The sequence below is a fragment of the Ochotona curzoniae genome, unplaced genomic scaffold (assembly GCF_017591425.1).
Source record: "Ochotona curzoniae isolate NIBS_2020 unplaced genomic scaffold, NIBS_Ocur_1.0 contig_4612, whole genome shotgun sequence".
NCBI lineage: Eukaryota > Metazoa > Chordata > Mammalia > Lagomorpha > Ochotonidae > Ochotona > Ochotona curzoniae.
Genome location: NW_024466343.1, coordinates 7,403,539 through 7,540,207, shown reverse-complemented (window position 1 = coordinate 7,540,207; position 136,669 = coordinate 7,403,539). Strand labels below are relative to the sequence as shown.

At 38.4% G+C, this 136,669-nt stretch overlaps 1 protein-coding gene across 3 annotated transcripts; it reads left to right on the top strand.

The window, feature by feature from the left end:
• The first annotated feature begins 33,603 nt into the window (after positions 1–33,603).
• PIGK (phosphatidylinositol glycan anchor biosynthesis class K) lies at positions 33,604–136,371 on the top strand. Of its 3 annotated transcripts, none has more exons than XM_040987294.1 (11): positions 33,604–33,720; positions 38,261–38,314; positions 42,642–42,733; positions 69,773–69,908; positions 72,756–72,867; positions 75,135–75,231; positions 77,572–77,689; positions 77,931–78,041; positions 82,171–82,343; positions 113,399–113,483; positions 136,111–136,371. In XM_040987294.1, exons 1-11 carry the CDS (start codon positions 33,628–33,630, stop codon positions 136,225–136,227), a joined length of 1,188 nt encoding a protein of 395 aa, XP_040843228.1. In that variant the 5' UTR covers positions 33,604–33,627; the 3' UTR covers positions 136,228–136,371. The 3 variants fall into 3 exon arrangements, with proteins under 3 accessions (XP_040843228.1, XP_040843229.1, XP_040843231.1); XM_040987295.1 differs by lacking the exon at positions 136,111–136,371 and adding an exon at positions 124,394–124,630 and having other exon boundaries at positions 33,605–33,720; XM_040987297.1 differs by lacking the exon at positions 113,399–113,483 and having other exon boundaries at positions 33,605–33,720; positions 136,111–136,236.
• The last annotated feature ends 298 nt before the right edge of the window (positions 136,372–136,669 follow it).

Genomic DNA, 136,669 nt, shown 5'->3' with positions numbered 1-136,669 from the left:
ACAAAAAAGTACAAAACATAGAAGATGCACTCTCTACGATTCCACTTCCATGAAGTATCAAAACAGGCATAACTAACATGCTGTAATAAATGAGCCCATGTTTACTGCCAGGAGAGTAAAAGGATAGAAGCTCAGGGAGGGTGTGGAGACAGTCTTCCATATGTTTGTTGATTTGGGTGCTGGTTACATGGGGATGCAAATTTTGTGAGACCTTTCTGCTGTCAAATAGAACATGCATTTTTCTGTATGTGTACTGTATTTCAACAAAGAGTTATACATCAAACATAAAGGGTAGTAAAGTGTGAGATTCACACCCAAGACATCTCGCTCTGTAATTTCATAGTGTTTTGTTTTGTTTTGTGCATATTTGTAGGTTCGTAAGCAGAACTCAGTAGGAATGTGGAATCTATGACCCTTCGATTGTGCACGTGTTGTTCCTCCTAGAGTCAAAGTGTGGCTGTAAGCTTCATATTTTGCGTATTAACTTAAAGATGACTTTATCCCTTTTTCTTGCTTGTGAGCTGCTCATAAGCAGCACCACTCCTAGAAATCTTTATATTCCTAGTGTGTTGGACAATGTCTGGCTTAAAATAGTTCCATAGGAATACAGAAACGAGTATCTATATCTGTATCTATAAAATGCCAAGGACTCTGCCAAAGAAATGGAGAAAGGTACTCTAGCAGGAAAAAGAAAGCTTTCCAGTATTTTTTTGGATAGTCATTTTAAAACCTTTTAAAATTACATCATGATGACTTGAGTATATTCTACTTATAGACATTTCTGATTTACCATCTAGAATTATCTTTAGGTACTGAGAAAGCATAGCTGAAGCAATTATTTATGACATATATAAAGATGATGGTGTATAAATACAAAACGAAACTACAAGATGACAATCAAATAATGTTTTGTGATAATTCATTCAGTCCGTAAATACTTCCAGAGCCTCTATGCCAGGCGTTGGTGCACTGTTGTACTGCCAGCCCTGAGGATAGAACACATGCAGGCCTGTACATGTTGAAGCAGGAAATAATAAACAGTGGATATTATAAAAGAGCGTATTTAATAATTGCTACAAGACGATAAGTGCCAAGGAAAAAGGAAAAATAGACCCCAATAACGAGGAGCAAAAGTGGTTTAATTTCAGGTTAGGGATGTTAGTGAAGGGCCTTGCTGAGATGCTAGTAATTCTGCCGGGATTTGAGGAGGTATGTGAGCAGCCAGTTCAAATGTCCTGGGAAGGGGTGAACTCCAGGCACGTTGTGGCTATCTCAAGGACCCAATTTGGCAACAGTAGGATGGGTTAGTAGAAAAGTAGAGAGCGTGGGGCCTTATGAACTATCATAAACTCATGGCTTTTACTCTGAACTAAATGGAAATTTGTGAAGGGGTTTTGAGCCAGACCTGATGTAACTGACTTAAACTTAAAAAAAAAATCAGCTGAATTTTTAACAGGTAATCGAGAAAAGAACGCAGGGAGAACAGTTGGAGGCTATCGTTTCTCAGGTCAGAGAAGATGAGAGCATAAGCAGCGATGTGGCAATAGAGGCAAGGAGGGCTGGGTAGAGTCTAGATACAGTTACAGAATAAACAGACTTTCTTAACAGTTTTGGCGTGGTGTATAAGAGAGAATGAGAGAGCAGAGGGAGAGAGGGAGAGACTGTGAATATGAAGGGTGACTTCCTGGCTTGGATAGTATGGAGATGATAAATGAGTCTCTGTAGTTTACTGATTTACAGAAGTAGATGCACAGCCAGGAACCCTAAGGAAGCCTCAGGAGTGACAGGAGTTACTTGCTCAGAAAAAGGCCTGACATATTGCAGGTCTGCATTTCTACTTTTTCATCCACAGCCCTTGTCTTATGTAGATATTTGAGCCCTAAAGTTAACCTACATTGGGTTCACCCTCGTGTTATCCAAACTCTTGTGCAAGTGAAAAAAGTTCCAAAGTTTGTGCTGTGCCACAGTAAGTTAGACTGCTGATTGCTAGTAGTCCAAAGGGGAGGGTCAGTTCCAGTCCCAACTGCTGTGCTGATCCGGCTTCCTGAGACTGTCCCTGGGATGGGTTCTCATACATGGGAGATTCAGCACGGACTGTGTCAGGCTGTTGCAGCCACTTAAGGAGTGGAGTGGTGAAAGGAAGGTGTTTCTGTCTTTTCTACTCTCCATGTTGTTCAGAATTTTTGAAAAAGGAAGAGAAATTTCCAGTTGCTTCAGGGTATTCTTGAAATTTCGCATCTTAAAATTTCAGTATCAACTCTTTTACATAAATATTTTACCTACCTGTGGGAAAATCTCTAATTGCATCTAAACTAGTCTTCAGCAACCAACTAGTCAGACTGCCTTGGCCAAGATCAGTGTAAATAAGGGAACAACGTGAGTTTCATGGAACCTCAAGAATTGTAGCTAAAATGTAGACTAAAAAGCATTTTCATCTTGTATTAAATAAATGTTCTGACATACACTTGGAAGTAAAATTTATTTTTTAATTTACTAACCTAATATAACTTTTATTGTACTAGTCACCCATACTCCATGATTCCTGCACTTTGTTACCAAGATCTATGTAAGCCTCAAAGAAAAAGAGATTAATTTATCTTTTAAAATGTATTCTTGTGACAAGTAACACATATGAGTGTGGTACTTTTTATTGTTATTGATGAATAGAAATTTTGTGAGCCTGGAGGCCTAAAATTTCCAAGTCATTCATACGTGTCAGAAACAGCATGCCCTTTGGAATGTGAAATTACTTATTTTTGTGTCCTTACTATATGACTTATGAAGAATGTTAGTTGTTCTAATTAGCCTTGAATGAGTAAGATATAATCCTTCCATCCAAGGGATAAAATAAGCTGTTTCTCAACAGTTACGAGTCATTTATTTGGTGTGCTAGAAATTTTTGAAACTTACCAGAATTTGCCATCTGCTCCTGTTTTTATCTACTCCATTTCACCATGTTTCTTCTATTAATTGTTCTTCTGAAATATAATTAATTAACACTCACACTGTTTTTCTAGCTAGATGAAATCATTAAACTAAAGATGGAGTGGAGAAAAAGGAGCAGTGACTAGCTTAAGGAAAGATTTTCCTATGTGGATCAGTGTTTTAGACTGTGCAGAGAGAAACACTGCTAAAGCACCTCTGCCAAAGTCCCTCTCTCGGGTGAAAATCTGAGGGCCTACATTGAAATATTCAGTGTTGTACCCGCTAGCTAGTGGACTATTTTTATTGAAATATGCTACATTTAAGTAAAATTTAAGCTGTAGCTTTTTTGGACTAGAAACATTGCAACTGCTTTATAGTCACGTGTTTCTAGTGGCTACTGTATTTGATAGTGGGAATATAGAGCATTTCTGTCACCACAGAGTTCTACTGGAACTGGCAGAGAAAACAACAAATTTCTTAGCATGGAGCTCTACCTGCTCCATAATCTCATTATGTTTTGTCTTATTAACACAATATAGAGTTTACTATGCTTCTCACCCTTAATCTATGCTTTCTGCACTTACAAAGTCCATATTGATTCCTTCATTTTTAAATTTGATTCATTTCCCACTCAATAAATGTTTGTATACCCATAAGAGTATACTTACATTCTTCCCAATTAAGCTGTTTCTCTTTTTTTGCTCTCTAGAATGCTACTCTATCCTCTGTTTCTATCATATGCCCAAGCCCCCAAATATATCTTGATAGCTGAGGCTTACCACAGTGTTGTATGCTGGAATGCTTGGATTACCTTCACTACTGTCTTTGATGCCTTAATGAGCATGCAGGATGCCAATGAGAAGAGTCAAGCACATGTGGTATCCACCAGTTTCTGATCACTGGTGCTGGGTTTCCTTCCCATCTAGCTCTCCCTGGTAACTGCTTCTGCAGAACCACAGTAATCAAATCAGTAAATGTGTTGTTAAGACTCAATTTATGCCTTTTTAAAAATCTGTTGCCTGGGTCTGTGTTGTGCTGCAGTGGGCTAAACAGTGGCCTACAGTGCCAGCATCTCATATAGATGATAATTTGCATCCTGGATGCTCCACTTCTAATTCTAATTTCCTGCTAATGTACCTTAGAAAGCAGTGGAAGATGACTAAAGTCATTGGGCCCCTAAATTCACATAGGACAACAAACTGAGGCTCCTAGTTCCTGGCTTCAGCCTTACCCAGGACCAATCATTGTGGCCATTGGTGGCCATTTGGGGAGTGAATCAGTGGGTGGAAGATTGATCTATCTCTTTCTCTTCTCTCTGTAACTCTGCCTTTCAAAACAAAAAACCTGCAAAAATTTGCCCCATGCTACACTTTTATTATTTAGATTAAAACAAAATCTTTCCTTAACTAATGCATCTTTGAATTGTAAGCTCCAGATGGATTTCTAGAGGTCATTAATCCCCTTATCTCTAGAAAATACAACATAAATTTTTGCTTTTGGTGACTTTTTAAAGAAGTCTTTACCAATGCCTCTGCCTCATAGAGAGCTTCCTACTTTTTCCTCTAGCAATTCAATGGTTTCTAGATACAAATTCAGGTCTTTGATACATTAGAGCTGATTGTTATGTAAGGTGACAGGTGGGGGTCTTGTTTCTTACATCTGTAGGCTGCAGTCCAATTGTCCCAAGAGCATTGGTTGAAAAGACCAGGCATTTTCCCTGGATTATTTTCAGCTCACTTATCAAAAATCAGTTGGCTATAGATGTGTGAGTTCACTTTTGGGATTCCTATTCTCTTCCATTGATCTTTTTCTCTGTTTATGTAGCTGTACTAGGCTTTTTTGATGACTTCACTGTAGTATATCTTGAGGAGAGTAATTGTGATTTCTGAAGCTTGATTTTTTATTCTTTAGGATACCTTTAGCCAATCATGGTCTTTTGTGTTTCCAGGTGAATTTTCGTATGGTCTTTTCTGTGTCTGAGAAGAATGTTGTTGGGATTTTGATTGGGATCACTCTGACTTCTTTGAAAAACTGGGCTTCTTGTTGTCTAAACATGTTTAATCATGAACTTATACTGTTTTCTTTAGCAGTAATCAGTAACCAATAACCAAGTGGAGATTAGAAGATGCTGTAATCAGACTAGTGAACTGCTCTGTGTAATGTTATATTCCTGTTGGTACTATTAATTGTACTTTCTTTTGCCCAAGTAGTCATCAACTCCAAGTTCCTAATCAAATGGACTTGTGTGGACTATAATGCATAAGAAAAATATGTACAATGGTTCTGGTGAACTCTATGAACAATCTTCGTTACGAATCCCAATTTATAAATAAATTTGTTTTCTTTTTAAAAATATCATAATCTTGTTTAAATCAGGTACCTCTTTCTATATGTACAGGAAATTCTCCTTCCCCCACTTTTCCTCAGCCCACTGTTCTCCCTCATATTATTATAGTAGTATAGTCCTCAGAAATAGCGACAAATCCATCATTCTGCTATTTAAGTGTATCATGACATTGTAGGTATTGCCAAGAGGTATTTATCAGTTTCATTTGTAATTTCATGCTCCACACAATGAAGCAAATGAAATCAGTTGCTTTCTTATGTTGTTTCTGCATTGGTCATTACTAGTAGTTTTAAAGTACTGTTTATTTAACACCTCTATACATTTGATTTCAAAATCTTTCTCATTTTATCCATCCCTACTAGCCAAAACAGACTATATATACTCCCTCTTTTTTTAACCTTTGTTGAGACTGCTTCAGATTTTATATTTTAGTTTTTCAAGTTCTTCAGAAATTTTGAATTTCTGCTAAGATCAAGAGATTGCTGTAGTTAGCATCTTTGCTACCTATTTTTTCACATTTTATAAGATTTTTCCACAGCATTTTCCCTTATCTATCACATCTTTTCACTGAACCAGCATTTTGAAATATTTTGTTATATATAGATGGCAGAGGCCATCCAATTAGCTCATGGATAACAGTCTACTGTTGACCATTGCTCACTGCTAAATTTATCTGGAAGGAATTGCATATTGCAATACTTCATCCATGATACCATGAAAGAACTGGGATATAGTTGGCTAAATTTGATTTCTAGCCCAATGATTCAGCAGTTACGTCTCCATCCTGATCACATGGTGGAGTTCTCAGCCTAGGCATCTTCCTGAAAGAAAGAAGATGGGGCACATGGACGATGCAATTTATGTTCCTAGGGAAAATATTTACTCTTTTTCCTTACCAGCACGTATTGCCTTCTCATTAGTAGCTAGAACAGTTTCTTTTTTTTTTTTTCTGGTTTGGAGAATTTCCATTTTTAATTTTTAAAATTGGCGATATTCATTTTTTTTATTACATTGCACTATGTGACACAGTATTTTAGGCACTGGGATTCCCCTTCCCCTTCCCCCAACCCTCCCCCCATGGTGGATTCCTCCACCTTGCTGCATTGCTACAGTTCAAGTAGAACAGTTTCTAATAATAATTTGTAACATGGGTAATAAGAGATAAATACTTCCTTCTTTGTGGTCTCTGATTCCCCATAACTGGAGGTTTGAGGACAGGAATTATATCTCCTCTGGTGTCTTCATCAATGGAAAAAAAATAATTATACTTGACTGTTACACAACCTGTTACTATTACAGCATCCTAAGGAGTATTACATCCCATTATAGTGTCCTAAGGAGACTAAGAAATCAATACTGTGCATGATTATGGACCACATATGGCAAAGATACTATTAGTGTCTTCATTGAACCAGTCATGCTAGTGCCTTAAATGATTGTGGAACCAATAAGTTCAAAGCTGACTTATAATCATTTCACTTCATGTAATTTAAACTGTGAGTCATCTGCTCCATTGAATTTGTGGACACATCAGTGTATTTTTAACTTACTATCAGCCATTGTTTTAGGATAAAACAGAACAGAAATTAAACAGAGTTGTCAAGGGGAAACGGTGTGTAAGGTCTTGACTGGGGTTTCATGAGCTGGATCTTGCAGGAGGTGATAAAGAGCTCCATGGCTCAAGGTTCAGAGACTTCGAAACCTAGAATCAACTTTCCATTCCAGAAGCAGAAGAAACACAATTTCCCAGAGTGAAGCATTTCTCCTGTTGGTTTGATTTTCTGTGTTTGCCTCTTCTGAAAGACAGAGAGAGAAAGAGAGAGAGAGAGAGAGAGAGATTTCCCACCCTCTGGAAATGTGTCTCCTACTTGGTTGGCAAGAGTCCAACTACTTGAGCTGTTACTGCTGTCTCTCAGGGTCTGCATAGTGCCTATTTTTAAAAGAAACTTATTTATTGTTTACTTGAAAGTCAGAATTACAGAAAGAGTGGGAAAGAAACATGTAGAGAGAGACCTTCTATCAGAGTTCATTCCCCAAATGGCCACTATGGCCAGAGCTGGACCAGTTTGAGGCAGAGAGTCGGAAGATTCTTCTAGGTCTCACATGTGGGTACAGAGTTCCAAGACTTGAGCCATCCTCTGCCACTTTCAGAGGCCATTGGCAGAGAGCTGGATTAGAACTGGAGCAGCTAGACACAAAAATCTCCTGTATGAGAAGCTGGTCTCTCAAGAGGAGAATTAGCGTGCTTCACCAGCACACTGTCCCTTTATAGTGAACTGTAAAATAGCCTTTAATTGATAAGATATTTCTGGTTTGTCCTCAATTGAAGGAAATCAAAGTGAACGGATCCACTGACCAGCGAAAAAGGTAAGAATGAATGAGAGATGGGGACATGAATGCTGTGGGGATTATTTCCTTTCTTCCCACTGAGGAAGGCAAGAACACATTCAGATTCTTTTGTGGAGCGACTGGTAGAAGAGAAGACTGACACCTCACATCTTGGTTTTTTCCAAGTCTGAATTTCTGATTCCGTAGATAATACTAAGGATTTAAATAATTGAGTCAAATAAATCTTTAAGAAGTAATGTGTTACAGAAACTTTGTGATGCACAAAATCATCTAGGAATAGAATTATTTTAGAATTTAAATTTATTTTCATTTTTGTTGAGAGACAGAGATCTTCCTTCTACTGGCTCACTTTCCAAATGTCCACAACAGCCAGAACTGGGCCAGGTCAAAGCCAAGAGCCAGGACCCAAGTACCTGAGCCATTTTTTGCTGTTTCCCAGGTTGTGAGTGAACAGGATTTTGGAATTAGATGTGGAGGCAGGACTTGAACCCAGGCACATTGATATGGAATGTGGGTATCCTGAGTGGCATCTTAACCTCTACAGTGAACATCCACCTTAATGGAACTTAGTTTGACATGAAATAAGCTAGTTGTATTTCCCAGCTCTGCTCTTATTAAATGTGTGTCCTTGAACATGTTGCTTAATCTCTCCTCCTCATTTTCTTAATCTTTAACAAAGATAAAATAATAGGCCCACAAGCACATGCCTGGGCAGGCTGGGGGCCTCCAGCTAGTACCTGTTACCCTGTAAGTCCCATGTTGATCAGAGAGCAGACCAAGTTAAGGCCCAATGAGGGCTTTAGATGATGGCAGAGCTGGTGCCATAAACCTCTCCAGATCAGGTTGCTGCATTCACTGGCATGCATGAGAACTGGGATCAGGGGTGGGTTGAGTGGGGAGTGAGACTAAAACACCTGTGCACCTGGGTTTCCTGAGCCCAGCTAACAGCACCTGATATAAATAAAATATATTATAATAAAATATAATCTTCCTTTCTTTTTTTTTAAAGATTTATTTTTATTTATTTATTGGAAAGTCAGATATCAGAGAAGAGGAGAGACAGAGAGGAAGATCTTCCGTCTGATGATTCACTCCCCAAGTGAGTGCAACGGTCGATGCTGTGCCGATCCAAAGCCAGGATCCAGGAACTTCTTCCGGGTGCAGGGTCCCAAAGCTTTGGGCCGTCCTTGACTGCTTTCCCAGGCCACAAGCAGGGAGCTGGATGGGAAGCAGGGCTGCCGGGATTAGAACCGGCACCCATATGGAATCCCAGCGTGTTCAAGGTGAGGACTTTAGCCACTGGGCCACGCCGCCGGGCCCAATCTTCCTTTCTTAAAAAGCAATTCAGGTACAATGTTCTTCTTTCTAGTTTTGCTCAAGTTGATTATCAAACTTGTTTGTTTCAGAAGCCAATAACTCAGAGTATTGATGACAATGTGGGAGACACAGGCATTGTCACTGATTGGAAATTCTCTGGCTTGTGAGATGAATTCATTGAATAAGAGAAATTTCTGAACCCAGGACAGGGAAGCTCTAAAACTTTAATCAGCAGAAAATAAATAGAGAAAACGTGGTGAAACTACCCTTCAGCAATCCTTGGGATTAAGTTTACCAAGTCTCTAAGGCAGGGGAGGGGGAGGAAAACAAATAGGACAAACAAGTAGCTAGCTTAGTGTGACAAGTTGAAAGCCACACTTTCCAGCATTATGTTAATTCCATTCACCTATATATCAGTCAAGTAGCCCCTCTCCCAAGGAGAACTTCTCCTCACTGGGATCCTGGGGGTGATATATAACCTTTTCCCTTCCCAAGTACACATGAAGTCTGACAATGTGAGGGGGCACTTTCTCTCGTCCCATGGACACAGGATGGAAGGCAGAAGCATTCCTCTCTCCCATCTTTCCCCTTCTGTCCCACGCCATCCCAGAACATGGCCCATGTGACTATGCTCTCCGCACACTTTAAATGCATTTTACTTGGAAAAAAGCAAAAATAATAGCCACTGTATTGGATAATTATAAAGCTTAGAAATAATGCAAGGTGTTTGGCATTCAAATAATGTTAACAAGTGATAATTATCATTAGTGTGGTTACTATATGTTATAGTCTTCTTATTTTTCCTATAAGAAGAAAATCAGGGGCCCGGCGCGGTGGCGCAAGTGGTTAAAGGTCCTCACCTTGCACGCCCAGGATCCCATATGGGCGCCGGTTCTAATCCCAGCAGCCCCGCTTCCCTTCCAGCTCCCTGCCTGTGGCCCGGGAAAGCAGTTGAGGACGGCCCAAGGCTTTGGGAACCTGCACCCGCGTGGGAGACCCAGAAGAGGCTCCTGGCTTCGGATCGGCATAGCATCGGCCCGTTGCACTCACTTGGGGAGTGAATCATCGGATGGAAGATCTTCCTCTCTGTCTCTCCTCTCTGTATATCCGCCTTTCCAATGAAAAATAATAAAAATAAATAAAAAAAAAAGAAGAAAATCAGAATCCTTAGCCCTCACTTACTGTTTGTTTTGTGTGGCTAACACACAATAAACTTCTCAGCAACCGCCAATTTTCCTACCATACGCTGTAGACAAACTGTATTTACCAAAAATGACACTGGGGCTTAAATTCAATTTGTTGTTGGTATTACTTTGCTGTCTTTTAAGCTAAAGTATACTTCTTCAGTAAATCACAGGAAGTAATACACAGAAAATATGAAAAATAACTTTGCTATCTTAAGCTAAAATGCACTCCTTCAATTACTCGTGGAAAATAATAAATACTAAATGTGAAAATTAGAAATACATGAAATTCTTGAGGCTAATGTTTCAGACAATTAAAAACAGAGAGTGCAACATTTTAAATTATTAATGGTAGTCAATTAGGGCATTTTTTACTCCAAATTCTTTTTTCAAACCAGTAGAATGTTTTGTACTAAAACACCAGAAATTACTTTAATTCTCCTTGAAGAGCTAAGTAAGTATCTCTCTAGGTGGAAAAGGCATAGAGAGAATGTGAACTATTCAGCAAAATAGCCATAGATAACAAAAACTATTTTTTTTAAAGATTTATTTTTATTATTTTTTTATTGGAAAAGCGGATATACAGAGAGGAGAGACAAAGAGGAAGATCTTCCATCCGATGATTCACTCCCCAAGTGAGCGCAACGGGCCGATGCTATGCCAGTCCGAAGCCAGGAGCCTCTTCCAGGTCTCCCACGCGGGTGCAGGTTCCCAAAGCTTGGGCCGTCCTCAACTGCTTTCCCGGGCCACAGGCAGGGAGCTGGAAGGGAAGCGGGGCTGCTGGGATTAGAACCGGCGCCCATATGGGATCCTGGGCGTGCAAGGCGAGGACCTTTAACCACTTGCGCCACCGCGCCGGGCCCAACAAAAACTATTTTTAGAATAGCATAATTTACCAGTTGTATAGATCCAGAAGCAGCAAAAAGTACAGAGATTTTCTTCAATTTTTTTTTTATCTATAGCATTTTTCTATGCAAAAAAAAAAAAAAATGTTTATTTGGGCCAGCACAATAGCTTAATTGGCTAATCCTCTGCCTTGCAAGGCTGATATTCCTTCTTGGCACTGGTTTGTGTCTGGCTGCTGCACTTCCCATCTCTCTCCCTGCCTGTGGCCTGGGAAAGCTGCAGAGGATAACCCAAAGCCTTGGGACCCTGCACCTGCATGAGAGACCTGGAGAGGGCTCCTGGTTCCTGGTTTTGGAACAGCTCAACTCCAGCCGTTGCAGCCATTTGGGGAGTGCACCAGTGGATGGAAGATCTTTCTCTATATGTTTCTCCTTTTCTCTGTAAATCTCTTTCCAAGAAAAATAAAAATAACAAAAGTTTGTTATTGTTATATAATAACAAAAGTCTCTTGATATTTCAAGAGACTTCCTCTTCAGAGAGGAAGATCTTCCATCCTGTAAATGCAAAAAAAATTAAAAATAAATAAAATTTTATTTTATTTTTTTGAGTTGTTTTATTTTCTTTGTGTATGAATCTTTTTTAAAAAATTTATTCATTTATCTAAGGTAAAGGGAATATTGAGGGAGAAGCCCCACCCAGTCTCCCACCAATCCCAGGTCCCCGATGTGGGGCATGCTCTGAGATCCTTGCTCAAGTGGCCTTGATAGTTCTCCAGTTACAAATCGCTGCTATTCTCGCCACTCCAGGCATGATGAGGCTGCCGAAGAATCCACTGATTGACATAGTCCATCATAGTCTCCACCTGTCCAGCATATCACTGCCAACATATAGCTGAGGTGATGGCTGACCTGTTCTGTCCAGCTGGTGATTGCAATTGCTGGGCTGGTTTTGTTTTCAGCCCCAACTTCCGCTGGAACCAATGGGTGTTGCAGTCCAGCCCAGTTTCACCCAGCACGCACTCTGTCCTTACACAAACCAGTGGGAGCTGCAACCCCGTCAGAGCGACCCACAATAATCCCCACCAGGCCCGCCCCCTACCCTGGTTTGCCAGTAAGTGTAGCAGACTAGTCCAGTCTACCCCATATCCCATTTGGCTCTCGTACATGTCAAAGGGTATTGAAGCTTAGTTCCATCTAATCAACTCAGTTATCCAGCCCTCACGGATGCTGCTGAGTGCCTCTCTGTCCAGCCACCCCAGCCCCCATCCTAGTTTTTTCATTCCCATGGGAGTGGTATCCCAGAGGGAGGAGCCCACTATTTCCCTCCCAGGTCTCTCTCACCCCCAGACTGTGCACTCTCCATGTGGTTCTGTGGTTAGACTTGACAGTGTAGCCCCCAGTGCCAGCTTCTGTTGTGGCTAAAGCATTCTGTACCAATAGTTTCTCTTCCCCATTTGCCTAAGAGCAATAAATATCTTCTACTTACATTTCATACTTGGAATGGAATTTATGAATAGTCAAGGCATGTGGAAAATAATCAGATGGAGCCCAGAATCAATTGTTGATTCACATGTTGATTCACATATTGATCAGATGGAAGTCTGTTTAAAATTAGCAATGAACGCAGAGGAAGCAGGATAATAGATTTCAGTTTTTCTCCTACCTTATTGACCTCCCTTCTCTTTTGGCTACTTCTATCTGTGTTTCTTCATCTGCCTGATTCTAAAATGTGGAGAGTATCAGGACTCACTGCTTAAATCTCCTTTTTCATTCTGTGAACCCACTCTCTTTGTGTCTTCACTCTATCTCATGGCTTTATATGCCAGTTTTGAACCCTTAGTCTTTTCAAATTAATATTAAGCATTTAGATCTTTAGTCAAACTATAGAAGCGCTTGTGTTTACTACTCTTATGGTTAATTAACAGTGCCTAGTTAATAATTCCAGTCTAATGGGAATGCCAATCTTAATATTTCCAAACTTGCTAATTAGTCTGCCAGCTGCATCCCTGTGCAGTTTTCTCCACCTTACTTAAAGACTACACAATTCTTTCAGTTACTCAGACTAGAAGCTTTGGCTCACCCTGGCCTTTTTTTTTTTTAATTTTCTTTCTCTCATTCCATACACTGTTGGCGATAACTTTAAAACATGTTCAAAATCTAATCACTTCTCTCCTTCATCACCACCATCGCAATCCAAGTACTATGATTCTCACCCATGGTATTGTAACAGCTATCCAATAGGTCTCTCCATTCTCTGCCACCCTTTTTTTCTGATTAGATTTTTTAAAATATTTGTTTTGCTTGAAAGTTAGAATTATCAAGACAGGGAGAGAGACATAGAGAAATCCTCTGTTCTCTGGTTCACTCCCCCAATGACTGCCATAGCAGGTTGAAGTCAGGAGCTAGGAACTTCTTTGGGATCTCCAATCGGGTGCAGGGTCCTAAGGATGTGAGCCATCCAATGCTGCTTTCCCATGCCACTAGCAGGGGCCTGGATTGGCAGTGTAGCAGTTAGAACACAAATTGTTACCCACATGGGATGCTGGAGGACTAGCCTGCTGCTGCACGACCATGTGAATCCTACACTTCCCTCTCTTCCCCGTTGCATCCTGGCCATCCTTTCTTTTCCAATACAGTAACTAGAATGATACCGTTAGGCAATAACACCAACAAATCAAGAAACAAAACAGAAGACCAACACCAAAACTAAGTCCCATCATGGCAATCAAATGCCTCCAATAGCTTCCAATCACATTCAGACAAACAGTTAAGATTATTTTAATCACCAAAAATTCCCTTAGGAATTTTCCTTGCTGTGCACATGTGTGCTCTTGCTTACACATATGTGCATACACTCCCCTCTGTTCCCACACTGCCTTCCTTCTTACCTCATCATGTTTCCTCCTACTAGCCTCACCCTCTTCTGCCCAATGCATTCTGCCAGCTGTGATTCCTTGGACTTGCCAAGCATATTATCTTCTGAGGGCCTTTGGCTTACTGTTTCTTCTGTTTGGGCGGTTCTTTCCTCAAACACCCTAATGACTTTTTCCCTCTTTTCTTCGTGGATTTATTCAAACACTTGCTTCTCAGGGACACAAATCTTGCACAGCCATTCCCACCTCCCTTTTCCTGTCACTCTTCTCCCCAGAGTTTCTTACTCTCGCTTTCCACTTTCATTTTTCAGTGTACTATTTACCACTACTTAGGAAATTAAACTACTTGCCATTTATTGTTTTTGTTCTCTATGTAATGGTTTTATCTTAATCAGAAAGTAAGCTTCACAGCACAATGTCCCATTTTCCTTTATTTCAAGTGCACTGCACTTAGGAAAAACTTAGCAACTATTTCTGACATGAATAATAACGCAAACACACTGAAGTTTACATGTAAATATTGATTAAAATCTCACAATACCCCTATGAGACAGGCTTTAACTTTCTCATTTAGAGAACTGAGTAACTACCTGGCCCAAGGTCGTATTGTCACTTTGAACGCAGTGTCATGGAGAAGGGTTTCTAGTATAGGCCTTGTAGCTTCAGAATCTGAGGTTTTAGTTACCTTTCTATGTTGCTAGTTTGCTTCAAAGTTGAATAACTTTAAATACACAACTTTTATGGATTTTATTTTGTTCTTTTCCTTTTGGCCATATTAAATTGAATCTTTTTAAATTTATTGTGTTTTTATTTTAAAGGCAGAATTACAGAAGAAGGGGAGATAGCTAATAGGGTCCTGGGCTCTCTACTATTGTCCATACCTACAATATCAGAACACGTTTGAATAGCAAATTGATGACTTATGACTGTGAAGGAATATACACTTGAAATGATATGGGGGAAATTAGTGGAGGGGTGGGGATTTAGGGGAAGGAAAATCCTAGAGCCTACAGGACTGTATCATGGAATAATAAAATAAATAAATACATTTAATTTTTTTTAAAAGGGCCCAGCGCGATAGCGTAGTGGTTGAAGTCCTCGCCTTGAACGTGCTGGGATCCCATATGGGCGCCAGTTCTAATCCCAGCAGCTCCACTTCCCATCTAGCTCCCTGCTTGTGGCCTGGGAAAGCAGGTGAGGACGGCCCAAAGCCTTGGGACCCTGCACCCATGTGGCAGACCAGGAACAGTTCCTGACTCCTGGCTTCGGATTCACAATGGGGCAGTCAATTGGGGAGTGAACCATCAGATGGAAGATCTTCCTCTCTGACTCTCCTCCTGTGTGTATCCGCCTTTCCAATAAAAGTCAATCTTTAAAAATAATAGAGGCGAGACTAATTTGGATTGATACTGGCACCCTTGTAGTAGTACTATTGAGCCGATCGTAGGAGAACCAACACTTTCTGACTCTCTCAGCAAGTCCTCTGTTTGGTAAAGCAATGTGTGCTGCTGCAGAATAGAGATTGAGGTTTCTGGAAATCATTGCAGCAACAATGATTTCCAGCATTCTGCTGGGTTAAAGTTCAGGGCCAAATACATTTATGCAGTTTTTATTGTCTGAATCTTGTTGAAACTTTATTGTCTGATTAGCTGCGGTGCCTGAGAAAGCTGGGATTGCATGAATCTTAAATTGACTAAACCTTGTGATGGTTGACCCTCAAATAATATGATCCTCCTTTTTTCCTTAATAAGTATTCAGTGACATTAACTCAAAGCAATAAATGGAGTTGGATTTTCTTAGACTATATAATCACCACACTTCACTCACATCTTTTGATTAGAATAATGCAATGGATTTCCGAAAGCACTTTTCCCCCCTGAAATGATATGTGGCAGTAAAACCTGATCTTATGTTCAAGTGATTTCAAAAGAATGATGTGTCTGGAAGATGTCATTTCCACATTTCTTAGAATAGAAGCTGAATGATCTTTTATGCACATAAGCTGCACAAATTATATATTTTATGTACTTTACTGCCATTTGTAGAAGATAAGTAAAGAAAACCAAGTGGTTGTGTCAATTATATATAATTAGATAAGAAACGTATTTTTCTCTGACATCTGTAACTTTAGGCATGATACTGATATCATGATATCATACATATGCTGCTATTACTTATTGCTTAGGTACAATTTTCTACATGTTTCAAGTATTTTTGTGCATTACTTTTCCTCTGTCAAAACTTGAATATTGTGATTATTCAATGGGCAAAATAGTTTATCATGCTTGTTTGTATAGCAAGTCTAAGTTTTACAGATACAAACTCACATGTACAAAAATGGTAACTCGTTATTTTCCCACTGCTGAATTTAATTTCTACCTCTAATTCCCATTTCTGCCCGATGGTGGAAAGCTTTACCCTGTTAGCTAAAGTAAACTCAGTAAGAACAGTGATTTCTTAGTCCTCTAGGTTGATGTGGGGTTCAGGTCAGAGTATTCTTCCTCCCTCCTCTCTCTAACATGGCTGATCCTTTCAGAATGGCACAGGAATCAAGAGTACTTGACTTCCAAGGGCATTGCCATAGTCCCTAGAATTTCACTGGTACAGGTACTTCTCATAGTTTTTCCACAACGTACTTACTCTACATTCTATTTCCTGTTTGCAATTCACAACTGGGTCTCGATGCCAGTCTTCTTGAAGAACAGTCAGCATTTTAGACCTATGACAGTTTCCTTGGTAAAAATCATCCTCTAAAGCAGGTGAGATGCTTGGTCATTGTCCTTCACTTCTCTGGGCTTTGGGTAGCCTGGAGCTGATCCTGAGATTCTGTCCCACTTTCTTCATCTCACTGGGGTCCAAGGCACTTTGTTAAGCTCATTTGCACTTAATTTTCAAAACTCTATGTCTCAAGCTGACTTCAAGTTCAGTCTGTAGAATCCCTCAAAGTTTGTTTGGTGGGACACTTATTCTCCACTGAAAGACTTTTGTTGGGACCAAATGAAGTTTTCATAATAAGCTTCCAGGACTAAGCTTTCTTCTTTTCCCTCTTTTCCTTTTTAATTAACTAATTAATTTGAAAGGCGGAGTAACAGAGACAAAGAGAATGGGAGAGAAACACAGAAATGTCTTCCAGTGGTTGGTGCAGTGGTGCAGCAGACTAATCCTATGTCTGTTAGTGCCAGCATCTCGTATGGGTGCTAGTTTGTGTTCTGGCTGCTCTGCTTCCAATTTAGCTCTTTGTTTATTGTCTAGGAAAGCAGTGGAGGATGGCTCAAGTTCTTGGGCCCTTGTGCCCATGTGGGAGGCCCGAGGAAGCTCTTTGCTCCTCACTTGGAATCAGCTCAGCTCTGGCTGTTCTGGCATCTGAGGAGTGAACCAGGGGATGGAAGACTTCTCTGTCTCTGTCTCTCCTCTCTCTGTAAAATCTACCTTTAAAAATAAAATATTTAAAAGAGAGAAAGGTCTTCCATCTGTTTATTCCATCTTAAAATGATTTCAATGTTGAGGCTGTGCCAGTCCTAAGCCAGGCACCTAGAACTCCAAATGGGTCATCTTCCTTAAGGGTGCAGGAACCCCAGGAACATTAACAGGGTACTAAACCTGAAACAGGGTCCAGGATTCAAGGTGGCACGCCTGTGGATGCCAATGTCACAGGAAGCAGCTTAACTCTCTATACCATAATGGGTTTCACCTTCATACTGCTATTTCGGAGGGTGGCAAGTGGGTATTATTCTGGCTTTTTTGAAAAAAAAAAAAGAAACAACTTTTAGATTTCAATTCTTCTATGGTTCATCCTGTAGAAATTCAAAATCCACTAGCTTCAAGAACCTACTTTGGACTTTTTAATGTGAGTGTTGATCCCTTGACCGGGTAGAGGGAGCTGAGGAAGCATGAGGATGCCCTGGACAATGACTGTATTGCTGAGTACTGAAGCTGTTGACCATGGACTCCACTGAGCTGACGAGCACTACCATTGTGTATTCCTCTTTGGGTCCTGAGACATTAGTGTATTATAATTTTCTTCTTACCTCTTCCATTGGTTTATTTGTGACTTTCTCCCTTCTGCTGGAATCCTTTCATGCTCCATTCTTACTTTTTGTTTTTTCTTTCCCCAGAGAGGTTTTGGACTTTTTGGCTTTTTAGGCCCTACATGTTTAAATTTTCTTTCTTATATAATAAACTTTTATTTTTATGGCATTTGTACAGTTAAGAAGGATATATGTCCATGTGGTCCACTAATTAGGGCGGGAAGGATTGAGGAATGGGGGAAATTGGATGGGACAACTGCTCCTGATTTTCTGTATCTGGGGGAAGGAGAGAGATGCAGCTCTCTGCATCAGTACTTGGACACACGGGATGGCCATTTGATGTCATCCTAAGATGTGAAGCATTTCCAAGTGTGCTCAATAGTTCTGTTGATTTCCTTGCTCCAAGATTGAGGAAATCCTTGCAAGGTCTCTTGCAGGCTGCTTAGTGTCATGTCCTAAGCTTAACATAACCCATCCCCTGTTCCGACACCCACAGGCAGGTATGGTGGTCTATCCCTGTCAGGTAGGTCCCCAGCCTTATCTTTCATGTGTGCTGGTAGGCTGCTTAGGTCTTCCACATGGGTTGATGCATTTTTTTCTGACCTGGAAGGCATCTCAGTTTTCCCTACTTCAAACTGCACAATTTCAGCTCCCTTGCTTACCTACAAGTACAGTGTCCTGGTTGGTGCAAATTTCCCAGAAGTTATTCCTCACCTGTAACATCCTCCCTCAGTGGTCCCCTCTCCCACACATTCCCATACCTCCCTTCCTGCACAATTCATAGCCCCTGTGCCTATGAGTGCAAAGATTCTTGAGAGCAGTCTTCTGGAAAGCTGGTTTGCTGACCTGGAGCTCTGCCCACTTGCCTGGGACCCATGCTCATACACAGATCCCAGATTGGGTCCACCAATACTCCCTGTCTGTATGCTGGCCTGGAGCCCTATTTGCTCACCTGCCAGACTCAAGTGTATGCATGGATCCTCAGGCTGGCTCCAGCAGCCCCAATAGATGCTCCTGCCTCTTTGAAATTTCATGCATTTCTGTGCCTTCACTTTGGTGCCTCTATCCAAATATTGGCTACTTTTAATATTGATCTCTAATTTCATATTTCAATCAACTTGAAGATATTTTAATTGGATGTACTAAAATCCCCAAATAATATATCCTAATTTTTCTTTTTCTTTCAAAATCATCCTCTCTTTCCTTTCCATTAAGGCATGGCTGTTCTTTTCAGTCATGAAGTTCAAAATTCTTCCCTCTTTTAGGTTCTGATAAATCACCAAACTCATATTCTATAATTTTGGAATATTTGAATATTTGTAATCCCTTTACCATTTTGATTCTCATGATAAGATTGTGACAGCCTCTTATCTCAGAACTTGCCGTTTGGTTCAGGAATTTCATTAGCATCACTTGTCCTACCATGTTCACCCTACTTGAATCTCTCTTTCACTATTACTGCATGTTGAGTCTGTACTTGCATTTTCATATTCATCCTGGCTTTCTAAGTGAATGAACAGATTTTGGATCCTCTTGTCTGGTCCTGATTCTGAATGTTCTCCACCTGTCAACCCTGATGCTAACTGGATGGGTGGAGATTCCACTGGATGCTGCCTTGTCCTCATCTGACCCCTGCCAACAGGAAGAGTATTGCAGTCTGACTCATTTTGCTCCCTGAGGTGTACTGTACTTAAGGAGAATTTTGTCCTGTCTCTCTTTCTGTTCCTCAGGGATTCCTTATTACCTGTAGGAGGAGATTCAAACATGTTGAATTTGCTATTAAGGTCCACATCTTCCATCACCAGTGGGCTTTCTATCTTTATTGTTAAAGACAATCTTACTACTACTCTTAGAAAAGCTTTCAGTCAGCTCATTAAATTTAATTACCATCTCTGTAGCAGTTATGTTTTTCAAAGTCAGTCTTTTCAGGAATCTGAAAGACACCCTCTTCTCCTCACTGCATGTAACATTTTGGAAAACATACTCTTGTTCAAAATTATGACCTTTATTATTTCCAGAAACTATCCCATCAGTTTATTCAATCTCATCCACTGAAAGCACAATATACGAATAAGAAGTGAAAAAATGAATTATTTTATATGAAAGAAACATGAGACATACTATATATTAGTTCCATGCAAGTAATTTTGTTGGTTGTTACAGCAATTGGATGGCTAGATTCTGATGGATTTTTATGGAAAGTGAGCAAGGAATTTCAATGGTCAATTGATGGTCTGAATTCCCTGGTCCACCTCTTTTCCCCAGGGCTCTCCTTCCTTGATTATGTTGCTGTGTCCTCATTTGCACCTTTCCCTGTCTTACAATTATTTTCTTACATTGGTCCATCAATGTCACCTCCTTTGGATCTGTTTTGAAATGTCCTCTTCAGACTGACTTCTATCTTTTTCCTGCCTAAACCCTAACTGGAGGTGCTGCCTGCCTGGCATCACCTTTGACTCTTACTACTTGAGAGCTTATGAAGGACAAGGTTTATATGGGTATCATATAGGTGTATTCAAGAGTAAGAATGCTTGGATATGAATTGTAATAGCAATAAAACACAGAAACCTAACCTCACTGTGTACTTCGTGTTGCCATCTGAAAAATGCAGATAATGATAGAATCAGACTTACAGTGCTGTGTATGAATTAATGTAATAAATATTTTGGAAATAGCTAGCACAGGCATGTAGCCTTACATGTAAGTTATTGCTACTTATGTGAGCTTTTTCCTAGCATGCTAAGCAACTGCTAGCCTTCTAAATTTGATCATGTTCCTTTGTTGCTGGAGAGTTCTGATGAGGGTATGCCGTCCACAGGATGAAGTTCAACACCCCTGCACAGAGGATAAGGATCTTTTATGGCCTTGTTCCCCTTTCCACTCCTCAGCCCAGTGTCACCCCCGCTTCCAGTGACTTGGATTATTCATCTTTTATCAAGCATTCCCAGAATAACTGTCCTTGGCTGAGTGCTATTGCTTGGACTGCCTCTTGTCTTTTTCATATTTGCAAATTCTTTTCCTCCTTGTTGCTGAAGACACAGTTCTAATATTACCTGTTCAGTAAAGCTTTCTCTGACTCTCGCTAACAATAATTACAGCAATACTTAAAATAAAGACAACCGCTGTACCTCCAGAGCACTTAACCACATGCCAGACACTGTACAAAACACCTCATATTTATTATTTCTTTCATCTTTTTAACAGCCCTATGAGTTGGGTGAATGTTAGTCTTCATTTTGCAAGTGGGTAACCTGGGGCTAAATTTTTATCTAGAATGAACAAATTGTCTGTACTCCAGGAGTGTTTTAGGGATCTCTCTGTTATAGCTCTATAGCACTACAATTAGGTCTTCGTGTGCTTGCTCTCTGCCTCCCCTCCTGCACAGCGAGCCCCTGTAGCTAGGAACTGTGCTATCAGCGTTTCAGGCCAAGCAGTTTCCTGTGACCCACAAACTCCTGTTTAGGAGGTGCTTTCTCCCCCTTGGCTTGTATCTTCACTCATGCAGTCAAAATCATGATTTATTTATGTATTTCTTTAACATATAAAGTAAAATCAATTTTACATAATCTTTCTAAATCCTCTTTTAAAAAGGAATGAAGAGGAAAAAAAAGAACCTAATGAGGATATTAAAAGTTTACATCTAAAAAATCAAAATTGAGTTTCACATAGTAAAAAAGCTCCAGTTGTAAGAAGAAATAAAATATTAACAAAGCATTCATTTCATTTTGTGTTAGTGACATACAAAAAACAGGAGTAAAAATGTATTTTATTTTGGTTAAATATGCTCTGAGACCTTTTCTTACCTACTGAGACTGTTAAAAACTGAGGAAAATTTTGTATGCTTTTAAAACAATAAGGATGCTACTTTAGACATTTACCACATAATAGCTCTTGATATCTTTCACTAATGAGTACTTTTCTATTCAAAAGAATCCATTTTTTATTGCCAAAGAAACTTTGAAATAACACATGAAAAGACCAGCTTCTCTCATCAGAAGTGACAGATAACATTAGAAATTCTATGAAAGGTGTAGTTCTTGTGAAACATTAGTTTTATCTCTTGTAAAATTATGCCACTATAGAGAGAGATGTCTGGAAATGTAAATTGGAGTTTACTTCTATTTATTTTATTATGTCAATGGAAGTAAAGATACTTGCATTTTGAAAAGATTTCCCTGAAATTGTGGCAAAAAAGAACATTGAAAATAAAATATTTTATTAATTAAGTGAAATTAGGAATAGTGGTTGTAAGCTTTCTTGTGCAGTTACAAGTCACATGACCAGAATAACTTACTCTGTCATTAGTGGGTAATATGGTATTCTGGTAGGGAGACAGTGATTGGGCTAGTGATAGGGCAGGAAATTGACACTTAGGGAGTGGAACAAAGGAAATGCTGATAACTGTCATTAATTGAATGTTTGTTATGCATTGGGCCTTGAGCTCAAGGCTTTAACATACACGTATGCCATCCTATACAGGAAGCACTGCTATTACCTTCATTTTGTAAGAAAGAGAATCAAAGTTTAGGATTATCTCATTCGCCTAATAAGACACAGCTAGCAACGTCCAACCGGGACAAATACCCAAACAACCAAAAGGCTATGCTTTTTAAAAACAGAAGCAATTTATTTATTTTTATTTGAAAGGCATGTTTTACAGAGAAGGAGAGACAAAGGTCTTCCATCCACTGGTTCACTCCCCAGATAGTGCTATGGCCAAAGCTGAGCCAGTCCAAAGCAAGGAGTCAGGAGCTGTTTCCAAGTCTTCCATGTGCATTCAGGAAGCTAACACTTAGATCATCTTGCATTGCCTTGCCACACACAATAGCAGGGGGCTGGATCAGAACGGGAGCTACAGAGACTGAACTGCCCATTTGTGATGCCACTGCCCCAGGTGGTGGAAGCGTCAGCTGTTCTCACAAATAGTTACACGCAGAGATTACATGTAAGGTTATTGGTTTCTACGGAAGAAAATCAAGAAACAGGAAGCTGAGAAAAAGCACTGCCAGTCAAAGATGTTCTTGGGATTCACGAAAAAAGGCTCTGCATTTTAGTTACCTCCTTAGTAAGAAAACGGATTGCACAAATAGATACATACATAGAATCACATCTTTATAGATGATCACTGAGGAGGCTGGAGTGACAAAAAGCATTACAAAGACACAATTTTTACACTGGCTTCAAAAATGCCCAGAAAGGGTAGTTCACAGCCTCCTGTAAAAAACACTGCAGTCGTGAATTTCTTTCTGATGTCTGACCTATTAATGTTAGATTCATGTTAGACCTTTATGTTAAATTAATGTTAGACCTTTTCTTCCTAAGCACAAATGCTTATCCTTATACATTCAAGGAAAAAAAAAATCAAAATCCTGGATAGAAGCCTTCCAAGAAATGGTGAACTTAGACAAACTTACAGTTATTACTAGATGAAGTTTTTTTCTCAAAGAATTCCTCTGGAGTTAAGTATTTAATCATTGTTTTAAATGGTTGAGTAGTATCCCACATAGTAGATATACCATGCTTCTTTATCCATTCCTCTTTTGACGGGCAACTGAGTTGTTTTCATGTCTTTGTTATTGTGGATTGTGCTACTACAAGTATAGGATTGCAAGTCACTTTCTCATAGGCATATTTCCTCTCCGTTGGATATATTCCCACAAGTAGGATTAGCTAGGTCATATGGTAGATCAATTTTCAGTTTTCTGAATCACTTTCTACACTGATTTCCATTGAGGTTGCAATAGCCTACATTCCTACTAACGGTAAAGTAGGGCACCTTTAACCCCACATCCTCACCAGCAGGTTTTGTTAGTAGATTTCTGAATGCAGGTAGATATCATTGGATTTAAGTGGAACCCCAATGTGATTTTTATTTGCATTTCCCTAATAGCTCGAGAGCTTGATTTTTGCATATATCTGTTAACTATTTGAATTTGTTCTTCTGAAAAATTCTTGCTAATTTTCTCCTCCATTTCTTCACAGGGTTGCTTATTTTGCTGTTGATGAGTTTCTGAAGTTTTTTGTAAGCCCTTGATATTGGATTGGTTGTATAGTTGCAAAGATTTTTTTCCCATTCTCTTTGTTGCTTCTTTACTTTGTTGACCATTTCCTGTGTTGTACAGGAGCTTCTTAGTTCTATAAAACAATCAAAACAATATGCCAAAACCCCGTACCAGCTTCATACTGAATGGAGAAAGCTTTTCCACTTAGATCCAGCACTACACAATGATGTCCAGTTTCATCACTATGTTAAGTCCTCACTAGATCTATTAGACAAGAGAAAGCAAAGGAATTCAAATTCAAAACAAGGAATTAAAGCTATCCCTGGTCACAGATGGCATGATTCTATAAATAGGAGACCCAAAGACTCAATCACGAGCTATTGGATCTCATAAGCCAGTGTGGCAGGGTAGCAGGGTATAAAATCAATAAACGTAAATTGATGGCCCTAGTTTACACAAATAACTCCATGGCTGAGAAAGAACTTGTAGGTGCAGTCTACTTTAAACTCGCAGGCAAGAATCTAAAATACCTTGAAATAAACCTATCATGAATTCAATGCACTTTGGCAAATGTACATATGAATATATATCCAATGTAGTGTCATACAGAATAATTTCATTGCTGTAAAAATACACTATGTTCTGCCTATTCACCTATTTTTATCCCCAATCCTCCATGATTGTTGTCTTTTCTTCCCTGGAATCCATATAGTTGGAATTATATAGTGTATTCTTTCCAGAGTCCTTCCTTTCAGTTATATACATTTAATGTTTGTCCATGTCTTTGCATGGCTTGAATGCTTATTTCTCCTCATTATTAAATTGCATTCTGTTATCTAAATGCAATCTAGTTTATTTATCCATTCTATGAAAATAGCTGCTACAGGCACTCATGCTCAGATTCTACATGGATATAAATATTTATTCTACATGGGTAGTCCTAAGGAGCCTGATTACTAGTGCATGTGGTAAGAATGACTTGTAAGCAGTCACTGTTGCAAAGTGGCTGTGCCAGTTTGTGCCTCCACCAGCAGCAAATGAATGTTTCTGATGCTCATTACAATACCCTCAACTCAAGATCCTTAATTTAACCATATTTGTAAAGTTCTTTTTCAAATGTAAGTTAATTTACTTACTGGTTATAGGGATTAGGACACTATTCTGCTTACCATGACATCCTTCCAGTAATTTCCATTTTTTTTAAAAGATTCATTTATTTTTATTGGAAAGGCAGATTTTATAGAAAGATGGTGAGTCAATGAGAAAGATCTTCCATCTGTTGGTTCAAAATGGCTGCAACAGCAGGAAACTAGCTGATCTAAAGCCAGAAGCAGGAGCTTCTTCCAGGTCTCAATACTGTTCTAGGTCCCAGTGCTTTGGACCATCTTCCATTGCTTTCTGAGACCATAAAGAGGGAGTAGATGGGAAGTGGGGAACAGCCAGGACATGGACCAGTGCCCATATGGGATGCTGTCTCTTGCAGGTAAAGCATCAGCCAATTGAGTCATCATACCAGACCCATACAGTAATTTTCTCCAACACTCTAGTATCAGCTTAACAGATGACTTAAATATGTCCTACTCTTTACAATATCTAGTGTAATTAAGATGTCTATTAAATATCCTTTTGATTTGAGATCTCATGTGATGCTTAATGAACAAATGTACAAGTGCATAAAAATGAACTGAATGATATCAATTGTACTAGTGAGAAATTCTCAGCTCCTGGAGAACTGTCAATCAGTTTTGTACAAGTAGATAAAGTTGGTTTCTTGATTGGGAAGAGAGGACTACACTACTAATAAGATAGCAGTTTTACATTACTAAAGCCCTTAAAGCACTGAACATGACTTCATGGCCAGGTCATCATGGCATTTTAATGAGAGCAAATTTTCAAAAGTGAGACTCTAAGGCATTTGCTCTACTCTTGCATTGAAGCAGTGTTATTATGTGTGAGTCTGAAGGTAATGAGTAGGTCAGGAGATGGAAGTGGATTACAGCAAATGACTATTATTAAATGATTCTCTGAAGGAGAGGGGAAAGTAGTTCAGCTAACTGAAATGGAACTGAAGACAGAGCAATATCGAAATATCAAGTAGGAAATGACACACACATATAAGAATGAAAGCTTTTAATGCTAGGGAGTCGGAGTATTTTTTCATGTCTGTTAGTCATTTGAGTTAGTTCCTTTGAAAACTGTCTTCTCATTTCCTTCACCCATTTCTTACTTGGTTTGGTTGTTCTGTTGTTACATTTATGGAGTTCTCTGAACATCCTAGATATTAGTCCCCTATCTATTGTGAAGTGTGCAAAGATTTTCTGCCATTCTGTTGGTTGCCTCTTTGCTTTGTTGACTATTTCCCTTGCTGTACATAAGCTTCTTAATTTAATGTAGTCCCATTTGTTTATTTTGGCCTTGACGTGCTGTGATTTTGGTGTTTTTTTTTTTTCTAGGAAGCCTTTGCCTATGCCTATATCTTGTAGAATGCTTCCTATGTTTCTTCTAATAGTTTTAAGTCCCACTTAATTTCAGTGAGAGTTACCTACATACAGAAATCTACTAAGAATATCTGCTGATGAGGATGCGGGGAAAACGTTACCCTACTCCACTTCTTGTGGGATTCTAGACTTATACAGCTCATCAAATTCATCCTGTTCACTCGTTTTCTTCTGTGACAGTGTTTATTTAGCAGGCATAAAAGTATTTATAATAGGTTTGTATAAGCTGGTTTCCAAATTTCTCTGAGTAAATATTTTAAAAAGACTTTCCTTGTATATAAAACCTAAATTTGATCAACTTCCTGTGGTCCCAATGTTTCAAAGGTACTACCAGGAATTCAGTTGTACAAACCAGATATTCAAAAGTCACTCTGGAAATCACCCTCTCTAACTTTGCAAATATAGTACATCACCATTTTTTTTTCATTGTAATTTTGAAATCCTTAATGGTTTTCTACACTTTAAAAAATTATCTTCCCTCTTGTCTCAGTTACAAATGCTTTTCCTAACTCACCCCAGTGAGGCCAGCATGATCGTACCCACTCTGAGACTTTCCATGGCTCCTATGATTCATGCCAATGTGCTCAATCTGATCCACAATGCTCTGACAGGAAGTAGTGCTCGTTTAGGAAGTCAGCCTCTAGTAAACAAAGTTCTTCTCTGCCATAAGATCTTTACAGAGGCTATTTACTCTATTCTTCATTTTAGTCTTTTCTTCATTAACTAATGATTTCAAGTCAGCCCATTTACTCAAGAAATTCATTTTATGTTTTCTTCCGTGGCTGAATTGCCCAGTAAGAACACTCCTGGTAGGCTTTCACATTTGGTTAAAGTCTCCTATTGTTACTGTCTGACTCCTCTATACTATGACTTCCAGAGGCCTGACATTTGTTATTTTTGCTTTTTCCTGAATTTCCTGATCCTAGCATAACACACAGTACACTGTTGGTGCTTAATAAACATCCGCTGAGTGAATGAATAAAATGGTTGTGATCCTGGTATAGAAAAGAGAGAGAGAGAAAGGAAAAAGAAGGTACGGAAAAGATAGAGGCCTAAGGAGAAGACAAGAATAAAGTGATCCAATGATGATCCTAAAGTCAATATGGTCAATCTTAGTATCCAGCTGAAAACAGTGAAAACAGGAATAATAAGCACTGCTAATATGTCAACTCTAAAAACTTTTACTTTTAAAATCTCATTTATTTTTATTTGCAGATGCACAGAGATAATGTGCATTAGTTGTGTTTATTTGTTCAATTTTTATTATTTTTATCTTTGTCATTTATTTGTGTTGTGAGTTTTATAATTTCTTTCCTTCTAATTTTGGCTTTGGTTTGTTATTGTTTTTCTAGTTCCTTGTGGTAAAGCAGAAAATTGTTTATTTGAGATCTTCCTGCCCCCCTGCCCCGCCTTTTTTGAAGCAGGCAGTGAGTACCATAAACTTCCTTCTTACTACTACTTTTGCTGTATCCAATAGTTTTTTGTGTTACATTTAAAGCCTTAAGAAAGTTTTTTTTTAATTTAATTATTGTTTTTTCTTTAATCCACTGGTTGTTCTAGAGAAAATTGATTAACATCTATTTATTTATGTGGTTTCAAAAGTTTTTCATATTAGTGAAATCATTTTATTGCATTGTGGTCAGAAAAGATACTTGGTAATATTTTTATTCTTTTAAATTTGTTGAGACTGGTTTTTGCTACCTACCATGTATAATCCACCCCATAGGATGTTTTACGTGCAGTTGAGAAGAACATGTATTCTGGAGCAATTGGACGGAATGTCCTATAGATATTAGGTCTAACCGATCTAGAATGTAATTTAATTCTATTGCTTTTTCACTGGTTTTCTTTCTAAAAGATCTGTCTGTTTCTGAAGATGGACTGCTGAAGTTCCCTACTGTTATTGTACTGGATTCCATTTCTACATTTAAATCTTCCGTTATTTGTTTTGTATATTTGGGTACATGTATACTCATAATCGTTATTTCCTCTTGCTGGATTGAACACTTTACTTATTATATATAATTCTAACTCTGATTTTTTAAAAACCTGCTTAGTTTTAACCCTGTTTTATCTAACGGAAGTATGGCTACTTCTGATTTTTTTGGATTCCGTTTACAAAGAATATCTTGTCTGTCCTTTCATTTTTAGTCTATTTGTGTCCTGAGAGTGTCAAGTGACTTTTTAAAGATTTATTTTATTTAAAAGGCATCATTACAGAGGGAGGGAGAGATACAGAACTCCCATTGACTGATTTACTCCCTAAACAGGTGCAATGGTTGAAACTAGGCCTTTCTGAAGTCAGGTGTCAGAAACTTCTTCCAAGTCACCCCTTGGCTGCAAAGACCCAAGCACTTGGGCCATCTTCTGCTGCTTTCCCAAGTGCATGAGCAGGTTGCTGAACTGGAAGCACAGCAGCTGGGAAATGAATTAGCCCTCTTTTATAAGATGCTGGTGTCAGAGGTGTTGGCTTAAATCTCTGCACCATGAAACTGGTCTTTGGTCATTTTTTTTTTCTGTTTGTATACTTCATGTTTTTTGCTTGAGGATTTTAACTCATTGATATTCAAGGTATTTATTGATAAGTAAGTGCCTCCTACTGTGATTTTTGACACTTGTTTTGTGTTTTTAAGTAGTTCCTTCATTTCTTCCTTCATTTCTCACAATATTCATTTGTCATTCAATGTTCTCTAATGTTTAATGATGATTACTTCCTTTTTATTTATTTATTTATTTTGATAAGTCTATTATAGAGTTTTGCTTTGCGGCTATCAAGAGGCTTCCAACATTTTCACTTGTTTATAACAAACGATTTTGGAGCTATGACAGCTTAACATTGATTATAAGGTCAGGAAAAATGAGAAACAAGAAACATAAGAAATACAAATGAAGAAGTCCATATTTGTGCTCCAGTCCTGTCCATGTACTGAAATTTTTAGTTACACTTTACCTCTTTCTATGTCAACTGTCTTTTCACATTTTAATGTAATTATAACTTCTTGTTAGTTTTCACAGTATCATTGATCTAAGCTATAAGTGTCTTTTACACTATCTTTGCAGTATTAGAACATTCTGCATTTGTCCATACAGTTACTCCCACTAGAGAGAGTTTATTTTTGTTGTTGTTTTTGTTTTAATCTTCTGATACTTTCTTCTTATTGGTTACTGTCTCTTTCAGCTTGCCAAATGAGTTGGTATTTCACATAAGACAGGTTTGGTGGTGATAAATCTTCTCAGCGTTTGTTCATCTGGGAACATCTTTACCTTTTCCTCATATCCACGGGGTAGCTGTGCTGTGTACACTATTCTTGATCAGCAAATTTTCCCTTCAGTACTGTAAGTCTCCATCTACTCCCTCTTACATTCAGGGTTTCTGTTAGAAGTCTACAGTCAGGTGAATTGGCACTTCTCTATGTGTTACTTGCTCTTTTTTCTCATATATTTTGAAAGGCTCAACAACTTTGATGTTGAGATCACAACTATAATATGACACAGGGTAGACTTGCAACTAGTGAGCATTATGCTCAGTGAAACAAACCAATGAAATATATCATATGCTCTTTCTGATGTAAGAGATATGAGATCATGTTAAATATAAGATCAATAGGTAAGTATATAAATCTAGAGGTACTGTAAAATGGAGACTAGTATATCAGGAAGTAAAGATACATTGCAGCATGCATCTCTACTCCAGAATCAAAGATGGACTCCCAATGAAACTGTTAAATATATCGTGACAATAGGATGCTGTTTATTTTTTTTTTTGTTTTACCAGTGTCTATAACTACAATGCCATAATGCACTTAAATAATAGAATGATGGACTTGTGACAGTTGCTGCAGGCCTATACTACTGTATTAATATAGGGGGAAAGTGTGTGGGGAAGGAAATGGGGAAGGTGGAAGGGGAAATCCTGAGCTCTTTAATTATATCATGAAAATCAAAAATCAAAACAATATATAATAAATATAAATAAATATGATAGATATATATACTTAATCTGTGCCCAGACACAGCTTTCATGTAGTTCAGCAGGAGTCAGGACTTAATCTGGCCGGTTCTACACCTAACTTGGCTCTCACGAATACCAGTGGGAGCTGGAGTCAAGCCCAATCTGTCCCTTCACCGTCCCAGTGCATACCCGCGCTGGTTCTGTCTGTAGCCATATACAGCCACACCTGCTGCCCTCAATCCTACTCTCATTCTCATTAGTGGGAACCCCAACCCAGCTGGGCGCCCCTTTAGTTTTCCAGTAAGGCCTGACCCCATCCATAGTTCTGGGGTGAGCCAGCAGAGAATGCAGCTCCACAGGGATGAGCCCACATTGCCCCCCCCCCACCAGATTCTGCTATCAGACCCACATCTCTCACTCTTATTTTCCCCTCCAAACCAATTTGGTGTCAGTCCCCTACTTACAAACCAGAATCCAAGTATCACTGGGCTGCAACACCCAACAACAAGAACCAGAATGGGTGTGTCTGCTTGAGCAAGGCCACTATTCTTGCCAGAACAGGAGGTGGACAAAGTCAGCCTGGGCCAACAACCCACTGGTATGTGCTAGAACTGCCACTATGAAGAGTCTCGATGGAGGAGCTTGGGTAATTCCTTCATTGGGACGCAGTTCCCGTAGGTGAGGACAAGAAGCAAGGCAAGGAGCAGCCCAGACCATGCCAGGTTACAGTACCCACCATCATACATGTGGGTCAGTTCTGGGGAGGGACCAGTCTGGGTCAGCATATAACACCCACTGGCAGACCTGAGAACCAGGGCGGGGGCAGGACGAGTCAGATTGGGCCACAATACCAGCCAGTTCACAGTAGGAGCAGGACAGCAATCAGGCAGGGCTGGGATAGACTGCACTACCCACCAGTAGGAGCTGGAATAGAGGGCAGACTAGACTAGGTCAGGCTGTGCAATAAGATTGCAGACACTGAGGTGAGGTGAGTCATGCCAGCCTGGGCTCAGTGGGGGCCAAGTATGTGAGACCCAGGGGTGGAGTATCTGAGCGGACTTGGGTAGGTTGGCTCAGGTGCTGGGGCCCATCTGTGTGGTGGGGACCAGGTTCCTGAGCCCTGGGAATGGGGGAACTGGTGCAATAGCACAAAATATGGCAAGGATTAAGGTCACTTCTTCATAAAGATATCACTGACATTGTTAGTAAGACCATACAAACAGAAAATTTATATCTCAGGACATATGAATACACTTAAAACTTATTTATCTGGGAACTGGCATTGTGGCTCACACTCTCTGCAAATTTACCTTTCAAATAAATACATAAATATTTAGAATATTTATTTGTGAGGGAGGGTGGGGTATGGGGAGAGAGAGATAGAGAGAATCCTTTGCAAATGTCCCCAGTGGCCAGTGGCCAGTGGCTATGGCTGGGCCCTGGCTTGTGCCAGAATCCTGGAATGCAGTACATAGGCTGTTTAGAAAAACAAGAGAAATATATCTGATCCTGCTAACAATAAACTGTTTGGAAATATAACAGCCTTGAGGAAGACTCCATACCAAGGAATTTAAAGCGAAAAAATGGCCTAGTTCGTGTTAAGTGTATTCTAACACTTTACATCCATACACTTGGGGAAGCAACATCAGCAGTAGGTATTTACATAGAGTTTTCTAATCAAAGAATTCTATGCTAGGAAAAACATCTCAAGAAAAGAATTTATCAAATGTAACAAGCCAAATGTGCACTTTACAATACTATTTGTATAGTAAAACTTAGAAGTGAGTTTGGCTTGGCCTCAATAATAGATGGAATTACATGTTACCATAAATGGGAAAATGATGAGGGCTATGAAGCACCGTGGAAAGATTCATGTCACGGAAGATTAAAAGCAGAATTTACACGTACATAGCTGAACCTTGGAGTTGTGACTGTTGTTGAGGGACTAAACTGTCGGTACACTGTAGGGGAAACCAGAGGAGGGCAAGGGAAGGGGAAAATTTCTGAGCCTAAGGACCTGTATCATGAAAAATATAGAACTTATTATTATTTTTTAAAGCAGAACTTAAGACTAAGTACCTAGAATAAAGGGAGTGATTTATGTGTGTTTTTTTTTTTTTTGAGAAGTTTTAGGTCCAAAATTACAGAAGAGATTTAAAAGAAACAAAAGTACACTAAGTTCCTCACGTGCATCCTTTCAATAATAGATAACAGCAGCCGCATTTTCCTTTTGAAGGTTATTCATTAATAGTGTGTGTGTATATATATGTGCCAAATTCTGGTCTTCTCTCACCATATCTCACTTCATATATTCAAAATCGGAAACATGATGAAGAATGAACTTTTAACAAAGACCTTTGTTTTTAACAAAGACACTTTAGTTTTCTTTTCTTTCTTTCTTTTTTTTTTTTTTAAGATTTATTTATTTATTGGAAAGTCAGATATACAGAGAGGAGGGGAGACAGAGAGGAAGATCTTCGGCTGATGCTATGCTGATCCGAAGCCAGGATGCAAGACTTCTTCTAGGTCTCCCACGCGGGTGCAGGGTCCCAAGGCATTGGGTCATCCTCACCTGCTTTCCCAGGCCACAAGCAGGGAACTGGATGGGAAGTAGAGCTGCTGGGATTAGAACTGGCGCCCATATGGGATCCTGGCGCATTCAAGGCGAGGACTTTAGCTGCTAGGCCACGCCGCCAGGCCGACACTTTAGTTTTCAAAGACAATGGGAGGAAGAGGCAGAGGAGAGAGAGACAGGAGGTAGGGGAGGGAGAGAGACAGACTATCTGCTAGTTCACTTCCCAAATGACCATAACCTAGGTGGAAGCCAGGAGCCAGGAATTCCATCACTACTCCCTGCCACCCCTCAATCCCGCCGGTGGCACTTGGGCCACCTGCTGCTCCTCTCCCAGTTGCGGTAACCAGGAGTTGGATTAGAACTGGAGCAGCCAAATGGTTCTCACAAGGGATTCTAGGAGGTTGCAGCTGTTGTGTCACACCGTTGGTTCCACGAATTAGTTAAGATTATGGAATTACAAGCTTTTGCTTCTCATATCTCGGGTTTCTTTCTTAAGTTATTACACGAAACAAAAACTGAAAAGCCAGCTAAAGCTAAAAGTCAATACGCTCCATTCCTGTGCTCCCAGAAACGTTAAAACTTGGTGGAGAAGGGTGAGACACGAGGAGGTGTGGCTGGCGGCGTCGCAAAAAAAAAAAAAAAAATCTTCACCGAACTCACTGAGAACTCCGCCGCGCTGCTTTACGGCACTCGCTCCGCCCCCGCAGGTGCGGGAATCCGGAGCCGGCCGTCATGGCCGCCGCCTACTGTGTCCGCCAAGCTGCGACCGTCTTGGCCGCGTTGTGGCTCTTGTGTTTCGGCAGTCTGGCGGCTAGTCAGATCGAGGTAGGAGTGAGAAGACAGAGCCTGGGAGGACGGCTGCGCCGTGGGCTGTGCGCTCCCCGGAGCTGCCCCGACAGCCGCCCGGGGAAGCCCTTGGCTCCCGCTGGGCTGCACTTGGGGTGTCTCTGGCCGTGGGCTCGAGCAGCGTCTAGACACGAAGCAGTAAAAGGACCAGAACTTCGGAGAAAGAGGACTGATGCTTTGCTCTGACGTTTGTGTCACTCGCAGGGATGAGGCGCAGCTGCTTTCTTAGGGTTGGAGGTGACGCTGTCATTCGATAGCAGTCAGATAGCTGTAGGATTCTGTCCCCAGGACACCTCCTCCTCCCTCTGCCACTTTTGAAAATGTGACTGCCCGCACTTCTGGTTTTCTTTTAAACCGTGCACTCCTGTATTCTGTTGGCTCCTTAGTTCTGTGTGCAGGTCGGCATTTCCAGCTTGCAAAGGGACCCAGGAGATTAGGTATTGGAAATCAGTGTTTTAAGTTTCAGCTTAGGCTTGTGCCACTTACTTTCAAAAAGACACTGAAAAACGAAGCTCCTTTTCTCTTGCATTTCCAGCCCAGAAATGTTGCCCCTAGAGCAGCATCTGGGAGTTTTAATGAACTCGTCGTCTCTCCTGCATTCTTTCAGTAAATTGGGTGTTCTCAAGCCTTAAGCTTGCACTGGCACAATTTAGGCCCTGGTCCTTTTAAACTTAGGTGACTGCAGTTACTTTTCTGTGTTTCCTCTAGTTTTCTGTACTTCCTAACATTGATGCTAGTTTTCATGAAATGTTTGCCCAATCAGGTTTTTCTAATTGAATCTTTCATTCGTCTTTCTTTGCTACATGCAGAATAAAGTAAACATTTTTATGTAGTTCCTGTATCTTTTAATAGTTGTATTCCCATTTCCTCAACCCCCTGAGCTTATACTAGGGGATCCAACATTTTTAATAAATGCTCCATCAGTTAGATCCTGAGCAGACACTTTGTATATATTCATGAATTACTTGCTTATTTAGGTAGTTAATGCATATGTGGCATAATTTTAGGCAACTATAAATATGAATATAAGTTATATTATTTTTCACCATGGATTATCTTGTATACTTTGTTTTGGGAAACATTGTCTTTTTGGTAGTTAGAGAATTTACTGTGTTTTTTCACCTTAGTATATTTTATACCTTCTGTTTCTCCTGTCAGTTTATTAAAATGCAGTGAGAGGTGATCTCTAGACCCATTCCTATCAATGATTTTGTTGTAATTTGTAGTTTAGCTACATTTGTCTATTATAACCATTTATGCTTTGTAGTATTTTATCCAACACCTAGTGGAAGGGTTGGTTGACTGATCTGCCTCAGTCGTTCATTCTTCCTTCCTTCCTATCTGTTCTGCAGGTGCAGTGCAAATCTGATTCTGTTACCTTTTAGTTTCTGAAAACTATTATGGCTCCTTTTCCCTCTTTCTGAGGTTTTCTCCCTTCCTATCTTCATCTTTCGGGTCTTAACCAGCTTTTCACTTTGGAGAAGCCTTCCCTGATCAATCCAGGTCCCCCGTAAAGTAAGGTTTTTGTTATGCCTCTCTTTGATAGGATTAGTAGTTTTCCCTTATCTGCTCAATGTGTGTGTGTTGAGTTGGATAGTAACTTTTTGAAGGCAAGGTCTGAGAGTGTATTGACTCAACATTATATTTTGAATACTCAGGGCAACAACAACCGAAGCATGTTTAATCAGTGTGATGAGTTAGTCATGTTACATTGTAGTGAAATACATTTTCAGGCATGACATAATGAGAGAAAGCAACACAATCAATAGTGATTTTTTTTTTTTGTCTCTGTACATCAGGTGGTTCCTGGCTCATGCTGGGCGCTCCATTAACTGTACATGCAATGAATAATAGTGACTTTATTGCCTAAATGCTTTCCATTTCAAATTTACACTAAAGTCTTAATGAAGTAAGAATTTTGGAGCTGGAAGGTACGTTAGAGGTCAGTTGTTATCTAAAGCCCATAAATTGTTTATCCCAATCTCACTGGAGGATAGGATCTGGTATTTAGGTTGGATATTCAAAGTCTAAAACCAGCACTTTGTCAACTGTTGTACATTGCTTTCTTCAACGTCTAGCCAACTGTTGAGAAAACTGTGCTGTGTGAAAAAATTATGTATATATGCTATACACATTTTAATGGAATTTTAAATTTCATACTTTCTGAAATTTTGTTGTTAGCCAAAAATCAAAAGTACTAACATTTGCTAGGCAATTATGTGTTCTTGTTACTATTATGACATTCTGTGAGTCAGACAATATTTACCATTTTATAGGTTGACAAATGAAAGGACAGAGAAGTTAAGCAACTGTTCTGGGTTTATATACCTGGTAAGCGAAAATTTGAATCCAACCACTCAGATGATTTAGTGATTTTGCTTCTTAAGTGAAGATCTGAGTGATTTATATCCAATTTTAACACATAATTGAAATCATGTTCCTTAGGTGTCAGCATGGTATCAGATGTTGAAGGTTTTATAGTCTCATTATGGCAAATGTAATTCCTGTTTTAACAGATTAGTGAAAGTGTATATGGCAAAACACTGGAGTATAAATCAAATATCTAGATGAGTTCAAATAAATTACCAAGCACATGAGAATGGATGGTGAGTAAGAGTAGACGAGTTCATCACAAAGTAAAAACAAATGTTGAATGAAATTTTAACAGGAAGAGTAGTAATTAGAACATAAACATGACATAAATTATTCACAATTTCAGGACTGCATGGAAAATTAGAAGCTAGTGAGGAAGACCTGCTGTGTTTGAGTTAAATGTTTTTAAAAAGAAACATCTTGGGTCCAAGTAATGTGACTGGAAAAGACATTAGAGGGTGGCCCAGGAAGCTGGACTCCCGCACCAGTGTGGGAGACCCAGAAGAAATTCTGGACTTCAGTCTAGCATAGCCTTTGCTGTTGTGGTCATTTGAGGACTAAACCAGAGGAGAAAGATTCTCTCTATGCTTTTCAAATAAGTGAAAAATAAATCTTTAAAACTAACAGCTTTGACTAACATTACCCTGCATCAACAACAATGCACACACATGCACAGAAACAAAAAACAAAACCTTAGCAAATATGTGGATGCTTCTTTGCATTTGTCTGAACTTAATGGCTGCTAAAGAGTGAGTCATGACAATTTTAGGGGATCATCATAAGTATTATTAAATGACTCTAGCCTTTAAGGGGTGATTGTTTTAGTTGAGGGTTAAAAGGGATTGTATTATGTTTCACAACTCAAGAGGTAAAAGCTACTTTTATGTTACCAGAAAAAAAAAAATCACGTTGAAGAAGTTCCTGGCAAAAATATTTTAGTTCTTCTGAGTGTTTATGACAGGGAATGGTCACTCTAACAGTGTATAGCGTAAAAGGAGTCTTTGAAATTTGTAGTTGCGGGGTGCAGCCTTGCTGTATTAGCTCCTTGTGCGGAGCTCTTCATGTATGTGGTTTCAGTATTTTAGGAGAGACTCTTCACTTCCAGTCAAGGTGTTTGGGCCACATGTACATTAATTAAAAAATAATGTATTAAAATCCATTAATAAAACAACTGACCAGAGTTTTCATGCTGTTGGGAAAAGGCAGGCAATCATACTCATGAGAAGTTCATGATATATGTTGAAAGAAGGTAATGAACACAATGGAGAAAATAGATTATGGTAGGCAAACGGTGAAGTTAGATTGCAGTCTTGCATAATGTCTTAGATATATCTGTTGAACCAGAAAGTCCTGGGTTTTCTGTTGGACATGCTTTTTGTTTTCTAAAATTTTTTCAGGGTATGAGATAGAGGGATATGTGAACTATGTAAAATGCTTTCATATCTATAATGCTTAGTAATTTTCTTTTTACAGATTTATTTGAAAGGTGAAATTACAGAGAAGGAGACATGAAAGAGAGATCCTCCATCTGTTGGTTCATTCCCCAAATGGCTGCAATAGTCTGTGCTGTGTCAAGCCAAATTTAGCAGCCAGGAGCTTCTGCCAAATCTCCCATATGAGTACAGGTGCCAAATACATGGACCATCCTCCACTGTTTTTCCAGGCAATTGCAAGGAACTGGCTTAGAAGTGGAATAACCAGAACTTGAGACAGTACTGTAGGTATGGCCTAACCCAATGTGCCATAGCACCAATCCTTTGAATTTGAAAGCAGAAGCTCTTATTATAGCCGGGTGTACAGTTCTATAAAATAGCTGTGTGTAGGGCTGGAAACTTTCATTTTACACATTAGGAAACTGAGTCTTAGGAAAAATTAAGTCCACTGATTAAGGCTACTCTGTTTCATCAGTATCTAAAGTACAGTTGAATCCCAGATTTCCAGTTCAGGACATGTTTCCTTTTATTAATTTATAAATTTTTATTATTATGTCCATAAAGCCACATATTAGACTATTCAAGTATTCATAGTCATAATTATGATCCGTAAAGTTAAGATCATTGTTGTAATGAAATCTATGCTTCATTGCTTGTTTTTTTGGAAATTGTGGCTTTTTCATCTAAATCATTTTCTTTTCTATGCCTGATAGGATCAAGCAGAGCAATTCTTCCGAAGTGGCCATACCAACAACTGGGCTGTTTTAGTAAGTATATTCTCCAAGTGGATACTTTGATGCTTGTGTTAAATATGTGTCTGAGAAATATTGTAGAATCAAATTTTTGATAAAATTTATTTTTTTTGTATCTTGCAACAGTTGTTTAAAGTTTTGAGCTTACTGTATTGTAATAATGCTATGATAACATCTATTACTATCTAATGATATCAGTTACTAATGCTCTGTTAATATCCTTTTCCATCAGTATGTTAAGTGGGTGACCTGTAAATAAATGTAAGAATAGATTGGCTAGGTGAGTGGGCTTGTGGCACTGTACATCATGCTGCTACTCGGAACTCCTGCAGCCTACTAATGAGTGCGGAGTGCGGTTCAAGTCCTGGTGTTTCTATTTCTAATCTGCCTCCTTGCTAATGCACATGGAAAGGCAACAGATAACAGCCCAGGTCGTTGGGGCCTCTGCTCCATGTGGGAAACCTGGATGGAATTTCCTTACTCTACGTGTTGCAGGCATTGGAGGAGTGAGTCTATAGATGGAAGATCAGTCTTTTTCTCTGTCACTTTTACATTTCAGTTAAGCAAGTCTATTTTTAAAGAGAGAAAATTAAAGAGTGCTATTTTAAAGGTAGCATATCATTACTATTTTCTTATGGACAGACAATAAGTGTGTATTTATGGATAGCATGTTTTAACATATAATAGTACTCTAAAAAATTTATGCAAAACTGAAACTAGCAGATGATTTGTTTTGATGCAAAAATATTTGAAATCTTTGCACATTTATTCTTTTTAAATTAATTAGTTAGTTAACAAAAGAAAAAGATCTTCCATCTGTTGGTCCACTCTGCAGATGGCCACAACAGCCAGGGATGGGCCACTGAGTTCAGAAGCCAGGGGCTCCATCCGGGTCTCCCAGTGGTTAGCAAGGGCTCATGCATTTGGACGATATTCTGCTACTTTTCTAGATCAGTGAGCAGGTAGCCTGTACAAGACCTGTGGAGCTGAGCCACTGAGGCATGTTGGGCTAGTCTTTGATGCAGACTGGTCTGATGTTACCTGGATCTATAGCAGAACTGGTTTGAACTTCCTTTTATGCCAAGACGTTCTGGTTTGATTCCAAATTCCAAAAATGGTAGAAACCTTCCATTCTGTGCCCATATGAAGAGAGAGAGAGCGCTACTCCCTATTACCAGGCTTACTGTGAAGCTGAAATGGGAATAGGTACCTGATACCAGCCCCAATCCCAAGTGAGGGGGAGTACATCCTGGAGACGGGATCATTTAATTGACAGGTAGGCAGCTAGGATTACATAGGGGGTGGGGATGGTGTGGCTTTCAACTCATGACCTTAAGCCAGCTACCTACCTATCCCATCTCATTCCCCCCTCAAAGATTTCCAACCCTTTTATCTTAGGGTTACGGAAGGATGCATATTTTTACATCTTCTGTACCTACTTCCTAGTGATTATGGATATAGGCCTTGCCTGTCCTAAGTTTGGAAATCTCTCCTTATTTCTTCTAATGGATGCATCTCACGAGCTGGAGAATTTCCAGTCAGTACTAATGGCTGTCTCCTGCATGCTGCTCATTACTCTGAGAAGTTGTTGAAATTCTTTTGTCTTTTGGAAGAAAATGTTTGAAGTCTTTGCTTGACTAATTGGAATACCAGGGTTATCTTTTGTGTACACTTGGGTATGTTCCTCTCCTTTGTGCAAGAATCTGAGAAGAGGGTGACCCACATGGCAGTGGTGTGCACTGTTTCTGGGGTCTTTTGTCCAGAAGGCCCTGAGACCACTGAGGGGTGAGGCGACAGTGTTCTTCTTCAGCAGGAATGCTGGAGACAAAGTGATGGTGAAGAATGTTGTTTATTTGATAGAAGTCACAAGCTTATATAGGAGAAGGGGGCAGGTAGAAGGGCAGTCCCAACAGTACTTTCACTCAACAACAACAGTGTGACTGGCTAACAGATATGTCTGTCTCTGTTGACACTCCAGTGAAGTTAAATTGAGGAAATACAGGAAGCACAGGAAATTATATCTCAGGGCAGGCTCCTTACCTGCTGAAAAGCAGGATGAATGTAACATTTGACTCCTAGAGTTGTTTACCAAGGAAGTCTTAGCAGAGTAGGGAAGTGAGACTGGGGTATAGCCCATTGCTCTTGTTGCCTGCCCAGTGAATAGGCCATGTTGGGGCCTGTTAGCCGAGGGCACAGGCCTCCCACATGGGCTGGGCAGGCAGAGATCCAGGGGAGATCTCCCACATGTTGAGTTCTTAGTACACATACACTGTTTTGGTCTCTGTGACCAGAGATCCATCTGAAACGAACCAGACATGAAAGCATGCTTGTCTACTGATCCCAGAGGCACAGACTTAGTCTCATAAAGGCTGGGGTACTTGGGAGGCTCAGGGGACTGGGCTCTGGGACCTGGAAGGAAATATGGCAGCAGCACCCTAGTTGACAACTGCCTAGGTCACTCAGGCTGTCAGGTTTCAGATGGGCTGCCTGCTGCAGCAGGGTCATGGTGAACTCTGCCTCCAGGCCAGACAGTCTCACACCCTCTCCCAGGGAAAAGGAAGAAAGGAAGGAAGGAGCAAAGGAACAAAGGAAATCATAGATTTTTGGTAATAGGAATTTGCACATACCTTATGAAGATCCCTCATATGCATGAGTTTTACCAAAATGATTTTACTTGAGCTCAAAAAAGTCATTTTATATTTAAGAATTTTTAATGCCTATGAAATATTTGTACATTTTTATGGGTTACAGCTTAACTTTTTAATACAATGTAAACTTGTTAACTAGGTAATTCGTTTTTGCTTTGGAGACCACCAGCTCCTTTCTTCCAGCTCTTTATGAAGGACCCAACACATTACTGTCACATTTCCATTAGAAAGCTGTGAATACTTATTGCTGTATAATTTTCCCAATACAGTCAATTGTCAGATTAAAAAAAATTATTAGTTACACTTTTGAAGTATGACAAATACAGTGAGCATCTTTGTTTTGTTGTGCATTTTAAATATATTTGTTTTGATATCCTTGCCATTTACCCATTTTAAAATAGATTGCTATTTTTTTCCTTATTGAGTTATAAGAGATTAGTTTTTTTCTCTTTTTCTTTAGATTGGTAAGGCATAATGCCTTCCAATGAATTGATTGCCTCATTAAAGTAAGTTGTTACTATCTGGGAGGTATCCCAATGGTAATTTCTTTTCTTTTTTGGTGTGTATTTTATTTTACTATCCTGTCCCATGATGCAGTTTTATAGGTGTAAGGATTCCCCCTTCATCATCTCTTTCTCCTTCCCTCTTTTCCCCTGTTGCCATATTCCTCAATATTATACTCCTTTAGAAACAAAGTCCAACATTCTACTATTTAAATGTCTCATGGCATTGTACATGTTGGCAATGGTAGAAAAGCTAATATCATGTTGTTGAGGTTTACTTAGCAGTTTCATTGGAAGTCTTCTACTTTTTCAGAAGTGGAGAAGCATAAATGTAATTTTTATAAAACCATTTATAGTTTTTCATTTAAGTTTAGATTTTATGCTGTTTTTGACAAATAGAGTTCTATATTTTTATGTAGTTGAGATTTTAGTCTGGTTTTAATTGTATTTCAGGTTGAAATTTTACTTTAATTAGAACAAATTGTATAGTTCCTCCTGTTTGATGGGAGGAACGGTACTTGGTAGCTATCATACCAACTGAAGCCAATCTTTTTATCTCCCTTCAAATAAGCTCCTAAGAATACTGACTTTTAAATATGAAAATAGATTTTCCTACTTGATATGTTTTTTAAAATCTATCGTTTTTTTTTCTTTCAAGCAAAAATCTTAGTTGAATTATTTCTAACTTTTTATCTGGTAACTTCTTTTTAATACTTCCTTGATGTGGATAAACCCTTATTTGTATGCTAAATTTTTAGTCTGTGGTCTATGTTTCTCACAATTAAAGCAACAAACCAGAGTGAGATGAGCATGCTTTGACTCGAAATAACTATTTTCTTTGGTGTTCTGTGAAGAGATTGTTGGTATTGTCTTTATTTGTATAGAATTTAATCTTAGAAATAGACATGTCAAAGAATCACAGAAATTGAGACTGAGTTGATTCAATATTTAAATTTCCTGAGGTGTATTTTCTGTAAAGCTCAGAGGTCTTTTTTGTGTAATGCAAGTTGTGAAGGTTTACTCTCCAGGAAGATTGGTTTTATTGGCAGTTCATTATGCACATTCCTGTCTATAAGCCTGACGCTCTGTTGTTTTTTCCTTAGTCATCCGTATGTCCTATTGAAGAGTAATTCTATAACTTCAAGGTTTATTTTGACTCATAAGAGTTGTATTTTTGTTTTAATACCTCAGGTGTGTACATCTCGATTCTGGTTTAATTATCGTCATGTTGCAAATACTCTTTCTGTTTATAGAAGTGTCAAGAGACTAGGTATTCCTGACAGGTAAGAAACATTAATAAAACTTGACTTTGAATCTCAATGGAGACTACACTGAAATGATTGCTATCATATTGTATTTTCATGTTGTTTTTTGAAAAGAGAAGGAAACTTGATGTGAAAAAATTTTTAATATTGTAATTAGACCAAGACACTCTATAAAATAGATGTATCTTACTACCATGGCCAAATTAAAAAAAAAATCAGATACTAAGGTAAAGAGATTTCATGAAAATATGATTACTTACTATTATTTGTTTATTAAGTACCTAGGAGTTTTGCTTTATTTTAAATGTATTTATTTGGTCATTGGGTCACGCCTCAAATGACTGCATGAGTCAGGTCAGAGTCAGTCTGGACCCAGAAAGTCGGAGCTCCTTACAGGTCTCCCATATGAGTGACGGGAACTCAGACTTGAATCATCATCTGCTATTTCCTAACACCTGGGAAGTTGGATTGGAAGCTGAGCAGCTGGGAATTGAACTGGTGCTTGAATATGGATCCCAAGCAGTGGTTAAACCTTTGTCCTACAGCACCTGTCCCTACCTTAGGATTTTAAATTGCAAGTTTCTGGCTGATTCAAGCAGAGAAGGGATTTGTTGAAATTTTATTGGTTAATTCACTAAATTTCTTTAAGGCTATAGCTCAGCTAGTCAAGAATGAGAATAGTGTGCATTCTGCACTGTGATTCAGCATGTCAAGTTCAAGTCCTGACAGTTTTACATCCAGTTCAGCTTCCTACTTATGCACCTGAAAAAGCACTGGTGCATTGCCTGAGTACTTGGGCTTTTGTACTCATGGGAGGTTCAGAATACAAATAAATAAGTAAATCTTTAATTAAAATGTTTTACCAAAATTAAAGAGAAGGAACAAGGAAGACTAAATAGAAGAAAAGACAGCTAAAAATCCTAAGTTGAATCCAGTGACAGTAATGAAGATTGCTAAAGGTTAGACTCAACCATTGCATTGGTACTGTTGCCTTTAGAAAATTAATGTTGCTGCTTTCTCCTGCTGCCAGAATCCAGCCTTGGCTGTCCCAGCTTCTTACTGTCTCTCTTATAGAGTGTAGACTAAACATCATGTCTATGCTACAGGGTTGCTGAAAGAGCAATGTATGGCAGTGATAGTTTTGTTATGGGAAAGTTGTTTCTGCTTTCTTTTTTTTTTTTTTAACAGCAGAATTGATGTTTCTTTTTTTATTGTCATAATTATTTTCCATGATATAGGGACTGTCCTCTTCATGTCCCCTCCTTTTCTCCCCATTCTCATCCCCCAAATATTTTCTCCAATATTATTACAATAATAGAGTCCTTTAGCAACAGTCACAAATCCAACATTCTTCTATTTAAGCGTTATCATGGCATTGTAAGTATTGGCAGTTGTGAAAATTAAGCATCATATTGTCAGTTTCATTGGGAGATTTGGAGTTCTCCATTTTTTTCAGGAGTAGAGATTTATACTGCAATGTATCTTTACTTCCTGGTATACTGGTCTCCATTATATAGTACCTCTAAATAGATGTGTGTGTGTGTGTGTGTGTGTGTGTGTGTGTGTGTGTGTGTGTGTGTGTGTGTGTATTTACCTATATATTTGTTTTGTGTTTTGCATCAATGTTTGCCTGTATATTTATTGTTTTGTGTTTTGCATGAATGTTGTTTTGTATTAATGTGAGAGAACATATGACATTTGTCCTTTTGGAATTGGTTTATGTCATCAAGCATAATGGTCTTTAGCTAGGACCATTTTGTTGCAAATAGTAGAATTCCATTCTTCATTGCTCTTTCAACAGGCATCTCAGTTATTGTGGATTGTGTTGCTATAAATATAGGGTTTAAGGTTGGTTTCTCATATGCAGATTTCATTTCTTTGGATATGTTCTTAGGAGTGGTACAGCTGGGTCATAAAGTACATCAATTTTCAGCTTTCTGAGTACTCTCCAAACTGGATTCCATAATGGCTGTGATAGCCTACATTCTTACCAACACTGGATTCCGCTTGTCTACCAGTTCCCTTAATTGTCACCAGCAGGTGTTAGTAGTAGAGTTCTGCTTGCTGGACAGTCTCACTGGAATGAAGTGGAACCTCAATGTGGTTTTTATTTGCATTTCTGTAATAGATAGAGAGCTTGGACATCTTTTCAAATGTCTGTTAGCCATTTGAGTTTTCTGTTTTGGAAAATGCCTGTTAGTTTCCTTCCCCCATTTCTTCACAGGGTTGTTTCTTTTTTTGTTGTTGTTGTTGAGTCTCTGAAGCTCTTGTAAACCCTGGATATTAGTCCCCTATTTGTTGAGTAGTGTTCAAAGATTTTCTCTATTTCTGTTGGTTTCTGTTGTTGCTTCTTCACTTTATTGATCATATTGTTTTATGCACAGAAACGTCTTAGTTTGATATAGACCCCTTGGCTTTTATTTTGGTACTGACTGCTTGTGTTCTGGTGAGTTTTCTAAGATTTTTTTTTTTTTTTTTTTTTTTTTTACCAATTCCTATGTCTTGTAGAGTTTTTCCTATATTTTCCTCTAAGAGTTTGATGGTTTCTGGGTGCAGATATAGGTTCTTGATTCATATAGAGCTAGTTTTATCTGTTAATGCACTCTCTATGTGGCTGCGATGGCAGCAGCTGAGCCGATCCAAAGCCAGGAGCCCAGAGCTACTTTTGCATCTCCCACATAGGTACAGGCTCCCAAGGCTTTATGATATCCTTACTGCTTTCCCAGGCCACAACTAGGGAGCTGGATGGGAAGCAGGGTCGTTGGGATTAGAACCAGTTCCCATATGGGATCCTGGAGCATGGAAAGGGAGAACTTTAGCCACTAGGCTACTGCACTGGGTCCTGAGGTGAGTTCTTTTTGAAATGTTTGGTAGAAGGCAGCACGGAAGCCATCTGGTCTGGGACTTTTCTTTTTTGGGAAGGATTTAAATACTGATTAAAGCTCCATTATGTTACAGGTTTATTTAGATTTTAATTACCCATTGATTCAGCTTTGGCAAATTGTATGTGTCCAGAAATCTATCATTTCTTCTAGATTTTTTGATTTGTTGGTGTGTAGTTGCTTCTAATAGTTGCTAATCTATGTATGTTCAAGTTAGCTGTTATTACATTTCCTTTTTTTCTCTCTGATTCTATGGATTCCTATCTTCTCCCTGGTAATTTATTCACTTATTTATTTATTTATTTATGATTAGTTGTGTTAGTAAGGAATCTATTTTGTTGATTTTCTCAAAAAAAAAAAAAACCACCAGCTTTCTGATTTATTGATCTTATGTATTGTTCTTTTGGTCTTTATTTGGTTTATATATTCCTTTATTTTGATTCTTCTTTTGCTGCTGTTCTGGCTCCTCCATATGTCTGGTTAGCCTGTTTGCTTGATGCCTTATGAATTTATTGACATAGGCACTAACTGCAGTGAACTTTCCTATAGCACTGAGTGGATAGTGTCCCACGAGTTGATATGTTGTGCTGAGGCCCTCATTCATTTCAAGCAATTTTTAAATTTTCTTTCTGATTTCCTCTCTAACCCATTCTTCATGTAGCTGCATGTTGTTCAGTTTCCAAGAATGTGCATATCTACTCTGGTGTTTTGACTTATTGGTCTCCATCTCAAGTTTTATTTCATGATGGTCTGATAAAATGCATGGTATGATTTGAGTCTTTTGAAATTTGATGATATTTATTTTGCGACCTATAATGTTTTGAATCCCGGAGAAGGTTTTATATACTGATGAAAATGAAGTATATTATGTGTTTGTAGGATGAAAGGTCCTATAGACATTAATTCCATTTCCATTACTTCCATCAAATACATTTGTTCCATTTTCTGTGTAAGCTTTTTTGTTTTGTTGCTGAATTTGTGTGTTGTCACTCTGTCTGGTGAAGTTAATAGGGTATTAAATTACCCACTGTTATTGTACTGGGGTCTATTTCTGCTTTTAAATCCAGTAGTATTAGTTTCATGTAGCTTGGTGCTCTGGCATTTGCTGCGTATACATTTATTATTATAATTTCCTTTCGTTGAATGGATCCCTCACTCATTAAGTAGCGTCCATGATGAATTTGTGTGCTGCACGATTTCTTATTTTGTGGACATCAGTTCACCTATAAGTCTGTACCTCTGGACCCGGCACAATAGCCTAGTGGCTAAAGTCCTTGCCTTGCACATGCCAGGATCCCATATGGGCATGCGGTCATGTCCTGGCAGCCCTGCTTCCCATGCAGATCCCTGCCTGTGTCCTGGGAAAGCAGTTGAAGACAGCCCAAGGTCTTGGGACCCTGTACCTGTGTGGAAAATCTGGAAGAACTTGCTGGCTTTGGATCTAATCAGCTGGTGTTGCCACTTGGGGAGTAAACCAGCAGATGAAGATCTTTGTATTTCCTTCTGTCCGTATATCTGCTTTTCCAATTAAACATGGAAAAATAAATATCTGTACTTCCACACCTCTCAGAACAGGTACAACAAAAATTTGGGTGAATTCAGCTCTTTAGATTTGATTGTATCAACTACTGTGAGGTAATGGGAAAGTTATCTTTGTAGTCAGGGTTAAGTTTGAAATGTGAATGTAGTAGAAATTTTGGTTAAGGATTCTTCCATCCTATGCTGTTTCCTCAGCTATTCCATGGTGATAGTGGTATATTCTTTTCAAGTTTAAAGCACTTGCAGTCCTGCAGGAGCAGGAAGGAAGCAATGAATCACTCAGGAAGCAGCTGCATTTTCTTCTGTGTAAATAGACCACTCTAACCTAAGAGACTGATAAAATGGTAATGTAATTTCTGTAATTCATCTGGAAATCAAGACAATTAGACTGTTACTGTTTTTAAATTACATTAAATCAGAGAAGAAGGTTAATTTGTTCTATTAGGTATATAAATGTAATTCTTGTCATTTGTCTGTTGATTTTCTTCAAATTGGTCTATGTGTTTAGACTTGGTTTTGAACTGCTGTTGTTTCTGGCCCTACTTCTCAAGGGAATCAGTATACACTTTTGGGTAGTAGTTTTTATGTCAGTAACTGAATCTTTATAGTGTTTTTAATTTTTTTGAGAAATAACTGTTAGGATACATTGAAATGGTTTAAATGTTATTTGAAGGGACTTTTTAGTTTGTTTTCTAGGTTTTTTTTTTTTAATTTGGTTCTAGGTTTCTGAAGATTGTTCTGTAAATGCTTATCTTTGTTTTCAGTGATTACTTGCCTGTGTTTAATTTTATGAATTTTGTTGTGAGGGTAAATTTTAAGGATTTAGACAGTTGATGGTTTAAACCATTTAAAATTGATTTGCCAGAGAGACAGAGACAAGGAGAGAAAGTGAGAGAGAGACTGAAAGAGAGTGGACTAACGGACAGGGTTCTCATCTTCTGGTTTAGTTTCCAATGCCTCCCATGTCCAGCGCTGTTGGGCCAGACTGATGTGGGGAGCTAGAAAATCAATCCAGGTCTGCTGTGTGGCTGACATTCATCCCCTTGGGCTGACATTCATCCCCTTGAGCCATAACCTGCTCCTTCGCAGGCAACTGAAATCAGAGTGAAGCTGAACCTTGAACCTGGGCCTCCAGTATAGACTGCATATGTCCCAGCTAGCATCTTAATTCCGGGCTGAGCACTTGTCCCACACCGTTTATTGTTTAACAGATACACTTCAGCAGAGATTTTGGGGCAGACATGGTGTGTACCAGGGTAATCCTCTGCCTGAAAGCACTGGCCTTTGATCTGGGCACTGATTTGTGTGTTGCCTGCTCCAGCTCCACCTCCAATCTAGTTTCCTGTTTATGACTTGTGAAAGTGGTGAAGGGTGGCCCAAGTCCAAATATATAAATATACACATCTCATGAGTCGCCTGGGACCACGTGGGCGACCTGGAGGAGGCTCCTGGCTCTTGGCTTTGCATCAGCTCAGCTCTTGTTGTTGTAGCTATTTGGGGAGTGAACTAGTGAATGGAAGGTTTCCTTTCTCTCTGTGTGTGTCTTTTTGTCTCTTCTCTCTCTGAATTTCCCCTTTCAAATTAAAATAAATAACCTTTAAAAAGAAAGAGAAGAATGTATTGCCTTTAGTCTGTTATGATACATGTTTTTGCTGGTGACTTGTATCGTTTTACCTCCACCAGCAATTGATTGTAAAAGTATAATTGTAGAAGCCTTTAGTTAGAAAGTAGCAAATTATTTTGAAATGTTTGAAAACTTAAGTCAGTAAGTAGTTTTTTATTTCAAAATATGAATCTTACTTATATTTATACATTAAGAACCATTGTCATTAACTTCTGTTACAATCCTTGAAATGTTCTTTAAGTGAAATTATTATCCATATATTTAATAAAAATTATGAATAATGTTTTGTTTTGCTTTGTTTTGATAATGTTTTGATTTGGGGCTTTAAAAAAAACATAATTTTGTCTTTGTCTTAAAATTGAATATATTTGCATTGAGCTTTCCTGTGTGCTTTAATAACAGCTCATGTATAAATCATTTACTAAAATCCATTAAATAGATGAGTATCTTTTGTTTTGAAAATTCTTGTCAATTATGCTGCTTTTATTTGAAATACCACATTAGTTTTAACCATAATCTCATTTTTGTCTGTTCTTCCAGCCATGCTGAACTATTCCCTTGGTCTGAAATGCCTATCTACTTTTCTAAGTGCTCTGCTACCTAAGCCTGACTTTGATTCTGATTCACTCGTGGCACAGAATAGAAATACATATTTTTCAGTTCCACATGTAGATTTGTAAGACTCTGATTCATAAAATCTGAAATGAGGCTAAAATAAAGCTCTATGTATATATACATACATATATGGTTTCTATGTACAGTGCAACCAAATTTGGGAAGCGCAGTTTTTGATTTTCATTATGATCTGGCAGTTTCCCTTTATTCAGTACATTTGTTAAGTTTTAGAGAGGCATTTTCTGATTACTTGATTTGTTTTTATTGGGTCTTATGTATGCATTTGTTTAAACCTGTTTTTGCTGTTTGTAGTGTGCCCCTTCAGGGGGACAAGGATTGTTTTATTTCACCTTGTACTTTCATCTACCTGGCACCCTAATAGGAGCTCAGCAGGTGTGGGAGTAATACGTGATTTAGAAATATTTTGTCAGCTGTGCAAAGCAAACACAAACTTGACTGTGAAAGTAGAAATACTTATATCCCCTAAATTGTGTTAGTATGGTTTTTGGAAGGTGTTAATTAATATGAAAGATAATTTAATAAATATAGTGCTAAAATTTTATATTATTTCAAAATATTGGGATGTTGATTCTGGGGCAGATTGAAAAGATACATTCAAGTTTATAACTAACCTCTTTGTAGGAGAGGTATCTTTTAAATTGTGCTTATACTTTCTCTGTAACCATGCTCAGTGCTTGGAGATTTTGTTTTCTTGTGCCCGGTTTAGCATCCTGAAATGTTTCACTACTTTTAGGCAATTTTTTGCCCTAAGTAATTGGGCTGCATCCCTGTTTGGCTCCTTACAGCATTCGTAATATGATTAAAATGAGGAAGAGAAAAGACGTTTAGCAGACGTTACGTTCTCAAGTCAGTATGGGGAACAAAAACCATAATTTTTCCAAAGTTTTTTTTTATAATGCTTATGAATTACAGTATGATCCCATCTTTGATCAGGTCTGATAAGTCAGTTTTTCCTCTAGTGCTAGCATAGATGACTGTTTTCTTTATTTGAGTACTGGATGAACTGCTTTCTCACAATTAGGAGTCACATTATGTGGGAATTGCATCTCCTTCACACTGATACTGTGCTGCTCACGCCGAGAGGCACAGGCAGTGGAGGCTGACTGCAGAAATAAAGCATGGCTCCTATCTCAATTTGCTCTGGGAATAAAAGCATTCCTTAGTATGTTATGTATGTGTGATCTGTCTTGTTTTTGGTAGCGTGCATGAAATTCAATTTTTAAAATTCAGAGTTGTTTGTTTTTCTTAAAATGTAATTTAGCTTTTCTATAAGTTGTGTGGAAGTTAGTTTATTATGCACTGATCTTTATGAGGGACTTCCCATTTCTATCATAAAATGCAATAGTTTTTTTTTTCTGAAAAAGTCTACCTAATATTATTTTTAAGTATTATTTAAAAATTTTTAAATTTAAAAATTATTTTCCATGATACGTTTTTGTAGCTATAGGGATTGCCCCACTCCTTCCTCCCTTCCCATTTCCTTCAATATTACAGTAATATAGCCCTTTAGTACCATGTTCTAGTTTAACATTCTGCTATTTAAGTGTATCATGACATTGTATGCATAAGCAGTGGTAGAAAATCTAGTGTCAAATGTAAAGGTGTGTTTAACAGTTTCATTGGGAGTGCTGGTGTAGAAATTCTGGAGTAGAAATGCATACTGCAGTGTATTTTTCCTTCTTGGTGTGATCGTCTCCTTTATGTAGTTCATCTATGAGAATGCATGTGTATACTTGTTTCCCTAGTATCTATGTGTTTTGTATTTTGTGGGAATGTTGCCTTCGACAGAATATATTATTGTATTTGTTCTTTAGGGACTGGCTTATGTCACTGAGCATAATGTTTTCCAGTTGGCATTATTGCAAATAATAGAATCTCATTCTTTTAATGATTGGGTAGTATTCCATGGAGTAGATATAGTTTTTTTATCCATTCCTTTTTTATCCAGACAGGCATCTGGGCTGTTTGCCTGTCTTCATTATTGTAGATTGTACTGCTGTGAACATAGGGATTCAGATTGCTTTCTCATATGCAGGTTTCATTTCCTTTGGATACATTCCCGGAGTGGGATAGCTGGGTCTTAGGGCAGATCAATTTAGTTTTCTGAGCACTCGACATACTGAATTCCATAGAGGCTGTACTAGCCTATGTGCCCACCAGCAGTGGAGTAGGCTCCCTTTTGTCCTACATTATCATCACCAGGTGTTATTAGATTTCTGTCTGCAGGATGATCACACTGGAGTTGGGTGGACTTGTGTGGTTTTTACTTGCATTTCCCTAATGGCTAAGGAGTTTGAGCATTTTTTCATATATTTTAGGCATTTGATTTTGTTCCTTTGTACCTAATGCTATTTTTTTCCATGCTTAATATTTCAATTATGTAAGAATCATGTTCCTAATTTAAATGTTTACTCATCATCTCTTATTCAAGATTTTTAGGTGTGAAGAGTAAATTTCTAATCCTTATCATAGTGCTCAAGGATTTTTGGAATCTGGTTCCGCATCTACTATTCTAATCATTTCATTTGAAACTTTCTGTGCTCCAGCTTGTTCCTTCTTGTTTCTGTGTTGGCCCTTGACAGTTTAATTTATTCCTTTACTTCAGGTTCTTTCCTGCAATTTTATGATATCCAAATCTAATTCATGTGTTCTCTAAAGCTTTCCTGTTCCTTCTCATAAAAATATTTTTGTTGTTGTTTGTTTTGGAATTTGCTTGTGTTGATCTAGTTTGTTCAAGGTTGAATGTGAAATTTTGTGTTTCTGATGATGAATTCTTTGGTATATTGTGCATTAAGGGAATGAATTGTATCCCAACGATGGTAGTTAAGTGATATCTTACTGATCAGAACGGAAAAGGAAACATTTACAAACACTGTTTATTTGTATCTCCTTTTCTTCTTCTTTTTTGTACTTCAGCAGAGGTGTGCTAGTTGTTTTGATCAGCTATTGCTTAACTGCTATTTTATGGATCCATGGGTGAGATTATACCATTTTTACACTTCACACTGATTTCTATCAGTAGAAAGGTATAAGATTTTGCTGAAGGTAAAGTCTACTTTAACCTTCTTTATTCCCCATCTTTCTACCTTTAAAGGCACCTAAAGATATTTGTATATGTATTTCCCTTTTTCATCCCTTCTACTTTTTAGCTTCAACTTCAGGAAATACATTTTAAAATTAGAGTAGTATAAATTGGGAAGTCATGTGAATTCTAATATTATATTAAATTGGAAAAGAAGAATGTTAATTGTCCATTACTATTGTTTAAAAATTCATTTTGATAATATCACTTGCCTCTTGCTTTTTATACTGGTATGGAGTGGGCCTAATCCACAAGAGTGCATTATCCAAGAGGGTTCATTAATGAGCTGTGTCAGCATTAATGATATGAAAAATATTAGAGTTCTTTGAAGACACTTGTGGCTTTGTGTTTACTATGGGTAGCCAAAATGTACTGTTGGCTCTGGCCTTCTTTCCATTCTCTCCAACACATGACTTTGTCTACCATAATTCATAGAATATGTTAAGGATTTTATACTGCATTTTTCCACTTCTTTCTTGAAGCCTTTATGAAAGACTGTTCTTTTTCATTTTGTGTATTTGAAGTGGTTCCTCACAGTGGACGAAAGACTTGCTTATAGTGTACTAAATAAAAATAGAAGCAGAATTTGAATTCTGGTCTTCGACTTTATGGCCAGAGCCTTTCTATTGTATTACATGTATTTGCTTCCTAATAGGTTATAACATTTACTCTTACATATATTTAGAATTAGAGAATGTATTTTTCAAAGATTTATTTATTTAAATACAGACTGAAAGAGAGAAAGAGAGACAGAGAGAGAGAGAGAGAACCTCTTCAACCTGCTGGTTCATTCCCCAGTTTCCTGCAATAGCCAGGACCTGTGTGAGACCAAAGCCAGGATCCTGAAACCACCTGTTTTCCCATCTGGGTGGCAGGAATTTAAGTACTTGGGCCATCTTCTATTGCTTTCCCAGGTGCACTAGCAGGGATCTGGATTGGGAACAGAGCAGCTGGGACTAGAATTGGCACTTTGGTAATGGGATACTAGTTTTGCAAGTGGTGACTTAACTTGCTGCCCCTCAATTGTGGCCCCTTTTATTCTTAAAATCTATAGAGATTGATGCAGGTCTGAGCACTTGTAATTTACTTGCCTTATTGCGGTCTAAGATGTCTAACAGAAAATATAGTGATTGAAAGATAGTGAAAACAAATATATGAATACCTCTCTTTTTCCCATTTTTTTTTGTTTTTTCCATGGTTTTTCCTTTTTTTGTACTTCTGTACCTCAGTCAGCTTTGTAGCTGTTTATTCTCTGCTTCTGATCTCTTTTTTTGCTTTGAGCCGTCCTACACACAGCTGTTAGAATTAGCTTTCTCAGACAGCACTTCCATCTTTTCACTCCCACAATCAAACACCGGCAGTGACTCTCCCTTGCCTTTCTAACAATTCCAAAAATTTCAGGCAGCCTTCAGGCTATGACTAGTGTTGTGTTAATGCCTTCCTATGTTGATTTGTTGGGACATCTACTGTGTAAGTTACTCTTGTTTACATTTTGAGTGCTTATCCTACCTAAAACACCTAGGATGTCCTATGTTTGGTCTGCCCCCTCCCCTCCCCTCCCCTCCCCTCCCCTTCCATCTCCTCCTCTCTCCTCCCCTCTCCCTCCCTTCTCCCTCCCTTCTCCCTCCCTTCTCCCTCCCTTCTCCCTCCCCTCCCCTCTCCCTCCTTTCTTTTCTTCCCTTCCCATGTATTTGGAAAGGAGAATGATAGAGAATGACTGCAATGGCCAAGAAAGTAGAAGACAGGAGTCTGGCACTCCAGTTGAGGCTCAGCTGTTTACCCGGGTGTGTTTCAGGCAGCTGAAGCTGAAACAGAGTCCCTGGGACTTGAGCTGCTGCTCTGATACATGTATAAATCATATAATATGTATACATGTGTATGTTGCAGGCGACTCCTTAACTGTATGCACCACAATGCTGGGCACTGTATTCTCTTTTCTATGCATAGTTCTCCCCTATCTTGTTTATTTTGTAGATTTTTTACAGGTTGATGACCGTTACAGTTTGTTAAATTAAAAAATAGTATATGTACAGGTTTAACATGTAATTCTATTACTATTCTTATTTTAATATATTTATGACCATATATTATATAATCTTGCTTCTATGTAAAAATTATTCATTTTCAAGTCATAGAGACAGACAGACGTTAAAGACGGAGAAGGCATAGAGCTCCTGCTGGCTGCTTCACCCCCAAGTGCCAGCAAATGCTGAGAGTGGACTAGGTTCAAGCCGGGGCCTGGGAGCACCCGTATTACGTGGTGTGAACCCAGTCACTGTAGCCGTTATGTGCTATCTCCTAGGCTGTTCTTCAGTGGGAAGCTGGAATGGAGCCAGGACTTGAATCCAGGCACTTTGAAAGAATGTGCGTGTCTCAAGCAGTGTCTTAGCTGCTGTGCAAAATGTCAAATCCTTCCTCATTCTTTATCTTTATTTTTTAATACAGTGACTATTATTGTAAAATTGTGTTTGGAAAATAATGTACAGCATATTTCTCCAGTTATTGTCATAATAATCTTTAAAAGATTTGTTTATTTGCAAGGCAGAGTGACAGAGTGAGAGAGATTTTCCAACTATTGTATTATTCCCAGAATCACCAAAGCCACAAAGGGTGGAACTCCATCTCGGTCTTCTGTGTGAATGGCAGGGTCCCAAGTACTTGGACATGACCTACCACTTTATCAAGTGTGTTATCAGGGGGCTGGATTGCAAAGTGTATCGAAGTGTATCAGTATTCTGATAGGGAATGCTGACAGAATGTTCAAGTGCTAACTTGATATGCTGGGCCATGACTCTTGCCCCTGTCATGATAATTTGTTTCATGCCTTTCAATATGCTTTCTTTTGTCTCCTGTCATTTCTCAATGGTTTTTCTTTTGTACATTTTAAACATATAAATAATATGATTACTCAAGTATTCTGAACAGTCTCTCAGTTTAACTCTCCTGTTGACAACTGATCTGACATGCCATATGATGATGTTGCTGGTGGAGAAATGTATAATATCTTTTAAAAATTATTTGTTTATTTTATTGGGAAGTTGGATATACAGAGAGTTGGAGAGACAGAAAAGAATAACTTGCGTCTGTTGATTCACTCCTCAAGTGGCCACACTGGCTGGAGCTGCACTGATCTGAAGCCAGGAGGACAGGGCCTCGTCCAGGTCTCCCATGTGGGTGCAGGGTCCCAAGGTTTTGGGCCATCCTTTACTGCTTTTGTATGCCACAAGGAGGGAGCTGGGTGGGAAGCTGTGCCACCGGGATTAGAACTGGCACCAATATGGGATCCTGGTGCATGCAAGGGGAGTTCTTTAGCCATTAGGATACCATGCTAGGCCCAGAAATGTATAATCCCTTAAATAAGGAAACATTTAGAATAGTAAGGAAGCTGGCATATGCATTAAGGAGCAGTCATTTTGGACAATACTTTCTGGCTCTGACATTTAGGACCTTTTTGCAAAACTAAGAAGGGCCTGAAGGTTTTTTTTTAGGGGTGGGCAGGGAAGATTCCTTTCTGATTTATAAATGGATGTGAACTTCCTAAGATATTGAAGCAAAGAGTACTTTCTTTTTTTTTTTTTTTTTTTTTTTTAAAGATTTATTTTTATTATTTTTTATTGGAAAGGCGGATATACAGAGAGGAGATACAGAGAGGAAGATCTTCCGTCCGATGATTCACTCCCCAAGTGAGCCGCAACGGGCCGATACTATGCCGATCCGAAGCCAGGAGCCTCTTCCGGGTCTCCCACGTGGGTGCAGGGTCCCAAAGCCTTGGGCCGTCCTCAACTGCTTTCCCGGGCCACAGGCAGGGAGCTGGAAGGGAAGCGGGGCTGCCGGGATTAGAACCGGCGCCCATATGGGATCCCGGGCGTGCAAGGCGAGGACTTAACCATTTGCGCCACCGCGCCGGGCCAGCAAAGAGTACTTTCAATTCCACTTGTGTTCCTTGTTGTTGCTTACCTCATATCTGCTAACCTGTTTTCCTTGGATTTGCAATTTTGAATTTTCTTGGCTATTTTTAAGTCTTCTACATTAGCGTTAGAATTAGCTTATGAAGTTTTTTGTTTTTTTTTAATACTGGTTGGGATTTTGATTTATATTGTAATTTATAGATTTTGATATTACATGATGAAATTCATGAGTAATGTCTCTTTAATTTTGTTAACATCCAGTTTTATAATTTTAATATTTTTCAGTAATCAACTTTGTTAGAATTTTTTGGTTGACTTATTTTTTTTTATTGTAGTTGGCATGCTTTTTTTTAAAAAGATTTATTTATTTATTATTACAAAGTCAGATATACAGAGAGGAGGAGAGACAGAGGAAGATCTTCCGTCCAATGATTCACTCCCCAAGTGAGCGCAACGGCCGATGCTATGCCGATCTGAAGCCGGGAACCAGGAACTTCTTCCAGGTCTCCCATGGGGTGCAGGGTCCCAAGGCTTTGGGCTGTCCTCGACTGCTTTCCCAGGTCACAAGCATGGAGCTGGATGGGAAGTAGAGTTGCTGGGACTAGAACCATCGCCCATATGGGATCCTGGCGCATTCAAGGCGAGGACTTTAGCTGCTAGGCCATGCCGCCCTGCCCGCTTTTCTTTTCTTTTTTTTTTTTTTAAGATATATTTATTTTTATTGGAAAGGCAGATTTACAGAGAGAAGGAGAGACAGAAAGATCTTCTATCTGCTGGTTCACTCCAAAGTTGACACAGTGGCTTGGGCTGAGCTAACCCGGACTCAGGAGCTTGGACTTTCTTCCTGGTCTACCACAGGAGGGGAGGGTCCCAAGGCTGTGGGCTTTCCTCTGCTGTTTTCCCAGGCCACCAGCAGGAAGCTAGATGGGAAGTGGAGCAGCCAGAACATGAATTGGTGCTCATATGGGATCCTGGCACATACAAGGCAAGGATTTAACCAAAGGGTCTTCACCTTGAGACCACATGGCATCATACTAAAACTATATTTTCTAATTTCTGTTGCTGTGCATGCTTTTGTTATTTTTGTATTTTGCTCAGCACTTACTGAGCTCTTAATTCTAAAGAACTTGGCTACAAATCCTTTTTTCATAGCTGTACAATCTAAAAAGCAGTATGTTGCCTTTCAGTCTGTTTTATATTTATCTTTTATTTTTATACTTGAAAATATTTGAAGAAAATTCTCTTTAAAAATCTCAAAATTAATGCTCCAGAAAAATCATTTATACATGAGAAAAATGTCTTCCTGAGAAAAGTGACATCTAAAGACTAGAATTTGGGTATGATTATATTCTACTACTACTGTGCAATTCATCTGTGTAAGTAATATAAAAAGCAAAAGGATAAGTGAAAGCCTAGAATTTAAAATTAAGGTAAATTTTGATATACCTTAAGACATTAATGTCCATGTGATAGCTTAATATATTTGATTTATTGTTAAAAGCAGTAATAACTACTAAAATTATAATCGTTTATCTTTAGAGTTTTCTTCTGTAATTGGCTATACATTTATTTCTTTTTGAGAATAATTTAGAAAATTATTTTTATTTTTTAAAGATTTATTTGTTTTGGGCCAGCATGATTGCTCCACTGGTTATTCCTCTACCTCCAAGTACTGGCATCCCGAAGTCACTGCATCGTGTCCTGGCTGCTCTGCTTCCCATCCAGCTTTCTGCTTATGGTGTGGGAAAGCAATGGGAGAATGGCGCAAAGCCTTGGGATCCTGTACCAGAGTGGGGATCTGAAAAACGGCCTTACTCCTGGCTTTGAATTGGCTTGGCTTCGGCTATTGCACGCATTTGAGGAGTGAACCTGTGGATGGAAGATCTTTCTCTGTCTCTCTTCTGTGTAAATCTGCCTTTCCCTAGTTTCTCACTGTGGGAAAAGAGGAGTTCAAAGGATTCAGAGGAATCCAGAATGGTCAACAGGGGGAGGACTTCAAAACTCTATCACACATACAGAAAGTTTGTGGGAAGATGAAATTGGTGTAAAAATGCTTAATTTCACTTATGGTTTTTGTGTAGTAGGTGTTTTCCATAAACATTTTGAAGATTCTTTGTTAGGCAGTTCTTTTACAAAAAAGAACTGAGCTTCTTACTTACATATTTTACTTATTGCATCATTAAGCCTTCAATAAGTTTGAAAAGAGTCTAAGAAAGTCCCTTTAGTTTTTGATATTGGACAAATTATTTAGTCTCTCTAGGTCGTAGTTTCCTTATCTGTAAGATGCAGAAGCAATATGTAAACTGGATGAATATTGCTGGTTGAATGACCCAATGGTAATCCCCAGATTCTTTTTTCTCTTGCTTTATGATATAACTTCAAAAATTGTCTTTTTATATTTTCGTGTTATTTTGAATAAATTGATATAACATTAACTGACTTTGGCATTCATTTAACACTAGACTGAAAGTTTTATTATTTCTGCATGAGTCTTAATTATCATTAGAAAAGTAACAGAAAAATAGTTTTGCAAGTTGAGCCACTTTCACTGATGAGTTGCTTATGTGCAGACTAGACAGAAATAGTAAGTCTATTGGTAGGAAAAGGAGAAAAAAACAGATGTTTTCAGAATAACTGAGTCACATTACTGGCAAAATACTGGAGACCATGATGTTGCACACATTGCTGTGTTGCTATATCTGGAACTACTTCAGAGTTTTAATCTATGTAGGGCCTCATTCTTGAATTTCATTAAAATTGTGTGATATTCTTATACTCACCCTTATTACTTGAACTAGCTGTAGAGGTTCCTTGTAGCCAAAATTTCCTAACTAGCATAAATATTGAGGTCTACCAATTGATTAATAAGACTCTTGCTTCTGCATAAGAATCTGATTTTTGTTCACTTTTTACTTTGGAATATGGTAAAGGAAGGTGGATGATGTTGTTAATGATAAAATTTGATTACTTTAACTGGGCTGTGATAGATAAATAATAAATATTATGACAAATAAGCTACAAATACCTGTCTTTGCAATGATTCTTGTGATTGGGCTTGTTCATTTTAGATTCCCGAGTCTATGGGGTTGCTGCATAAAATACCAACTCTTAATGGAGCATGAATTTTCTGGGCTGAAGTGAATATTTTGCCCACCTGATATGAGTCTTACTCTCTCATACTTGAGTTGTTACCTGAAAGAACAGCATGCTAAGAATACATGTGCAGGCATACATACACAGCACACACCCCCACGTATGCCACATTGTCAGCAACAAACTTGGGATTGAAAGAGTCATGCGTAGTTATGCATGTTGTGAACTTCTGCTATTCAGAATATATCTGCTAGCTTGTGTAGTTGCCATTAAATTGGGAATATAAGGAATAGAAAATAGTAGGGGAGTAAAACATGGAAACTCCACCCCCCAATGAAACTTGAGTGCTCATGTGATGTCAGTGGAAGTGACTTCAGAAAAAGTCATACTCCGCTTACTATTTCACCACAAAAAGTGTTGAAAATAGTATTTCAAAGTGTTCTGAGTTCTTTTAATGGAGAATTAATGAAACAATGTTCTTTGTGTCATGAATGGACCTTTTCAAAGGTAGTGAAAGTGTAAGTGAAATTGATACTTGTGAATATGATTTAATTTCTTTGGAGAAATGATATTTCAAAGAATCTTATACTAAGTGTCCAATAATTTGCCTGAGCATGAGTGGGAGGCTATTCCACTTGGTAAAAGGTACCTTGATATTGAATTCTTAACCTCCCCATTTATTTAGATTGTGTCCCTAAGGCTTCAAAAGATGTTGCTTTAGCCAGTAAAGCCATATCAATCAGAATCGGATTCACCTGTATTTCTGTTTTCCTCAGCCAAAGTGGACTTCATTAAAAATGGAGTATAGGCCAGTCAGATAAGACTTTCTTAAGGAGCATGCTCTGCAAGTGTATTTTAGAGTTTTTTTTTAATAAGGCAAATGAAAACCAATGTAATTTTTTCAGTGTTGTAGAATTTTTCCTATATTTTATGCTTAATTAAGTTTAAAATAGACATTCGAATGTTTTTATAAGGATTGCTATTTTTAGTAGATTGTGCTTAAGAACTTAGGTTAGATATTGCTTTAAATTTTTGTAACATTTCAGTATGTTTTAAAATTTATTTTTATTTCAAAGTCAATAATTAGAGAGAGAGAGGGAGAGAGAGAAGGAGACACACAAACAGAGGTCTTCCATTTTCTAGTTAATTTCCCAAATGACCTCAACAGCTGGAGCTGAGCAGATCTGAAGCCAGGAGCCCATCTCTGGGTCTCCTACATGGGTTCAGGAGCCCATTGTCTTGGGCCATCTTTCCCTTCTTTCCCACATTATAAAGCAGGGAGCTGGATCAGACAGGACTTGAACTGGTGTCCATGTGGAATGCTGGTACTGGAGGAGGAGGATTAGCCTGTTACGCCAATCTGCCTGCCCCAGAATGTATATATTTTTAAAATGTGTCTAGCTCTTGCAGAGGCCTTTGTGGGTAGGTGAACACTAGGAAATTATTTCTCCCACAAAACTACAAGTGCATGTTGTTTGGCGGTATCAATACATGGCCAAGCTAACATCAATATACTACATCTTCATGTTTAATTCCAACTTCTAGTAAGGTTAGAGCAATACACAAAGGAGTTGTCCAAGGTCTGCAACACCATGGACATAAACACAACAAGTGGGTCCTTTGTGAGTCTTAATTTTTACAAGGCTTATGTTGTAGCTGAGGATTCCATAATGGGCACCGGGTTAAGTATTGGTTGCTCCACTTCTGATCCAGCTCTGTGCTAATGTGCCTGGGAAAGCAATGGGGGATGGCTCAAGTCCTTGGGCTCCTGCACCACATTGTAAACCCAGAGGAGGCTCCTGGCTCTTGGGTTTGGATTGGCTCTGTTCTAGATGTTGTGGCCATTTGGGAAGTGAGTCAGTGTATGGAAGGTTTTTATTGTCTGTCTTGCCTTCTTTCTATAAATCTGCCCTTCAAATAAAAATGAATCTTAAAAAAAAAGGCTTAACAAGTTAATAATCTGGACATTTGGACAGTTTTATCAAATACCAATTGAAAATATGAGGACCTTGTCATACATTGCCTCATTGTATTTTAGTGACATTAGTATTGGCTTGACTCTGTACTTTCTAAGTTTTGTAATAAATTTGTTTGAGATTGTATTGGTTGGCCTGTATGTAAGCGGAATAGCATGTTCTTGTATTTGAATCCCGTATGAGCTTTGTGGTTTATGCATGCCAGGTCAACTTAGTGTACCACCCCCCAACAAAAAAAAAGCAGTTATGGAAACATTTTAGAAATTGTATATAGCAATCATGTAAAGGAAGTAAAAATTTTTTTAGTATACTTCTAAAATTCTGTATGCTTTATGTATAAAGTTGATAGTAGTGGGAAATGGAATGAACTTCTTCTGATGAAGCAGCAGTTTTTTAATCTAGTAATACTGAGACCACATGCAGAAGTACATTAACGTTTGTCTGCGTTAGAGCCCTAAAGTACTCTGCTAGTTATAATTCAGCAGTTTTGTTTTTCCAGATTAAATGCTTTTATAAGGAGTGATGCTATATTTCTACAGATGACTTGCCATCATGATGTTAGAGCCTAACAGTTATCTCTGCTGCCCTTCAGTGACTCTGAAATGTGTAATTGCAGATAGGAGTGTCTACCCATTGAATATTGAGGTCTAGTCATATCTGGTACCATGATGACAACAGCACAGGTGGATGTGGGTGGTTTGGCAGTGAGTGTCAGGGACATAGGTCTGTGATGTCCAGCAGGACTGTAGGAGGTTTGAAAGACACACACACACACACACACACACACACGCACGCGCGCGCAGAAAGGAAGAGGGAGATGATGAGGGAAAGGGAAAAGAATGGAGGAAGAAGTGAGGGAAGGAGAGAGTGACAGCCAGAGTGAGAGAGTGAGAATGAGAGAGATGAGAGAGAAGGGGACCTCTTACGTACTAGTTTATTTTCAAAATGCTTTCAACAGCTGGGGCAGGACCAGGCTAAAGTCAGTGGCTGGGAACTAAATGCAAGTCTCTTACATTTGTGGTAGGAATCTGCCCAACCGTTTCAGTCATCCTCAGCTGCCTCCCAGGATATGCATTAGCAGGAAGTTGTCATTTGCAGCAGGTTGGGGACATAGACCTAGGCAACATGTGAACCATATTTATTTCCATCATCCTGCTCTCCACCCCTTTACCCTCTAGTAAATGTGGCTAAATTTTAATCACTGTTTCTTTGTTGCAGCAGGAAGAAAAACTTTCAAAGTTCATTTTCCAGAATTCTACCTTCACTGTTATTTTTAATTTGAAAATTTTGTATTCAGAGGCCTTTTTAGAAGTTGTACTATATTAGTTGACATGCCTTTTCTCTATTTAAAAGTTTTCTTTTACTCCCTGAACCCTGAAAAAGGAATAGAGTTGTTAATAAGTTCTGTAATCTTGTTTCCACCTCATGACTTTTAATCTCATTATGTATAATCTTACTGAACTATTCAATCTAAAATTTATAATTTGCAATAAGTTTGATGTGTCTGGACACTTTAATACAGAGTGGTTAAATCAAATCCACGTGAATGGGTTTGTGTGTGCGTGTGTTTATGTGCTTTTGTGTGTCTCTTAAAATAGCTTAATTATTAAGTGACATTTGTCAATATCTTTGTTATTTTTTTCTTTGATTTGATTGGACACAGTCCCTATTCTATATTGTTCCCTTTTGACTTTTTTTCTTGTTGAAAAAAAAGGAAGGATCCAAGAATTACATTTGGATCTCCTATTTGGGTCATCCTCTATTGTTTTGAAGTGGAGCAGCCCAGACTTGAACTAGCACCCATATGGGATGCTGGCATTGGTGAGGCTGGCCATGTTGGTTATTTTTCTTAGCAGATTGAAGGGCAAAGCACTGACAAAGTATTCTTCACAACCAGTGTTGTATTCTCTCTCTGTTTTATCTTTTGCCAAGTAGATTATTAAAAATGAAAGGAATGTTACCTCAGCACAAGCATAGCCATCTAAATTCTATTAATGCACAGAATATGTAAGCTGTTGGCTTAATGCCTGAAGAAAACTAAAACAGCCTATTGATTTTCTTGCCATTTGGGAATAGAAATGTACCAGGGAAGGCATATTAATGATGTGTGCATGTACGTTTTTAGAAAAAGAGTGGTCATGTTCTAAAATTGTCTATAGCACTCCAAAGATGTTACAGATAGACTTTTCAGAGCAATTGCTGCTAAATAAGATTCCAGAATGTTTTTCCTAAGTTAATTAAGTGAAGGAGACTGAATAAAGCTGTTAATTGAAATAATAATAAGGGAAAAGTTTTTGTTAACATGAGGGCTTAGGAAAGATCATACATAAAGAGTTCTTTATGATGGATGATATTTTATGTAGCAAGGTTTCAAAAATTTTATCTTACGTATTTTAGCAAATAATAGGTTGTGCTAACTCAGTGGCATTCTGGATTTTGAATGCAACAGTTCTTGATTTTGAATGCTTTTATGAGCCATTAAGAATGTTAAATAAATACAGTAACTTTTAATTTTGGCAATGTAATACATGGGTTTGAGTTACAAGTCATGAGGCTGGTATAGGTGAATAAATCATAAAATTATTTAGTGTAGAGTGGAGCAATTGAAAACAGGAAGAAAGAAAGGCAGAACTGTCTTCATGTAATGCTGATATTAATTAGCCTTGACAGAAAGGAGGAAGGCTACGAGTGGTGCTTCCTTGTTACTTACCCCACCCTCCACTACAGGAAAAACGGTTAATACTGGCAGTGTGTTAGAAGGTAGAAATGAAGTAGGGAAGACTTAAGGTTTAGGCTATTGGTACAGATGGTTGAAGCGAAATAGAAGGGTTTTTGGCTAAAAAAAAAAAAAGGCGCTGTTAGGAGGGACAACTGTGGGGGCCATTAGGCAAATGAGTGGAGCTTTGGGGGAATTGGTTGCAGATTCTTTAGCCTCTGCATCTCTTTTAAGTTCTTCTGTACTCTGGTTTTGCTTTCAAAGGAATATCAAGTTTTAGTTACTTCCTTACTATATAATTCCTTCCTATACTTCTGGAGAGACATTTTCTAGTGTGATTATTTGATTTAAGAGTTTGCTAAAGGTCTCTTAATGGTGCCATTTGGATTTTTAAGGATCTGTTTTATTCTTAGTTATATTGCACAAATATCAAGCAATAGTTATAAGCTCATGTGTCTATTTTAATTATCAGGACAATTAAATGATCAATATAAGGGAAAACACACCATAAATCCTTTCAAGTGCAGATTTACATGGTTTCTTGACACTTCAGTGTTGCTAAAAGCAAATATTCGTGTGGAACAAATATGGGTTTGAATGAAAAACTCTGCTAACATGGTTGTATAATCTGAACACACTGCTCCTCCGAGTGCTTCAGTTTAACTGTGAAATAGAGATGATTGTACAGAATTTATAGAAAGAAGAGTTTTTGCCTATATTAGCTTATTTCTAGTAATACAGGACTCGAGAGAAACACATTAGTTATTTTCTTGTTACACAAAATCCTGTGCAGCTATAAACATGTAAGCCTGTAACAGTAAACTGTATTATTTGGCGGTATAATAACATGCCTGGTGCTGCTCACTCTTCGTCTGTGAAGTATAGTGTTCAAATTTTTATTCCTAGTAAGGTTAAGTATAAAATACCTGGCATCATATAGTATAGGAATGTAAGTAAATCAGAAAATCTGATGGGCCGACATTGGTGGTCAGCACATTTGTTACTGTTAGTTTCACTGCATTGGTAGTGAGAGTTGGAGAGACCTTAAGACCTATAGGAAGAAAACATTTCTAAAAGTCTGCTACTGTAGCATCAGATTGTTGATTAACTTAATTTGCTGAGTTTCATGTGCCTGTCATTATATTGTACAGAAGCAATATCAGCAGGTATCTTAAATGGTTTATGTGGTGATGGGGGAGGAAAGTGACATGAATGAGTCAGAAACCCAGAGCTGTAAGAAAACTTCGAAGATATCTGTAATAATAATGAGAAAATCTATGAGATTGTCATATATTCTGTTGCTTTATTTTTAGCTATTCTAGTTGGGGATGTTGATGTTACTGAGGCTATGCCAGCCAGTGGAGTCTGGAGAGATTTCACTGTGATTGGAGTAGCAAGATTGGAGGCAATACAAAACTGTTGAACTATTAAAACCATTTGACGGGCCCGGCGCGGTGGCGCAAGTGGTTAAAGGTCCTCACCTTGCACGCCCGGGATCCCATATGGGCGCCGGTTCTAATCCCGGCAGCCCCGCTTCCCTTCCAGCTCCCTGCCTGTGGCCTGGGAAGGCAGTCGAGGACAGCCCAAAGCTTTGGGACCCTGCACCCGCGTGGGAGACCCGGAAGAGGCTCCTGGCTTCGGATCGGCATAGTATCGGCCCGTTGCGCTCACTTGGGGAGTGAATCATCGGACGGAAGATCTTCCTCTCTGTCTCTCCTCTCTGTGTATCCGCCTTTCCAATGAAAAAATAATAAAAATAAATCTTTAAAAAAAAAAAAAAAAAAACCATTTGAGCGGGATCCTTGGAGCATCCCCCCCCATTGGGGACCCTGGGATGGTTGGGAGGCTGGGTGTGGCTTCTCCCCTTATCCCGCTCCTTCCCCCAGATACAGAAAGAAAAGAGAATGTGAAAACAATGCTGTCATACACTTTCCTGTAGCCCTTGACCCTTTGCACCCTAATCAAATATGAAAAACTTAGCAAAAATAAAATTTATACAATTAAAAAAAAGATAAGTCTTATGAACCTCACTATAGTAGGTAACCATGTTCTATGATAGTTATTATATGATTTGTAGTAGCATGGCTCTAGAATATGTAAGGAAACAGTCCTAGAACATTTTGACCGCTATAGTACTTCATTTATTTAAATTTTAGTAAGTGAAAGAGAATTCTATTGTATTGTGCCAGTCTAAGTGAAAAGTTACATATTTTAAAATCCTGCACTGCAGTGGTCAGTGAACATGAAGATTTTACACCTATTTTAGATATTTTGTTGATTTAGTTATTTTGTGTTAAGGAAGTGTTTTAGGGACGTAGGTAAAGGATGGCCTGGCAGCCCTGTCGCAGGAAACTGCTCCTCAGTCTGGCAGACATTTGTTTAGATAATTCTTTTTCTCAGATGTTTGTCTGATTGGGTTTCATGACTTAATTCTATTTTGAAAAATATTAAAATGTCATTTTGTTCATAATCCTAAAATGGTCAATAATATAATGGTCAAGAATATTGTTTCAATCCATTACCAAAATCTGAAGAGGAATATTACCAACTAGAAAAGTGTTTTATCTAAAAAGTTATGCTTCACTAGTATGAGTATATATGTATTTATATATATTTGTATAGTATGTGTATATATGTATATTTAAAGTATGAAGTATATATATTTAAAGAGAATGAAGTGTGAGAGTTGAATCATCACACATGGTAAATAGACTTGCCAAACTGTAAGAATATAATTTTCTTGCCTCTGTGAGATGTGTTTAGGTTAGGGTTGTTGTCTTAATTTACTAAGATACAGAGTAACTTATTATTACTTATGTGAGTGTACTAACATGGCTTCAGTATAGATTTTTTCATACTTGATTTCAGCAGAGATTAATTTAATATTCATTCAGATCAGATTTAAATAGCTTTTGTGATGCTAACCTGTAAAACACACTTTAAGGAGTCACCAAATAAGATCTTCTCATAATGATTGTCTTTCAAAAAACATTTATTTTATTGGTGAAACATACTTAAATATAAGTTTTAATTTCTCCAAATACTAAACAGCAGCTGGAAGCTATGAATTGCAATTGCTTAACATGCTTTTATGAATATTTTTCTATATTACTGAATTTTATTTGTAGTGTGAATGTTGAAATACAGAAGTAAAATAAATTTCAGAACTGAAACTGTGTGTTAAACATAAGAGCAGTCATTTTTTTTTTTTATTAGAAAGTCAGATATACAGAGAAGAGGAGAGACAGAGAGGAAGATCTTCCGTCCGATGGTTCACTCCCCAAGTGAGCGCAACAGCCGGTGCTGCACCGATCCGAAGCCGAGAACTAGGAGCTTCTTCCAGGTCTCCCATGGGGTGTAGGGTTCCAAGGCTTTGGGCTGTCCTCAACTGCTTTCCCAGGCCACAAGCAGGGAGCTGGATGGGAAGTGGAGCTGCCAGGATTAGAGCCAGCGCCCATATGGGATCCTGGAGTGTTTGAGGCAAGGACTAGCTGCCAGGTCACGCAGCAAGGCCAGGTCATTTAGTTTTATCAAAGTATTGACATTTTTTTGAATGGGCTTAGTATTTTTACTTATTTTTTTTTTGGTAATTTTGTTAGAATTTAATTTGGAGTCATATATTCTATAGCTTTTTAATAACTATAGACTTAAGTAGTTTATTTGCATATATATGTGTATGTATGTATAAATACCATTATAGAGATAATTTAACACTAGTCCCTAATTAAGAATTCTTCTTTCCTCTACAACGGAGTCACATTTCATCCGGCTGAAGAGATTTTGGACTCTCAGTTTAAGGGTTACTGAAGGGTACAGATTCATCACATCTTCTGTAGTTATTTCCTGATGACCTCCTGCTTGTGGCCTGCTCCCAGCCTTGACTCTCACATGTGCTGATGGGTATAGCAGCCTGACCTGAGGAGGCCTGTGGCTGCAACTCTGCCTGCGGCAAGAGCCCTCAGTGGTCTGTGCCTGGCCTGTGGACTCTGACAGGCTGGTGGTGGCCCTTCATACTCCCTTACCTCCCAGTTTCAGATTTCATGTTAAAAAAATACACAACTGTGCTGGCACACTGGTATAGTTAACACGAAGTTAGCATAAAGCAGGCCTAGAATGTCAACCAGCTATTGGCTGCTTTTCTCCTGGGAGTGTATCATAGGCCTAGGCAGAGGGCACTCTAGACAGTTGCATACAGCTGGGGCAGTTTTGACACTAAAATATGTGATTGATAGCATTTTAATGCAAATGAATGATCTCAAGTTATAAAAAAAAAGAGAAAATGTGATTTCCGTTGTAAGAGGAATAAATTTCACCGTCTTGTGAGTATGAATCAGTAACAGCTGAAGATCTGATCTTTGAATGTAGAAGAGTTGGAATGCTTTCAGGATAGAAATCTAGCCAGTTTTCAAGAAAAATCACAATGTTTCAGTTTTGAACTTTAATGTATTTGGACCATATGCAATAGAACATTTTCTTCTTGCTATCTGCTACCAAAGCAATTATGTATACCACATTAATTTTTCTCTTGTGTTTGGGATTTTTGTCTCTGATGTTATGCTAAAAAATATGGTAGAAAAAGAACTTAATTCATGTGCAGTGGTTTTAATGAAAGGATCAAGATGAGAATTATTAAAGAGATATTTTGTAGTTTCCTCTTAAAGAAATGAAAATGCTTCATTCACTTTAAATTTTAGGTATTGAATACCTCTGGTATACCGGATCAGTTGTGAAGTTTGAGTAGTGAGTAGGACAGGTAAAGTCTCTGTCCTTATGGAAATTGCATTTTGATGGTGAGAAATCATAGTTTCACATTCCCAAATGTCCCCTAGAGAATAAAACACGTGAAAGAGAGGACCCCAGCAAAGGTGTCTAGATTTGGTCAGCAGTCCCTGAGGGTTTGCATATTCTGGAACAGAAGGGCCCATATGGAACAATCACTGTGTACGGATGGTAGCAGTGAGGTTGGAGAGATACCAGATTGAATGAGTCTTTTAGACAGTGTAGATTCTTTTGAATGGTTTTTACACTAATTATAATGGGAGTTCTTGGAAGATTTTGAGTATATAATGATTTGATTCCCCAATGGAAGATCATTTTGGGACTCTAAGGAGAATGGAGGTGAGTGTGGAAACAATAAAGGGAAGAAAAGAGCATCAGTCAAGAGGTGGTGGTGGCTGATGGGAAGAGATGTGGGGACTTGAGCAATGTGGGGGTTGTGGGTGTTGTCCCAGAGCCTTACTGCTTGCAGTTGCTGGTAGATGACATGTTTTCATACTTAAGCATTCGGAGTTCTTTGGAATGTTTTGGTTAATGTGGACTCTGCAGGACTTGAGAGTGTAAAATATGGTTAAAAATTTTTTTTTCAATGTTCAGGGAAGACAGATTTGTATCTTTAATTTCTTTTGTCATATGGCATAAACTATTTGTAGGAACTTCAGTCTGTGGTAAAGTTCATGTCGTGTTGTTTTAATTTATATACTTTAAAGCATATACTTCATAATGATATGAAAATAATTAAAATGTGCTTAACTTTAATTATACTTTAGCTCGACTTTTTGGTTTTGCTTAAATACTGTATTTCCTGGAATTTTTTTCTCTTAGTCACATTGTCCTGATGCTTGCGGACGATATGGCTTGCAACCCTAGAAATCCCAAACCTGCTACAGTGTTTAGTCACAAGAATATGGAACTAAATGTGTATGGAGATGATGTGGAAGTGGACTATAGAAGCTATGAGGTAAATTTTAAAATTTAGTGACATTCAAAAAATATTGTTACTGTTAAACTCCAAAACAGTGGTAATATGAAATTGTTTTATAGCTAACATATGACCCAGGCGTCCTGCTCCTGGGAAAATACCCATGGAAAAGGACGTTAACAAATGTTTGTAGCAGCTTAGTTCACGGTAACTAAGATAGAATCACCCATATATCTGTTAACTTATGATTGGATGAAAGAAAATGTGGCATATGTTACAAGATAGAAAGCCACTCAGCTGTCAGCAAAATGAAATCCTGTCCCTTGTAGCAAGATGGTTGCAAATAGAGACCATTATGCTGAGTGAAATAAGCCAGACTACAAAAGACTAACATCACATGTTTCCTCTGATTGTAGTAGCTAATATACAGATTGCCAAATAACCAGCAATATATGTGAGTGAAATTGACATCTTGTGATTTGAGTATCACTTATCACTCTTCCTGCGAACAGAGGCTCTTCTACTGTTTTCTTCTTGGACACTTCATTTATGTTTTTGCAAAACGTCAAAAAAGAAATAAAAAGAGATACAAAGGAGGGAGGGAAAGTGGGAAGGAAATCTTGTTATATTCTTAGAATTGAATCTGTAAACTGCATGAGGTCAGTTCTCTTTATATGAGTAAATGCAATCATGGGGAAAGAAGATAAAATCTCCCAAGCTTCCAAAAAGGAATTGTCTTTTCTTGAAACTTAGTGGTTACCGACCCTCGATGTCTGGAGTTCTTATTAAAGAAGCAGTACATGAATACAACTATGGAAGTACGAACATTTCATGTAGGTGTCTAAGACAGAAGCCTTTTATATTTGCTCCTATATTATTTTGATGAGGTTTCATATGAGAACTTTCTTTTATGGTTAATAGAATGCTTGTTTTTATGTTTGATCTAAATTTTTAAATTTAGCTTTTTGAGTGAGTAAGTTGTGGCAAGTTTTGATGGCTAACAATAGTGATGACTCTCTTTAATATTCTTCTAATGTTACCTCTCTGTGTATGTGATTAAAAACAAAAATGTGAGTTAACAAAATGGCAGTGTGCTGCATTTTCTCCCCATGAAACTTTATTTAACAATTGTAACTATGTTTAAAATATACAGGATTGCCAGATAATCCTTCTCTGTTTACAGTGTCCACCAAGAGCAACGCACAGTTTCCTCTGACTTTATAGGCTTCTTAGTATTTTGTACTTGGCAAGTACCTGTGGCCTAATATACGCACTTAAAAATTTAAATAGATTAATTATATATGGGTATTTACTTGTTTCTTTATATGGTTATCTTAAAATTAAAAAATAACCCAAAATTTCCTTTTTCTTTATTGCTAGTCAACAAGAGGCCTATTAAAACAATTGGCCTTTTGCTATTTTATGGAAGAATGTCAATTCAACAGCTTACCTACATACATGGACACACACATTTACTTAAAAGTTAAACAAGAAAACTGGCTAGGTTTTCTACTTTGGTTTTTTTTTTTTTTTGTAAGTCAGATTTTACTGACAGGAGAGTCAGAAAGAAAGATCTGCTGGCCACTCACCAACTGGCTGCTACAGCTGGAGCTGAGCTAGTCCCGTTCCAGGAGCCAGGAGTTTCTTCTGGATGCAGGGTCCCCAAGACTTTGGGCCATCCTCTGCTGCTTTCCCAGGCCACAGACAGGGAGCTGGATGGGAAGCGGGATAGCCTGAACACAAAAACCGACACCTGTATGGGATCCCAGTGTGTGCAAGGCAAGGACTTTAGCCACTAGGCTATTGTGCTGGGTCCTCATCTTTTCTATTTTTAAAATTTAGCTATGTGTAGTTTATGACTTGGCTGTTCACTTAAAATTAGCATTTTACTCTTCATGACTTTAACAGTGCATTCAAGGACTGGTAAATCTGACTTGAAGTGTTATACATTCATCGCATGTTAAAGATACCAAGTGATACAATGCATTAAAAGATAAAGATACGTAATCCTGGAATATTATTTATGAAATTTTTTTTCTTTCATAGTTAATTTATAAGGACCAAATAATTCCACAGAAAATTTGTAAACATGTAGCTGAATTTATGTTCAGATTCTTACTTGTTGTGGGCAGTGATTGTGACGTTGCTGTTCCTGGGGTCTCTGTGCTTTGGGATGCTTGGATCCCATACTGCAGTGTCTACGTTTTAGTTGTGAATGTGGTTTTGATTTCAGTTTCTGACCAGTGCACACCCCGAGAGGCAACTGATGATTTTTTTTAAGTGTTTGAATCCCTGCCAACTACAAGGGAGCTGGAGTTCTGGGCTCCCAGCTTGAACTGGGGTCTGCTTTGGATGTTTCCAGCACTTGGGGAGTAGATGAAAGATCTTTCTACCTGTCATGTCTCTTTGTGTTTCAGTTTAGGTTGAATAATGCAAAGAAAGGAGAATTTTTTTTTTTAAAAAAAACGACTTATTTATTTGAAAGAGTTACACTGAGAGAGAGGTTGATAGAGGATGGGAGAATGCGAGAGCAAGAGTGACAGCAAGCCAGAGAGTTACCTTTCATTCACTGGTTCACTTCCCAAATAGTGACACTTGCCAGGTCTGGGCCAGCCTGCATCCTGGCACCAGGAACTTCCTCTGGGTGACCTTTGTGGGTGGTGGGGGCTCAAGCTATACTTGGGCCATTTTTCACTGCTTTCCCAGAGGCATTACTAGGGAACTGGATTGGAAGCAGAGACTTGAATTGAATCTGAGACTTGAATTGGTATCCTATAAAACTGCACATAGCATCTTAAGCTGCTGCCTCAGCCTCAGAAGGAATGTTTTTGAAATTAAAAAAAAAAAGTGCCAAGTTTCCTTTGTGATTCCTCGTTTTCCCACCAGGTAACTGTGGAGAATTTTCTACGGGTGTTAACTGGAAGGATCCCACCTAGCACTCCTCGGTCAAAACGTCTGCTGTCGGATGACAGAAGCAATATTCTTATATATATGACAGGTAACTTTAGGACCTTAGTGCTTTCATAGTGGAATATATCGAAGTCCTTTCCAAAAAACAAATGTACTTGGCAACTTACATGCGTTATTTTCAATGACAATATTTTGTCATGTTCTGTTTTTCCATGATATAGTACTACAAAAAAATGGTATTTGAAAATAGTATTAGTTGAGTTGATTTCATTATATCATTGTTTAACTTTAGTTTTAGTTCTGATACTTTTATTCATTCCCGTTCAAGCACATGACTATCCTGTTCTCCAAACATTTACTTGAATAACTGCCTTTTTCTTAATGTTGTCCCCGCAGTTCTCTTTGCCTGTCTGATTGGTTCCTCCTTATCTTAATCTAGGGTGACTTGTTCTCTAATTACCTGGATACTCCCAATTTATACTGTTGTCCCAGTGTAATTAATCACTCCTTTGTTCTCCTTTAGAAGTATTCTAGCAAAGATAATAGTTTTTTTTTAATAAAGATTTATTTTTATTATTTTTTTATTGGAAAGGCGGATATACAGAGAGCAGAGACAGAGAGGAAGATCTTCTATCCAATGATTCATTCCCCAAGTGAGCGCAACGGGCCGATGCTATGCCTGTCCGAAGCCAGGAGCCTCTTCTGGGTCTCCCACGTGGGTGCAGGGTCCCAAAGCTTTGGGCCATCCTCGACTGCTTTCCAGGGCCACAGGCAGGGAGCTGGAAGGGAAGCAGGGCCGCTGGGATAGAACCGGCGCCCATATGGGATCCCGGGCGTTCAAGGCGAGGACCTTAACCACTGTGCCACCGCGCTGGGCCCAAAGATAATAGTTTTTATAATTGCCCTCCCAAAGACACTTCTTGTTGTTTTCATTTGTGTAGATTGTCCTCTTTGCATTGTCCTACTAATCCTTCATTGTATCATAGCATTTCAGTTAACTTTCTTGTTTTTATGTATTTTGTGCCTTCACTGTATTTTGAATTCTAAGGTGTCATTGATTATATGCTTTTCATCTTTTCATTACCAAAAAGTTCACGGTGGCCTGGTACAATAGCCTAGTGACCAAATCCCTGCATTATATTTGCTAGGATCCCATGTGTGCCAGTTCATGTCCTGGCTGCCCCACTTCCCATTCAGTTCCTTGCCTGTGGCATGCGAAAGCTGGCTCAAAGCCTTGAGACCTGGACCCTGGCTGCCTGTTTTGGATGAGAAGTTTCTTTTGTAACCTAGCAGGTTGCATCTGGTAGGGAAAGGAGCGTTTCTTTGACCCAAGTGGAATCACTAACTGCTTGTGAGGTCACAGGGTGATGAATTTTGGAATAGACAACTTTTCCAACTTTGATACCCTGTGGCTGATACCTTTTAAAATTTTACACTGGGGCTAGCTCCATGGCACTGCTGTTGTCTGTGGTGCTGGCACCCCAGAGAGGTGCTGGTTCAAGTCCTGGATACTCTAATTTCAATCCAGATCCCTGTTGATGGCCTAGGAAAGCAGTTAAAATGGTCCAAGTTCATGGAACCCTGCTATTATGTGGGAGACCTAGGTGAAGCTCCTGTCTAGCTTCAGACCAAGCTGTTTGGGATATGAGTCAACAGATGGAAATTCTCTCTGCTTCTTCGCCCTACCTCCTCCTTTTAATTCTGCCTTTAAGTAAATAAATAAATCTTAAAATTAAAAAAAATGCACAGAGGAGCTGTGAACCTAAGCTGATGGTGATCTTACTGATTGCTTTCTCACTTCCTGACTCAGGAAATGAAGCTGTCTAATCATTATTGGTCTACTGTAACACAGGAAGTCCCAGACTGGCTCTGTCATGCATGCGTAAATGGTAGTCTCCTAACTCCTGGGGCTGTGGTCAGTGGTAGTAATGGCATCAATGCTTAGGGGAGAACAGTACTTCCTAGCAGTGATAATGATCACATTATACACAGAGACTACTAGCTGTCCGTGGGACGGACTCGCATCTTCATCTTCTTTCTTACAAAAAAGCTTTTTTAGTATTCAAACGTTTTTGTGAATGAACTAAGTTTCTGATATAATGGATCTAATGGAAGTGTGTACGTGTGAATTTCTGGAATAAAATGATAGGAAACTTTTCTTTTTTTTAATTTTACACAACCTGTTCTCTTTTTAATTAGTATAATAGGAAGTTATTTTTTCACAATAGGTATTTTAGTGTGTGAAATAAATTATATTAGATATTGCAATAGATGAAGTACATATTTGTATCTGAGAGTATGCAGCGCACATTTTAGAAAAAGTACCTGGTTAATTTCTTTGATTCTTTTTATAAGGACATGGTGGAAATGGGTTTTTGAAATTTCAAGATTCTGAAGAAATTACAAACATAGAACTTGCAGATGCTTTTGAACAAATGTGGCAGAAAAGACGGTAATTAAAAAATGCCTTTTTTGTCATCTATTTTCTTGTTGGTTGATTTGTAGCTCTTGTTGTATAAGATTTTAACTCATTGTAGTCAGTTCTCCCACCCTTTATTATTTCTTGTTTCTACTTGATTGAAATGTTTAAAGAGAAAAAGTTTCAGATTAATTACATAACCTTATAGTAAACCATTTAAGTTTTCATATCTCGTTATTTCGTATCCTTCTTTTGGAAGTTCCTCAACCAAATTCTCTGTTGTTTATGGAGGTTCTGAACATCCAGTTGGTTTTCAGCCTGCATCTATTTTTACTTTCTAGCACATGCTCTGATCACCTCTGCAGCAGCATTGTACTAATTATTCTTTGGGGGAAATTTGCTAAAATTATAATGAGAGTAAGATTTGTAGCTTAACTCATACTGAAGTTGATATATTCATCATAATCCTTAGTAAGCACCCCTATAATGGAAAGTTGTTGTATATTAGAAATTAGGTGAATTTAAAGAAGCAATGGAACTGCTATTAACCTGAATACTTTTGATTAATAGTTATGGAATTCTTTCTGCACATAGGGCACCAAGGGGAATATCATGTTTATTCTGTCTTTGAAGTCTTTAAAATGCAGTGTAAATTGAAATATATATACAGCTCTGCTACCAAATAAATATAAACGTTGGAATAGAAGCATCAGGAGGACTGTGTGGAAGTGTTGAGGGGGAGGCTGTTCCAGATGCTGGTTACATCTGAGTTATAGCTTACTTTTACTGAATGCATACTAGGTACTCTCTGCTGTTGTTTATTTGTACTGTATGGTTTAATTTGAAGAGCAGCCGTATCATACAGATGTTATTATTATTTTTTTTAATAATGAATAAGTCAAAGTACAGATAAATTAAGTAATTTGCTCCAGCTGGTATTCATACCCTCGTGGTCTGTTCCTAGAGTTTGTACTCTTAATTTTGTTATGATTGCCTTTTAGAACTTTATCTATTTATTTATTTATTATTTTCCACACTAGAACTTTCTTTATTTTTTTTTAAGAATTTATGTATTTATCTTAATTGAGAGGCAGGTGTGTGCGCGCGCACACACACACACACGCACATTTATTTTAGTGATTTATTCCCCAAGTGGCTGCAACTTGCAAGTCCTGGACAGGCTGATATCAGGAGCCACAGACTTCATCTGAGTCGCCCTACGAGTGGCAAGGCTCCAGGTGCTTAAGCTGGACCTCTCTGTGTTCCCAGGCACATTGACTACAAGTTTGATCTAAAGCAGAGTAGCCAGGATTGGAACCAGCACTCTAGTGTGGGATGCTGGTATCCCAGGCAGCTGCTTACCTTGCAAAGCTGCAACACTGGCCCCTGCATTGTATGGCTTTAAATGTTTCTAATTCTTTAGGGCCTCCATGCATTTTGTATCTGCACAAATGTGTCATGTTAATTGTGTCTTCTGTCGCTCTCTCAGATATTGTTGCCCTTTCTGGGCACATTGCTAGCTGTTTACTTAAGGCCCAGAATCTGAAAAACGCCTCCCGGAATGTTTATCATCACCCTACTTCTACCAGCTAACATACTTATTGTAAAATAGAAATCTGATTATGTTTTTCTCTTACTTAGATCTAGATTTCAAATAGGATTTTTTTTTTTATAAATTGACCTTGCTCTACCTTTCTGAAATCTATTTAATTGAATTTGTGCACCTGTGGTCTAAATGTTTTCCTTTTCCCAAACGTTCATGTTTTTCCACAGTAGGCACTTTTTCCTCTGCTGGAATTGCTTTCCCTTTGTCTCTGTGAGCTGTCACCTTCCTTTGGCCTGCTTTCTGTCTAGTGCCATAGATTTCTTTCTGTGTACTCATAAAGCACTTTGGTTTTTTAGTTGCTAAGCTGCAAGAGGGCAGAGACACCATTGTGTCAGGCACATTGTAGTCTTTCAGGATAAATTTATAATACTTATAGCATTCCAATTTGGTTATACTTTTATTTGCATGCTAGATATATTTTTACATAAGTATGGTGACTAATTCATATGTGTTTTTCTGAACCTAGCTCAGTTTCTAAGACAACATAAGTACCAAATAAGTATTTGTTGAGTTGACTGTTCAGGCTTTGGGTCTTTTGGTACAAAAAGAGAGGAAAAAAGTTGAGACAACTTCTTCCTGTTGACAACGCTTACCATTAGTTTTTTTAGTGCCAAATTTTTGTTGGAAACTGTAGTGAAAATACTCCAAATTGTTAGCTATAAAGATGATTAAGATATTATTTTGACATCTTAGGAAGTATTATAGAAATATTAGTACATGGTGAACAGAATAATTCATGTCAAATATGTCATCACTTCTCTTTACAGCTACAATGAGCTACTGTTTATTATTGACACTTGTCAAGGAGCATCCATGTATGAGCGATTTTATTCTCCTAACATAATGGCTCTAGCTAGTAGCCAAGTGGGAGAAGATTCACTCTCGGTAGGTGCATTTTCCCCATTTTGTGAACTGTAGTGTCTTTGGAATTTGTAACTATGTGTGAAGTCATTTACATACTTTCTGAAGGTTTTTACTACTTATCATTCATGGACTTTTCAATATTATAAGGCTTTTTTATTACATGTCAATATTTTTTCGAAAGACACAAGTACATGTACATACACACACATACACACATATATATTTGTAAATATATATAACGCATATTCTTTTCTTTTCGTAGCATCAACCTGATCCTGCAATTGGAGTCCATCTTATGGACAGATACACATTTTATGTGTTGGAATTTTTGGAAGGAATAAATCCAGCTAGTCAAACTAATATGAATGACCTCGTAAGTATTCATTTGATTTGAGTACAGCGTATGTATAGGCTAATTTTAATGTGGAAAGTAGAGTCTGCTATTCTCCACCACCAATGGACTACTGTTTTAGATGATGACTTGTGGCCTTTTCAGTTGTTTAAAACATACTGTGGTGCTGGCACCACTATCTTTACTGCAGAAGCCTAAAGCTGTAGTCAGGTTAGCTTGTTATTTCTGAGATGTTCTCCTGTTTTCATCTATTTTTGATTTTCGCTCTAGAAGAAATGTGCTTTTCTTAATACCCACCTTTTGAACCTAATTGCTTTTTTCACTTAATGGAAAACTTCTGGGAAAGAAAGGCCAGGTCTTACATATTTCTGTGTGCCTTACTACTTCTAGTATAGTCATTTAACTTGACATATTGAATTTAGTTCAAAAAGTTTTCCAGACTAGTCTGTGCCAAAATGTCTATTAATTAAATGTACTTTGAAGTTATTCTTAGATGATATACAATACTTGAGGCCCAGCATGATGGCTTAGTGGCTAAATGCTCTCCTTGCACACACCAGAATCCCTCATGGGCACTGGTTCATGTCCTGGCTGCTCCATTTCCCATCCAGCTCTCCTGCTTGTGGCCTGGGAAAGCACTAAATGATTGCCCAAAGCCTTGGAACTCTCATGTGGGAAACCCAGAGGAAGCTCCAGGCTCCTTGCTTTGGATTGGTTTAGCTCTGGGCTGTTGCAGCCGTTTGGAAAGTGAACCAGGGGTTGGAAGATCTGTCTCTCCTCTCTGTAAATTTAATCGCCCTTTCTGTTAAAAAGAGAGCAAGAGAGAGAGAGAGAGAGAGAAAGAGAGAGAGAAGGAAGGAAGGAAGGAAGGAAGGAAGGAAGGAAGAAACTTGTAGGATAATCACTATATGTTGATGACTTTCACATTCTTCTCCTGCTAACGCAGGCTGCAGGTCACATAGGGTTGTCAGGAGCCATCACCATTGCCTCCCAGGGGTCTGAATTGATGCTGGGGTCCTGAGCCAGCTAAACAAGGCACTCTCCAATGAGATAAAAATATCTTGACTGCTGGGCTAGAAGGCCTGATCCCACTATTTAGTTTTTAAAGAACATTTCTCACAAATACCATGTTCATTTTAAACATGTAATTACCATTTTAATCTTATTCAATGACCCATTTTCTCACAGAGCCATAATGATAACATATTTCTAAGTCATTTGTATAGAGACACCTATTTATATTGGATTCCATGTGGGTTATGAAGTTGTCTGAGTGTCAGCTGTATTCAGAGTACTATATTGGATGCTTTAGAAGCAACAAAATTATAAAACATAGTGCTTAGCCCCTCAAAAATGTGGAGTTCATTGTTAACAGTTAAAAGCTCACTGCTAAAGCGTGTTAATAAATACAAAGTTTCTGAACCCTACAAAGTTCCTGTTTTTATGTTCAATTTTGACTTCTATCATATACTATCGTTATATGTTCAATATTGTACTGTAATTGTATTCGTAATGTTCATTGAGCTTTGAGCTTCTTGAATAAGAAGCATAAGCACTGTGCTTTATGTATCTTAGAATTCATAAAACTTAAGCGTAGCATATTCTGTTTTGTCATGTTCATTCAGTGTTTACTGAATGAATACAAACAAATGGTAATGTATATTTGTATATTCCTTTAAGTATGGTGAGATTAATGATTAAATTTTTTTCCGGGAAGAAGTGATTTTTCCAGTTTAAGCAAATATGCTATGCTACAGGGAAATGGAATATGAGTGTATACATGGAAATTAGACTAGTCGGGGATTTTGACTTTTGTAATAAACGTATAGCCTGGCTAGAATGGGGAGATTGTGTGAGAGAAGAAAGTTATTGCAAATTAAAGTGAATATTGTCAGGCCTGTGGATCGTTGTGTTGTTGAAGCTAAGGAAATCAGATTGAAATAGTAACCATTTCAATTATATCATTGGATAAAATCTTCAAAGAATGATTTCATAATAAATGGAAGTTTGCTTATTTTCGCAGCAAGAATCTTGTCTCTGTGCATTTTCTTTTGCATTGCTTCTTCAACCTTCTATCTGTTGTGTGCTTCCCGTCATTTTATGTTTTTGAGCTTCATCCATCCTTGTCCACCCACCCCGTCTTTGTTTCTTAATCTGTACCTTGTTCTCTTTGTGGTCATTGTACACAACTGCTTTCTTGAACTGGAACGGCAATAACATTGGGCAAATTACTTAGTCTTTTTTTTTTTTTTTTTGGATTTGTTTTATTTTTATTGGGAAGTCAGATATATATAGAGGAGGAAAGACAGAGAGGAAGATCTTCTGTCCAATGATTCACTCCCCAAGTGAGCACAACGGCTGATGCTATGCTGAGCCGAAGCTGGGAGCCAAGAGCTCTTCCGTGTCTCCCAAGTGGGTGCAGGGTCCCAAGGCTTTGGGCCGTCCTCGACTGTTTTCCCAGGCCACAAGCAGGAAGCTGGATGGGAAGTGGAGCTGCCGGGATTAGAACCGGCAACCATATGGAGTTCGGGGAGGTGCACGATAAGGACTTTAGCCTCTAGGCTACTGTGCCAGGCCCAAATTACTTAGTCTTTTAATCCTTAGTTTGAAGTAGAGTTGTAGCTTTTATACACTATTGAGTTATTAGTACATTTAAGGGAGAGCATGGACAAACTGTTTAGCACGGTGCTTAGGTATTCTATAGATCACGACTGTGTGCCCTTCCCCCTCCCTCTCTCCATGTTGGTAAATCCCTAATGCACCTGGTCTTGTTGACACAGGTGAGTTGGAGCCGTGGGTCTTGGCCCTTGTTGGCAGGCCCGTGTTTTCTTTATGCCATACTTCAGCTAAGCTAGGTCATTTTCTCTGCACCTCTCTGCAGCTCTTCCTGTATTAGAAATGTTTGTATTACTCTAACTTAAATTCTACTTTCCTTCCAAATAATAGCTAACCACCCCCGATCCCGACACACAGATTTCACTTTATTTGAGAGGTGGAGGCAGGGAGGCAGGGAGAGAGAGAGAGAGAGAGAGAGAGAGAGAGAGAGAGAAGAGAAAGAGAATACATCTTGTGCTGATTCACGCACCAAATGGCCACCAAGCCTGGGCCAGGCTGAAGCTGCCTGCAGGTCTTGTATGGAGGCCATAGGGACACAAGTACTTGAGCCATCAACTGCTGCCTCCCAGAGTGCGCATTAAGAGGAAGCTGCATCTACGGTGCAAGAGCTGGGGCTCAAGCCAGGCATTTTGAACTGGGACACAGGCCTCCCAAGCAGCAACTTAACCATTGTGCTAAACATCCTCTCCCATGCTTTTCTATTCATTCTCTAAATAAATGAAGTTTTCTGAAGTTACATTCTCTATGGAGGATCTGCCCTATGTGTAACGTGATTTTTGTGCTTTGCTTATTGAATGAATATGTGTCTATTAATTCTCTGATGTGGAGTATCAGGAGTTAGGTTGACACCACAGTTGTTATGACATCTGTATAGCAATGAAGTGATTTTCATACTATGTTCTTTGGAGCATCAGGATTTTGATGAAGGTGTCTTGAGTTTATCTTCATGACAGATAAACTAGAAGCACTGACATCAGATGGTGTGCAGGTACACAGCAAAGAGCAAGGGGAAGGTGGTGTGGGGAGGCTGTGCTTCCATTTCCTGCAGTCCAGGAGCGTCTAATCTTTCATTTGTTTATTTTCACATATTTGGCTATCTTGTAAAATATTATATCACTTTAAAGTTAGAATTAGGATCCGGAGTACAAAATGGTTGAAAACCATCCTAGTAAGATGCTCTACTGACATGGAATAAGTTTAGGAAAAAACAATTTTTGTTGCCACAGTGTTGAAATTGAGGTCTCATTGGGTTCAGAATACACTTTGTAATATTTGACTCAAAAAGTGAATATTTTTTCCTCTATCTTTTGTGTTGGTCACTGTTATAATGTTTGTGCAGGCTTCTTAGACTATCCAGCATTGCAGTATGTGTAAAACTGCTAGCTTTACAAGTAGTAGCTTCTTTAGGTTGGGAGAGCTTTAAAAATACAACATTATAGCTACTTGCATGTGGCATTGTGCTTAATAAAACATATATATATAGGTATGTGTGGATTTGTGGTTTTTTCTATTTAAAAATATTATATATACTTAGTTTCAGGTATGTCCCAAGAGTCTGTGTGTTTCTACTCCTGGGCATCGCATTGACCTTTTTCAAAGGGATCCTAAAAATGTCCTGATAACGGATTTCTTTGGAAGTGTGCGGAAAGTGGAGATTACAACAGAGACTGTTAGTCTACAGCCGGATACAGAAATCATGGATAGAAGGTAATGAGCTTAAACATCTGGATGTGCAAAATGTTATAGTCGTACAATTAGTAAATATTTAGGAAGTGTTGTATTAGAAGATGCAAGTTGGTGCTTGTAAGTAAAATTACACGTTCTTACTTCACCTTATGTAGGCCATGTGCTTTTTTGGTTCATGGGCAAAAGTTATCAATGTAATGGGAAACTAATAATTTTTAGGGTTATGGTGTAACCCCAAAATACAATATTGGTAGTATAGTTTGAGACTAATCAGTAAAGTCTAAAACTTTTCTGATAGCTGATTGTTTCAGAGCCATCTTTGCTGTGGGGACTCTTCCTAATGCATTGGAAAGTTTAATAAGCGACAGGGCAAGCCAGGAATTCCCCTCTGGGAGAAATGTGATATATGAGTAAGCAGTGAGTGTGCGTGCTTCACAAGGTTGCCTGACTTCAGGTATGTGAATTTTAGAAATACTTCTAATTTTCAGCTTTTTCCTCTGTGGTCATTTTTAGAGGCAAAATGTTAGCATTAATTAATGCCTTATTTAATAGGGATTGTCTTGAAATACAAATAATATAATTTGCTAGTCATTAAGTTTATTATTTATGATTCAGTAATAGTATCTCTTGGCAACTTGTACCCTAGACAAATTTTTGATTCACCAAATGGCAACATATAAATGAAAAATTTCAGAGATTTATAAGTGAACTCATGAATATTGACAAAATCAAATGTAACTATGGCACAAAATACTTCTTTTCAGATTAAGTTCTGATAATACTTTTTATTAAAAGCCTTAGATTCATTTCTTTTCTAATTTCTTAGTTGTTGACTTGAAGCCATTTTGAGACAGCTGATAGGATTCTATCACATTTATTTCATTTAAATAACAATTTATTTCATTTAAAATAACCTCTATAAAATGGTTCAATAATACCTTAAGTTTACTATGTCTTTTATCAAATTCATTTTATAATTTTCTTGAATGTGAACCTAGAAAAAGCTTATACATTATCTCAGCATTGTACTGATTTCATTTTACAAGGACTTTGTACTTCTGTACTTATTTTTTGTTTTCTCAACAAACAATAGTAAATGTAATGCAAATGATTTCATTGGAATTCCAAATGCTTTGGAAAAATGGAACATTTGGACTCTTAAATTATCTCTGATAAAGAAAAATGTGCTTGTGTGAAGGATTGTCTTTTTATGACATGGAGAGAATTTGAGCATCAAGGCTAGATTTGAAGAACTTTGAATTAGAGCACCCTCTAGTGTTCATGAATTTTATTGGTGTTTTACTAGCTGGTTTTATAATCCTTGATATACTTCATTTAGCATTTGAGAATTAAGTTGTACTTTAAAAATTTTGAGATGGATGCTGGAGTTATTATCATTGTTTATAGGTTTAATTTATATGCAAATATGAATAGTAATTGGAAGCTTATTTCGAGAAAATTGTATTCATGAGAGATCAAGTATCACAAGAAGCTTTTATTCAGTCTAGAATACATTAACTATCAATGTAGTGTTATTAAAATTGTCATTTATGTTTCTAATATATTACTTTCTATATATATTAGGGAAGTGATGTACTCCATTGGTTGGGTTCTCCATGTTTATATTTTGCATTGGAGTGCACACTAGACTAAATTCAGGCATTATGCAGAACTTTAGTACGTTAAACTAGAACAGCTGTGTGAATAAGCATGGAGTTTTGCATGACTGCTGAAACTTAATTCATTAGGTACGATCAGATCATGATGCTATGCGTAGGTATCTCTTTGGCGTGCAGGTGTGCAGGTTTCTCTTTGAAACGTTTGATCATATATTCCAGAAGGATTCATAACTCCTATGCTGTTTCTTATTAAATTTTTCTTGAGGGAACTTCATACTGTTTTCTGTTATGGTATATTATAAATTTGTGTTCTTTTTTTTTCAAAAAAGATTTATTTATTTTACTTTGAAAGATAATTACAGACAAAAGGAGAGACAAAGAGAGAGATCTTCCATCTCCTGGTTTGCTCCCCAAGTGGCTGCAAAAGCCAGAGCTGGGTCCGTTTGAAGGCAAGAGCCAGGGATCTCCTCCAGGTCTCCCATGCGGGTTCAGGGTTCTAAGGACTCGAACCATTCTCCCAAAACATGAACCGGTGTAGACATGGGATGCCAGGTTGAGAATCAGTATGTTACACCACCATGTCAGTCACTATAAATTTATATTCTTACTCGCCTTTCCCTTTTTTATCATTTTATGATACAGTTTCATAGGCCTGGGATTTCCCTTATTCCCTCCCCAATTCCCCCCCCCCCCATTCATGAGTTCCTCTATATGATTGCTGTAGTATAGTTCGTCATACACAGTCATATGTCCATCATTGTGTGCATGGACAATGGCAAAGAGTCCAGCATCCTATTGTCAAGATATAGTTAAGAGTTTCATTGATGGTCCATCTTTGGTCTGGAAGTAGAGATGCATACTACATTGTATCCTCATGTCTGGATATAATAGTCTCCATTACATAGTTACTATACATCCCCTTAAAGGAAAAACCACAATACAAAATCAACAATAGGAAGAAAAATAGAAATTTACAATGCCATGAAGTTAAATTACATGCTGCTAGATGTGATAGTCTCCATTACATAATTACTATACATCCCCTTAAATGAAAAGCCACCAAACAAAATCAAAAACAGGGAGAAAAAAAAAAAAGAAATTAACAACACCATGAAGTTAAATAACATGCTACTGAATGACTAATGTGTCGCTGAAAAACTCTTTTTATTCAGGTGACCTTGTGAATCAGACCTTTGTGACTTTATCAGCATATTAGGATTTATTTTTCCATTTCAGTCTGAATTGCCATGTTCAATTTTGAGAAGGGATTACACCGGATCTCTTGATTGCTTTAGCAAACAATTTAACATTCTAACAGTATTAATTCCTTAGGTTTGCGTCTTCAGTTTCTGTCATTGGTGTTTCATACTTTGCAATGTACAGACCTTACGCTCTTTAATTAAATTTATCCCTAAGTGTTTTATTGTATTCATTTAGTTTTGGATGTTATGCTATGGTACATATGATTGTTATCTTCATTTCTTTTTTTGGGCTAGGTTGTTAGTGTGCTGGAGGTTTACATCTCCTTTGTTCATGCCATAGCCAAGATAGAGTCAACTAGCTCTTTCCTGATTCTGAATTCTAAAGAGGCTTTGTAACTGGCCTAGCTTTGTTAAGTGCACTACTGTGAGGGTCACCTCACTGTGGCTATTGGGAAAGCATCCTTGTTGGATAAAGTAGCCCACAAAAACAAGTGACTCAGGAGTCAGACAGGTTTCCAGAAGGGTGGTAACGGCAATTTTATTCAATCTACATGTTAGCTTTATGAATCAGATGTTTTTTTCTCTATTTTATCGTTTGGAAACTGGGGTGCAGAAAGGCTAAGAAGCCACATCTAATTAATGGCAGAGCCAGGATATGGTCTAAGAATGTGTCGCATGCCTAAAAAAAAAAATACATATTCTCTTTTTTCTTAGTCATTTATCCTGAGCTCCTTGCCTTGCTTTTTTGAAAATTAGCCATTTTCCTATCACACCTACAGAAAAGAATATAAAATATAAATTGCATAAAATTATGTGATAAATTATAGTGTAGTATAAAGAAATGCATTATCACAACAAATATTCATTGTTTCTACCAGAAAAAGCAGTAGAACAATGCTGGGATGCTAGATGCTGCACATCCTTATGCCCTTTTCCAGTCTCGTGTTTCCTTGCTCCTAAGATTAGTTTGATTCCCAAATCTGTATTCTTAGACACTATGTTTTGCTTAATTTTTGATAATATTTTATTTGTGAAATGCATTTATGGTTTTTTGCATGGTAAGTAGTTCACTTTTTTTGGATTTCTACAACATGAAGTATAGTTTACAGTAAAATCACCATTTTAGTGTGTAGTGCTCAGTTTTTTTAAAGATTTGTTTTATTTATTTGAAAAGCAGGGTTACGGAGAAAGAGAGAGAGTGAGCTAGAGAGCTAGAGATCCTCCATCCACTGAGTTACTCCCCAAATGGCAGCAGTATCCTGGGGATAGGCATGGGTTGGACCATATCCAGGAGCCAGGATCGTCTTTCAGATTTCCCATGTGGGTGGCAGGCAGGAGCCCAAGCACTTGGACTGTCTTACTAAGGGTGCCTTGCCAAGCATATCACAAAAGAGCTGGATCAGGAGTGAGGCAGTTGGGATTCAAACTAGCATCCATAGAGGATGCTGGTGTTGCAGATGATGACTTAACTCACTGTGCTACAGTACGGGCCCTACTGCTCAGTTTGACACATACATACAGTTGGATAATTACCGTGTCAGTGTGTCACAAGGCATTTCCTTATGCCACTTTTCCCCAGTTCTTCCCCTTGTCATTGGAAACCCAAGGTCTGTTTTCTGTCCTCATAGTTTGCCTTTTTCCAAAATGTCATATTAATGGAATAAAAAGTTTTGTACCCACTGAATCTGGCTTTTTCACTAGTGTAATTCATTTGCAATTCACCCATGTTGTCATACCTGTTCAGTAGTTGTTTTTATTCTTCAGTAGGACACTTTTGTGTGAATATATTGCAGTTTATTAGTTAATCAACTTTTATAAGTAAAATTGCTATAAACATTTGCATACAAGCACAGATTTTTATTTACTTGTGTTACTGTCTAAGAGCAGGATTACTGGACCATGTGGGAATACTTATGTAACTACAAGAAGCTTCTGCTTTCGGGAGTGATTGTGTCCCTGCATTCCCAAAGAAAATGCTCCTGGTTCTTGGTGCTGTCTTTTCTTACTGTTCTAGTAGTTGTATAGTAATATTTCTTTGTACTTTCTATTTGCATATCTTTGATGACTATGCATAGGCAGCATTTTTTTTGCTTCCTAGATATTAATGCATTTTTTTGTGTCATGCTATCAAGATTTTTGCCTATTTTTTAAAAATTGGGTTGTTGATTTTCTTTACTAAGAAGAGTTTGTTGTTTATTGAGGAGACAAGTAGTCAGAATATATGCATTTCAATTTTTTTTCACTCTGGATGTTGAAACTTAGCTCAACCCAACAGACCCCACTATCCAGCACACACTTACGCTGGTGGGTGCCACTGCCTGTCTGTCCCTACCTGCCCTCAGCTCTGGTTCCCATGCTCTCCAATGGAGCTGCAGTATGTCCTTTCTGTTTCTGATAGTGTCTTTTAAAGAGTAGAATGTTTTAAAGTTGATAAAATTCATTAATCAAATTTTTCCTTTCTGTATTTTGTGCTTGGAATCTTAAAAAGAAACCAAACATTTTTGATGATGTTTACGTAGTTGATTAGGGTAGGAAGGTATGAGGATTAGGGCAAATTGGGTGAGGCTATTGTTTCCAAATTTTCTTTCTTTTTTTTTCCCCTGTATTCTGCCAGAAGGGGTGGAAATAATGGTAGAACCGCACTCAGCCTCCTAACTGCCCCCATACCTGGGGATGGACAGTGGCCATCCAGTGTCATCCCAGAGTCCCTGAAGTGGGGCCAGCTCTGAGGATTCTGCTCAAGTGGTTTTGATAGTTCCGAAATGTTGTTGATCTTGCCAGTCTGAGAATGAGGAAATCCTTCTGAGGTCATCAGCTGACACAGTCCACCCCAGAGTCTCCATTTAACCAGATATTTGCTGTCAACGCTTGGCTGAGGTAGTTGAGCAATTTGTTCTGCTCTCCTTTCTCTACTACGCACCCAAATGTTCTGTACAGGCCCCAGTGGACTGCCATGTTCTCTATGTGCATCTGGGCATGCTGTCCACTGCTGCATCCTAGCCCCTGAGGAGGCCCAGTTCTGACATGTGCACTCCACGGTCAGACCACAGGTTCTACAATTCTCCCCATGCTTGGAGTTCATAATCCAGCAGTTCAGTTGAGAAGTTCCCCAAAGAAACCTCATCAGAGGTGATCCTGGAGCTGACTCTTGTATATGCTTGCTGGTATGGGGTTTGGCTCAGTCTGTCACACATGTCAGCCTACACACACACTGGTAGTTGTAATTGCTGGGTCAGTTCTGCCTCCACCCCCTACTCTTACAGAGCCATTGAATGTTGCAGCCCAGCCCACCACACCTTCAGCCCTCACATACACCAGCAGGAACTGCAGCTTAGTTGGAGCAACCCCCAATAATCCCACTAGGCCTATCTGCAGCACTGGCTCTTGTGTTTGCCAGAATGTGCATCAGACTGGCCTGGTCTGTCCACATTCCATTCAGCTCTTTAAACATCAGTGGATGTTGAGACTTAGCTCAACCCAACAGACCCCACTATCCAGCACACATTTATGCTGGTGGGTGCCACTGCCTGTCTGTCCCTACCTGCCCTCAGCTCTGGTTCTCATGCTCTCCAGTGGAGCTGCAGTATTTCAGAGAGGTGCCCACAGTCTCCCTACTGGGCCTACTCAGAGTGCCAGATCTCACACTCTCCAAGCGGTTTAGCAGTCTAGCTTGATAAGTAGGATTTGCCCCCAATCCTAGCATTTGCCAGCTGATGTTGTGGCAAAGCCCAACCAGTCTGCACTTACTCTGGCTCATTCATGCACGAGTGGATACAATTGTTTAGCCCAGGCAGGCTCTCCACCTAACCAAGTTCACATGCATGCCAGTAGGTTTTGTAACCCTGACTAGTCTGGACTCATGCCCAGTCCCAGTTCTCACGATCACCAGTGGGAGCTTTGGCCCAGCAGGAGAGACTCACAGCAGCCCCCCTATTGGGCTCATATCCCCCACCCCAACTGGGTCTCTTGTGTGCTGATGGATGCTGTGGCCCAGTCTGGCATGGCCCATCTCACTTTGGCAATGGCCTGTGGGTGCTGTCGCCTGGCCCAGCTTGGTTTGCTGCCAGTTCCAGATCATGCTGGTGGATGCGCCACCCAGCCTAGATCAGTCAGTCCCCAGTCCCGGCCCGAAAGTGAACTGGCTGGTGGTGTTGTTCAACCCAACCTGTCCAGTACCCCATCCTCGTTCTTAGATCTGCCAGTGGGAGTTATGAACTGGCCAAACCTGGCCTGTCCCCAGACCTGAGCCATATATATTGATGGCGGGTACTGTGTCCTGGCTTGGCCTGGTGCAACCCAGACCTAGTCCCAACCTATGCCAAGGGACACTGCAGTCATGTCCAGCCCGGATTGCTGTCCTCATTCCAGCTCTCATGCTCCAGTGGGAACCACGATCCAAACATTCCCTTTGCTTCTCAACCAGGCTTTTGTTTTTTTGTGCTGGGAATCTGTCTAACTGAATGTAAAGTGATTTTCTTCTAGAAATTTTAGTTTCCACCTTTATTTTTGTTAATGTGAATCATTTGAATTAACTTTTTATGTGATATAAGGTGGAAGTTTGGGTTCATTTTCATCATTGTATACATCTGATTTTCCAGCATTTCAATAATATATTTAAAGTATTCATGCCTTATTGAGTTAATTTTGATGTCTTTGTCAAAAATAACATATTTGGGTCTTTTTCTGGACTCTGTTTTGTTGTACTAAGCTGCATGCTTACACTTTGATTATAGTGTCCTGATTATTGTGACGTTATAGTAAATTTTGAAGTTAGGTGTTTAGGTCCAAATTTGATTTCCTTTTTCAAAGTTGTTTTGATTGTTCATGATATCAGCTTGTAAATTTGTTTTATAAAATGATAAAAGGAAAGAGGGAGGGAAATGAGGAAGGGAAGTATGGAAGGAAGGTAGGAAGGAAATACCTACCAGCGTTGGATTGATTCTGTATACCTGGGAAGTGTATAGATAGGTTAATGAGTTCTCTTATCCATGAATGTATCTGGACAGTTATCCAGATCTTCTGTAATGTCTCTCTGGATTGCTTCGTAGATTCCAGTGTAGATGTCTCCCTCATTTTTCATTAAATCTACTAAGCATGGTATTTTTATTTCTGAATATTAAGTAATTTTTCATGTGATGCTCAAATCCAATACCCTCTTTCCTTTTTGTTAGCGAAGCTGATTCTAAAGTTTATCTGGAAATGTGAGTATCTATTGCAGTGTGTATTATATCATAGAACATATTATTTATTTATGCTGCTTACCAGGAAATTACAAGGCAAATGCATATGTTTAATTAAAACATCTTTTTGAGTGTTGGATGAAATTGAGTCTGAGGAGTACAGAACTTTCTGATCAGATATTTCACTGAAATTTTCTCATAATAAATTGATGTGATTATAAAACTTTATGAAGCAGAGGTTCATCAGAATGGATGAAGTCACAGTTGACAGGATTTATGCCTACACTATATTTTTCCAGGTGATTAATTTCCACATGATTGTAATTGTGCAGTAGCTGAGATATCTTATTTAGCCATTTGTTTTATAGTTGTTAATAGCTATCACTTTAGTTATTTGAGAGCATATTAGAATGTAAATGTTCAAAAATTAGGTGTGACTCGTTTGATTTATCAAGATACCAAAACTAGTCATTAAATTACATTTTATTATTCTGCACATGGATGAAGTTCTTACCATTATGATTTTGAATTGTGATTTTTTCTATAAACAAAGCTTTTTCAAAAAGTTTATCTCACTACCCATCATTAACAAAGACATCCATTGAGTTGCTTTATGACTTTTAAGAAATCATGTATGTAAATAGTGTATCACACAAAATAGTGTAAATCACACTATACTTTGATACTGAAAATAGGCTAATAGTTGTCTTGTCAATTAGTAGTCATAGTTTCCAAATAATGTGTTTAACAATTGCAAAGCATAATAAAACAAAGTTAATTTAAATACTGAACATGAAGGGCTAACATTTTTGAATTGCATAAAATGTAAAAATGGTATATTATTTCTAAAATCATTAGCAGGTGGTCATTGTATGTTTAGAGAATAAAATCCTGAATTATATGGGAAAACAGATCATTAGACATTTAAAATTTCTTTTAATTCTTCGAATCTATGTCCTATGACTCTCCTGATTTCTAGACTAATTACAATATTGTTCCACTCCATTAAATTAAACCTTGATATTCTAAGTGCATTAACCAATCAAGCTAATGTCTACAAGTAGATATTCCAGGGAATATTATCGCCAAGTAATTATAAATAAGTTCATTGGGACCAGTTAGCTCCTTCGCTAAGGTTCTGTGCTGTGAGGTTAACTGTGCAGTTTCAGGGGAAACTGCTTGACCTGCCTCTTCTGTTTTTTTCCGTCTGTAACATGGGCATAATAACTCCACCTTGTAGTATTAAGAGAATTCATATTCATTTTCTTTATAAAGCATTTATCTCTTGTGCCTCCAACAGTATGAAGAACTTTGTACATTATTGAGAGACTTATCAAATGCATTAATAAATTTAAATTACTGTTGGAATCCTGCTTCTGCATTTTTGCCTGTGTGCTTAGATTATCAGTGTTTCTTTTATTAATGTGTTACTTATTTCATATCTGGAGGGTTTTCATTTGTCCAAATAGTATCAAGAATTGGCAAATTGCATTTCACCAGAAGGTGGCAGTAGTGTTACATATGGGAGCCATCTGATTTTTTTTTAAAACATGCTAGTGATTAAGGTGGTTATTTCTTCAACTAAACCATGATATTTGTTTCTTAGACCACTGCTAGGAGAAAAAGACTTTTAATGTTGACTTTGTCAATTTTTAAAAAGGTGGCAGAAATTTCTCTTTATGTAAGTTTTACTTCAAATGCCTAACAATATTGTGTCTTACTGTATAAAATAGTTAAATCTACATGAAATTTAAAAATTGTCACTCTGGGATATTTTTATATGTTGGTTTTTGCATATCACTAAAATTGAAGGGTCATTTCTTAATGTTATGTATGAGGATTATTTTTTAACTTAAAATTTTTTTTAAAGCTGATGAAAGATCAGTTTCTCCATCTCTGTAAATCTCTTTCTAATAAAAAAAAATCTTTAAAGTTTTGTTAAAAACAAACAAAAAAATTAATTATTTTATTTGAAAATGCCTATTTTGCTGAAGGAGAATGGTTTTCCATCCATTTAGCTTAGTGGCTAAATCTTTGCCTCACACATATGCCAGGATCCCATGCGGGTGCCAGCTCGAGTCCCAGTTGCACCACCTGCCATCCAGCTCCCTGCTTGTGGCCTGGGTAAGCAGTAGAGGACGGCCCAAAACCTTGTGTCACTGTGCTCACACTGGATACCTGGAAGAATCTCTTGGCGTCTGGCTTCAGACTGGCTTAGTTCTAGCAGTTGCAGCCACTTGGGAAGTAAGCCAGAAGAAGATCTTTTCCTCTGTATGTCCTTCTCTCCATAGATCTGCCTTTCCAATAAAAATAAATAAATCTCTTTAAAAAAAAAAGGTGGAACAGCTGGGACTGCAAGAGAAGGTTTAGTATGCTATGTCAATGTGAAAAATATTTGGCATTAGTAATCAGTATAGCTTAATTTCTGAGTTATGAGTGGGGAAAAGTGAATTCAATTTTAAAGAAATTGATTTATACATAGCATTGTAAAAGAAGACATTTACAATGCTAATGTACAGGCCCTCTCAAAAATTGACATTTTTGTTGAACTCTTTTTACCTGCTTTTTCAATATTCTGGAGGTGAGATATTGTCAGATTACCCTTTGTTATGCTAGAAGGAGTGTTTGATTAAAAGTGGTGTTGTTTTGTAGTATCAAGGGCATCGTGGTAAGTGGACTCACATTCAGATTTTGATATCGTTGTTTGCTTTGTGTCTTCAGGTATGTTATTCAATCTCTGTTAAACTGGGATCTTCCATCTGCAAAAAGATGATCTACTTTCTACCTTCAGTTGCTTGAGAATTGAGGGTGGAGTATATAAGTTGAGCCTGCTTTGTTACTACCTTCTTTGAAAGCTCACCATTTAAAACTCACCATTGTTATATTGATACCTTTACTCCTGTGCAGAGATACAGTGGGCATATTATATTTATTTAGTGTATTAAAACTGTATTTTATAGCTTGATTTACTTTATCAGTTGTGCCACATATGGCCTGTCCTGAATGGAATTGTTAACCTGCCCTTCCCATACTTAATTGTACAGTTGATATTTTAAAGCTCTGTAACAGAGCTTCATGCTTATTTATTTTTTTTTTAATTGACATATTTATTCCAAAGGCAGAATTAGAGAGAGAGGGAGAGACAGAGAGACACACTCACAATGCTTTGTTCTGCTGGTACTCTCCCAGTTAATCATAATAGCTGCGGCTGGGCTGAACTGAAGCCAGGGGCTGTGGCTTCTCCTGCATGTCTTATATGAGTTCAGGGGCAGCAGACTTGGGCCATCCTCTGTTGCTTTCTCAGAAGCATTAGCAGGGAGTTGGTTTGGAAGTGAGCAGCTGGGACTTCAACAGGTGTCCATTGGGATTTCTGTGCTGCAGGCCGTGGCTTTACCATTGGCCCCTATGTGTTTTATCTCCCCTCCCCCCTGCCCCCGATTTATTTATTTCTATTGGAAAGGCAGTTTTAGAGAGAGAAGGAGAAACAGAGAGAAAGATCTTCCATCTGCTGTTTCACCTTCCATATGGGTTTTCATTTAAAACCTTTTTCCACACAGAAAATCAGGAGATTAAATATTGTATTGATTTTGTCTGTGTTTTAGTGCTATAAATGATAAATAAGCGACAAAGAGAAACATTGTGTTTCTTCAGGAAACAAAATAATTGGTGCTTTTCATTTGGGCTACAGGTGATGTTAACCTAACAATAACTACATCTGTTTCCAGTTTATCTGCTTTTAGTTCTCATTTCCAAAGTTGTTGTTATCCAGCGATGTACTAGCCTTTGCACGTTCTTTTATTTCATGAAATTGTGACCTATCGTATGCCTAATGTCAGCAGCTAATCTTGTTAAAGAATGCTCTTTCAATGAGAGTGATCATTTTCAATTTAACTGCAGTATGAAGAGCCTCTCTCTGTTCTTTATGTGATCTTACCAAATTATATTAATTCGTGTTTTCTGGTATGATTTCCCAAGAATTGGAAAACAAATAAAAATTAAATATGAGAACAGGAGTTGTAGGTTGATTTTAGAATATCTGAGTTTGTCACATGATAATTGCTAATTACTGTATGAATTATGACTGTTGGCTAGGAATTATGTAGCACCACTCTGTTGGGTTTGCATGAACTATATTTACAGTGAGGAGTTCAGAAATCCTTGGGTGAGGAGTATGAACTGGATTTTATTTAAATGAGTATATCTGACTTTTAAAATATTTTTTCTTTATACCAAGATGAACATACTTGGATTTAGAGTATAATATTAGAAAAAGAACAATAACTTAGTATTTTAGGTGTCTTTTAGGTTTTCTAAAGATTGTACACTTTCTGACAGACTTTTGCATTTTTTTGTTGTTGTTGTTATTTATCGATTTAAGAGACCAAGGGAGAGAGGTGGGGAGGGAGGAAAAGAGAGAGTGAACAAGTAGGAGAGTGTGTGAGTGAGCGAGCTCCATTAGCTCAGGCTGCACCAGGCTGAAGCCAGGAGCCAGGAACTCTGGGTTTTCCATGTGGATTTCACAGGCTCAAGCACTTGGGCCTTTTATCCACCACTGCTTTCCTGAGTGTATTTGTGGAGAGCTGGATCAGAGTGAAGTAGCTGGGACTTGAGCTGTCATTGTAATAACATGTGATCATTTTAAGCGGTGGCTTAATCTGTGTGCCATGATGCTGGCCCAGTCTACTTTCCTTCTGTTTTAAGGTACTGAGACAGGTAATAATGAGTTATGTGGTGAGACATAAATCTTACATGATGTAATTATTTAGTATAAGCATGATACACTTTTAAAATCATATCTAACCAAAGGTCAGGTTGTAACTTATGCTTAAAAAATAAGTGATGTTCATGGTGATTTCACTTTAGTATGTGTCTTCTAAATCATAGACAATGATTAAACTATATTTTACGTGGTTTTACTGTTAAGGTTAGTATGTTTCTTTGTACTTTTTTGAAAATTAGGTATAGTGAAGCATTGGATACCAAGAAAGTCAAGTAATTCTGGTAATAAAGAGAATATGAAAGTGGCCAATGAATTAACATTAAATACAAAAAATCCCAATATTACTCTAGATATATAACAAAAACTTTGCTCTTAATGACCTTGGTAGTCATAGCATATAAGTGAGAAAAGCAATTTGAAGTTAATACTAAAGAATAATCAGTTGATTTCACTTTCGGAGTTAAAGCTGACTGGATTTCCAGATCTGTTATAAAATACCCAGATGCTGTATACGTTACGGAAACACCTTTTAAATACATAACTGAGCTACCAAGGAAGTAGAAGTGTAGACAAATGACATTGATGAATGGTATTGTTGGCTTTTTCCAAATTGAACTAGAACTGGTGGCACTCCCTTATCGAGTGGAAAGGGCCAATCTGGCTTTAACTTTCTAAATTGTTTCTGGATGGTAGCAGCTCCAATTCCAGATGTACAGCTTCCCTGAGCAGTTGGCAGCTCAAGTGCAGCCTCCTTGTTTCCTTTTGTAATGCTAGTTAAGGTTTACTATAAAAAGGGACTTAGCAGTGTGGTAGAGTTCTGCTCCAGATTTAACTCTCTCCAGTCATTGAGGAGTATAATTTCCTTCTTTGCCCAAACTGTGGTGATGTGTCCAACTGCATGTTGAACAAAACCTGTCTGAACATATCTGTGTGTTAACCCTGCTGTTGCCTTATATATTTGTGAGCAGAAAATATTTACAAGAGTCCATTACAAAACAATTGCTCTCCGTAGTGTGCTCTGCTTTACTGAGCTTCAGCGAGAACCCTCGAGGAAAAATATGTAAGTAGCTAGGACCCCAAAGGTATGTGAACACTGAAGACAGAGCTGTCTAAATGATAATTACTGATATAAAAACCTGGAGTTTTTGATTAAAACAGATTTGTGTGAGAGTCAGGACAAGAGACAGTGAATTCATTTGTGAATACTAGGGCTAAAGAATTGCATTAAAATAGTAACTTCCAAGATTTTACCCTTAATCAAAGAGCAGACTAGAAAAATCTAACAATCTTTAGTGGAAGAACGTATGGGGATACCTCTGATGTGCTTGTCTTCTGATCAGGGCTGTGGAGGAGGGGCTTCTAGGAGGATATGTAAGTATAGTCATTACTAACACTTGGTTTAGGGGTATAATCTCCTTCTTGCCCAAGAATTTTAGGTGAAAAACTCTGCTGCATTGATACCAGATTGACAGCAATCCAAAACAAGATAGCAGGGAATTGAAATTCTCTTTGGAGGAATCACCCTCAACTGAGGCTGCTAAGGGCCCTAAAGTATTAAAATTCGTCAAAATACAAACATGATCTTAAACTGAAAGCAGTTTAAGAATATAAACCTCCATGAGACTATTAATTTTTTTAAACTGAGGAGTATGAGAGTGCCACAAACTGAATAGTATAAATGCTAGCTGCTTATTACCTCACAGTATGTGTAGGTCACGAGTCTGCATATGGGCCGGGTGGGTCTTTTGTCCAGAGCCGGAGTCTCACTAGCTGAAATCAGAATGTCAGCAGATGGTGAAGCCTGAGTCCTTGTCCAGTCTAACCCATTGTTGGTAAAAGTTAATTCCTTCCACTTTGAGCTGAAATTCCCCTTTTCTGTCAAAGTGTTGACCAAGAATCATTCCTAGCATCCACAGGTTGCCTAAATTCGTTGCTCCATGTGCCCTCCCATAGAGTTTCTTCTTCAAAGGCTGCAGTAGAATCTTTCTTACTCTGACCTTTCTGGGTTTAGGAAGGATGCCGTTCCTTTTTAAGTCTACTTGATTAGCTCTAGCCCAACCATGCTTATCTCTTGATTAACTCAGTGTGAATGATTTAGGGACCCAATTAGATTTGCAAAATTCCTCAAATTGTTATATGGCAAGTTATAATCAGAAGAAGGAACCCTATCACCTACAGTCTTGGCTATGCTCAAAGAAAACAGGCTTTGAATACCAAGAGATTATCTTGTTAGTTGTGCCCAACACAGCATAGAAGATGAAACAGAATTAGACCTACAAAGATATTATATATTTGATTTACAGATATAAAATTGGAAATAACCATATAAATTATTTTTTAAATAATAGGAAGAAATGAAATACACAAGTTGTAAGAACAAATGATAACATATTTGAAAAAGGTGATAATAGAGCTTCCATATTTGAAAACCAAAGTAGTGAAAATAAAGCTGTAATGTATTATCTAGCTACTGACACTTAACATGCCATTCCAAAACCTAACATCATTAAACAACAGCTGTGTGTTTAGCTTATGTGCTGAGGGACAGCAGTTTAAGGTATGTTCAGGTGCCGAGCTCTTCTCATTCATGTTGAGGTTTATCAGAATTTGTTGTCTTTTGTGGCTTGTGATCTTGGCTGCATCGTCTCTCATTTCTGGAGCTTCTGATTTCTTTTCCGCTCCCATGGCTGTTCAGCTCCTGTATCCCCAGGAGCTTAGCTTGGACAAGTTCACATGGCATAGTCAGGGATTCCAAAGGTTTTCAAGACGTTTTGATGCCTCCATGTAGAACTGGGTCTCTGTTAATTTTTTTATATCCTGTTGTGCAGAGGGAGTTACAGTGCCATTCCAAATTCAACTACTGTAGAAATAAGACTGTAGCATTGTTGGAAGGAGTTACACAATCAAATCACAAAAGATATGGATAGACTTAAGAAGGAGTAGCATTTATAAAATTAGGCATAGTTAAAGGGAAAAGTAAGAAAAGTGAAAGATAAATCTGAAGAGATAATGTGAAAGATAGATAAGGAGATAGAAACGACAAAAGACAGGGTGTGAAATGTAAAGGTAATGTTAGAAACTATTGGCTGCATCAAAATAATACTCCAGGGAGGCGAGATGGTGGGATACAGAATAACCAAAGGCATTATTAGAAGAAATAATGGTTTATACTTTTGGATTTTGAAGGAAGTTCACCATATCCAAAGCAGTGTAATAGTAGGAGCTGAGCCAATCATTAACCAAGAGCTTCTTTCGGGTCTCCTCTGTGGATCTTTAGGCCCAAAGTCTTGGGCCATCCTCCATTGTTTTTGCATATCATATGCAGAGAGTAGGATCAGAAATGGAGCAGCCAGAATACAAATCGGTGCTCATATGGGATGCCGTCGCTGCAGGTAGAGGATTAGCCTGTTTTGCTACCACACCCGGACAGCCTATAAACTTTTAATTGTCTACTGATATAGCCACAAAACATTTAAAACAAAAATTTACCAACTGAAAAATGAGGTTGATAAGTTTCTTGTTTGAATGGAATATTTTACTAATGCATTATCAGAAAGTGATAGCAGATCCCCACAAAGTTTTAAAAATGTATCTATGAGTTATATAATCATTAACTTTAATCTGGTAGATTCAGCAGTTGGAGGATAAATAATGAATGTTCTTCTCAATACAAAAAGTAATATTTGTAAATTTCAGCTCACAGTAATGCTAAAAACCAAGTTAGAAAACTATATTGTGTTGGAACTTTAAGGAACATAGTTTCTATCCAAAAATTAATTGATATAATAAATAGAAAAAATGAGGTTTTTTTTTTTTTTTAAGATTTATTTGTTTTTATTACAAAGCCAGATATACAGAGAGGAGGAGAAACAGAGAGGAAGGAAGATCTTCCATTCGGTAATTCACTCCCCAAGTGACCACAACGGCCGGTGCTGTGCCGATCCAAAGCCAGGATCCAGGAGCCTCTTCCGGGTCTCCCATGTGGGTGCAGGGTCCCAAGGCTTTGGGCCATCCTCGACTGCTTTCCCAGGCCACAGGCAGGGAGCTGGATGGGAAGTTGAACAGCCGGGATTAGAACTGGCGCCATATGGGATCCTGGCACGTTCAGGGTGAGGACTTTAGCTGCTAAGGCACAGTGCTAGGCCTGAAAAATGAGTTTTTAAAGCCCATGTGTTTGGAACTTTTGAAGTATTGTTTGATTAATTCTTTTTTTTTTTTTTAGTTTATTTATTTATTGACAATCTTGACATAATTAGAGTAAAAAAGGTTCAAGCACTACAGAAAGATGGGCAAGACAATTAGTTCCGTATTGTTTCCTTAATATATATGATGTAAAATGGGATTTTAGGGGAGACGCCCCACCCAGTCTCCCACCCACCCCAGGTCCCTGATGTGGGGCATGCTCTAAGATACTTGCTCAAGTGGTTTGATAGTTCACCAGTTCTGAATTGCTGCCACTCTCAGCACTCCAAGCATGATAAGGTCGTTGAAGAATCCACTGATTGACATAGTCCATCATATAGTCTCTGTTTCATTGCCAAGATATAGCTGAGGTGGTTGATTGACTTGTTCTGTCCTCTGTTTTGATTGTTAGGGTTCTGAGTCCAGAAGCTCGATTGGGCGGCTCTCTAAAGAAACTTTGTCTGAGGTGTTCTCAGACCAGATTCTTGTATGTACTAGCAAGTACAGGGCCTGGCACAGTCCATTGCCCCGATCAGCTGGTGGTTGTAATTCTTAAAATGGTATGAAAATCATTGGAAAGTTTAAAAATATTTGCAATTGAATAATAGGCAAAATGTTAACTATAAAAAATAATTAGAAGCAGTTTATGCTTCAATGAGATGAAATAATTTCCATCAGGATTTTGCTGCTCCTAGCAACAATTAGGAAAGTTGGGCACCACCATATTTTTAAGGATATAAGAGAAGTGTAGAAATAAGACTGACAACATAAAAAAGCCCAGATTTTGGAGCACTTCTCAGAAGTTAATTGAAAATTTGTACCTGCCTATCCCAATTTACAAATTCTGTGAGCAAGCCCAAGTTTGGTCATCTAGGTTTGATTCAGACACTGGCCTTACCTGACAAATAGAGAAGCTAGCAAATGTTTTGGTAATTCTGGATTAATTTAGGAAGGAGTGTTGAAATTGTCATTCAATCACAAAACTAGTTTCATTTTCAAGGTGCTTACTTCAAGCAAAAACTGGTTTCCTTTTCAAAATAGTTGTCGAATTCTGAAGCTAAAGAAAGATTAGCTGATAGGGAAAAAAAAAAACTTTGGAAATCAGAGCTGAATTTACTAGCCCTAGAGTACTAGGAGACAAAAATCTTCAGGGTGTGAGTTCCCAATAAGATACCAAGCGGAGACTTTGCTGACAATTTTTAGCCACCTTTTGTTCGTGATTATTCATGCTGATTCTGTGTACACCAGAAGCAGAGGTCATCAGACTAAGGTACATAGGCCAAGTCTGACCTGCTGCCTCTTTTTAAAATAATATTTTATTGGAAACAATCATGTTCCCTTACATATTTTCTGTGGCTGTTTTCATACTGTGATGACTGGGTTGATTTGTTAAAGACTGTTTCAGAAAGGCTAGAATAGTTATATGTTCTTTTATAGAAAAAAAAAACAAAAACTCTTAGGTCTCTATGCTATAGGTTAGGTGGAGGCAGGGAAGCCAGTATAACTTTTGGTAGTTTAGTGAGGCTGCGGTTCAAGTTCTGAAACTGTACACAGTGACAGGCAAGTCTTAAGCTAGAGATCTTTGAGGAACAGATTGCAGTTTCATCCTCACCTTCCATGTGCTGGGATCCAATAAGGGTGCTGGTTCATGTCCCAACGGTCCACTTCCCATCCAGCTCCCTGCTTGTGTCCTGGGAAAGCAGTGGAGGATCCTGCACCTGTGAGAGGGACCTGGAAGAAGCTCCGAGCTCCTGGCTTTGGATCAACTCAGCACCAGCTATTGTGGCCATTTAGGGGGTGAACTAGTGAATGAAAGCCCTTTTCCTTTGTCTCTCCTTCTCACTGTAAATCTGCCTTTCCAATAAAAATAAAATAAATCTTTTAAAAATAAAAGAAGAAACTTTGAAGGACCTCATTATTTTCTTAAAAGATTTATTTTTATTATTATTTTTTTTTATTGGAAAGGCAGATACACAGAGAGGAGAGACAGAGAGGAAGATCTTCCATCTAATGATTCACTCCCCAAGTGAGCGTAACAGCCAATGCTATGGCGATCCGAAGCCAGGAGACTCCTCCGGGTCTCCACGCGGGTGCAGGGTCCCAAAGCCTTGGACCATCCTTGACTGCTTTGCCGGGCCACAGGCAGAGAGCTAAAGGGAAACGGGGCCACCAGGATAGAACCGGCGCCCGTATGGGATCCCGGGCATGCAAGGCGAGGACCTTAACCACTTGTGCCACCGCGCTGGTCCCGAAGGACCTCATTATTATAATAAGGGTAAAGTAGAATTAGAGTGATTGACATCTAAATTCACTTCAGTCCCTGGATGAACTAAAAGTGATTTTATCACCATTGTTAACTGTCCAGAGAGGAAAGTAAGTAATAACCTTCTCAAGTAAGTAATAGTATTACCAATAACATTTTTTTCTTTCTAAAGCATGTACTGTCCTATGCACATCAAAAATTACTAGTATGTATTGCTATATACCAATGGAAGAACAGAAACAAAAACAATATAGAAGCAGACCGAGCAGTTATCTAAAAGCTAGAGTAATAAACAACATTTTAAAAATTGTTTAGTGTGTTTAAGAAAATAGAAAAAATATTCTTGATGTAGATGATGAAAAGAATAAGAATTTTACCAAGGAGTGTGATGGTAGCTAAAATAATGACATGAAAAATCTAGAATTGAAAACTAAAATATCTAAAATTAAAACTCACTTTATGCCTTAAAAGTGACTTGGACATATCAGAAGATAGAATGAGTGAACTTGAAGAGAATGTACTAGAAAACATTCAAATTAATAGAAAAGAATGTAGGTGACATACTAGAAAGAATATGTTTTTAAAAAGGGAAAAATTAGGTTGAGGAAAATGCTACATTAAAAATAGCATCTGAAAATAGAGGACAGGTTGCAAACTGGTATGAAGTAATGTTTAAAGAGATGCTGAATAAACATTTTCTAAATGGCATGCATCAAACCAGTAGAGTAGTAGAGTTCAGGAACTCTACTACCCTAAGCAGAGAGAATGCAAAGAAATTCCCAACTTGACATATCATAGTCAGTTTGGGAAAGTCATAGAGAAAAATCTTGGAAGCCTGCTAAAAACAATGGAAATCATAAAGTAATCTCATTGTGTTTAAAGTACTGTAGAGGGGAAAATTTTTATTTCATACAGAGCAAGCAGATTCCTGAAGGTGAGATATAGATGTTTTTATGTAAAACGTAAATAACAGAGAATTTGTTCCAGTAAACATGAAATAAAAAATATATATAAATTAAATAGAATTTTTTTTCTAGGAAGAAGCTTGATTCTGAAACACCAACATTTAGCAATAAAGGAAGAGGGAGAATAGGTAAATAATTCAGTTAAGATACTTGGATATTAATTAGAAAGCATTCTGTTTAGAAATACAGAATTAAAGTTTATGACAATAGTAGGTAGATAGGTAGATAGATGGAATTAAAATACTGTACTATTATTGCAAAAATGGAAATGATCAGAATGATTAGACTAATCCTAAACTGAATGTTACAGTGTCCATGGCAGCTACTCTGATAATGGCAAAAATATATCTTTCAATTTAACAGAGGATCAAAAAGGATTAGTAAAATGCTTGTTTAATTTAGAAGAAAAGAATAACTTTATACTTAGGGGAGTTAGGATAAAAGATAACCTCAGAAATTCAGCTATGTAAGTTATTACATTTAATACATTGTACTAAAGAGCAAATTGACCCTACAAATTGAAAACAACAAAAACCATGCTATTTCCCTAAGACATCTTCAAGATAAGGATATAGAGATCATTTCTTGCATATGTTGCTGCAGGGGAGACCCTCATCTCATGCATTTAAATAGCAGCTCCACTCACAGTGCCATCTTCCTGCTAATGGGTATGCTGAGAAGCAACATGTAATGGCTCATGTCGTGCCACTTCCGGTGATGAGCGTGAGTCCCTGGCTCCTAATGTTGGCCCAGCCTGGTCCTCTTTGTTGTGAGCTTTTGAGGAGTAACCCCGGGGATAGAAGATGTTTCTGTTTGTCCCTTCTCAAAAAGCAAAGATGTAAATGAAACAAAAATCACTGGAAATGAAACAAAGATAATACTTAAAAAGGACAGAATGAAATAGTGGGATGGGCATTTGGTGCAGAGAGTAAAATAAAGCTTGAAGTACCCACATTCCATACTGGAGTGCCTGAGCTTGTGTTTGGGTGCTACTTCCAATTCCAGCTTCCTGTTAATGTGCCTGGAAAGCAGCAAAAAATAGCTCAGTGAGTTGCATCCTTGACGCCTTTTAAGGCAACCAGAAGTGAATTTGTGTTTCCTGGCTCTTTTCTTTATATGTAAAGCCTTCAAGCCTGTCTTTTGAAACAAAACTGGAAAGCCCATCTAATACTGCTTACAGACAACAGTTTATTTTTAGAGTCCTTTAAAGTGAAAAGTAGAGCTTTTCTTTCAAAGACTTTATTATGTATGCTTTACTGAGTTACTTAAAAAATATTCTCCTTTTTTCAAAATTAGTATGTGCATTTTTTTAGATTATGTTACAAACTACCAGTATGTTCTCTTAGTTGTTAACCTTACTAGTTAACCTTTGTTCTATTTCATCTTATTTTGTTCCCCTGGCTCTCAAAGTTCCTTGTGGTCTTGGTTATAACCAAGATATCAGCTATATCCTTGGGGCTTTATACTCACACAAGGTAAATACATAATTGGTTGAGGTAGTAGAGTTTTATTGAAAACAGATTATCAGGGGCCCAGCGGCGTGGCCTAGCGGCTAAAGTCCTCGCCTTGAATGCACCGGGATCCCATATGGGCGCCAGTTCTAATCCTAGCAGCTCCACTTCCCATCCAGCTCCCTGCTTGTGGCCTGGGAAAGCAGTCGAGGACGGCCCAAAGCCTTGAGACCCTGTAGCCGGGTGGTATACCCAGAAGAACTTCCTGGAACCTGGCTTCTGATTCCCATAGCATCGGCCGTTGTGTTCACTTGGGGAGTGAGTCATTGGACGGAAGATCTTCCTCTCTGTCTCTCCTCCTCTCTGTATGTCTGACTTTCCAATAAATAAATAAATCTTTTTTAAAAATTTTAAAAAAACAGCAAAAAAAAAAAAAAGAAAACAGATTATCAGAAAAAAGAGGGTGAGGGTGAGAAACACACGTGGACAATGAGTGGGACCCTGAGAACAGATTTAGCCAACCAGGCAGTGGGCAGCAATGTCTTTATGCTGTTGTTGGGAGGAGGATTTGTGGACATGCAGAAACCTAAGCCCACTGTTATAAGGTGGATTTGAATAGGTAGCATCCCCCCTCAGTGGGTATTTATCAAAGTCAAAAATTTACCATGCATGACCTAATCAGCTGAAATATTCTGGACAGCTGTAGGAGCCAGAGCCAACAGAATCTTAGGGACCAGAATTCCATCACGGCATTCACAGGGTCCTTCCTAATTGGGCTCACTTTCCCAGATGTGAAGGTAACAGTGTGTGTCTCAGTGACTAATGAGTGATCCTTATAGTTGCATTTTCATATCTTTTCTCAGAACCCTTTAGTTTGATGATATCAAGGATAGTGATGCAGGGTGTTTGGGAAACTTCATATGAAAGGAGGTGATACATTAAATTGTTTTGTCAATGCTGTATAACCTATCTTCCTAGAAATAACCTTCCATGATTCTTGAAAGCTTTCTGGATTTGTAACAGAATTTTATATTTGTATTTATTGATCAGTAAACATGAGTTATTTTCTATCTTAAGTTCTTTAAATTTTTGGATGTGTCATAGGGTTCCAGTTTTATAACTTAGCACACAACACTTGTTGTCAATTGTGTGACTACTTGAAAATTATTTAGTAAGTTTAAGAATGGATAATATTCTATCATTTCTCTAAAAATTTTAATAGGAAAGTAAATTGGATGGCAAGCAGCTACCATGTGGGCTAGCTGCCCACGGGTGAGGAGGCCCATCCCTGTGCTTGTGGAGGCAAGGGGGTACAGGCTTGTGGTGGACCAAGAGGATGGTGCCAGCTGCGGTGTGGGGAGACCTGGGACTTCCCATCAAGGAAGGGAGAGTGAGCCTGGGGATCTCCCCAGGTGCATGGTCCTTGGATTGATCAGGGAGGGGGTAAGGAGATGTGTGGGAGGGAAGAGCGCTGAGGGAGTATGTTGTAGGCAAAGAATGACTTCTGAGGCACTCCCATCAACAAAGCCACTGTACTTCCAAGTAAGTGAGAGGGCTGAGGCTGAGCTGTTTGGAGGGGGAAGCCACAGGACTTTTATGGATTACATAGATGTACCAGTCCATGAGGGAAAGCTTAGCTAGGCAAGTTAGCATGTTTCACAACTGACCACCACTCACCAGTGTACACTAAAGCCTGCCTGACAGGGCTAGATCAGTGAGAGTTGGAAAAGGGATGGAAATTGTTAGACTGGGTCATTGTGCTAACCAGCAGACAAAAGAACCAAATCCTGGGGCAGATTCTATGGCAGATATGTGGGCCTACCCCTTTGGAACTGCAATTTCTGCTGGCTTGCAGAAGAGCAGGGAGTGGTGACAAGCTGAGCTTGGTTGGCATTACCATGGAACCCTCTGACACCCATGCATACTGAGGTTGGGAATAAGTCGGGCTGGTCCAAGCTGCAGCACCCACCAGTACACCCAAGAACAGGATGTGGGGTGGGCTGGGCCATAACAGACACCAGCACACACAAAGGCCGATGCTGTAGACTGTACTAGGTAAGGACCAAGCACCTGCTGGCATGTATGAGATCTGGGTCTGGGAATGCACTTGGGGGGAGAATTGGGAAACTCCCCTGGTGAGCCATAGCTCCCGCTGGTAAGCATGTGATTCAGGCCTGGGTGTTGGTCTGGGCGGACAGGGTGTGAGGTTGGTTCTGGGGGTGGAGAGGTGAAGTGGGTGGGGATCAGGCCAGGCTAGACCAACCTTAGCTCTCTGGGATGTGCAGAAACCAGGCTGGACTGCAGGTTTTGCCAGGCTAGGTTATCACACCTGCTTTGCATGAACCAGGAATGAGAGCAAAATAGACAGGCTGGGCTATAGTATCCTCAACAAAAGTTGGGGCTGTGGATGGGCAGGGACAGATCAGGCTGCAGCATCAAGGGCAAAGGCTAGGACAGGCCATGGCCTATGCCAAGCTGGGTCAGAGCAACCACTGGCACAAGCAAAATCTGTGGCTAGGAACAAGCTTGTTTGGGGAGCTGAGTGGATGCCTTGGCTCGGTTGCAGTTCCCACTGGTGAGCATGAGAATGTTAATGTGGATGGCATTCTGGGATGGACATGATTGCAATGTCACTTGGCTTGGGTGTGGACTGGGTGAGGACTGAGTGTGGACTGGGAATAGGGTGCACCAGACTTGGCTAGACTCCAGCACCCACTCACTGGTACTCATGAGAGCCAGAGTGGGTATAGGACAGGCTGGGCTAGTTCTTGGCACCACTGAGTCATACAAGAGCTGTATCTGCGTGTGAATCAGGTGTGGCTAGACTCTGACAACCAACAGTAAGAACCAGAATAGATGTCAGCCAGTTGGGCAAGGCTCCTGTCAGGGCAGGAGGTGGACTAAATCAGTCTGAGCCAAGGACCCACTGGTGAGGTGTGAGATCTCCCACTGGGAGGAAACCAGATAGAGGAGCTTGAGGAACTGCTTTATTTATCAGGATGCTGTCCCTGCAGGTGAGTGCAAGAACCAAGGCTGGGAGTATTTCAGGCCAGGCCAAGACACAGTGCCTACCGTCATATGTATGGCTCAGGTCTGGGGGCAGGCCAGGCCGGGCCAGTTCATAACATCCATCAGCAGGGGCCTGAAGTCCTCGCCTTGAATGCGCTGGGATCCCATATGGGTGCTGGTTCTAATCCCGGCAGCTCCACTTCCCATCCAGCTCCCTGTTTGTGGCCTGGGAAAGCAGTGGAGGACGGCCCAAAGCTTTGGGACCCTGTACCCTTCCAGTGGGATACCTGGAAGAAGTTCCTGGATCCTGGCTTCGGATCGGCGCAGTACTGGCCACTGTGGTCACTTGGGGAGTGAATCACCGAATGGAAGATCTTCCTCTCTGTCTCTCCTCCTCTCTGTATATCTAACTTTCCAATAAATAAATAAATCTTTAAAAAACAAACAAACAAACAAAAATCCATTGGCAGATCTGAGAATCAGGATGGGATGCTGGACAGGCTGGGTCAGACAGCAAAACCAGCCAGTTCACATTAGGGCCAGGACTGGTAGCTGGTTGGTCTAGGCTGGGCGGTGGCACCCACCAACAAGAGCTGGAACTAGGGGTCGGCTGGATCAAGCCAGGTTACAGCACCTGCTGGCAAATGCCAAGGTGAGGTGGGCTGTGCCATATTGGGCTGTAGCATCCACCACTACATGTGAGATCTGGGGGAAGGGTTTGTGGTAGAGGGGAAGTGTAGGCTCCCCTGCTGGGACACTGCTCCCACTGGTGAGCCTGAGAACTGGGAGTAGGGGCTGACCAGGCTACATAGGGCTACATTGATCTAGATGTGAGCTAGATTAAGATGAGAGTGAAGCTGGGCTAGTCAACTGTATCCACTGGCACATGCCTAGATTAGAGTAGGTGTAGGTTGGTTGGATTTTGTCGCAGCATCAGCTGGCAAATGCTGCAACGAGGGGCAAGTCCTGACAGACTAGACTGCTAAACCACCTGGAGAGTGTGAGATCTAGGATTGGAACTGGCTTGTTAGGTAATCTGTGGACACCTGCCTGATATGCTGCAGCTCCCATTGATGAGCATGAGAACCAGGGCTGAGGGCAGGTCTGGCTAGACAGGCAGTGGCACTCACCCTCATAAGTGTGTGCTGGATAGTGGGGTCTGTTGGGTTGAGTGAATTAGATTCAACACCCATTGATATAGACGAGATTGAATGGGTTGAGGGACATACTGAACCTGTCTGCTGCATATACTAGCAAGCATAGGAACCAGGGCTGGGACCCGGCCAAATGTGTTGGGTTGGTCTTGGCCACAGCATCCATTGGTTTATGTAAGACATGGGGTTGGAGGCAGAACTGACCCAGCAATTATGATTACCAGTGTATGTGTAGGCTGACATGTGTGACAGCCTGAGCTGAACCCAATACTGGCAAGCACACACAGGAATCGGGTCTGGGATTGCCTTACATGAGGTTTCATTGGGGATCCTGCCAACTGAACTACAGGACTCAGAACTCCAGGCATGGGGAGAATCTTAGAACCTGTGATCTGACCGTGGAGTGCACATGTCAGAACTGGGCCTCCTCAGGGGCTAGGATGCAGCAGTGAACAGCATGCCCAGATGCACATGGAGAACATGGCAGTCCATTGGGGCTTGCAGAGAACATCTGGTTGCATAGTAGAGAAAGGAGAGCAGAACAAATTTGCTCAAGCATTGTTATCAGCCAAGCATTGATAACAAATATCTGGTTAAATGGAGACTCTGGAGTGGACGGTGTCAGCAGATTGACCTTGGAAAAATTTCCTCATCCTTGGATTGGCGAGATCGACAGCATTTCACTATCACAACCACTCAAGTGGAAATTTTGGAGCAGGCCCCACATCAGGGACCCTGGAAGGATATTGGGTGGCCAGTCCCCAATCACAGGTACTGGGGTGGCAGGGAGGCTGAGTGCAGCTTCTCTTGTATATTCCCATCTTCTCCCAGACACAGGAGGAAAAGGGGGGCAGATGGAAACAGTGGTCACCCTGATCAATTATGTAAACACCATCAAAAATAAAAATTAAATTAAAAAATAAAAAGATAGTAATTTGTTGTTTCTATGACATACTTCAAGAAACTCTTTTGATCTGTCATGTTTAAGTCTCTATGAACTGTTGAACTGAATTCCTGCTTTTGGTATATTTAGGCATTTTCTTCCTAATAATTTTGTAATATTTTAGTTGATATGTCTTAAAATTCTGTCAATGTTTTTAATTTCAAGTTTGTATCTAGCATAGCACAATGTCTACTTTCCTGATCTTTGTTGAATTTATGTTCAGTGTTTGGAAAGCTTTGGCCTTTTCCCTGCAATAAGTTATGCCATTTTTTAGACCAATAATCTGGTATCAATATAGCATTATAAAATAAAACTTTACTTCTTCTGAGTCATAGATGACCTCAGTATGGGCACAGCAAATAATTTTACAGTGTTATAATGATAGTGATTATATAGTGCAGGGGAGAAAGATTTTTAGAACGCTGAGAATCTATGAAGATAAAGGAAATAAAGGCGTTGGGGGATTGATCGTGTAGAGTTTGGGGCTTTATCACTTGCCAACAGGGTTTATTTATGCCATGAATTTTAAAAGCATATTATATTGGATCTAAAATTCATTAATTGAATAAAAATTCTAATTATTATGTTTTACATACACTTTTAAAAATAGTGAGGTAAATAAGAAATATTACAGCTTTCTTATGCAGAGATTATTCCTGTATTGTTTAAATAGACTGTCTTAATGAAGAGTCTTAATGAAGTGTCCTAGAGAAGATTGAAACATTTGAAAATTTTTAAATTTTTTGGGAAAATAGGATTAAAAGATAAGTATATTTGGCTATAAAATATTTGAACTTATACATATTTTTTCATAATATGCATACATTTTTACAAACTTTTTGAAAATCCCTTGTGTGTGTGTATTTCCTTATAGGTCATGTTTGGCATTGGGTTTAGGGAAGTAAGGATGACCATAGATAGTGATCTTAAAAACAAACGCACAAATACACTCTCTGGCATAATGGAAGGTATCTTGTATGGGTCAGGGTGGGACTGGGAATCCCTTCCAGTATTGGGGATGAAAGGAAAGAAGGCAACCCAAGGTAAAAGTTCTGTCAAAGCTACATTTTATTCTAGCCACAGAAGGGGGTGCTCTTAAACTGAGGAACCTAAGAAGCTAAAATACCTCCCTTCTCTCTATTCACAAGATAATCTACTACAGCTAATTCTGAAAAAGCCAGTACAAGCATTCCTCAACAGAAACAGAAGCCGACACCTGTAGAAAACTGCTATGAGACAGAGACTAGAACGAGGCTGTCAGCAAACTGTACATATGCATTCACAAACGTGCACTGTGAAAACAAAGAAGGAAAGAAAAATAGAAGAGAGGGCAACTGAAATGCAACACTTGAACACAAATGACCTCTATGATATAAACAGTTGCGTTGTAAAAAGGACACCAGGAGTCAGACATGAAAAAATGTACCGTTTAAGTGGGCAGACAACAGGAAGATGGATGAGAGCTGACTGACTCAGGGAAAGAAATTGACAGAAAAATCAAAAATCATTTGGAAACAACAACTAAATTACAGGGTGTCCAAGAGGAGATAGATATTACCAAAAATTCAGTAAGAGATATAAACAATAGAAATGAGGAAGATTCAAGAAAATGACACTGAAATAACAGAGATAAGAAGGATCAGAGTGAAACATATAGAGGATTTCCATTATTTGAAGGTCAGAGTTTTGAAATAGAGTGACAGTGGAAAATGAACAGAAACAACATGTAAAGTTATAATTAAGTTACTATTTCAGAAAAAGCTAATAATTTGAAAATATTTTATTAAATTTTAATGTGTTTTTATATAACAATAGTTATCAAAATATCAAATTTTTAAAGATTTTTCTATTCTTGCTTCTGCACTTTACTATCGAATTAGGTATGCATTGTGTCATCTGTACATCACCTGTTCAGTGTAGATCTTAAAGTGTATTCCATGTAAAATAGCCTCTAAATTGTTTTTATTTTATTTTATTCATATATTCATGTATTCACTCAACAAACATTTATTGAGTCTTTTTGATAAACATTGTGTTTACAGTGAGGCATATGACATGGTTTTTATGTTTGAGAATGTGAAAACAATATACCTAGATGGGAAGAAACAATATATTTACCCCCCAGCATCCCTTCCCCAAATCCGATGACTTCCTGTACAGTGGTTAAGAAGCTGAGTTGATTCCTATCATGCTTCTTGCTTGATAGGAACAGACCAGAATAGGCCCTGGAAAGTTTCACACTGGCATACATTTGGTGTGGGTCGGGGGCAGACCAGGCTGAATCAGTTCACGTCATTCACTAGCAAATCCGAGCACCAGAACAGAGTGTGGGTTGAGCCAGGTTCAGTTGCAACAAAAACCAGTGCACAATACGGAATGCCAAGGTGAGGTTGCCTGTACCGGATGTGACTGCAGTGCCCAACCAGCACACAGGAGAACCAGGAAGGGAGGGGGCAGAGCTGGCAGGGGAATAAAGGATGATTCCTTTGCTGGACAGCTACTCCCACTGGAGAGCATGAGCTGGGATGGGGGCAGACCAGACTAAGCAGGGCTACAACACCTGTGCGCCTCATGTGGACCAGAGCAGGGAAAAGCCAGGCTGGGCTGATTATTCCTACTGGTGCAATCTAGAATTAGAGTGGGTGAGGGTTGTTTAGGCTTAGCCACAGCATCAGCTGGCAGAGGCTGGCACTGGGGGCTAGTTCTGTCAAGTTAAACCACAGAACTACCTGGAAAGTGCATAATCCTGAAGTGAGAGAGACCAACCTGGGAGGGAAATAGTGGGCTCTTCCCTCTTGGGTTACCACTCCCACAGGAGGGCACAAAAACTAGGACAGGGGCTTGGGTGGCTAGACGGAGACGCCCAACATCATTCATGAGGGCTGGATAGTTGAGATGGTTAGATGGAACTAAGCTTCAATACCCATCAAAATGTATGAGAGCCAAATGGGATGTGGGACAGACTGAACTAGTCTGCTACGCACACTGGCAAACCAGGTTAGGGGGCGGGTCTGGTGGGGTTTTTTGTGGGTTGTTCCACCTAGGCTGAATCTCCCAGTGGTTTATGCGAGGGCCCAGTATGTGCTGGGCAGAACCAGGCTGGAGTGCAACACCCATTGGTTTCCAGTGGAAGTCGGGGCTGAAAACAGAACCAACCCAGCAGTTGCAACCACCAGCTGATTGGGGCGATGGACTATGCTGGGCCCTGTGCTTGCTAGTACATACAAGAATCTGATCTGAGAACATCTCAGACAAAGTTTCTTTGGAGAGCCGCCCAATCGAGCTTCTGGACTCAGAATGCTAACCAAGAAAAGACAGAAGATGGAACAGGTCAACCAACCACCTCAGCTATATGTTGCCAGCAAAATACAGGGCAAACAGAGACTCTATGATGGACTATGTCAATCAGTGGATTCTTCAAGGACCTCATTGTGCTGGGCTGGCAAGATTGGCAGCAATTCAGAACTGGTGAACTATCAAACAACTTGAGCAAGTATCTTAGAGCATGCCCCACATCTGGGACCTGGGGTGGGTGGGAGACTGGGTGGGGCTTCTCCCTCAATATCCTTCTTTGCCTCAGATACATGAAGGAAACAATATGTAAATAATAGAGTTACCCCCTTCCTATAGCCCTTGAACCTTTTTTACCCTAACTATGTAAAAATAGTCAATAATATAATAAAAAATTAAAAAAATAATAATAAAAAAAAGAAGCTGAGTTGAGTGTTTCTAAAGTCAATCAGAGAATTTGGATTTGAGTTGTGGCGCTGCTCCTGATCCCAGCTTCCTGCTGATGTACACTCTACGATGCAACAGGTAGTACTGCAGCAGCCATGGCCCTACCAGCCACGCGTGAGCCCAGATGGGGATCCTGCCTGCCAGTGCCAGCACCAGCTTTAGCTTGTTCTAGCCTTGGCCTTTGCAGCATTTTGGGAGTGAATCAGTGGATGGGAAGTTCTAAGTAAATTAGTAAATTCAGGGTTTTTTTTTTTTTTAAGTAAACAAGAGAGTTAGTGTTTGGACCAAGCAAATGTAACAGCATGGGGAAAGTAAGAGCGTCTTGAGTTGGTATATGACCTGCTTAGGGCAGGCCAGTAATTGGACATGGCCAGCAATAGGCCAGGACATAAGGAAGATGTTGCTTAGAGGAGACTTGTCACTGGCTAGAGCCACCTGTGAAAACCTTTACATGTTGTGATTAAAAAACACCCTAGGGGAACAGAGAGATCTTAAATATTTTTAAATCAGAGTGAAAGAATGTGAGAATGTTCATATTACATTGTTTATATTTTAAATTTATTTCACATTTTTCGTATTTAAATATTTGCCATGTTTAAAAATAGCATTTTCTTAACTTTGTGATTTTTATTTATTTTTTTTTTTATCAGCTATAAGGAAGACCAAATGGATGAGGAACTAATGGAACCTTTGAAATACGCTGAACAACTTCCTGTAGCTCAGATAATACACCAGGTTTGCTTTCCATTTTATGCTTTTGAAAGAAACAAAAGTTTTAATCTTTGAAAAGTAATTGCTTTTGTTATGTTTTTTCAGAATCAATGTGCTGTAGCTGAAAGGCATTCTAGGCCCTCTGTTCCTATTTAGATTACACCTATTACTGTTCAGTCTCTTTTACAGCACAGTGGTAAAAGGCTACTTGCTGTGCAACAATAACATTCTTACTTATATAAAATACAGGGTAAAATCAGAATTATCTTTTGTGTATTACTTAACAATACTTAATTTCAGAAAACTTTCATTTGAACCATTGTGTATAGTACTTGTTGGTGACAAGGAAAACGAGCTGAAAAAGTATTACTTGGTATAATTTTTTGGAGTAGCTAAAATGTAAAAACAGTCTTACCCTGCTTTCTCCACCTCACCCTATTATCAACCCTAGTAAAGAATAATTCTAAATGTCATGTGGGCAATTTGTTCATTTTCAATTATAATGACTCTGTCATTCCTTCTGGATAACTGTAATCTTAGAAAAGGCAGAGTTATAAGTATTTAAGCTTAGACTTTGTACTGTAATATTGACAACATAGAACCTCTGCCCTGCTGGGCCAGAATTTAATAATTTTAAATGATCTGTTGACTGGAGTTACAGCTTTTAGTCCTAGAAGAACCTTCCAGATGATTGGAAATGTTAAAAGCCTTTCTGTGTCAGAATTTCTTAGAGTTGTTATTAATGTTAATTTTTATTGTCAGTCTTTCCATTTGTCCCTTTCAATAAAAAATGTATTTAGCTGACATAGATCTATTTGATGAAGTTCTAGTTTGAGCTTATTACAAGAAATAGAAACTTTAAAATGTTTAGTATCTAGAGCTTTTTATCGACATTAAATTTAGTACTAAAATTTTGTGAGAAATTACCAAAAAACAGTCAGAAGTTTGCTTCTTTAGGAAGCTCATCTTGCTTGATAATCAGGTCCAGTTTATATGTCAGGAATTCCCTAGTGTTGTTGGAGCTTAAATGACCTAAGAGTCTGCAAATGTCACATTTAAAATTCTGTCTTCATGGCTGATTCTCAGCATAAATGAATTAAATAGCAAAGCAGGCATCAAGTCAATATGTTCTTAACAGTAAGAGTGAGCAATGAAACAGTTTGTGGTTTGTTCAGAATAGGCAAATAGGATCTTCCCAGAACACTTTGCCTGGAGTAAAATTGGACAGCAGAACAAAAATTAACCTTTAAGATGGTTGACCAGATGAAATGTCAGTAATATTTTTATAGTATGAATGAACCAATAACTACCTGGTTTGTGTAACAGCTGCATCTTGCTATTATGCATTGTTTTAATTTAAACATGAAAAATGTTGACCTGGTTAAAAAGTGTAGAGTGTAATTTTTTTAAACAAAGGAGCAACTGTATTAACTTTAATATTTAATTATTATAACTAAAATTCTGTGGTATTTGGTTTTATCAAGTTTGATCTTTAAGAAATTTTTTTTTCTGATAGGAATTGTATTGAGTGGAATTAACACTATTCCCCAACAATACCGGAAAAGGTCATTGTTAATCCTTTTTGTTTTTATTTCTCTTTTTGATAGTGCTGCATCTTAGAGACTATAATGATTGTCCTATGTGTGATCTTTAAAAAAGATTTATTTTATAGGAAAAGCAGATTTACAGATAAAAAGAGAGAATGAGAGAAACATTGTGTGTGTATGTGTGTGTGTGTGTGTGTGTGTGTACACACAAGTGGGGGAAACCTTTATTAGAGGCACAGCTGGCAGGAGCCAGCCAGAACAGCTCACGCGCTTGCCCCAGTGCAGCTCATGCATCCCTGTCAGCCGGCCGGCCAGCCTCTGCACGCTTCTGACAGGTGTTGAGGCCTGCTTGGAGCCTGCCTGGACACAGGCTTCTGAGCACTGGTTCACTCCCCATGTGGTTGCCATGGGCAGAACTAAGCCAGTCCAAATCTAGGAGCCAGGAGCTTCTTCTGGATCTGTCACGTGGGTGCAGGGTCCCAAGGTTTTGGGTCGTCCTCAACTGCTTTCCCAGGCTACAAGCAGGGAGCTGGATGGGAAGTGGAGCAGCTAGGACAGGAACTGGCACCCATGGGATCTTGTGCATGGAAGAGGAGGACTAAATCAATGAACCATTGTGCTAGCCCCAACTTTTGTGTTTTTTTTTAAGAAACATCAGTGATATTGGAAAAAATTCACTTATCAGTGAATTATCACCCTTTAAGACTAAAATACACGTGAGAATTAGATCTAGCCAATTCTATAAAGGCTTTTTACACTTGTATATGATCATAGCATTATTGTAGTGCATATACAACCTCACATATAGCTCTATTTCTGAAATATTTATTTGTTTCACAGCAGAGAAAAAGAGGCAGAGAGACAAGCAAAGAGCTCTCCTTTGTTGGTTCATTCACCAAATGTTTACAGTGACTTGGTTGGGCAGCTGAAAGGCAGGAGGCAGGAGCCCAATACAGGCCTCCCCCATGTGTGGCAAAGTTCAACTACTTGTCCTTGAACAATAGCTCTAAGAAAGCACAGTGGCAGGAAGATGGAATCAGGAGCAGAGCCAGGACCCCTACCCATGCACTCCTTTATGGGATAAAGGTATCCTAGCTGCCAGGCCAAATGCTGCCCCCCAGCTGGATTTTTATGAGAAAAAATCTTGTATTATGCATTGACTATCTCATATGTATGGAACATATTATTTCTATTTGAAGTTACGTATAAGTCTCTTATTTCCTACTTAAAAATCTTTCTGGACAGTCTTGATTTCTTGCCATTTGTTTTAACAACTCGCCTTATGCCCTGTTTGCATGTGTCTGAATGGATATATATGTGCCGTTATTATTATTATTATTATTATTGTGAATTCAGATATACACAGAGGAGGAGAAGAGACAGAGAGGAAGAGCTTCCATCCGATAATTCATTCCGCAAGTGGCCACAACGGCCAGAACTGCACAGATGTGATGCCAGGAGCCTGGAGTCTTTTCTGGGTCTCCTATGCAGGTGCAGAGTCCCAAGGCTTTGGGCCATCCACTGATACTTTCCCAGGCCACAAGCAGGGAGCTGGAAGGGATGCAGGGTCGCTGGGGTATGAACTGGTGCCCATATGGGATCCTGGCATTTGCAAAGCAAGGACTTACGCCACTAAGCTACTGCTCCAGGCCCTATATGTGCATTTTTAATGATGCCTTAAAAGTGAAAATCACCACGTCTTTCAGCATCAGTCACACACTCACTGTTGGCACAGTTTAGAAGTTACAGGGGAGATGAAGACTGAGGGAAGGAGCAGGGACAGAACAACAGAGTGAATCTCAGTCTTTTGAAGGATTCATTTCTTGTTGTGATACTTAGGTTATTTTTTGTATGCCTAGTGCGGTAGCTTAGCGACTTTAGTCGCTCACTTTGTGTGTACCAGGATCTCATATGGGTGCTGATTTCTGTCCTGGCTGCTCCACTTCCCATCCAGCTCCCTGCTTAGGACCTGGAAAAGTGGTAAAGGATGGCCCAAAGCCTTGGGATCCTGCACCTGTGCGGGAGATCCAGAAGAAGCTCCTGACTTCTGATTGGCTCAGCTCTGGTGTTGGAGCCACTTGGGGAGTGAACCAGCAGATGGAAGATCTTACTGTCTCTTCTCTCTGTAAATCTACTTTTCTAATACAAATAAATAAATATTTAAAAAAATTTTTTTGCAATACGAAGCTAGTTAGAATTATCACTGTTGCCATATGTATTGCCAAATGATTTATCCTAGAAAATATGATTGTATATGTAGGAAACTTAAGAGATTGAATTTTACATATGAGAATTATAAAGTAACCTGGTAAGATAGCCAGATATAAGCTAAATAAAATTGATAGTCTTTGTGAATTTTCAGAAAACACACAGAGTTGGAACCACTTAGGTACAGGGCCCCAAGTGCTTGGACCATCTCATGCTGATCTCCCAGGCCATAAGCAGGGACCTTACATGATAGTAAGTGAAACAGCCGGCACACAAACCAGCATCCATATGGGATGCCAGCACTGCAGGCAGGCACTTAGAAGCTTAGCCTACTATCCATGGGCATGTCCCCTGGGAGCAAGTTTCTAAAAATTAAAAACAAACAAACTAACTAACTAACAAAAAGCTTGATTAGGGATCCCTTGGTAGATGCTGACTGGAGGTTTAAAATATGTGAGGGATTAAATTCTTGGACTGAGCATCCTGAGACAGTTCCATCTTTGTTGATTCAGCCCTGTCCATTAAGACAAAAGCTCTGTGAAACAAAACCCACAAACTTATTTAATCTTTAAAACTTAATGTGCTAGAATAAAGTTGCTTCAACATAGAATATTATATACTGTTTTTCTTTGTGTATTTTAAAACCATATTCCAAGAATTTTCTGGATCCCATTATTTCAATTGTAAGATTTTTCATAAATCCTTTTTTGACAACATTAGTAGATTGAAAGACTTCCTTTTTTCAAGATTTATTTATTTGTGTTAGAAATGCAGATTTAAGAAAGCGAGAGTTATAGAGAGAAAGATCTTCCATCTGCTGCTTCACTCTCCAGGTGACCTCCATGGCCAACCCAAATCCGGGAGCCAGAAGCCTTGAGCCTCTTCTGGGTCTCCCACACAGGTATAGGATCCCAAGGCTTTGGGTAATCCTCTTCTGTTTTACCTGGCCATAAGCAGGCAGCTGGATGGAAAGCAGAGCAGCTGGGGCACAAACCAGCTCCGAGGTGGCATGCCATGCTTGGAGGTGGAGCATTAGACAGTAGAGCCATCACAGCAGTCCCAAGATTTCTATCTTTAATTGCATCTCTGTGCAATGCATGTGGTGTGATATAGTATAATGTGACTGTTACATTTGACAAGCTACATATCCATCCATTACAGATTTAGTCTTTTGGAAAGAAGGCTGGAGTCTCCTGGTGGAAACACTTAAAGCCTAGATTTCCTGCACAGTCTAGTTGCCACTGTTATGCTTTTTTAGTCCTGAAGATTTTGTTTTCTGGTGTAATCCATTCATGTCGTATCCTAGTATATCCGTTGTCTGGTTTGGGGGATGTTATTGAAATTTGTGAGGGCCATCATTCCATTGTGTAGACCTGTTAGGTGCATTATAGGATGTCTAGCATCCATGATCTTTCCAAACGCTTGTTGCCAATAGCATTCCTCAGCCATTGTGACTCCAAAAGGTACCCGCACCTTGTCTGAACACCCTGCTTTCCATGAAGGGGATGTCAACTTCCATTGAGGTACAAGTAATTGCTGTTTCTGCTGATAGGACCACAGTACACTACAGACAATTATTAGCTATGTGTATTCCCAGAAACTTTTATTTATATAAAATCTAGCCTGTTAGAAGTGTGGTATTTCAGAATATATAAAATTGACAATCTCTTCTCACTTTTCAACTTTTAAAAATTTTGTATTTGACTGCGGTTTTGTTCCTGTCATGATGTGACATGGGTTGAGATACATTATGAATTTTCTTGTACTTATGTACAATTACTATTTTTTTTATTTTGTTCTACTATAGCTCTTTTGGCATTCTGATGTTTCCCAATTTGAATAATGGCTACCCCATTATAACTAAACTTTACCAAGAGTTGAATGAAATGCCTATCAAATAGAAAGTATCTGACACCTTCTTTTGAAAAATGTGGCTATTGAATGGCTATTGAGTTGTTGCTATCTGGAAGCTCATCAGAAGGGTGCTGAATGCAGATCACTCTCTCCAGGGACTGACAGAGTTCAGTTTTCCCTAAAAACAGCTACATTAAAAGTGAAATATAATGAAAAATATGATACCATACATTTGTTTTAATTTAGATATCAATTGAGATATATTTTAAAATCAATGCAAGTTATTCTGAACTTTCATATTATAATTTATAGCAATCACTTCCAAAAGTGATACTTCTCAAAGAATAATTGAAACTGTAAAGCTGTTGTATAATAGTGATTAAAATTTCAATAATGATATTTTATCAAGTTTAAGTTGGAAAAATGTTGACCCATCTGTAAATTTGTCATTGTACTACTCTCTCATATATTGAATTCCAATATTAGAAGTATAAAATATGAACCTTATCAGTCATTACTATATGTAAATAAAAGCAAACACTATTTTCAATGGACTTGTGAAGATTTTAAAAAAATGAGAATAATTGATGTTCCTGAGGCAGTTATGGGGATTCTTACCATCCTTGCTCTTCCTCTCCCTCTTGTTTCTCTTACTCCCATTCTTTTCCCTCCGTTCTTCCCTCTTCCTGTTTTTCTCACTATTCATATGTAATTGTATTTAATTCTCAAATTTTCTATCCCTTAAATGTCTCTATTTGCTCCATTCCATTTTTGTTAGGGATTGCAAGCGGATGTGGACAGTTGATGTTAATCATCATCAGAAATTAATTGGTACCTCTTTGCATTACTACCTTGCAGTGTTTTTTAAATTAAAAACTGTTGTGAAATAAAATTTTAAAAAAGACTGATATCATTGAAGAAGTTATTCCCATTTTACTCAAGAACAAATACATCTGGTTCAGAGTAGTTTAAGTGGTAGCCTAGCGATTAAAGCCCTTGCTTTGCATGCACCAGGATCCCATATGGGCACCGGTTTGTGTCCTGTCAGGCCCACTTCCCATCCAGCTCCCTGCTTGTGACCTGCGAAAGCAGTTGAGGATGGTCCAAAGCCTTGGGACCCTGCACCCATGTGGGAGACCCGGAAGAAGCTTATGCTTCCCGACTTTGGATTGGCGCAGCACCGATCATTGTGGTCATTTGTTGAGTGAATCATTGGATGGAAGATCTTCCTCTCTGTCTCTCCTTCTCTCTGTATATCTGATTTTCCAATAAAAATAAATAAATTAAAAAAAAAATAGTTAAAGTTTAAAAGAATACTTTAAGTAATTTGCCTAAGGTTTTCTACTTAGTAAGTACCAATCTGGATTTTTATCTATGTCTCTTTGATTCCATAGTTGATTTTCCTAACTACTAAATTGTACTTCTTATGAACATTTAAAATTTCATTTGAAGGAATTTTTTAAATTTAAAATTTTTATTTTTAGTGATGTTTACATTGTTGATCAGGGTGTGAAGGATTGAGGGCTCAGGGAAAGTCGATATGATCATTGTTTCCTATATTTCATTTTCTTCTTGTATCTGGGGTGAGGGGGAGACAAGGTGAGAAGCCATACTAAGCCTCCCAACTACCCACGTACCCGAGGATAGGGAACAGCCACCCGATATAAACCCACATGCTCCGAGAGTTCTGCCCAAGTGGTTTTGTTAGTTCTGAAATTCTGTTTAACTTGCCAATCGAAGGATGAGGAAGCCCTTGATCTCATAAAATTTGATAAACGAAATGTCAGCAGATATGATGTATAATCTTGCTGCTTGAGGCTATATTTTGGAGAAACTATATATCTACAGATTTAAAATAACTAGTCCTTTTTATATTTCTGTCTCTGATTTCCTTCTCCATTGCAGTTGCACTTGACTCCCCAATATACAGTGGAGAAAAATTGATATTTATATGACTGTAGGTATGAATTATGATAGTAAGAGTACTGAAGATTAGCTTCGCCCATTTAAAATTTTATCAAGAGATGACTTATTTTATTGTTTGTTTTTTAAAGATTCATTTATTTTTATTTGAAAGGCAGATTTACAGAGAGAAGGAGAAGCAGAGATGTTCCATAAAACTGAGAAGAAAGAGAATGTTTAAAATATAATTCATTTGCTTTGTGAAGATAACCTGTACCATTTTAACAATCTGTTCCCCCATTATAGTGGGCAGCCTAATACATAATAGAGTGTTGAAAGTTTGAAGAAAAGTGAGTGTCAAAAGAATTTGTTGATCATTAACTTATGTGAATAGACCTTGAGTATTTTTAGAGTTAGCTATATACAACTTAAACAATCAATACTTAGAAATAACTAATATGTGTTTTTTCACAAGTCAAAGTAATTTAAAAGTTGTTACACTTAAAAAGCAAACATCCCTAATAAATATTAGACATTTGACTCCTCTGTTGTTTTTAGTATTAAGATATTCATTCCCACTGTGAAAATAGACTCTGGACTAGAGGGTGGGCCAGGCTGGCCAAGGCAGCAGCACCTGTGAGTGTATATGTGGGCTGGGTCTGTGGTTGGAGCAGACTGAGCTTAGCTGCAGAACCCATGGGTATAATGGGAGTCAGACAGGATGTAGGAGAGACCTGGCTAGGCTTCATCACATGCCAGCACACATAAAAACCAGTGCTGGGAGTTATTGGAGGTCAACCCAATTAGGCCGTAGCAGCTACTGATGTATTTGAAGACTGTGCCTATGAGAGGCTGGGCTGGGCTAGGTGGTAGCACCCATCAGTTCACATGTGAGATAGGGCAGGAGGCAGAATTGACCAGTCAGCTGCATCTACCAGTATGTACGTTGGCTGGTGCAGGTGACCAACCAAACCTGACCCTGCAGTGACTGGTTCACACAAGAGACGAATCTGAGGCTACTCCTGATAAAAGTTTCTTAGGGAATCTCCAACTAGATCACTGGTCTCAAACCCAGCCATAGGGAAAATCATGAGGTATGTTTTTGGATCTTGGAGTACATGTATTAAAACTGGACTTCTGGGCCCATCACGGTGGCCTAGCGGCTAAAAATCCTCGCCTTGAGTGTGCCAGAAATATGGGTGCCAGTTCTAATCCCAGCAGTCCCACTTCCCATCCAGTTCCCTAATTGTGGCCTGGGAAGGCAGTAGAGATAGACCTGAAGTCTTGGAATCTGGAACCCGAGTCGTGGAATACTCGGAAGAAGTTCCTGGCTCCTGGCTTCAGATCAGCGTAGCTCTGACCATTGCAGTCACTTGGGGGATGTAAATTATCGGACAGAAGATCTTCCTCTTTGTCTTTCCTCCTCTCTGTATATTTGACTTTTCAGTAAAAATAAATAAATGTTAAAAAAAAGGGGGGGGCCTCTTTAGTTGTTGATGCCTAAGCAATGGACCACATGCCCAAATATACTTGTGGGGCAGGCAGCCATCTCATCTATGTCAGCAGAGGGCTTCATATACATACCTACCTGGTCAGAGGATGAAAAGCAGAACAGGTTGGACCACTCTCCTAACCAAGCTTTGCAGCAAGTGTCTGTGGATACATTAAGGTGGTCTTAGTCAGCTAGTAGCCCTTGGAAAGATTTTCTCAACCCTGTTGCAACGAAGTCAATGATGTCCCATTAGTGTCAAAACCACTCCCTTCCCCACATCGGGGTTTCTGAGTTGTCATTAAATGACTGCCCTACAGCAATGGATCCTAGTGTAGTTTGATAGCAAAGAGTGGCTGCCTTCTTCTTTCCTTGCTGCAGACACAGTAGGAAAAAATGGAAACATTTGTCCCACCCACCTTCCTCCATATTTCGGTCCTTCCCCCCAACTGAATGCCCACATGAGTGTTCATCCTTCTCAAGTATGTAAACAACTAAATATGAATTTAAAAATTATAAAACAGATATAAGTTAATTAACTCTAATCTGTTTGTATTACAACTTCATTTTCTTAATTACCAAGACAAAAGGCCTTCCGAAGTTTTTAGTGCTTCTTTACAGAGTATCTTAGGAATATTTCCCTTATTGTTTTACAGATAGTAAAGACTTATTAAAATAGATTTTAAACAGATTTTCTTTGTTTGAAACATTATAAAATCATAATGGCAGCTCTAAATTGAATTTGGATCTTTTATAAGTCCTTGTTGCTAATGTTTTGGCTTTAAAAGTATGTTTTATATTTAATTATTCGAAAACATATCACATGGCTTCCAGTATATTAAATTTTTGAAGTATAACATTGAAGTATAACACTGAATTATAACATTGGTGACATGAATGTGTTTTGGTGGAGGACTGTTGGTTTTTAAGTAAAATTTAACTTTGTGGTTGAAGTAAATAGTGGAAATGAGATTTATACTTCTCTAGATTCAAGAAAGAGAAAAAATGACACTAATTTTCTAGCTGTTATTTGCACCAACTTGTGTGGTTTTTCGTATTTAGTTATTACTAGGTTTATTTACTTGAAAGGCAAGAGGTTACAGGACAGGAGAGGGGAGAGTAAGGCAAGGGAGGGGTGTCCTTTCATCCTTTGATTTACTCCCTACGTGGCTGAAACAGCCAAAGTTGAGCTGATCTGAAGCCAGGACCAGAAGCTTTCCAGGAGCGTAAGCAGTTAGGCTGTCTTCCATTGCTTTTCCAGGCCTTTGAGAGGGACCTGGATAGGAAGTAGAGCAGCTGGGATTCAAACTGGTGTCCATACAGAAAATGTACCCATTGCCACAGCGCTGGCCCACATCAACTTCTAAAGTAGAGAAACCACAAGCAGGGACAAAGAACATTATATAGTGAGGAAGTCAGAACCAACTTGTTCATACCTGGTACATTCTTACTTCTAATATGAAAATTACTTATCGTGCAATAGGTAAATTAATATTTTAAAGGAAAACACATTGTTGCTCTTATCAGTTGTGATTGTTGTACAATCATGAAGATAAGCTTGCCATCAGTCAAACCCAGAGATCCACCACGATAGTTACAGAAGTACTTGTGGAGTGGACACTGCTTTGGATGTACCCATCTTCCAACAGAGTGTCTGGAAGTAAATCTGGCTCCACGCCCAGGTCCACCATCCTGTGATTGCACATGTCAGAAGGCAGCAGGTGATGGCTGAAATAGTTGAGGCAGTGTCACCAAGGTGGAAAACTTGTGTTGCATTACCAGGTCCCTGACTTGGCCTAGATTAGTTTTGGCCATTGCAAGCCTTGGGGAATGAACTAATGGACTAGAATTCTCACACTTCTTTTTTCTTTTTTTCCCTGTGTTGCTACATTTTCAGTTAATTTTTTTCTTTCTCTTTTTTCTTTATTTTTAAGAAAAAGAAGAATTAGTACTAGTAGAAAAAGAAGCAAATAGATCTCCTGGGGATCTCTTTTTGTCTGAATGGAGCAACTTGAAATGCACACATTAAAACAGGTCCTGGACCCTTCAGGATCATGCTTTATACTTGGCAGTGCTCAGAAACTTGCTTGTAGCAAATCGAAACTGTTTAACCAGAAGTTATTTAAGTTGTTATGTGAATTAACCTGAAATCATATTAATGTGCTTCTTGATAAGAATAGTAATTATCATTTACTTTCCACCTGATATATTCATGTCAGAAAAGTCATATTTTATCATTATTTACAGATTTTTGGCATACAGTGTTAGCTTTTATTCATGGTAATAATATCTGATAGGTAACTGTACATTTGTTTTTCAATTGGCTCACGATATAATTTCTGATAATTTTTAGATAACCAGTTTTTCTATTTTTTAAAATTTTCTTCATTGTACCTTCAAATGTATATATCAGTATTTAATCAGCATATTTACTTTCAAAGTTCTCTTTATGTGTCTTATTTACCAGTTCTGTATCCCAAGTTTATTGGCATTAAGTAAAAAAACAATAATGTTCATGTTACCTAGTTTTTATTAATTAAGGGCTTTCTAGTTTGAAATGTGCCAATACATATCTTAATCTTGTGAAGCAATTAGACATGTTTACTTGTAGGAAGTGTTATTCCATCTATAGCAGTGCTGGAGAGACATGAAGTGATTATAAATGGATATGTTAGGCACTAATTAAAAGTTTTTCCTTCTGCTAAATTGCCCCCTACTATGATTAAAATTATTTAAATTTGTGATAGAGTGCTAGATTTAATCAACACTTAAACTATTAAATTTTTAGAGATCTCAGACTTCTTATTTCTCTCTTGGCAGACGTAGTTTACTGTTTCTGCTTAAAATAATTATTCTAATAATCTGTAAAGCTTACCATCTTGAATTGGGATAGAAATGGAAAAGGACTGTTTCAGATCTTTGTCATTGATTACATAAGTAGGATACAAGAAACATTTTTCTTGCACAAGTGTGTTAGACATCTTTATAATAATTTCAGTGGCTAAAAGTTATTTTCTTTGTTGTTTCAGAAACAATTTGTCAAACTTTATTTTAAAAAGTATTGGTTTGTGATCTTTATCGCTCAGGTGACCAGAATTCTAAAAAGTTATTTTCACTGAGATTACCTGCTTCTCCCAAGAGTGGTTTCATAGAAGTACAGAGATACTTATTCCTTTGGTTTTCAAACTATATATCTTAGAAGAGAATGTTTCAATCCTTAGACTTTACATGGTGTGGCAGATAGAGCGTGATCATTGGAGTGCATCAAGACTAGGTTCCAACCAGTCTAATTAATAGTTTTGTTGCTTTGGGCAATTTATTTATCCCTTTGATGGTAGTTCTTCTGTAACATAGCCTACTAATCTTTTTTTGTTAGTTTCATTATAAATTTTAAAATTATTTTAATCACTTTTGCAGATTCAATATAGTTTGTTGATATAACTATAGGAACATAATGATAAGCACCTGCTCCATTCTTTACCCTAAGCAAGGTTGTTTGTTGATTGATATTGACTTGTTTCCTCGCCTGTCTCTCCCCCTTTTCAACGCTGTCTGCTAAATTTAAAAGAATGTATGTAACAGCAAAATTTTATTATTGGGGAAGAGATTAGTTAGAATAAGGAATCTGTAGAAATCACTTGGCTAAGTGGAGATCGGCACTATCTACTACTATCTGTTACCCCTACTATCTGTTAAATTTTGCTGGGAATTGTAGTGATTATTACTGATCATAATAAAAAACAGAATAATGTTCTGCAAATTTGATTGAGGATTTAAGTGTCAATTTCCTCTGACAGCTGCTTGCTGCTTAAAGGAACGTTGTAAACCTTTTATTAAAGAAAGCAGCCAGAATCGCTTGTAACAGAATTTGCACAGATGAATTTTACTTAATTATTTTTGTACTTTATCATTTGGTTGTTATTCAGTACAATTACAATATTAGCTCTAAATATCATGGCTTTTTTTCCTCACTGGTTCCACTATCTGCCCTAACATATCACTCATATTAGGGATTCATTTCATATTTAATGAATGAGTAGCTGAATGTTTTCCTTTATATCCACTTAGCTAATGGCTGTTTTAAGATCCCTGTCCTATAAAGCCCGTCATATCTTTCAACAAATTTCTGTTTCTATTTCTATTTTTCTCCTCATTGTGTCATACTCTTCTACCTTTTTATATGTCTGTTTTTTTAAAAAAAATTGGATAATAGATTCTTAAAAAAGTTTTTGTTGACTTCTGGATTTTGTAGTTTTGCTTTATTTAGCTGGTAGTTCATATTAACCTCAAAGAATTGCTTTTAGGGTGGGCATTTGACCTTGCCATTCAGACACTAATGGAAATGCACACATCCCATGTTGGGGTGGTCTGGGTTTGGGTCCATACTTGGTGCAGAGCACAGTGGAATGATAGCAAGGAATGTGGTGCTGGCCACTCATGTGGGAGACCTTGATTTTCTGGCTTATATCTTCAACATATCCCCACTTTGACCATGTGATGAAGTGAGGATTGAGTCAGGAGATAGCAGATCTTTCTAATTCTGTCTCTGTTATATAAATAAATAATTTTTTAAACTCACTTTTAAGTAATTTTAGGATATCCAGCGTAATTTTTTTAAAGTTTGAGATAGTCTCATTCTCTCTGGTATAATTTTGACTTAGCCTCAGTGTGAGATGTGAGCTGAGGTTCTGTCTGTTAAAAGCTCTGTCTCCATCTGAAGGATGAACCAGAGATAATCACAGCCCTTTATGAGCATTGGCAATTGTTACTACTCTGTCAAAAAATCCAGGAGCCTCCTGTGCAGATCTCTTGAGCACTGATTGTTGTTCAGTTGTTCAGGAGGGGCAGATCATTCCTGTAACATTAACTCCTTCACACATGCTTATTCCCCCTAAGCAGACATCAATAGATGCTATTGATAAGGAAACCCTTATTGCTTATTTGAGGGAATTATTTTTCTTACCTAAGAACTGAAATATAGGTTTACATATTTTATAGTTTAAACTGTTTTATACATTCCTAGAAAAATATGTTTAACCAGATGATGTCTCACTATAGATTCCCAAATAGGTTTTTTGTTGTTGTTGTTGTTGATTGCTGCAATTTTTAGTTTTGTTCAGATGGTATAAGAACAGGAACACAGACAAATAAATCAACATTTATTGTGTGGAATTCTTATTTGAATTTCTAATGTTATTTTTAAGAGGAAAGTAATAATACAAATTGTCATAAAATATTCAAATCTCAAGAAACCTTGATAAAGTTCAGAAATGTATATCACAAACTTACCAAAATGTAATAGAATCCCAACTGTAATACCAGGTGGAAGCACAGGTACCACTCCTGCCTGGAGAAGAAAGAACATTTACTTATGTATGACAACAGACTTCATCAGCAGGTGATATGTGAGTGGGGTTTTAGAGAACATATAGTTATGAAACAGCAGAAAGAGTTGGGAGTCAAGAATATTTCAGTCTTGTTAACATTGATTTTCCTAAACATACAGTTAATATCATACATTTGAGGGATATATTACCCATGGAACACGTGTCAGATGTAGTAGTTTCGTGCTATATTAATATACTGTCTATTGTCCATTTATTCAGGTTTGCTAAATTTCTTTGTAAATTAGTTTTCTGTTACTATATAACAATCAGTGATTTAAAACCATTAGTATCAGTTTCCCTGGGTCAGGGATCTAGGCCTGGTTTAGTTGGATCATTTCTTGAGTCTCACAGCATCAGTCAAGATGACAACTCTAACAGCAGTCTGCCCTGGTGCACAAGACTATGTTCCAGCCTTATTAGTTGGCTGTTTGAGGCTGTATGACAGAGACAACTCCTAGCCCTTAGTCCACTCTACCACATTGCATTTGATTTCTCATTTCCAAGAGGGGAGCATCTTGACTCTTCTAAAATAGCTATGTTTCTGACTTTGTGTGTTCATCCAACTTTGATATCTAGAATCTTCTTTCCAAGTAGATATTATTGTTGTTTTTTGTAAGCAGCTAGCACCGTTTACACAGCACAGGACAAAAACACAGAATTCTAGGTACTCTCTTAATAGGTACCCTATCCAAATAGATATCACAATTTATCAGTTTGTGTTGCAATGGACTGTTTCAGAACTGTATATGAATATATTACACATGCTTCACTACTAGGTCATATATGATGAAACCTGTCTTCACTCATTAATCTGTACATTCAGTTACTCATCTATTGGTTTATATGTAATGATGTACTTTAGTTAATAGCCTATGAACAAAATCCTGAATATTCCCAACTGCTGTCTCTAGTATATGGGCATTCACTAGGCCTGTTCTTGGGACATTTGAGGATATGTGGAACCTCTTTTAAAGGGCTTACCTGATTAGGTCAGCCCATCTTGAGCTAGTACCCCTTTTGATTAACTGAAAGGGGCTAGCTAGTGACCATAGTCACATCCTTGTTGTCCCCTCATCTCTGTGGTATAATGCAGTTTAATAAAAGAAATGGTATCCATATACATTCACAGACTCTGTCAGCAGTCTTAGTTTAGTATGTACTTAATTTAGTATGTATATACCATGGAAAGAGAATCTTAGTGGCTATTTTGGAATTCTGCCTAATGTATTTTGACTTACACATTTATGAAAAGTAAAATTAAAGTATAACTTAATAAAGTTAGTTTATTGTGTTGTAAAAAAAAATTGAAATCCATGTATAGTTTTTCCATAATATGCATGTTCTATGAACTAGTCCCCTCATATTAGTACTACAGTTTAAAGGATACAAATTATATTGTACACAATTGATATAAAAAGACTAGGAATATAAGTACTAATGAACTATTACCAGGTTGGTGGCATATCTGTTACACCAGGCATTTATTATGTTTTAGTATTGAGGGCATCCAAATCCTTGGTAGTAGTTATTTCAAAATTAAACAATTAGTTATTGACGGTTACAGTTATTCTTCTGTAATATAGCAAGTTAGAGGATGCTGCTTCCTTGACAACCTTACCCCTCTACTTCTTAGCCATCCTGTTTCTGCCTTTCTCCCCACGTTTTCCAGACCCTGATAGCCACTTTTCTATTTTCTATTTATCTAAGATCATCTTTTTAGCTTCTACATATAAGCAAGAACACTTGGTATTTTATGAACCTGATTTATTTAACTAAATGTAGTATACTCCTGTTGTATCCAGGTTGCTGCAAATGACAGAATTTCATTTTTGTGTGTTTGTTTATAGGCTTCATTTTCTTAATCCATCAGGGATTGCCTAAATTGATTCCATGTCCCTCTGGTGGTTCCATATCTTGATTGTTGTGAAGAAGGCTACAAGAAACTTGGAAATGCAGCTGTTTATTCAACATACTGATTTCAGTCCAATAGAAAATGAGAGTAGTGGTGAAATTTCTGGGTCCTTGGGGCATTCTATCCCTAATTTTTTGAGGAACTGTCCTATTTTGTAATTTTAAATTTCCTTAAGGTATGGTTTAACAGAAGTGATGTGTTCATTTTACTTTGAGAAAATAGTCTCTCCCTAAAGTCTTGGAAGTTTTCCCTTTGCTTACTAATAAATATATAGAATTTAAAAGATCTTCAGTTGCTCTTTTCACATAACTTTAATACGTAGACTTATAAGTTAATTGTTTTGAAGTTACATGGTAACATTCTCAACACCATGAAGAGGGAGTGCTATTGACACTTGGAAATGCAGTGTGTTATTAGCTACCATCTTTGTAATTTGAAATGTTAGGCGATTCAGTAATAGGTAACCCTTAAACTTTTAAGTGTTTGTGCATGACACTTTGCAGTGTTTTGGATATTCGTTTCACCTTTGTATTAAAGCTGTTATTGTGAATGGTTAAAAAGAGAGAAGGAATGTATTTTATAGTAGTCAGTGGATCAACTTAACTACATAAAAATCAGTCATTTTATAAGAGGTTTTAATGGACACAAATGAAATAACAAGTTATACTTTAATATGAACATATCTCAAATACAGCTGTGTTACAGAATGCAATAATTATACCAATCTGTCACTCGACTGTAAGTCAAATCATTGTGGAATGTCTGAAATATTACATATGGTAGCTTTTAAAATAACTATTTTGTTAGACAGTAGCAATATCATTAAATGCACTCTGAACAAGCACTTATTATGCTGCTGTCATACTATTCATGTTACTTCTTAAACTAGGACATCAAGCACTACACAGTATTATTTGCAGTGTATCTCAATTCAGGAGAGCGTAAATGAAAATGCTTGCAGGTGGATCTTGTTATACATATTTTTCCTATGTTTTCTCCTTTTCCCCAAATAACTAAAGAAATAAATACCTTTGTAAAAACATTATCAAAAATATGGATAATTATAGAGAGAATATTAAGAGTTTTCTGTAGTCCCATTTGCCTCAGAGTAGCAGCTTTATTTCCTTGGTTTCAATATAGAAATAAAAACAAGTTTTTATTTAAGTTGCATTTTTTATTATTTTGGCATAAGTGACTCTCCAAATCATTAGAATTGGTTAGAAGTTTTTTGTTTGTCTTGTTTTTTGTTATTTAACTTGAGAGGCAAACAGCAAGAGAGGGCTCCCATCTGAAGATTTCCTCCACAATGTACAAAGCTTGAGCTGGGCTGAAGCCAGGAGCCGAAATTTTAGTGCATGTCTCCCACATGGGTGACAGGAACCCAACAACTTGACCTTGCACCTGTTGCTCTTCCTGGTGAACATCAGCAGGGAGCTGAAGGTGAGAACTGGCGCTGAAGCTAGGACTCAAACCTAGACTATTATAGGTTGCAAGTGTCTTAACTGATGTCTTAAACTGCTGGGGTTAGATGCCCACAATATACAATATTATTGAGATTACTGTTATTTGTGTAGAATCTAAAAAGAAAATCTTTACAAAATGCTTTGTAAGCATTTGTGAATTCCTTAATACAGATCCTGGGAATATTACAAATCTTAGGAATGAGAAGAAAGCAACTTCTGACCATGGTAGTGGATTATTCTTCTGAAAAATTGACTGTCTTCATTAACATTTCTTATTTTAATTTTAGAGAGGAACTAGTAGTTAACTATGCTTTTTAAAACGATTTATTTACTTATTTGTGGAGTGTCAGAGGGATCTTTCATCCATCTGGTTCATTCCCATAGTGAGTGTAATCGCAAGTTTGAACCTGGCCTAAGTCAGGAGCCAAGTGTTTCGTTTGACTCTCCCATATTGGGGACAGGGCCCTGGCTCTGGTGTGATTGTGATTTTCTCAGGCCATTGGCAGGGAGCTGGATTGGAAGTAGAGCAGCTAGGAGATGAACCGCGGCTGTATGGGGCTTTTACACTGCCTCACAGTGCCAGCCCTGATGTGCTGCTTTTTGTAGTTCATAATTATCTAATTTTGCAGTTAGTTGAATTTTTTTCAAGCATTACTTGGCCATGTATAATTCTTTTGGGAAATTTTTCATTTTAATGTCTTATTTCTTGACAAATTTTTGATGTCTTATTTATTTTTGGAAGAGCGCTATGTACAGAATTTGCATTTCTTTTGTATTCTCCAATTTAGTTGTCATTTAGATTTAGAGTTCGTGAAATATAGATCTTTCAGAACATTCTTTTAAGAATTATTTTGTCTTCTCTTTTTAAAACATTCTCTTATTTCTTATTTTATTTGAAACTCAGAGATCTTTTATTTGCTGGTTTATTTCACAAACGCTCACACTAGCCAGGACAGGGCCATTGAAACCAGGAGCTCAGAATTCAATCTGGGATCTTCTGTGTTGGTGGCAGGGGCTCCGGTAGTTGAGTCCTTGTCTTCTGCCATCCAGGGTTTGCATTAGCAGGGTGTCAGGAAGCTGGAACTCCAGTCAGACACTCAGATGTGCGTACAGTCTTGGCATGTGGCTTCTTGTGACTACTGTCAACTGCACACCCCTTTCTCCAGCTTTTATTTCTTGTTTTAATTCACTGCTGTTACATTTATAAATCATCCTGCTGTGTACATTTTCCTAAATTTTATGTTTTCCCTCTTCTATTTTAGCATTTAATTGTAAACCATATACAATGTCTTGGTTTATCATGTTTGTAATTTCTTTTTCCAAAAAAAAATAATTCCACTGTTAGAAAATCAGTAAGATAGTACTCTTTTGCATACTGATTTGTCATAGCTCTGATCATATACTAAATTCTCAAATATTGGACTGATGGCTTACTTTTTATTTTTTCTCCTTTCTAACATTAAAACATTGCTGTTTTAGCATTGTTTTTAAATTTATTCTTGGCTGTTTGATCCCCTCTGCAGAGTAATGTGAATTGCTTATCTTCGCATGTGTGGGTGTTCCAAATTAGGATTGTTCTTGTTTTTGTTAATTATTTTTTATTTTTTGGTTCCATTTTGAGTTTAATGATTGAAAACTTGAACTTTTTACATTTGTCTCAGATCTGAGATTTAAATTTTATTCTCAGTACTTACAAGTTGACTTTGTAGAGTTGGTTGATACTAAAATAATCATCAAATAATTAAAATTTTTGGTTCCATTTTAGATTTAATGATTAAAAACTTGAACTGTTTACATTTGACTCAGATCTAAGATTTAAACTTTATTCTCAGTACTTACAAGTTGACTTTGTAGAGTTGGTTGATATTAAAATAGTAATCATCAAATAATGAAAATTTATCTTATTTGCTGAATAATTCTGTGTGTTTGTGCCTGCGTGAGTTCATATATCATATAAAATCTTTCATTACTGTTTTCACAGTGTACTGTTGAGAGCTGTAGCTCTAGTGCTTTGCTTTTCTCTCCAACCCTGTTTTGGGTGTCATCATTTAGATGTGGGATTGCATTCCGGAACAGTAGGTCAAAGGATCAGAGGAAAGCAGTGCCACCAGAATCCTCTCTTGGCCTGCTATAGAGGGGACAGATGAAAATAGCTGCCTGGGCTAATTGTTGATTGCTTGGAGAAATGATAGTTACTTTCAAAGATGATATTTTGTCCTTAGTTGTCTTATCTCTGGCAAGTGTCTCTGGGTGCTAAGTTTAAGATCTAATGGTGGGCCTAGTATGATGGTTCAGTGGGTAAATCCTCCCCTTGCATCTGCCAGGATCCCATATAGGCGCTGGGCATTTTCCTGGCTGCTCTACTTCCCATTTACTTCCTTACTTATGGCCTGGGAAAGCAGTGGAGGATGGCCCAAACTTTAGACCCTGCACCCATGTGGGAAACCCAGAAGTAGCTGTTAGCTCCTGGCTTCAGCTCAGCTCAGCTACAACCTTTGTGGCCACTCAGGGAGTGAACAAGCAGATGGAAGATCTTTCTCTCTGTTTCTCTGTATCTCTCTGTAAATCTGCCTTTCCAATAAAAATAAATCTGAAAAAAATATGTAATGGTAAAATTACAGCCTCAGGAAACCCACCTTATAAGAGTGTTACTTCAATTCTTAAAGCTTTAGAAATGAGATTTAGTATTAACTACTTGTTTGTTTTGTCCACTCTAATGAATGATAGAATCCAAATGATCACCTTTTTATAGTTTTAGCATAACTTGCTTCAAACACCTTCTGAACCCTTTACCACTGATATTCATTGATTTGGTTCATGCACAATTGTCTATAGCCTATTCTGCTTAGGTAAACATTTAATGTTAAATATTGGCAATATTTATTTAACTTTTCTGCTGTAATCTAATTTGTGTGTATGTGGGGGGCATGAGCGAGAGAGAGAGAGAGAGAATACATCAGGATCTTCTTTCTAACTGAGCAATGCTTACAAACTGGGCACCCAGGGAACATCTGCAGGCTATTGTGAAAGGTATGCTGCTGCTGGTTGTGAATAATGACATGTTTTCTTGAATCATATAATTTTTTTTTTTTTAGATTTAAGCCTTTTCTCCATTTTATATTAACTTGTGGAAAACAAGTGAAATAAACCCCAGTAGTAGTCAGTCGTTTTGGTTCACCTACCTGTGTTTTCATTGATACATGCTTGTGATATCAGTACTTTACATTAATTACCTTTAATATAGCTATGTTTATAGTCTAGAATTTCTAGTAGAAGTAAATTAGAACTTGTCATAGTTTTGCATAAAGGGCATTGTGATTACCAAGAGTTTTGCTGTTTAACTTGTTTGAGAACCACTAAATTATCTTCTTATAAGTTACCAGAGAGCAAAATTTTTTGTCATTATGTATGTGATCAGAAGCTATTTCAGACTTTTGAGTGGAAAGTAATAAGGAAAATCAGATTTCATATATTTAGGCAATATTTGGGGAGGATTCTGAAAGCGGGAGTAGAGGGTGAAGATAGGTATGGGAAGATAGAATAGAAACGTAATAAAAAAATATTGCTAGTTCAGACCATGTGAGGTATTTGCTTCAAAGTTCCTATAAGTCTAGCGTCATGATCCAAATTAAAATATGAAGGTGCCCTCTCTCTTTTTAGTTTGACAAATTAATTTTGAATTAATGTAGTTGAACACACTAACTAAAGGGAATTTTGTGTTAATTTCTATTCTTTTCATCTACTTTGAAATATTCTTTTCTCATAAATATCTTACGGTATTAAAGACTAATAAGTTGATTCCTAAAGAGGTCATAGTCACAAGTCTTCCAATACAAGACCACAATGTAGGAAACCTGGTCCTTCTGAATTAGAAAACATTCAAAGCATTTTGCTGGGTGTTGTCAGGGATTGGGGTGGAGCGGAGAAAGGAATTCAAAGGGACTCAAATGGACTTCAATGAACTTGGATCCCGGGAAGTTTTGAGAAAACTAAGTAAGACAACTTGAGAGTGACAGAAGTGGGCATATGGGTTCCAGCTTGACTCCCAGCTGCTCCTCTTCTGATCCAGCTCCCTGCTTATGACCTGGCAAAGCAGCAGAGAGGATGGCTGAAGTTCTTAGGACCCTTCACTCTAGAGGAGACCCAGAGGGGTCTCCTGGCTCCTGGCTTTGGATCAGCCCAGCTCATCTCTGGCTGTTACAGCCATTTGGGGAGTGAATAAATGATGGAACATCTCTCTGTGTCTGTCTCTGTCTCTCCTTTAGTCTAATTCTGCTTTTCTAATCAATCAATAAATAGATAAATCAATCTTAAAGATTGACAGAGGAAGAAATCACATATAAGACACTAAGAAATTTCAAAGAAAATAATATAACAATTGAGGAAAATCGAGAGGAGTCGTGTTTCAGTTAGTTACTTGTGGGCATAGGCACTGCCCCTGTATTTGTTGGATAACTAAATGAATGGAAGTGGGTCGCATTTGTTCTTTTATTGATTTACTTAGGATGGTACATGAGGTCTCCTGTGTGCCTCGTTCTTTGCTATGTTGTACCTAATAGTTATGATCTGGTAGTACAGATGGATAAAACTGACTCCAGTTGATGAGTATACAAATTCAAAGTGAGGAGGATGCATGAACTACTGAGTAATTTAGATGAGGACACATGGTGGGCTAGATGGTCAGAGAAGGCCCCCTTGAGATAACTAAGCTGAAAAGGATCTTTGTCAGGCTGCAGTGTGCCCTGTGGGATTTTTGCACCGTTGAAAAGTCTTTATCGTTGTTATTCTGATACATGTACTTTGACTAAATTAAAACACAACCAGTTTTCTGTTTTCTGTTGCTCTCTCCATTACTGAGTTATTTACCTGTGTTTACTCTTGTTTTGCAGAAACCAAAGTTGAAGGATTGGCATCCTCCTGGAGGTTTTATTCTGGGATTGTGGGCGCTCATTATTATGGTTTTCTTCAAAACTTACGGAATCAAGCACATGAAGTTCATTTTTTAGACTTTGATACACAAAGAAGAAGGCACCAAAGAATGAAACCTTGGATAAAATATCTGTCATATAACGTTAAAGATATATTGCTCTTTGTGTGAGAGAAAAGTATAAAGAAATTGAATGTGAATAAACTATTAATAACAAAAAATACAACAGCTTAATTGTGCTAATTGTATTTCACTTTTGCATGTTGTAAAAACAAATGAGGCAAAGAATTTGGAATGTACTGATTTTTTAGTTTAACAATTTTCCTTTATCCTCTGTTTATTTAAGAAAGAAAAAACTTGTGAAGGCATGAAATTCTCAGACAAAAATAGCTTCTTTAATAATGTTATGGGTTTCTTTATTTTGCATATATTTTCCAAAATAGAAATCCTGAAGAAAAACACTGTTGTAACTTAGCCTTCTCATTTTACAATATTATTGTTTCTCTCTCATTAGACATAAT

Coding starts and splice junctions, on each gene's coding strand:
- PIGK (XM_040987294.1), top strand. CDS start 33,628: ATGGCCGCCGCCTACTGTGTCCGCCAAGCTGCGACCGTCTTGGCCGCG. Junction 42,734..69,772: donor AGACTAGGTATTCCTGACAG/GTAAGAAACATT, acceptor TTTTTCTCTTAG/TCACATTGTCCTGATGCTTG. Junction 69,909..72,755: donor TGGACTATAGAAGCTATGAG/GTAAATTTTAAA, acceptor TTTTCCCACCAG/GTAACTGTGGAGAATTTTCT.